Source organism: Mesoplodon densirostris, chromosome X, assembly GCF_025265405.1.
Source record: "Mesoplodon densirostris isolate mMesDen1 chromosome X, mMesDen1 primary haplotype, whole genome shotgun sequence".
In the NCBI taxonomy this organism is placed as follows: domain Eukaryota; kingdom Metazoa; phylum Chordata; class Mammalia; order Artiodactyla; family Ziphiidae; genus Mesoplodon; species Mesoplodon densirostris.
In genome coordinates this window covers 95,522,967-95,641,258 of record NC_082681.1, presented here as the reverse complement: position 1 = coordinate 95,641,258, position 118,292 = coordinate 95,522,967, and the positions used below count along the sequence as shown (strand labels likewise).

Sequence of the window (118,292 nt, the reverse complement as noted above, 5' to 3'; positions counted from 1 at the left end):
AGATCTGCCCTGCCCTCATCTCCCACCATCCAGAGTTTTGTTTAAAAACTTTAGAACAAGGGGCTTCCTTGCTGGTGCAGTGGTTGAGAATCTGCCTGCTAATGCAGGGGACACGGGTTCGAGCCCTGGTCGGGGAAGATCCTACATGCCACGTTGCATGGCCAAAAAAAAAAAAAAAAGAATCACAGAGTGACTGAGTATGGGCACTTTGGAGTCAGCTGAACTTGGCTTAAGTATTTCCTGGCCCTTCTACTTGCTAGCAGTGTGACCTTGGGACAACCAACTTAGCCTCACTCTGCTTCAGCTGCTTCTATTGTCAAATGGTCCTAAGAATAATCATTGTCAGGTAGCTGGCAAGGTTACAGTGAAAATTAAATGAGGTACCTGACATTGATCATCAGGGCCTCAGGACAGGGGCAGGTGTGTCACAGGAGGAGCAAATTCCATATTTGGTGTCCCTGAGACAGGTCACCATCCACCTGCTGTGTGAGCACCATGGGGCTGGTGTCCCACATCCAGAGCCCTTCCTGTTTCAGTGGAAAATGTGATGCAGCCGATGGAGGAAAGGTGGGATGGGAGGGTCAGCCCCACAGCCTAGAGGAGGGGGAGGCAGCTCCCTGCAGGGTGTCTGCGAGCGAAGTCTGGGTGGGGGTGACCACCGGTCCCAGCCAGGTAGACGCTACCCCCTGACGCCCAGCACAGGCCCTTGAGTCCTCACTGGCTCTGCACACACTCAGCTGATCCCTACCAGAGCCTGCTTTCCCCTGATCCTTGGGGATTTGCTGACTTCTCCTCTATCCTGATCTAGGGCAGAAAAATCCCCTTTCTTTGGAACTTAGAGAATGGCAGCGTAGTAGGGTGACCACAGTCTCTAGGGCCCTTCTGCTTCTTCCTCCTCCTCTCAAAGATGAGTAAAGTGGCCTGCGAAGGTACATGACTTGCCCAGGCCTCTGGGATTGTGAGTGACAGCAGTGGACTGGAACCTTGTCTCCTGACCATGTCTTCCGCCCTCACCACACAATAGCCAAGACCAAGTTTCCCACTAAAAGTTCCCCTCAAGGGATTTCCCTGGCGGTCCAGTGCTTAACACTCTGAGCTTCCATTGCTGGGGGCACAGTTTCAATCCCTTGTCGGGAAACTAAGATCCTGCATGCTGAGTGGTAAGACTAAAAAAAAAAAAAGTTCCCCTTGAGAGTCTGTGAACAGAGGCAGACGATGAGGGAGCCAGACCTTGCCCCACAGCTCCCTCCTTCCTGTGGAAGCTGTCACCTCTGGGGACAGGTTCATTTTCACAGGGGCTCAGGGTCATGTGGTCAGTAAGACAGTATATATGACAAAACTTTATTATTTTAATTTTGTTTATTATACAGTTATTTGTAATTATTACAAATATAATTATTTGTATAATAAAGGAAACTAAATATAAAGGAAGTTATACACTACAAATAAGTAGAAAGAATAAAATGTAAGTGACCTCTGTTATCTCCTAACTAAATTCTATTAACATTTTGATTTTTTTGCTTTCAGATATTTTTTCTGGCTCTGAGCTTTGGTGTTTATGTTCATGAGTGTTTAGTATATTCATACATGCACATTTAGTTTAAATGAAAACTAGAATTGTTTGGTTACCTTCTCTCTTTGCTCTGTATTCTAACTTAAGTATTTTTCCACGTCAGCAAATATTTTTGTATACACTTTTAACAGCTGCATAATACTGAGTCTTTGAATATATCATAATTTTTATAACCAATGTACTGTTAGTTAACATTTATGAAGGATAGTTTTGGTTTTGACTATTAACCTCACAGTAGTGAAATTCCTGCATTTAAATCTTCATGCACATACATGATTGTTTTCTAGAAATTGAAATCTTGGATCAGGGTGCAAGGACAGATATTAAACGACTTAGGAGGGGATAGTTGTACACTTGGTCCCAATGAGAAACCTGCCTTTTCCAAGTGTCACACAATCATATCAGTCACAGATACACAGCTTGTGGCCACAGAAATGTGGTGCCCCCTGGGTCTCCCACAGGGTGCGGCCCCCAGCTGAAGTGTGGGTGTTTCCAGGCTGGTGAATCTGATCTCTGCAATGTACCTGCACATCATCCCCTCTGCAACTTTGACTTCACAGACCCAAGCCCCTTCCCAAGAAAAGCAGGAAATAACCACGTTTTTAATAACCAAGTTTTTAATTTAATAGATTAATTCATGTATTTGTTTGTTGCACCCACTGCTTTTCCAGTGTTTTTAGGGGGCATTAAAGAATCTCTGTAGTAAAATGTCCAGGTATGACTCTATAAATTTAGGTCAGAGAAAATATAGACAGAATGAGCAAAGTCAGCACCAGAATCTATTTGGACTATAGACATTTGGGCCTGATGGTCCTGCAGAGTAATGAAATTTGAGCTAGAAGTTTGTTTCTTATCTTTCTATCAGATATAGCTGGAAAGGAAATGAAGTCGTTTGTAAGATTTACATTGGCCACAGGGAGAAAATAGGACAATTCTTCCAGGGTAAAGGTTTCCTGATAATTGAATTTCAAAAACAAATTTGATCTCATTATGGAGTATGGGTGAGGTAACCTTATACTTTATCATCCAAATCAGGACACTTTAGAATGGGAAGGGGCATCATTAATAATTATGCCGGAACAACAGGTGTAAACTGAACAGAGGGTCAGCCTAATGAAAAAGACAAGTGTCGTCAATAGTAATCTTTGTCATAAGTGTATGATGATAGGGTTTGCCACAGCCATCTTCTAGAACAATGGTTCTCACAGTATGTTTCTTGGACCACCACCAGCAGCATCATTTGAGAGACTGGTAGAAATGCAAATTCTCGGGTCCTACACCAGACTTTTGGTTATCAGGTTTAGCAGTCTGTGTGTTGACAAGCCCTCTAGGTGATTCTGATGCATGCTCAAGTTTGAGAACTGCTGGTTTAGAACCATCTAAAAGAAGCCAAGGGCGTAGGGCCAAAGCAGAACACAGTGGATAGGGTTCTTCATGTGCACACCTCACTGATTTCATTTCATACAGGTGCAAACCATCCTACATTTTAACTTTCCTCTGGGGCTTTTGACGCTACTTGGGCCTTAGGTAGGTCAAAGTTAAAAGAATATATTTAGGGCTTCCCTGGTGGTGCAGTGGTTGAGAGTCCGCCTGCCGATGCAGGGGACACCGGTTCGTGCCCCAGTCCGGGAAGATCCCACATGCCGCGGAGCGGCTGGGCCCGTGAGCCATGGCCGCTGAGCCTGCGCGTCCGGAGCCTGTGCTCTGCAACGGGAGAGGCCACAACAGTGAGAGGCCCGCATATCGCAAAAAAAAAAAAAAAAAAAAAAAAAACATTTATAACAAAACACCATATTGGGAACATATGTATATGTATAACTGATTAAATTTGTAAAATAAAACCCCCCCCCCAAAAAAAAAACAAAAAAACAAAAAAAACCCCACCATATTGGGGGTTTCCCTGGTGGCGCAGTGGTTGAGAGTCTGCCTGCTGATGCAGGGGGCACGGGTTCGTGCCCTGGTCCAGGAAGATCCCACATGCCGCGGAGCGGCTGGGCCCGTGAGCCATGGCCGCTGAGCCTGCGCGTCCGGAGCCTGTGCTCCACAACGGGAGAGGCCACAACAGTGAGAGGCCCGCATAACGCAAAAAAAAAAAAAAAAAAAAAACCATTTATAACAAAACACCATATTGGGAACATATGTATATGTATAACTGATTAAATTTGTAAAATAAAACCCCCCCCCCAAAAAAAAAAACAAAAAAACAAAAAAAACCCCACCATATTGGGGGTTTCCCTGGTGGCGCAGTGGTTGAGAGTCTGCCTGCTGATGCAGGGGGCACGGGTTCGTGCCCTGGTCCAGGAAGATCCCACATGCCGCGGAGCGGCTGGGCCCGTGAGCCATGGCCGCTGAGCCTGCGCGTCCGGAGCCTGTGCTCCACAACGGGAGAGGCCACAACAGTGAGAGGCCCGCATAACGCAAAAAAAAAAAAAAAAGAATATATTTATATCAAAACATCATATTGGGGGCTTCCCTGGTGGCGCAGTGGTTGAGAGTCCGCCTGCTGATGCAGGGGGCACGGGTTCGTGCCCCAGTCCGGGAAGATCCCACGTGCTGCGGAGCGGCTGGGCCCATAAGCCATGGCTGCTGGGCCTGCGCATCCAGAGCCTGTGCTCTGCAGTGGGAGAGGCCACAGCAGTGAGAGGCCCGCGTACCACAAAAAACAAAACAAAACATAAAAACCCAGAAAACCCCCCACCATATTGTATACCTTAAGTATATATAATTTTTAATTTGTCAACCATTCCTCAATGAAGCTGGAAGATTTTTTAATATTTTAAAAAATTGGTAATAGAATATGCCATTTTCAGTCTGGGCTTAAAATTCTGTGCAAAGACTCTATGGTCAGTTCCTCTTTTAATGTTGTTTTTAAAAATCTCTACTTAAAATATGTTATCCTGAAATATAAAATACAATTGCAGTAGGGACTATAATTCTTTCAAGATACAAAAGTTAGTTAATATATCTTCCCTGCATATATAATCCCTCCATGGCTATCCATTAGATCAAGGAAAAAATTCTTACTTTTTCTATGATGGAGTCCAGCATTTGTCCTCAGATTTTAAATTCATTTTGCTTCCCTGAATGTCACATAGACCCTTCTTCTTCTACATAGAGCTATTTGACATCAAATAGTTTTTCTTTTTCACTTCCATACCTTTGCACTTTGTATCACATGCCTTATCATCCAATTTAAGCTTCTCCAACACTGGCGGGTAAACTTACTCCCTCATGGAGAACTTACCTTTCCTACCTACCTGTATTTGTTTTTCACATTTCAGGGTTGCTGCAGGACAAGGGGTGTGTATAATATATATGCCAGTTCCTGGCATAACATCTGCTACTCGGTACTCAACTGCCCAGGAAAGGTGTTTCTGGCAGTTCTCAAAATAGCTGGAGGACTTAAGAGGGTTGTTTAGTCCTCATTTTTATCAATATTTTTAAAATTGAAGTATAGTTGATTTACAATGTTGTGTTACTTTCTGCTGTACAGCAAACTGATTCAGTTATACATATATATACATTCTTTTTAAAAAATATTCTTTTCCATTATGGTTTATCATAGGATATTGAATATAGGTCTCTGTGCTATACAGTAGGACCTTGTTCTTTATCCATTCTATACATAAAAGCTTACATCTGCTAACCCCAACCTCCCACTCCATCCCTCCCCAGCCCCCTCCCCCTTGGCAACTACCAGTCTGTTCTCTATGTCCATGATTCTGTTTCTGTTTCACAGATAGGTTCATTTGTGTCATATTTTAGATTCCACATATAAGTGACACCATATGGTATGTCTTTTTCTTTCAGACTTACTTCACTTAGTATGATAATCTCTAGTTGCATCCATGTTGCTGCAAATGACTATTTCATTCTTTTTCATGGCTGAGTAGTGTTCCATTGTATATTTGTACCACATCTTCTTTATCCATTCATCTGTCAATGTAGTTCTCATTTTTAGTAAAGAATAACTTTTACTGCATGAACACAGTGAATTGCAGAAATTTCAATTATATTTCTTTCTCCTATAAAATATTATATAATATTAGGTATTTAGTAGTAGGCATACTATGTTATATACCAGGATTAAAACTCATTAAAAAATTATTAACTAGGAGACGTGGGTTATTCTGAGCTGGGGTGGGAAAAGTACAGGATGAACCTAAACATTTTGTTGTGCCAGAAGGTCAGGATGTGCTCAAGGAATCATGGGACATGTCAAAAGGACATAACATTCCAGCTGCAAGTGACTCCCACTGGCCAAATCTGAGAATATTTTAAAATTCAAAATAAATAAAGTAATAAATTATTAGAGAAATGCAAATTAAAACTACAGTGAGGTACCATCTCACACTGGTCAGAATGGCCATCATTAAAAAGTCTACAAATAACAAATGCTGAAGAGGGTGTGGAGAAAAGGGAACCCTCCTACCCTGTTGGTGGGAATGTAAATTGGTACAGCCACTATGGAGAACAATATGGAGGTTGTTCAAAAAACTAAAAATAGAGTTGCCATATGATCCAGCAATCCCACTCGTGGGCATATACCCAGACAAAACTATAATTCAAAAAGATATATGCACCCCTATGTTCATAGCAGCAGTATTCACAGTAGTAGCCAAGACATGGAAACAACCTAAATGTCCATTGACAGATGAATGGATAAAGAAGATGTGGTATGTATACATACAATGGAATACTACTCAGCCATAAAAAAGAATGAAATAATACAATTTGCAGCAACATGGATGCAACTAGAGGTTATCATACTAAGTGAAGTAAGTCAGAAAGAGAAAGACAAAAACCATACGATATCACTTATATCTGGAATCTAAAATATGACACAAACGAACTTACCTACAAAATAGAAACAGACTCACGGACATAGAGAACAGACTTCTTGTTGCCAAGGGAGAGCGGGGGTGGGGGAGGGATGGACTGGTAGTTTGGAATGAGCAGATGCAAACTATTATATATAGAATGGATAAACAACAAGGTCCTACTGTATAGCACAGGGAACTATATTCAGTATCCTGTGGTAAACCATAGTGGAAAAACCCAAAAGTCCTACAGTTAACAAAAATTTAATGGGGAAGTATTTAATAAATTACCTTTGGATTTCAGCACAGTAAATAAATAGATAGATTATAAATTGATTGAATGATATAAGAATATGTCTGTGGGCTTCCCTGGTGGTGCAGTGGTTGAGAGTCCGCCTGCCGATGCAGGGGACGCGGGTTCGTGCCCCGGTCCGGGAAGATCCCACATGCCGCGGAGCGGCTGGGCCCGTGAGCCATGGCCGCTGAGCCTGCGCGTCCGGAGCCTGTGCTCCGCAACGGGAGAGGCCACAACAGTGAGAGGCCCGGGTACCGCAAAAAACAAACAAACAAACAAACAAACAAAAAAGAATATGTCTGTTCATGTATAAATAAATGAAAAATAAACTGGGGAGAAGGGAAACTTTTTTTTCAACATCTTTATTGGAGTATAATTGCTTTACAATGGTATGTTAGTTTCTGCTTCATAACAAAGTGAATCAGCTACATATATACATATATCCCCATATCTCTTCCCTCTTGCGTCTCCCTCCCTCCAACCCTCCCTATCCCACCCCTCTAGGTGGTCACAAAGCACCGAGCTGATCTCCCTGCATACAGGTCTTTTGTCTCCTTAGGTAGGTTTATTCCTAGATATTTTATTCTTTTTGTTGCAATGGCAAATGGGAGTGTTTTCTTCGTTTCACTTTCAGAGTTTTCATCATTAGTGTATAGGAATGCAAGAGATTTCTGTGCATTAATTTTGTATCCTGCTCCTTTACCAAATTCATTGATTAGCTCTAGTAGTTTTCTGGTAGCATCTTTAGGATTCTCTATGTATAGTATCATGTCACCTGCAAACAGTGACATCTTTACTTCTTCTTTTCCGATTTGGATTCCTTTTATTTCTTTTTCTTCTCTGATTGCTGTGGCTAAAACTTCCAACACTATATTGAATAATAGTGGTGAGAGTGGGCAACCTTGTCTTGTTCCTGCTCTTAGTGGAAATGGTTTCAGTTTTTCTCCATTGAGAACGATGTTGGCTGTGGGTTTGTCATATATGACCTTTATTATGTTGAGGAAAGTTCCCTCTATGCCTACTTTCTGGAGGGTTTTTATCATAAATGGGTGTTGAATTTTGTCTCACACCGGTCAGAATGGCCATCATCAAAAAATCTACAAACAATAAGTGCTGGAGAGGGTGTGGAGAAAAGGGAACCCTCTTGCACTGTTGGTGGGAATGTAAATTGATACAGCCCCTATGGAGAACAGTATGGAGGGTCCTTACAAAACTACAAATAGAACTACCATATGACCCAGCAATCCCACTACTGGGCATATACCGTGAGAAAACCATAATTCAAACAGAGTCATGTACCACAATGTTCATTGCAGCACTATTTACAATAGCCAGGACATGGAAGCAACCTAAGTGTCCATTGACAGATGAATGGATAAAGAAGATGTGGCACATATATACAATGGAATATTACTCAGCCATAAAAAGAAATGGAATTGAGTTATTTGTAGTGAGGTGGGTGGACCTAGAGTCTGTCATACAGAGTGAAGTAAGTCAGAAAGAGAAAAACAAATACCACATGCTAACACATATATATGGAATCTAAAAAACAAACAAAAAAAGGTCATGAAGAACCTCGGTGTAAGACAGGAATAAAGACACAGACCTACTAGAGAATGGACTTGAGGATATGGGGGGGGAAGCATAAGCTGGGACAAAGTGAGAGAGTGGCATGGACATATATACACTACCAAATGTAAAACAGATAGCTAGTGGGAAGCAGCCACATCATACTTGGATTGGAAGAATCAACATTGTGTGGTGATATGTCTGGATAGAATTTTGAAAGCAGAATGCTGTTCTCCAGCCAGCACCATGGTAAAAATTCTTTTAGGATTTTCCCTGATTTTCCCAGTTCACAGGTGAGTTTCCTGGAGGAAAAGCCTATAAAAGCTTGGAACACCCCATGCCTGTAGGCATCAGGGACTTCACACTAGAAGAGTGACCCACACATAACCTTTAAAAATTTGTTAAGTATTTCTAGCTGAATCTTCTTACTAGCTTAAATGGCATATGGTAGTATCTGTACCAGGTAAGCAAATGATGGCCTTTTTTCTCCCTGTAGGCACCTATTTTTCTCCAGATTTTGGGTTACAGGCATACTTCATTTTATTGCACTTTACTATACTTTGGAGATATTGCGTTTTTTTGTTTGTTTGTTTTTAACAAATTGAAGATTTCTGGCAAACCTGCACTGTCAAATTTTGGTTAGCATATTTTAGTAATAAAGTATTTTTAAATTAAAAAAAAAGAATCAACATTGTGAAAATGACTATACTACCCAGAGCAATCAACAGATTCAATGCAATCCCTATCAAACTACCACTGGCAATTTCCACCGAACTAGGACAAAAAATTTCACAATTTGTATGGAAACACAAAAGACCCCGAATAGCCAAAGTAATCTTGATAAAGAAAAACGGAGCTGGAGGAATCAGGCTCCCTGACTTCAGATTATACTACAAAGCTACAGTAATCAAGAGAGTATGGTACTGGCACAAAAACAGAAATATAGATCAATGGAACAGGATAGAAAGCCCAGAGATAAACCCACGCACATATAGGGTCACCTTATCTTTGATAAAGGAGGCAAGAATATACAGTGGAGAAAAGACAGCTTCTTCAATAAGTGGTGCGGGGAAAACTAGACAGCTACATGTAAAAGAATGAAATTAGAACACTCCCATACACAAAAATAAACTCAAAATGGATTAAAGACCTAAATGTAAGGCCAGACACTATAAATTTCTTAGAGGAAAACATAGGCAGAAGCCTCTATGACATAAATCACAGCAAGATCCTTTTTGAGCCACCTCCTAGAGAAATGGAAATAAAAATAAACAAATGGGACCTAATGAAACTGAAAAGCTTTTGCACAGCAAAGGAAACCATAAACAAGATGAAAATACAACCCTCAGAATGGGAAAAATATTTGCAAATGAAGCAACTGACAAAGGATTCATCTCCAAAATTTACAAGCAGTTCATGCAGCTCAATATCAAAAAAACAAACAACCCAGTCCAAAAATGGGCAGAAGACCTAAATAGGCATTTCTCCAAAGAAGATATACAGACTGCCAACAAACACATGAAAGAATGCTCAACATCATTAATCATTAGAGAAATGCAAATCAAAACTACAATGAGATATCATTTCACACTGGTCAGAATGGCCATCATCAAAAAATCTACAAACAGGGCTTCCCTGGTGGCGCAGTGGTTGAGAGTCCACCTGCCAATGCAAGGGACATGGGTTCGTGTCCCGGTCTGGGAAGATCCCACATGCTGTGGAACAGCTGGGCCTGTGAGCCATGGCCACTGAGCCTGCGCATCCGGAGCCTGTGCTCCGCAACGGGAGAGGCCACAACAGTAAGAGGCCCGCATACCGCAAAAAAAAAAAAAAAAATCTACAAGCAATAAATGCTGGAGAGGGTGTGGAGAAAAGGGAACCCTCTTGCACTGTTGGTGGGAATGTAAGTTGATACCGCCACTATGGAGAACAGTATGGAGTTCCTTAAAAAACTAAAAATAGAACTACCATACGACCCAGCAATCCCACTACTGGGCATATACCCTGATAAAACCATAATTCAAAAAGAGTCATGTACCACAATGTTCATTGCAGCACTATTTACAATAGCCAGGACATGGAAGCAACCTAAGTGTCCATCAACAGATGAATGGATAAAGATGTGGCACATATATACAGTGGAATATTACTCAGCCATAAAAAGGAATGAAACTGAGTTATTTGTAGTGAGGTGGATGGACCTAGAGACTGTCATTCACAGTGAAGTAAGTCAGAAAGAGAAAAACAAATGCCGTATGCTCACACATATATATGGAATCTAAAGAAAAAAAATGGTCATGAAGAACCTAGGGGCAAGATGGGAATAAAGATGGAGACCTACTAGAGAATGGACTTGAGGATACAGGGAGGGGGAAGGGTAAGCTGGGACAAAGTGAGAGAGTGGCATGGACATATATACACTACCAAACGTAAAATAGATAGCTAGTGGGAAGCAGCCGTATAGCTCAGGGAGATCAGCTTGGTGCTTTGTGACCACCTAGAGGGGTAGGATAGCGAGGGTGGGAGGGAGGGAGACTCAAGAGGGAAGAGATATGGGGACATATGTATATGTATAACTGATTCACTTTGTTATAAAGCAACAACTAACACACCATTGTAAAGCAATTATACTCCAATAAAGATGTTAAAAAAATTTTTTTATTGGAGTATAGTTGATTTACAATGCTCTGTTAGTTTCAGGTGTACAGCAAAGTGAATCGGTTATACATATACATATACCCACTCTTTTTTTAGATTGTTTTCCCATATAGGTCATTACAGAGTATTGAGTAGAGTTCCCTGTGCAGAGGGCTCTTATTAGTTATCTATTTTATATACAGTAGCGTGTATATGTCAATCCCAATCTCCCAATTTTCCCTCTCCCCTGCCCCCCTGGTAACCATAAGTTTGTTTTCTACATGTATGACTCTATTTCTGTTTTGTAAATAAGTTCATTTGTACCATTTTTTTAGATTCCACATATAAGTGATATCATATGGTTTTTGTCTTTCTCTGTCTGACTTACTTCACTCATTATGATAATCTCTGGGTTCATCCATGTTTCTGCAAATGGCATTATTTTGTTCTTTTTTATGGCTGAGTAATATTCCATTGTATATATGTTCCACATCTTTATTCATTCCTCTGTCGATGGACATTAAGGTTGCTTCCATGTCCTGGCTATTGTAAATAGTGCTGCAATGAACATTGGGGTGCATGTATGAATTCTTTGGATTAGTGTTAGCATGGTACATGTTTTGCCATCCTTTTACTTTTAACCTATTTTTGTCTTTATATTTAAAGTGGATTTCTTGGACAGAACATATAGTTGCATCTTGCTTTTTTATCCAATTGAAAAATCTCTACTTGCCATTTACATATAATATGATTATAGATGTGGTTGTGTTTAAATCTACCATATGGCTATTTGTTTTCTATTTGTTCTATCTGTTCTCCTTTCCCTTTTTCCTTTATTTCTGTCTTATTTTGAATTAAGTATTTTTTATGATTCCATTTTATATTCTTCGTTGGGTTTAAGAGCTTTAATACTTTCTCGTTTTATTTTAGTTGTTGCTTTAGAGTTTATAGTATTAATATCATCAACTTATTACAGTCTACCTTCAAGTGATATTATAGCACTTTATGTATAATTCAAGAACCTTACAACATACTTCAATGTACCCTCCTAAGTTTTATGCTATTGTTGTTATATATTTCAATCTGCATATATTATAAATGGCATGATTCATTGTTATTTTAATTTTAAACAGTTGATTATCTTTTAAAGAGATCCAAATAATAAAAGTATTTATATTTACCCATGTAGTTACCATTTCTGGTGCTCTTCATTCCTTTGTGTAGATGTAGATTTCCATCTGGTATCATTTGCCTTCTGCTTGAAGGACCTCCTTTAACATTTTTTGTAGTGCAGGTCAGCTGATGATGAATTATTTAAACTTTTGTATGTCTGAAAATGTCTTTATTTTGTCTTCATTAAAAAAAATAATTTTGCAGATAGAGAATTCTAGGTTGCTGGTTTGTTGTTGTTAATTTCAGTAAAGTTCTTGCTCTACCGTTTCCTTGCTCCACTGTTTCCTGGCTTGTTACTGACAAGAAAACTGCTTTCATCCTTATCTTTGTTCCTGTGCATTTTCTTTTTTTCTCTAGGATTTTCTCTTCACCAGTGGTTTTGAGCAACTTGATTATGATGTGCCTTAAGTAGTTTTCTCATGTTGTTGTGCTTAGGATTTGTTGATTGCTGTATCTTTGGATATATATTTTTTTATCTTATGTGGAAATATTTCAGCCAATATTTTTTCCAGACACCCACCTCTCTCCTCTCTTCAGGAAGCCCCACCTCCTAATACATTTATGAAATGACAAAATTTTGGAAATGGAGACCAGGTTAGTAGTTGCCAGGGGTTAGGGAAAGGTATAGGAGGGGGAGGTAGGTGTGGTTGTAAACTGAAACACCAAGGATTCCTGTGATAGAAGTGTTCTCTATCTTCATTCAAACCTCTAACTGTGATAAAATTGTATGAAACTAAACACACACACACAAATGAATACATGTAAAACTGGGAAAATCAGAATAAGATCAGTGTACTGTATCAATGTCAATATCCTGATTGTGACCATAGTTTTGCAAGATCTTACCACTGGGGGAAACTGGGTGCTATGAACTAAATGTCTGTGTCCCCCACAGATTTCATAGGTTGAAATCCTTACCCCCAAGGTGACAGTAGTAGGGTGTGGGGCCTTTGGGAGGTAATTAAGTCATGAGAGTGGAGCCCTCATGAATGGGTTTAGTGCCCTTATAAGAAGAGACATGAGAACTAGCTCTCACTCTCTGATCTTCACCATGTGAGGATACAGTGAAAGGACGGCCACCTGCAAACCAAGAAGTGGGTTCTCACCAGACATCAGATCTGCTGGCACTTTGATCTTGGACTTCCCAGCCTCCAGAACTGTGAGAAGTAAATTTCTGTTGTTTAAGCCACCCAGTCTAGCAGCCTGAATAGACTAAGATACTTGGTAAATGATACACAGGACCTGTCAGTATTATTTGTCATAATTGCATGTGAGTTCACAATTATTTTAATTAAAATTCCAATTTAAAAAGGCATGTATGGGACAATTAAGGACATTTGTTTAATAAGTAGGTAACAAATGATATTAAGAAAATATTGTTAATGTTTTAAGTGTGTTAATGGTATTGCAGTTAAACAGAGATACATACTAAAGGAAGTAAGGACAAAATATTTCATTTCAGTGATTTGCTTTAAAATAATCCAGCAGTAGTAGGTAAAACAAGATTAGTCATATGTTCATAACTGTTGATAGTTGTTGTACATGGGCAATGGGTACAACGGGTTTGTTATACTATTTTTTGCATTTCTGAATAGCTTGAATATTATACAGTACACGTGGATGAGTTCTGTAATGCCAAAAAGTAAAATATAATTTTTAAGCAAAAGGGAGGAAATGACCACAGGAAAAAACTGGACTGAAAATGTTACATATGACTAATGCCACTTACAATTTTGACCTGTTGCTCAAGCAGTGTCAAAAGGTTGACCAAGAAAAATTATTACAGAGTATTACTGAAGTGCATTTAGCCCACACATTGATACATATAGTTTAGTCTTTTCTGTTTGTATGACATCAGACCATCAGAAAGGTGTGCCCTCAGACAGTTTTGGTTTCTTGTTATAATACATTTGCTGAGATCTGCTTTGACTGTAGGGCTTTGGCTTCCTCTGGAAAAAATGCTCTAGAATAGGGGTAGGCAGCTACACTCATTTGTTTACATAAGGACTATGGCTGTTTTCATGCTACAAGAGCCAAGCTGAGTAGTTGTAACAGAGACTATGAGCCACAAAGCCTAAAATATTTACTACTGGGCCCTACAGAAAATATTTGCCAAGGGCTGCTTTAGAAGACAGCCAAAGAAAACACACAGTACTACATGCAAGATGGGGTTGCTATAACAGGGAACTATATTCAATATCCTGTGATAAACCATAATGGAAAATAATGTTTAAAAAAGAATATATATACATATATATATATATATATATATATATATATATATATATGTATAACTGAATCACTTTTCTGTACAGCAGAAATTAACACAACATTGTAAATCAACTATACTTCAATATAAAAAAGTAAAGGACTTCCCTGGTGGTGCAGTGGTTAAGAATCTGCCTGCCAATGCAGGAGACATGGGTTTGAGTCCTGGTCCAGGAAGATCCCACATGCCGTGAAGCAACTAAGCCTGTGCGTGACAACTACTGAGCCTGTGCTCTAGAGCCCATGAGCCACAGCTACTGAGCCCGTGCACTGCAACTACTGAGCCCACGTGCTGCAACTACTGAAGCCCGCGTGCCTAGAGCCCATGCTCCGCAGCAAGAGGAGCCACCGCAATGAGAAGCCAGTGCACCACAACAAAGAGTAGCCCCTGCTCGCCACAACTAGAGAAAGCCTGCGCACAGCAACGAAGACCAAATGCAGCCAAAAATAAACTTTAAATTTTTTTAAAAAAGTAAAAAAAAGATGGGGTTGCTATAAGTGACATTGTTTCTCTATTATTAGGCTGACTATATGTCCAAATTGCCACAGCATAATTATGAACAGAGTCCCCTCTATCAATTTATATGAATATCTATCAAAAACCTTTTGAAAACCCCATACCAGGAAGTTTCTACCACAGAGGAACTGTCATGCTGTCCTTGTGGACAATTTAATCACCTAACTGCTTGTGTTTCTTTTATTCTGTATCTGACACAAAGAACACAAATTTGCAGTTTGATTTTAATAGCCATGTTACTAAAATTCATTCAGCATTGTGTGAATAGCTACAGTCTAATTGTGCTCTGTTGTTGACTTTGTCCACTCTGTCTATATTTTCCCTGATCCTAACTTTATAGATTCTTATGTGTTCATTTTACTATACTGATTACAAACCTCATAAATCCAATGGTAAATGGAAGCAGCGACTAAACAAATAAAGGAACAAATGACAATGCACCAGAGACTGAGTATCTTCTAGTTCTTTTTTGGGAAAGAGAAGAGATCTATGGTCAGAGCTGGGGAAATGAGGGGTTACAGGTGAGAGGGTACCTTCCAGAGTCTGGAATCAGCAGGGAGCTGCCTCCCCCTCCCCTAGGCTGTAGGGGTGACCCTCCCATCCCACCCTTCCTCCATCAGCTGCATCATTTTCCACTGAAACACGCAGGGCTTTGAATGTGGGACACCAGTGACTTGGTGCTCATGCAGCAGAAGGATGGTGATCTGTCTCGGGGCAGCGAGTCCAGAATCTGCTGCTTCTGTGAACCACCTGCCCCTGCCCTGAGGCCCTGGTGACAGGTTAGGGCCAATTCCTCACTGAATTCCTGCCCCTGGAGACCTCTCCCTCCTCACCTCACACATGCTGCCATGTCCCTCTGCAGCCAGGGCTGGGGACCACTGGGGAGAGCTCCAGTTGGCTGGCATCTTCCTGCTGGGCCTCAGCCACCAGGCTCTCTTGCTGACAACTCTGCTCTTCCCGGGAGCCCGAGGCCAGGTGGGCACCCATGGACTCAACCAGAGCTGCTGAGGCCGGAAGGTTCTTCAGCCTTCACTATGGGGTCTTACCCAGGGGCTCCACAGAGACTTCAAGAAAACTGGAAAGACAGTGTCCACATGGTCAGTTACTCAACATTCATCCCACGAACACTTCCTGCAGGCACCAAGGAGTGGCTAGCTGTGTTGAATACTGCAGAAGAGAAAAATTCAGAAAAAACTAGCTCTAGTTTATAGTCATGGTGGAATATAGGAAAGATGATAAAATTTGGATTAAAATTACTGAAGGTTTGAATCCCAGATCTCTCACATGTTAGCTGGGAGAATATGAAGAAGTTACTTTCAGATACAGGTTCCAAAACAAGGCAGATATACCTATCTTAAGAGATAATAAAAACTACATGAGATGATACTTGTAATGGTAAGCATTGAATAAATATTAGCAATTACTGTTATTAAAAGGCACACATCAGGCACCTCATTTAATTTTCACAACTCTGACAATCAGTTCTGATTATTATTATTCTACCCATTTTACAGATAAGAAAATAGAGGTGTAGAGATTTTTAAGTCATGTGTACTAAGATCACAAAACTAAGTGGAAAGACAGGATTCAACCCAGATCTGTTAGTTCCAAAATTCACACTCTCAGCCACTCAGTAATATTGCATCAAATGCCCAATCCCTGACCTGCTCTAACCTGTTGATAATTAGTCACTACAGGTCCCAAATCCTTGAGACCACATCACTGTCATCTCTGGCTGGTAGCAGAAGCCATCAATGATTCATTGAACCACATCAAATGCAGGGTGCTACTGAAAAACTAACCAAACATTGACATGGCACAGACTTAACATTAATTCAAATAGATTGCAAATTTCTTTTCCAAGAGGGTAATTAGCCTGGCTTTCAAAGGTCCCTCAAATAATCCCCAGCAGAGGATCCCAATAACATACCCCCACCAGGAATCCAATCATTGATCTGTCTAGACAGCTAATAACTGATCCTTACAGTACCTGAAATGGACTAAAGGAGAGGCCAGATGCTGACCTTCCAGGCCCCAATTAACTGACTTCACATGGCCACAATTCCTGATACCCATAGGACACCAAATCACTGATCCCAAGTATTTTCAAAATAAGACTGCCCCAAAGTCTCCAGTTGCCAAAGCTCCAAGGCTCTCAGTCAACTCACTGAGTACGTCAGCCTTTCAATCATTATCTTGCAGAGATCTTAATCACTGACTTCTACAATCAATGATTCCTACAGAGATGTAATCACTTTCCCCCAAAATGCCCGAGTATTATTTGCTAAGGGCTCCTTCAAATGCACATCCACTGCTGACAAATTAGTAACTCCAGCAGGACTTCCCATCACTGATACCATTAGGCCTGAAATCAGTGGTTCCTAACTCTGCCTGCACATCAGAATCAAACTAGGATATTCTAAAATCTTCTAAAAATGCTTATGCAAAGTTCCACTCCTGAATGAGTGTAACTTAATATCTGTGGGCCCAGGCATCTGAATTTATAAAAACTGCATAAGCTATTCTGATGCACTGTGAGGAGTGGGAACCACTGTCTTCTGATCCTCCCCCACATGCATCCTCCTAGCATCAGACTTCTCACTTACAACAATGGAAGCCAGAGTCATTTAACATCTACAGACCATGGAGAGAAGAGGACTTCAGTGTAAGGAGACTATATCCCTCCTAAAGATCCTATTTCTCAGCCAGAACCAAAGAAGGACAGTTTTAGACATGAAATAATTTGAAGAGTGTTCCATCAATTTACCATAGTGAAGGAAAACATTCAAGGAAGTATTCTAAATAAAAGAAAATTGAATCAGAAGTGAGATCTCAAAAGAACAAAACAATGCATATGCAAACACACAAGTTCACCTGGTCATCGTGAGATCTTTGAAAACAACAGGACACGTATGTATGTAAGTGTGTGTACAATCATAACAGAGGGAGAAAATGTGACTGGGAATTTGAAATTTAAAATGCTAAGTACCTTTTAAAGCAGAAACCTAAAGAAAATATAAATGACCTGTAATAAAAAATTTTAATTATCTTTGAAAGGTCCAGAAGTATAACTGTCTTGCTGAAGAAAACTGAAAGGAGAGGGCATGTCTCTATAGGTATAAATAAGGAAAATATAAATTTAATTATGTTTGATAGAAATGGGAAGATATACTTTTAAAGATTTTATAAAAGTTAAAATTCCCTGACTTAAAAGGTGAGTGGGCTGGGGAGAGAGGGGGTGAATGGTCATACCTGCATTAAGTCATCAAAAGTAAGAACAGGAAAAAGAAAGCAGAAAATAATATAAATAGTAAACATAAAATAAGAAACAAGGCATAGAATTAGGTATACTATGGTTCTGTGAAATTGAATCGGTTGGTTCATTCTGTAGAGAGAGAGATAAGATTGGAATAAAAAAGCAAGCACAATGAGACATAGTTATAAGAAGCATAACTAAAACACAGCAGCAATTTGCAAAATAAAGGGTTGGGCAAAGATATGCCAAGCAAAGTCCAGAAAAAGGAAAGCCAGTTTGGTGATATAATTATCAAAGGGAATTTCAAGGTCAGAAGCATCCAATTGGTATAAACAGGTTATATATAAAGGCAGAGCTAGTGGACTAAGGAACTTAGGAAGAGTGAACTTAGGAACTCTAATTCAAAAAATTAAACCCAACCCCGAATAGCCCAAAACAATCTTGAAAAAGAAGAACAAAGTTGGAGTTCTTACACTTACTGATTTCAAAACTTATTACAAAGCTACAGTAATCAAAACAGTGTGGTACTGGCATAAAGACAGATATATAGACCAATGGAATAGGGAGCCCAGAAATAAATGGGTCATATATGGTCAAATGATTTTTGACAAAGGTGCCAAAAGCATTCAATGCGGGAAAGGTTAGTCTCCTCAATAGATGGTGCTGGGAAAAAAACTGGATATCCATGTGCAAAAGTATTACCTTACACCATATACAAAAATTAATTCAAAATATATCAAAGACCTAAATATAAGACCCAAAACTATTAGAAGAAAACACAGGGGAAAAGCTTCATGACATTTGTATTTGGCAAAGATTTCCTGGATATGACACCAAAACACAGGAAACAAAAGCAAAAATAGACAAATTGGACTACATCAAAATTAAAAACTTCAGTGCATTGAAGGACACAATCAATAGAGTGAAAAGGCAACCTAGGGAATGGAAGAAAATATGTGCAAATCATATATCTGATAAGGGGCTAATATCCAGAATGTATAAAGAACTCCTATAACTCAACAACAACAATAAACCCAGATAACCCGATTAAAAAATTGGCAAAGGATTTGAACAGACATTTCTCCAAAGATGATATATGAATGGTCAACAAGCATATGAAAAGATGGTCAACATCAATCATTAGGAAGATACAAGTCAAAAAAAGTGAGATAACACCTCATACCCACTAGGATGTCTACTATTAAAAAAAAAGAAAATAACAAGTGTTGGCGAGGATGTGGAGAAATTGGAACTCTTGTGCACTGCTGATGGGAATATAAAATGGTGCAGCCACTATGGAAAATAGTATGGCTTTCCTCAAAAAATGAAAAATAGCAATCTCACTTCTGGGTATATATCCAAAAGAATTGAAAGTAGGATCTCAAAGACAAATTTGCACACTCCTGTTCATAGCAGCACTATTCACAATAGTCAAGAGGTGAAAGCAACCCAAGTGTCCATCAGGAGATGAATGTGGTATATTCATGCAATAGTATATTATTCAGCATTAAAGAGGAAATTCTGACACATGCTACAACATGGATGAAACTTGAAGACATTATGCTAAATGAGATAAGCCAGTCACAAAAAGATAAGTCCTGGATGATACCACTTACATAAGGTATCTAGAATAGTCAAATTCATAGAAACAGAAAGTAGAATGGTGGTTGCCAGGGGCTGAAGGAGGGGGAAATGGGGAGATGTCGTTTAATGGGTATACAGTTTCCATTTTGTAAGGTGAAAAAGTTCTAGAGATTGTTTGCAGAACAATGTGAATATACTTAACACTATTGAACCGTACACTTAGAAATGGTTGAGATGGTAAATTTTATAGTATGTGTTTATATTTGCCACTCAAAGGTAATTAAAAATAGATAAAGAAATAAAAATCAAACTCAAAATGCACCAACAACACTGAAGTTATACACTTTGTACCGGATGTTATTTCACACAGCAAAAGCTATATTTATAAGAAAATGTACAGTCCTACATGATTCGTTATTAAAATGAGAGTAAACCTCAAAAAAGCTAAGTACTCAATCTGAGTAATTAGAAAAAGAAATTAGAAAAAACTCACAATATGCTAATAAATCCCCTAATAAAACCTAAATGCGATATATGTGTGTATATTATATGTACATTGAGAGTATAAAGTGAAGAGCTCATCCTTTGAAATGACCAGTTACATGAATAAACTTCCAGCAAATCTGCTAAATGAAATAGAAAAAAAATACAATATTAGGAAGGAGGAGATATTACTACTAGAGGAGATATTCCACTAAACATTATTTCTAGAAGAATATTATGTGCAAATCCATAGCAACATTTAAATATCGAGGTGAAACAGGTGCTTCTCCAGCAAAATAAAAATTAATGCAAAAAAAGAAAGAGCAAAAGAATCCCTAAGTGACCAGTGTATAGAAGTCAGAAAGTTTGTAATGTGTATCATTTTTAAAAAAAACACCAACTTTGGGACTTCCCTGGTGGTACAGTGGTTAAGAACCCACTGTCAATGCAGGGGACACGGGTTCGAGCCCTGGTCTGGGAAGATCCCACATGCCGTGGAGCAACTAAGCCTGTGGGCCACAACTACTGAGCCTGTGCTCTAGAGCTCGCGAGCCACAACTACTGAGTCTGCATGCCACAACTACTGAAGCCTGTGAGCTTAGAGCCCATGCTCCACAACAAGAGAAGCCACCACAATGAGAAGCCCGCACACCACAATGAAGAGTAGCCCCTGCTCGCTGCAGCTAGAGAAGGCCTGCACACAGCAACGAAGACCCAGTGCAGCCAAAACAAAAACAAAAACAAAAAAACCCAAATCCCAGCTTTCTGTACTATTTTTTGCAATGTCCTGTGAATCTATAATTATCTCAAAATAAAAAGTTAAATACAGTATGGTGACAGATGGTTACTAGACGTATCATGGTGATAAATTTGTAAGAAATATAAATGTTGAACCACTATGCTGTGTACCTGAAACTATTATAATATAGTATGTCAGCTATACTTCAATTAAAAAAAGAAAGTTAAGTACAAAAAAAAGGTACCAGGATGAAATTGACTTAATATGGAGTGCAATCTAACTTTTAAAAAACAGTATTTCTACAGTTTTTAAACAGTTCTAGACCAGGGGATGGCAAACTACAGGCTGCGGGTCAAATCTAGTCCTTGGCCGGTTTTTGTAAATAAAATTTTATTGGAAAACAACCATGTCCGTTCGTTTACATATTGTCTGTGGTTGCATTTGCTATAGCAGCAGAGTTGAGTAGTTGCAAGAGAGACTGCAGGACTGGCAAAGCCTCAAATATTTACTATTTGGCTCTTTACAGAAAAAGTTTGCTAATCCCTGTTCCAAATAATAATAGAAAGTTGGAAATCTTCCAAATTTATTTTATGAAGCACTTTTACCTTACCTAAAAAATATAGTCCTAATACAAACAGTTATCTGGAGATTATTTCATCTTATAGATGCAAACATCTTTAATAGAATATTAGCAATTTGAGTCCAGCAAGGATCAAAAGAAAAATTTACCCCATGACCAAATTGGGTTTTCCGATAAGACAAAGATGGTTAATGCTATTCCATTTATCAATTTACTTATTACATCAACAAATTAAGAAGAAAAACTATACAACTGTATCAATGGATATAAAAAGGGCATTTGACACAATTCAGCAGTAATTCTTAAAATTTTGTAGGAAACTACAAAAATTCGGCAAAGATCATAGTCTCAAAACCACCAGGAAGTATAAAACTAAAAGGTAAAATGCTGAAGACAATTTCCATTAAAACCAGTAACAACATGGGGTTGTTCCTATCCCAACAGTGTTTGAAAGCTCTAGCTAATGCAATTAAATATGAAGATGAAATAAACTTCTTCAATATCAAGAAGGGAGAGAAAATCATTTTTATTTGCAGGTTATATCATTGTATACTCAGAAAACTAGCACAGGGAATTTTGACAAGGTGATGGGGTACAAGATTGAAACAGATGGAGAGGAAAAAAATATCCTATTTCCAATAATGACAACACAAAATACCTAAAAGTGAATGTAACAAGAACGGTGCTGGACTCAAAATAGAAAAACTAATAGTTATTATTCTAGAATATAATATAAAACTTAAGCACATGGAGAGGCAGACCATATTCCTGGGCAGGAATATAATAAAATAAAAATATCACTGGTTCAATATTAACCGTATTGACATAACCAAGAGCCAAGCAGAATTCCAATTCTTTTCCAGCTTGGTAAAACAATTTCAAACTCTGTATGCACGTATAAATAGCCAAGAAAATTATGTAAAGGAATACTGAAGGGATGCTTGGACTAGCAGATATTAACATTTACAATAAAACGTATGCAATCAAAACAGGGATAAATAGGCCAGTAAAATAAAAGAACATGTCCATACTTTGATCTTAATATGTACAGGAATAGATATGACACCAGCGATGGTCAATTGAGGGAGTACAGAAAAGTTCACTATGTAAAAGCCAGGGGAAAGAGGAGGAATGAACAGAGGCTATGGAAATGCACAGAAGGAATCAAAGTGCCCAAATAACCAGAAAAGATCTCAACCACTAATAGGTGGAAAAGGTAAAACAGAACTAGATATAATTATTAAGCCCTCAGAACAATAAAAAATGAAAAAGAACATCATCCAGTGCTGGAGAGGATTTGGGGAAATGGGGGTATTTATATATTGCTGATGGGAATATTTCATACACACTTCCGTATACATAGATATATGTATTATACATTGTATATATCGATATAATATATACACAATGTATTATAATATATATATATATAACACTTTTGAGAGGCATTTGGCAATGTCTATTTAAAAAATACACACACTTGTACCTAATAATAAGGTTCAAATACAGCAAAAGCCGACACAAGCAAAGAGAAACGCACAAATCACCATTACACTGCCCTCTACAGAGCAGGTAGGTGAAAAAAAAATCAGAGACGGTATACCAGTTTTGAACAACACATTAACAATCGGAGAACACATATCCTTTGAAAGCAATAGATGGCACAATTACGGGACTTGGCATAAGGCAAGTCTCCACAGGTTTCTAGGAACGTTCATGACACAAATCACATTATCTAACCTCTGAGAAATTAGGTTAGAAATCAATAACAAAAGGATTAACTGTTTATTGCAAAACAGAAACGCGCTTCAAAGTGACACGTGTGAAATGAAAAAAATCATAACTGAATTTTAAAATACTTGGAAGTGAACAATAATGATAATACGATACAACAAATCTTGTGGGTCTTAGATGGAAATGTATAGCCTTAAGGCTTAAATTAGAAAAAGAAATGCTGACTAACAATTAGCTGGGCATCCGATGTAAAAGATCCCATCACTGAATCCACAGTAGCCCCATCACCCACCCAGATTCCGCCCCCCACCATCACTCAGCTCAGAGTAGCCAACCCCCTTCAAAATCACCTCTGCGCGACGCTAACTCGTAAACAGCTGAGAACCGCTTCCCTTCCAAGTGCCGACCTCTAACACCCGGGTGTTTAGTGGAGGGGCGGGGGGTGTCTCATGCGCATGCTCAAAAGCACTTGCGAAGCTCCGTTCCCCAATCAACAGGGCACTTTCACGCAGAGTCCGTGAGAGTTCCCTTACCCTCTGCGGCTTTGCTGGGCTCGGAATATGGCCGTATCCAAGTGTAGCTGCTTCAGGGGGCCGCCATCATGTGTGTCCGTGCCGTACAGTGGAAGAAGCTGTTGCCTCCTGCCTCACGCAGCAGAACAGTGGGGCTGCCTTGGGAGGAGGTGAACTACCCTTCTTTGGGTAGACTTCCTGGTGCATGGGGGTCTTTGCATTTAGCCTCTGAGGGGCTCCTAGGGACATGGCACGGGTGAGAGGGGAGCCATTACTAATGAAAAGAGTAAGAATAAGAACCCAGAGTGAGTCTGGGAGATACCACTGGAGTTGAGGGGAGAAATATCAGGATGGTACCCTCCCCTGGCCGATACTATGGAGTGTTGTAGAAGGGAGAGTAGGAGCGATACTGTACCCCTCCCCCCCAAATACCACGAGGGGAGATAAGTCGGGGTGGGAGCGTCGGGGTAATCTCAATCAACCCTCACACTAGTCACTCCAACTGAAATAATTGGTATGAACAAAAATTAGTTTATTTTTTGGCCACACCTCCTGGCTGGTAGGATCTCAGTTCCCCAACCAGGGATTGAACCCGGGTCACCGCAGTGAAAGCCCAGAATCTTAACCAGCAGGCCACCAGGGACACCCCCTCCCAATGAGTTTTAAATTGATATGGCTAATGGTTGTTTTCCCTGTCTAATGTAATGTGTCAATAAAAACATCTAGGATTATTCATACTGCCTTGTAAAATAACATCTAAGTAATAATTATGCAAGTGCAGCCTTACAACAAATTTCCAATCCTGTCCCATAAGGAGTTTGCTGCCCCTTAGGGCCTCAAATATGGAAATTATGGAGAAGCCATTGCCCCTATGGGAGATGTCGTGGGGGCAGAGGTGAGAAGAATCCACGATATCCCTTCAATGGATGAACTGCTACACATTCTTCAAAACCCATCTCACATGTCTCCTGTGGGAAGCCCTCTCTGACGGTGGTAGAGGCTCCATGCCAGCTGAAGGTCCTTCTGACGCGCAGGTCCTATCTGAAAGGACCTGGCCCTGAGCTCTGGTGTTCTCTCTGTCTTTGTGCCCTCAGACCGGTCACGTCCTTTTTGGGCCCCAATTCAACATTCTGGACAGTAGAGGGCTGGACTCTGTGATTACCCAATAATAGTGTGAAATTTTTCCATTAAAAAGCTGGGTGTAAAATAAATAAGCTATCATTGCCTTCTATCTACTGACACATGTAAATGGTTGTGGCTGTTTGTCCAGAGGTCCCTGCTCAGTAAATACTGTAAACTATTTTTTACCTACTAAAGGAAGGCATGCAAGACAAGACTGATCAGAAGACTGTGGATATTAGTCCTTGCATCTACCGTAGGGCAAAGAGGTGCTCATCATTACATCCTTAGCTGCAGATATGAAAATATTCTGACCTTGCGTTCTTCCTCGTTTTCAACTACATGCCCATATAAATGTGAGGATTCGAGACTGGCCTGCTCCAGGATGCAGGGCAGTCAGTGGTAGAGTTTAAAAGGAGACTCTGATCTTCCTACTTAAAGTGCAGTCCTCCAGCATTTCCAATTCACATCACTGTGCCCTATCCACCCCTCTTTAGCAGTTATCACCTTTCAACAATGTTTACTGCCTCTCTTCCCCACTAGGATGTCAGGTCCAGGAAGCTAGGGACTTGGGGGCTGTTTTGTTTTACCAAACAACAAGTACCAAGAGCAGTGGCTGGTGATCAATAAATATTTGGTGAATGAACAAATAGGGTCTTACATACTTAGAAGTTCTCCATCTCTAGTATTTTCTGCATTACTCTAGAAATCAATTTTATAATTAGTCATGTTATCCAGAGATGCCTGCAGAGTCTTTAGGAGGGAATAATTAATCTTTTAAGAAAATGAACCCAGTGCATGTGTTTTGCTGCTCTCTACATGTATGGTAAGATACTAAAAATAAGGCAGTGGATTACTCCACATATGTGAGAAGCAGAAATCACTGCAGTATCAGCACGAACAAAGAAATGAGCAAACAGTAAATGAATAAGATAATATTTCTGATAAAAAGGAAAGCTATGAAGAAAACAAAAGCATGGCGAGGAGCGAGAGAGTTGTGGGGTAGATCGGGGAAGAAAAACATCTGAAGAAAGGACATTTGAGCAGGTGCACGAGTGGTGTGATGGAGTGAGCCCCGGGGCCAGAGCACTTTTGGCAGGGGCCACAGAAAGTATCAATGCCATGGAGCTTCTGCCTCCCTGCTCATCCCACAACTGGGTGGCATCTCTGGGCTGGGGCCAAAGATTTTCTTACCCCATTCAAGAAAGGGACATCACTTTTCTCCACGCAGACTTTCTCTCTTTACATTTAAATGTTTATCTAACAGTTTAATTTTCCCAGTTAACTTAAATATTAAGTTAGTCTCAATAATATAATTAGCACTTATGCACCTACCACCCAAAAGAAAAGGTATGGCCTTAATAACCTCCATCTATCCATGTGTTCCCCCAATTGATGGCCCTGCCTGCCCTCAGCTGAGGTAAACATCACCCTAAATCCCAAGTTCATCAATTTTTGATTTCCTTTTTATATAATTTTATCACAGCTATACAAAATCCTAAATATAAAGTTCATGTTCTTTATATTAGTAGCTTTTAATTTGAGAAACATGTGTTATGTTTTATATACTATCTTGGGAATCACAGGGTTTGTTTTTTCCCTTAAATTCATCCTTATTGTTGGGTACTGTTCTAGTTCATTCATTTTGACTCCATCCATTTTTGTTTCCAGGTCTTGCTATTGTGAACAGGATGCCGTGCATATCCTAGGTTTCATGTGCAAGTGTTTCTCGTGGATATATTCCTAAGAGTGGACTGGATAGATTGTGAGGTATGTACATATTCGTTGTAGGAGGAAATGCTAACTATTTTCTAAAGTAGTTACACTGATCTATATTCCTTCAACAGGGCAAAAAGATCCTGTAGCTGTACATCCCCTGCAACATTGTACTGTCAGACTTAAATTTTGCAAATTGAATGGGTGTAAAACGTCATCTCATCATGTCATTTGTATTTCCCTGATCGCTGATGACTTTGAACATCTCTTCATATGTTTTTTTTGAGCCAGCAATAAAATGAAGACTATATTATTAACCTTACATAACAAAAGTTCCAGTCCCCAACTCTAACTACTTGAATATTTTGGCTCCTTTTGGTCATTTTTTTATTCTTCAAAGGATAACAGCCATGAAGTTGGTACAATGCAGAAAAGAAAACTTTACATGTTGAAAGGAAAGTATAGCACTCTTATTTGCACTGCCTCAATCAATTATGCAACCTCAGGAACACAATAAATGCACACTGACTATTTATACATCATTAATATTCCAAAATCAACTACATTATCATAAATTTTCTTTACTTATCTCAGAATATAATCTCCAAAGACTGTAGTCTCCATGAAACAATTGTCCATCTGGAATTACTTTGTCCCCCTAAATGAGGCTAGTTACTTTTTTCCTATTAGGAAGCCATCCAAAGTTTGATTCCTTTCACAGTCATATCTCAAATGTCTATTTCTGAATTTCTTTTGTTGCAAGCTTACAGTTAGCATTTGACAAAACTTTTACCTTTTTTATACCCACAATAATTTGACAAGACATTTTTTACCTTTTTTATACCCACAATAATTTGACAAAACATTTTTTACGTTTCATATGTTTATTGGCTCTTTTTTTCCTTCTCTGAAATAGTCTAATAGACTTAGCTTTTTAAAAACGTAACCATAGTGCTATTATGACATTCACGTGCACAGTGATTCCTGGAGCTCTATTAGACATGTATGCATGCCAAACATGCTTCCACTTATTCCATTTCTTCTTTCACTTATTCATTCAACAAACACTCAGACCAGGGCTATAGGGGCAGAAAGAGAATCTAGGATAATCAGAGAGTCCAACCCCCTAAGAAAGTAAAAATTAGCTCAGGGTATAAAAGTCTGCTCTGCCACTCATAAGGCTGGGAGAACAGACACAGATAAAGTCAGATGCAAAATTAACAGAAAATATTATTTCTCCCAAGGATGTCCTGCAGCTGTAATGCCATAAATAACTCCTACTTTGAGTGACTACTGCTTTTTTACTCACTGAGAAACTGTTCTCTACAATCATAGGCTATCAGAAACTGCTGTTTGAAGTGGTATCAGTACAGATAAAACATCCCACTCTTGCTGAAGATTATAAGTCACTTAGACACCGCAGTTAAGATTTCCAACCCCAGTGCAGAGAGAAGGGGTATCTAGATACAAAATTCTGTATCTATCTTAACTTTATGGTTTCCAAGGAAACAGGATTCTGGGTTCGCTTCATAGTCCACATACAGCCCTGCTTTGCTTTGAGTTTACCAAAACACTGCTTCATTCACATTTCACCTGAACTTCACCATTCCTCAGAATTCCATAATAACTCTATTTTTTCCTTTGTTTAGTGAGCCACCCCATGGTTCCTCTGGCTTGTGGCCTCCCTCACTGACTGATAGATTTGTCTGACTACAGATTAATCCCAGATGGTTTTAGGCTAATTGGGATAGGACACTCTTACATTCCAGATTGCTAAACTGAGGCCCAGAGGGGATGTGACTGGACAGAGAGCATCCAGCAAGTTCACACCTGAGGCTCTCAAAACACCTTCCTCACTTGAGGATTCAGAAAGGCCTTCAGAGGGTTACAGAGCCTTCTACCTCTTTCCCTGGAGGAGATATCTGAACTTGGTTTTGAAAGATAAGTAGGCATTCCCAGGTGAAGGGTAGCATGACTTCTGCCCCAGTAACATCTCCCAGAGGGCACAGGCGTCTCCAGAATTTCCATATTGGGGGTGATAAGGGGCAACAAACTGGTTGAAGGGCAGAATCAATCTTGCCTTAAAGCTACATTTGCAAAGTAAGGGCACTATTACTATATGGATTTTATTTTATGAGAAAATAAAAATAAATTTTCCTAAAGATACTTTTATTGACATATTGCATTAGATTAGGGGAAAAATCAAAAACCATTATTGGTAAGAACTTTTACTTTAGCTCGGGTAGCTGGCGTGGGAGAGAACGTAGATTATGGGAGCATCCAAACCCCACAGCCAACCCCCACAAGCCCAGCAGAGGGTAATCTAACACTGACTCCTCCCCCTTTTCCCCAGGGCTATATCCTAGGAGGGCTTGCAGGTCCCTGATTTCTTCCCTTTCTCCCCTCGTGGTATGTTCCAGAAGAGGCCCACAAGCAGTCCTACTTCTCCTTCTCATCCTGTGGTATCTGCCAGGAGATAACAGCCACTGGCACCTCTGCGTCTTTCCAGAGGCCTCTCAGCTTCTCTGAACATTATTACACAGATCCCAGGATGCCCGCCCAGAGAAACGTCCCCACCCTCTCTCCCCACCACCTGTGAGACAGCACTAGTGCTCAGCAATGTGAGTTTAGAGGCTTCCTCATCCTCTGTACGGAATGGACACTCCTCCAACATGGCGTACCCAATGAGGAAGCGCAACCTGGGCGCGGCCATGTTCCCCGCCTGACAACGCTGCCTAGGGGCACTGAAGGCAACCAAAACACCGACCCCGTACATCTCCATGTTGGCTCTGGCTGACTGCGGCTTCGAATGTGATTTTGCGCATGTGCAGAACCACGCCTCTTCGTGTGAAGCCCCAAACCCCGAGAAGGGGCGGTGCTAGGGGTGGTGACCGGAAGCTGCTGCGGTTTTCAGCCGCGGTTTAATAGTTGTTGTCAAGAGGATCCCAGTGCTCTTTGCCGGAGGGATGTGGAGGTGATGGGGACCCGGGGAGGGTGAGTGTTGGGGAATTCTGTGTGGTCAGTGATGGAATCGGTTGTCTGAATGTAGTTGGATGATTCGCTTGTTATTTTTCAGGCTTTCCTCTTTTCTCATATCAACGTTAAGGTCTTAAAGTTCACTGTGAGACCCACAAGGTTTGGTGCATTATGTTATAAGTGTTTTAGAAGAGTTGATTATTATTTTTTTTGCCCAAGAATTATTTAGAAGTGCGCTTTCATTTTACAAAAGTTCATCTTTTTACTAGACTTCTAACCTTAGTTTTCTGTGGTTAGAAAAATGTCTACATGAAGCTCATTCCTTGAAATGTGAGGGGAGTCATGGCCTAGTCCTTGGTGAATTGTTTTATAAATATTCCATGTATAATTCGAAAATAATATTTAATTTTTTAGTCGTCAATTGTGTTGTACAAAATTTGTACTTTTTTTGTCTGCTAGTTCTATTACAGAGAAAGGAGAGATTAAGTCTTCACTGTGATGATGATTTGTTCATTTCTCCTTCCTGCTGTCCATGATCCATTTTGAGTTAAGTTTTGTATAAAGTGTGAGACTTAGATCAAGGTGCATTTATTTGGATGTCCAATTACTCAAGCACCATTTGTTAAAAAGACGGTAGTTCCTCCACGGACTCGTTCTGTACCTGTGTCAAAAATAAATTTGCCATACTTTTGTGTGGCTATTTCTAGGTTCTCTATTATGTTCCATTTATTTATGTGTCTATCTGTGTGTCTTTTATGATGAATGTGTGTTGAATTTTGTCAATACTGTATGAATTTATATGGTTTTTCTTCTTTGGCTTGTTAATATGGGGGAATGCCCTTATTGATTTTTGAATATTGAATTAGCCTTACATTCCTGGAATAAGCCTCACTTGGTTGTGGTGTATAGTTCTTTTTTTATATTGCAGGAATTGATTGGTTAATGCTTTTTTTTTTGAGGATTTTTGTGTCTAAGTTCGTGAGAGATGTTGGTCTGTAGTTTTCTTTTTTTGTACTTTCTTTTTCTGGTTTTAGTATTAGGGAAATACTGATCTCAATAAATGAGTTAGAAAGTGTTCTCTTCTATTTTCTGGAAGAGATTGTGTAGAATTATGTTATTTTTCTTTAAATGTTTGATAGAGGGCCTCCCTGGTGGCGCAGTGGTTGAGAGTCCGCCTGCCGATGCAGGGGATACGGGTTCGTGCCCCGGTCTGGGAGGATCCCATATGCCGCGGAGCGGCTGGGCCCGTGAAGCCATGGCCGCTGGGCCTGCACATCCGGAGCCTGTGCTCCGCAACGGGAGAGGCCACAACAGTGAGAGGCCCACATACCGCAAAAAGAAAAAAAAAAAAAAAAAAAGTTTGATAGAATTCTCCAGTGAAACCATCTGGGCCTGGAAATTTCCTTTTGGAAGCTTTTGATTATGGCTTCAATTTCTGTAGTAGTCAAATGACTATTTGGGTTATCTATTTAATACCTTTTCAGAGTATCTTCATATTTAATAGTGGGTAAGTTGTGGGAGTCTCTGTTTTGTGAGGAATTGGACTATTTCATCCAAGTTGTTGAATTTATGTGCATAAAGTGGTGTGTGGTATTCCCTTACTTTTCTTTTAACAGCTGCAGGATCTATAGTTGTATCTCCTGTTTCATTTCTGATATTGGTAATTTGTGTCTTATCTCTTTTTATCTTTGTCAGTCTTGCTAGAGGATTACCAATTTTATCGGTCTTTTCAAAGAACCAGCTTTTGTTTTCATTGATTTTTCTCTATTGTTTTTGTTTTCAATTTTATTGATTTCTGCTCTTATATCTATTACTTCTTTCTTTCTATTTGCTTTGGGTTTTCTTTGCTCTTCTTTTTCTAGTATCTTATGGTGGGAGCTTACCTTACTGATTTAATACCTTAGTTCTTTTCTAATATAAACATTTAGCATTATAAATTTCCCTCTCAACACTGCTTTATCTGCATCCCGCAAATTTTGATATGTTGTATTTTGATTTTCATTCATTACTTTTTAATTTCCCTTGAGACTTCCTCTTTGATCCGTGGATTATATAGAAGTGTGTTGTTTAATTTCCAAATGTTTGGAGACTTTCCTGTTACCTTTCTGTTACTGATTTCTAGTTTGATGCTATTATAATCAGGGAACATATGCTGTATGATTTCAATTTATTAAGGTTTGTTTTATGACCCTGGAGAATGTAGCACAGGTGCTTGAAGAGAATGTGTATTCTATTAGTGTTTGGCTGCAGTAGGATGGGTATGTTCAGTTAGGACACCCTTTTCTTGTTCCTTTGATTAAGGGGAGCAGGCTTTTCTTAGAGCTTTTTTTTGTCTGTAGCTATTGATGGTTCTGAGTTATAAGCTTTTCTAGTGCCCTGTTTGTGGTATATGGGAGGGAAAATGAAACCCAGGGAACTCACCGCTGTGTTGTTCCTTAGGCCCTGAGGTCTGTGGACTGTCTGCCTTTCCTTTTTACCTTTCAGAATCTTTCTATTTGTATTTGCTGTTATGTCATTTTTTTCCCTGGTCTCTTCTACATTCATTATTCTCTTCTACCTGTATTTTCCTGTATTAACTTTGTTAATTTACATTTTGCTAGGGAAGCATCTGTTTCACATCAATATTAAAATATGTTGCTATACAGTTATGCATAATATCCCACAATAACTACTTTGAAACACTGCCTCATCTGGGAAAGATTCTCATTCTGTCTCTCTCTCCCTCTCCCTCCCTCCCTCCCTCTCTCTTTCTCTCTCTCTCTCTCTTTCTCTTTCTGTGTGTGTGTGTGTGTGTGTGTGTGTATGTTTTTAAACTCTTCTTTATCTCATTTGCTAGGGGATTATCTGTGACATCAGTCATTTTAAAGGACCAGCTCTTTGTTTTCTTTAAACTCCCATTGTTATATTTATTTGACTTATTTAAGGTTTTTATTAATTACTATTTTCCTTTTGGGGGGTTGCTTCGTTTTGTTTTTTTCTACTTCTGATGTTTTAGATTGAATACTTAGCTCTTCTTTGTTTTATTTATTTATTTATTTATTGTATAAAACATTTACTTTGTTGGTCTTTGGGGGCAGTTTGATACATCACCAGTGTATTACAGCTGAGCCATTAATCTTGTAGCTTCCTCACCATTAACTGGTTCATTTTTATGACACTGCTGAGAAATCAGCTGTTTCTGCAGAGGTTCAAGAGAAAGGCCTTTTAAGAAATGTGCAGGTTCCTTTTGTATATCTACAGAAGCTGTTTCCACTCTATTAACTTTTTCATCATTCACAATGTTTATCTTCCTAAGATTAGTGGTAACTGGTTTTGCTGTATTTTTTAACCTTAAAGTTTTTTGGCTGGCTCTACGGAATACATTCCTGGACTTCTGCCCTCTTAGTTTGTTTTTGGCCATTGTCTTTGATATCCTCGTTCAGCTGCTCAAGCTCCAGGTGATGCCATCTGCACCTGTTGTATTTATTTTTAATTAAAAATAAAGCCATTTAAATCTATAAATTTCGCTCTGTATACAACTTTAGCGTGTTCCATGACTTCTGGTAAAAATTGTTTAGCTTCTGTATTGATTTCCGACTTTAATCCTGGGTTATTTAGCAAAGTGTTTCTTTTTTTTTTTTTTTGCGGTACACGGGCCTCTCACTGTTGTGGCCTCTCCCGTTGCGGAGCACAGGCTCCGGATGCACAGGCTCAGCGGCCATGGCTCACGGGCCCAGCCGCTCCGCGGCATGTGGGATCTTCCCGGACCAGGGCACGAACCCGTGTCCCCTGCATCGGCAGGCGGACTCTCACCCACTGCGCCACCAGGGAATCCCGTTTATTTTCTTTTAAAACAGATTTATTTATTTAGATATATAAAACAGACTTATTTATATATATTCAATACCTTAAAATTCACCCATTTAAAGTATACAATTCAGTGGGTTTTAGTACATTCACAGAGTTGTTCAGTCATCACCACAATCTAATTATAGAATATTTTCAACACCCCAGAAAGAAACCTTGCACACATTAGCAGATATTCACCATTCATGCCACCCCACACCCCCAGCCCTAGGCAACTTCTAATCAGTTTTCTGTCTCTATATATTTGCCTATTCTGGACATTTCATATAAATGGAATCATAAAATATGTGGTCTTTGTGACTGGGTTCTTTCATGTAAGATAATGATTTCAAGGTTCATTCATGTTATAGCATGTATTGGTACTTCTTTTTTATTGCCAAATAATATTCCATTGTATGGACACACCAAATTTTGTTTATCTGTTCATCAGTTGACGGACATTTAAGTGCTTTCTGCTTTTGGGCTACTATGAATAATACTGCTGTGAATATTTGTATACAAGTTTTGGAGTGGACGTGGGTTTTCATTTCTCTTGGTAGATACCTAGGAGTGGAACTGCTGGGTCATGTGACAACTCTATGGGTAGCATTTTGAGGAACTGCCAACCTGTTTTTCAGAGTGGCTGCACCATTTTACAATTCTACCAGTAATGTATGAGCTCAAATTCATTCACATCTCACAAACACTTGTTACTGTCTTTTTTTTTGCCATCTTTGTGTATATGAAGTGGTCTCCTAATGAATAGACCATTTTTGTTTTTGAAAAATATTTATTTATTTTTTGGCTGCATTGGGTCTTAGTTGCGGCATGCAGGACCTTTTGTTGTGGCGTGTGGTCTCTTTGTTGCGGTGCGCGGGCTCTAGAGTGCGTGGGCTCTGTAGTTGCAGCAGTCGGGCTCTATAGTTGTGTCACACGGGCTTAGTTGCCCAGCGGCATGTGGGATCTTAGTTCCCCGACCAGGGATCAAACTGGCGTCCCCTGCATAGCAAGACAAATTCTTAACCACTGGACCACCAGGGAAGTCCCAGAACATTTTTGGTTTTGATTACATTTCCCTAAGGATTAATGACATTGAACATCTTATACTATAATCAGAGAATGTAGTCTGTCAATTCCCAACATTCAGACATCTACCAGATTTTTTGTGTGGCCAAGTTATTTGATATAATTTTGTAAAAGTTCCATGGGCTTAAGAAAAGAAAGCATATTCTCTTTCTTTGGCACAACATCATCTTTATGTGTTAAAATTTAATTTGTTCATACCTTTAATTTTACTCTACTCCTTATTTCTTTTACTCTGTTGTTTCCTCTTCATCTCATTTCTTACTTTTGTTGTCCTAATTAAGTTCCTCTTCATTTTATGTGATATTTACCCTTTCCCAACAAGAATGACTAAATCTGCAGTGCCTGTATTAGTTGATCATAATGAAATTGTACCTCAATTTAGGCACAGAGACACCCTCCCCTCCCTAGTTCCCTCGACAGGAGAAACAGTTTTCACCTCTGGATGTTTTTGAGGTAATTAAAAATTTTAGTCCCAGGCTACTAGTATTTTCCTTATGGCATATCTCTTCTGATTTAAGAAACTTTACTTAACATTTTTATTCCAAATTATGGTCATGTTTTCAACATCTGTTAAATAGAACCATGTTTATTTTGAGCCTCCCACATAAAAGGTACCATGTGGTGTACCATTGAGAATGTGAACTTGGAAGCCAGGTAGACTGAGTTCGATTTAACATCACTAAACCTCTGTTTCTGTATGCATAAAATGAGATAATAACTACAGCAACACATAGATGATGTGATTGTTGTGCAAATTAAATGAGGTACCTCCTTCTGTATAGTACATGATTCCTTGTAATAACAGTACTTGCTAATATGAATTAAATGTTTACCTGGGCCAGTCTGGTGCTGAGTGCCTTAAAAACATCATCTCATTTAATTTTCACAACCCCTTGAAATAAATAGTTTTGATTTGTTTGGGGAAAAAAATCTGAAGAAACATTTTCATATTCATATAGCTAAAGGTTGGCAGAGCTAGAAATGAATCTTTTATTAATTTTAGTCTAAATCTCATGGTCTTGCTCATATTCCATGTGATGAATAACTTGAATAGGTGTTGATGTGGCTTTGTCTACTCCACAGTATCCAGTGTCGTGAACTATACTTCGGTGCCCTCAGGAAGCGCTTGTGGGGTGAATGTTGAATGCCTGACCAAGTGGACACTGTCTTTCCAGGTTTCTTGGAGTCTCTGTGGAGCCCCTGGGCCAGACCCCATAGTGAAGGCTGCAGGATCTTCCTTCGGGCCCCAGCAGCTCTGGTTGAGTCCACAGGTGCCCACCTGACCTCGGGTTCCTGGGAAGAGTGGAGTTGTCAGCAAGAGAGCCCGGGTGCTTAGGCCCAGGGGGGAAGATGCCAGCCAACCGGTGCGCTCCTGGGCCATCCCTGGCCCTGACTACAGGGGGATGTGACAACTCCTGTGAGGTAAGGAAGAAGAAGAGGTGCCCAGGGACTGGAATTCATCCAGAATGAAAGATAATATCTCATTATTTTAATTTCTATGACTATTTTTTTAACCATGCAACATAATCAGGGGATTTTTATTGGATTTATTTCCCTTATGTGAATTTCCTTTTCCTGTCCATTGCTGATTTATTTATTTTAGCTTATGGATGTTTACAGTTTTTTTGAATATTAAGGTTAATAACCCTTTATCATTCTTATATATTTTTGTGAATATTTTTTGCCACTTTGTAATTTGAAATTAGTTTCTAGTTTTATTTATAAGTGGCAAAAGGTGCCAAGTAGTTTTCGAAGTCTTCTTAAAACAGTGGCTCTTCCCTGCTTTGTTTCTCCCAGATTCCAACTCCCTAGAAGCAAGCACTCTTAATCTTTTTAATGGATTTTTTTTTTCATTTTGGGCATTATCTATTGACTTTCCACTATGGAAGGTAGAGATTCAGGTTTTCCATGCACCTCCACTCATATATACATTTGCCTCTAGCTGTCACTGTTTTTATTAGATCTACTGTCAGGGTTTATTATTGTGACTGTTTATAGTTAAGTCATGTAGTATCCATGCTGTGATTACTATTTCTGCACAACTTTTTCTTTTGCCTGGAATTAACTATTTTTTTCTGGTTTAGTCATTTCTTTGCTTTACTATATACATATCAATAATTCAACTCCAAATTCTTTCCAGTTGTTTAAATCTCCACTCTGTATATTCAAACATATTAGGTAATAATCATAGTGACAATAATTATAAACACTCATATAATGTTTACTATATGCCCAGCACTGTTACACACACACTACATATACTAACTCATCTTCCTAACAACCTGGAGAAGTAGGTACCATTGTTATTCCCATTTTATAGAAGGGGAAACTGGGGCATAAAGAAAAACTATCTGGCCCAAGTTAACACAGCTAGTAATGGAGGGGGGGCTATCTCAGCTCTGGGTATCAATGTCTTCTCTTTGAAGAAATCTCTCCTGGATCTTACTGCTTCACTGAAGGCTGGTTTGGTTGCTCTCTCAGCTTCACACACAGCTATGACCTTGGTGTGTTCTGTTCGCCATCCCTCAGAAAATCCTTTTTACCTCTGTCTTGTGTCAGATTCCCTTTCCTGGGAATTCTGTATCTTCCTTCCTGTTTCCTGGATCCTGTGTCTTCCTCTTTCTTGGTTTACCCCCTAATTTTTTGGGAGCACATCCTCCAGTATATCCTTGAGAATGGATGCATGACAGGTGAACTTTATGAAGCTTTGCATGTCTGAAAATGTCATGCAAAAATGTATTTATATAATATATATAATTGTATAAATAAACTTATAGAAGTAAAAAAAGTAATAAATACCATGGAAATATATTTATTTGACCCTGACACTAAATTTATCTTTTTGGCTGGGTATAGAATTCTAGGTTGGAAATCATTTTTGTGTAGAATTTTACAAGTCTGTTTCCAGTCTAGTCATTTTCTACCCATACACACGTTTTCTCTGCTTTTCAAAAAACTATTCTTGCTCAGTTGTTGATCCTCCATATTTTAAATTCTTTGTCCTACTGATTTCCATTTCTTTTTCTTTTGCTCACCTTTCTAGAAGTATTTTTTTAAACTTCACCTCCCAGATTTTCTTCTGTGTCTCTCATTAATGCTGTTCTATATTGTTGGAGGATGGAGGCAATGAAAAGTGCCCACCAAACTTGGAAGGTATCTTGAAACTGAAAAATGAGGCAGGCAGCTCCATATAATCAATGGATCAGTTTATTGTTACAGGGTAACTTACTCACAGGGTGGGATCAGGGGGGCGATGATCCAGAAGTATTTGCAGCTGCATTCCACACAGCTGAGGGACGATTGGGACAATTTCATAGTTAACCTAGGGTATGGGGGTATGTGCTTGGAAACAGGAAGTGCATTCCTAAGTCAAGATTTATGAATGGGTAACTGGTCTTATGAGCACTGGGAATATGTCAGTGAAGGTCTTCATTATTGTTTATAAATTTATTTTATTTTTATTTATTTTTGGCTGTGTTGGGTCTTTGTTGCTGCAAGTGGGTTTTCTCTAGTTGCGGCGAGCGGGGCTACTCTTCGTTGTAGTGCATGGGCTTCTCTTGTTGTGGAGAACGGGCTCTAGGCATGCAGGCTTCAGTAGTTGTGGCACGTGGGCTCCATAGTTGTGGCTCATGGGCTCTAGAGCACAGGCTCAATAGTTGTGGCACATGGGCTTAGTTGCTCTGTGGCATGTGGGATCTTCCTGGACCAGGACTTGAACCCCTGTCCCCTGCATTAGCAGGCGGATTCCCAACCACTGTGCCACCAGGGAAGCCCTTCATTATTGTTTAAAGACTACCAGAGCATAGAGGCCACCAGACCTAACGATCGTGAAACAATATCTATTAACTACAAAGCCCTTGATGACAGAGAAGAGGCTTACTGCACAGTACAGCTCTAGGCAGGGTCACTGGAAGGACAGGAGGAACTGCAGAGGCCCAAGATGGCATCTGTTAAGATGACAACCATACATAAGTTTTTATTTTAAATAGCTCTGTTTCTTTTCAGGATATTCCCTTATAATAGCATACTATTTTTGTTTTATGGATGTAGCATCTTATCACTCTAAGGATATTAGTAATAGTTTTTTAATCTAATTTTTTAAAGATAATAGACACATGGCTCAAAAATTAAAAATATATAAAAATTTTAAATACACAAAGCTATATAGTCTAAATTCTCTTACCCATCTTTCTCCTATCTGTTCATCTCTCTTTAATACATATAACCAAGTTAGTTAGTTTTCTTGGCATGAGTTTCTTTATGCAGATAAAAGCAGCTGAGAACATATTATTTTCTCCTTTTAAGTTCACAAAAGGTGTCCCACAAAACAAATTTTTATCAATTTTTAGTAACTTTAAGTCTTTTAGTGAGATAGAATATGAATTGTAAACAATGCTGCCATGAACATTTTTGTTCATGTCTTGTGATGTACATGTGTCCATCCCTCTCTTGACTATATGCATAGGGGTGGAGTTAGTGGGTCGTAGATTCAGCCTATCTTTTAAAAATGTTTTTATTGTGAAGTATAACATATATCCAGAAAAGTGTGCAAAACAGATGTGTACAGCTCAGTGATTTTTCACTATGTAGGTCTAGAAAATGCCCATAGTCAGCATTCCAGAATCCCCCTACTCCCAAAGATAACTACTCTCCTGACTTTTATGATAATTACTTCCATTGAGAAGAAAATCACAAGATACAGAGTGGAAGAAGAAACAGACAACATAGGACTTATATCCAGGATGTATAAAGAACAACAAAACAATAAGAAAAAGCAGACTACCCGGTAGTCAGAGGCCTTATTTGAATAGGTGTATAACAAAGGAAGAAATCCAAATGGCTAATAACACCTGAGATGGTACTCAATCTCTTTAGTCATCAGGGAAATGCAAAAGTTAAACCACAATGTAATACCACTACACTCCCACTAGAATGGCTAAAATGAAGAAGCCTAACAATGACAAGTGTTAGCAAGAATAGGGGGTCATATCAGTAGTTCATATACTCATTTCAGCACATATAGCTGCTGCTATGTTAGCTCATATCAACAATTCATATGCTGCTGGTGGGAGTGTAAATTGGCACAATCTCTTTGGAAAACATTTTAGCCTTCTTTATCAAAGCATACATAGACCATATGAGGAAACACTTCTCCTAGGAAAATACTCAAGAGAAATCCTTGGCTAATGTGCCGGGACACACATTTAAATGCTCCCTGTAGCATTACTTGTAACAGCAAGAAACTGGAAATAACTTAAATGTTCATCAATAGTAGAATGGATACAGAAATTGAGCATAATATTGAGTGAAAGAAGCCAGACACAAAATAATTTGTATTGTTTTAATTTATGTAAATTAAAGCAGAACAAAACCATATTGTACAGGGATGTATGGTTAGGTGGTGAAACTCAAAAGCAAGTGCTTACTATCAGAGGCAGGATAGTGGTTTCCACGATTGATGGGGAGGCTGGGTGGAAGGAGGGAAAGAGGCATGAGGAAGGCTTCTGGGCAAAGAGGTGGCAATGTTCTGTTTCCAGACCAGAGTGGGAATTACGTAGGTATTTGCCTTGAATAATTAGTTAAGCCAAATATTTATGTTTCATGTATTTTTTGAATGAGTATTATATTTTGTAAAAATCTTTTGAAAAGGAAAAGAATATCTACCCTCCGATTTTGACCGCAGTCTCCCATAAACCCTTTCCAAAGACAGCTACAAAAACATACATACATACACACACAAACACACATACACACTCTGCTATAGCCATTTTTAAACTTCCAACACTTTTCTCATTTAACAATAACTCTTGGTGATCATTAAATGTCAGTAGATGTAATGAGTTGCCTCTTTCTTTTTAAAGGCTGAATCTTATTCAATTATATGGATATATCACAATATAACCAGCCCTCTGTTAATAGACATTTAAGATGCTTCCAGTCTTTTGCTATTACAGATAATGCTGCAATGAAAATCCTTATTTCATCCTTATACATATTTCAGTTAACACAAGAGGGAATATGTTTAAAGAGAAATTTCTGCAAATGGAATTCTCAGGACAAACGATATATATGCATTTTTATTTTTGATTGATATAGCAAAATGACCTTCTTTGTGGGTTGTATCAGTTGTATAAGAATGCCTGTTTTCACCATACCCAAGACAGAAGAGTGTCTTGTCATATTTTTCTTTTTGGCCCATATAATAAGTTAAAACATGGTATCTTAGTACAGATCTAATTTGCATTTCTCATGTTATGACTAAGGTCGAATATATGTAATTGTGTTTAAAGATCCATTTATATTATTTTTCATGAGCTGATTTTAAATTTCCTTTGCCCATTTTTCTATTAGGTTTTTGCTATTTACGTATTAATGACAGTAGCTCTTTGTCTTTTATATGGGTCCCAAATATTTTCCCTCAACTTCTCAGTTGTCTTTTAAAGGAAAATATTGACTTTTTCTCCATGCATTTCACATAATTGTGCTTATCAATCTTTTATGTCCTCCAAGCTTTGTGTCATAAGTAGAAGGCCTTCCCCATTGCTCAGCTATATTTAAAAAAAAATTCCTGCCTTTTCTTTTTAGTATTGGTACTTCCATGTTTTTAGTTTTGCTTTTACTTCTGTGACTATCTGTATTTTTGGTTGTTGTTGTAAAGCCTTAGCTAGGGATCAATCTTCATTTTCTTCAAGATGCCTACACATTTGTCCCAATACCAGTTATTGAATAACCTATATTTTCCCCACTAATATGCAGCACTACATTAGGATATATATATAAATATTTATATTCTAATACATAACTCTGGGTATATTTATGCACCTTATTCTCTTCTGTTGATCTAATAGTTGTAGTCTTTATGATTCTAATTCCTCTGTATTTATAGTTTATTCTAATACATAGGAGGACTAAGTCTCTGATTACTCTTCTTTTTCAGAAATTTACTGTTTTCTTGACTGTTTTATTTTCCGTACACAACTTATAATCAGCTTACCAAATTTAAAAATAATCCTCTTGTTGTTGTCAGTGAGTTTGCATTAAACTTGTATTTTAAGATACGACCATTCGTCTCTTTATGATAATTCAGATTTACTACTAAAGTACAGAGTATGTCTGTATTTTTTTCAAGTAATCTTTGCATTTTCCATTAGTGTGATAAAGTTTTCTTCAAATGTATTTTTGACATTAGTGCTTGTTTCTGTTATCTAAATGAAAAAATACAATGCAAATGTATATGAATGTATATCATTACAAAATGGAACTAAAATGACAGTTATACACACAGATAGTTGGAAAGTGAGTGAAAGGAAAAACAAAGAATCCTATGGTTCTCTTATTCTTGTTCAGGAGAACGATATAGATATTGATGGACCTTGTTAGAGAAACAAGCGTATACTTATGGTTCCCTTTTCTCCACATCCTCTCCAGTATTTATTGTTTGTGATCTTTTTAATGATGGCCATTCTGACTGGTGTGAGGTGATACCTCATTGTAGTTTTTATTTGCATTCCTCTAATAATTAGCGATGTTGAGCATCTTTTCATGTGCCTGTTGGCCATCTGTATGTCTTCTTTGGAGAAGTGTCTGTTTAGGTCTTCTGCCCATTTTTTTGATTGGGTTTTTTTGTTGTTGTTATTGAGTCGTATGAGCTGTTTGTATATTTTAGAAATTAAGCCCTTGTCGGTCACATCATTTGTAAATATTTAAGGGAGACAGATTTCTAATCTCAATCATTCATGAGACAGAATGGGGAGTTGGAGGGTCTGTGTCTGGCCTTGTCTGCAGATACAGGCAAAAGGAGAAAGGTCTGCATTTGTTCTTGTCACAGGCAAACAAGGGAGTCGTTTGCAAGTCGTATGGGCGTCATGGGAAAGAGTGGATAGCCAGACTTATCTAAGTCATGTGGGAAGAATGGTTGTTTGTGGTAGGTCATTTCTCAAAAAGGAATACAAATAGGTAGGAGGGATTTCTTAACTGTCACTGTTTTCAGGGCTCAGGTGAAGTTTGACATTGTCAGGGGTTCTCAGTTCTGTTTGAAAACTTGCATCTAGTCCTAGATGTCCATGACCCCGGCCACATGGCATTCTTCTGCCCCACAGAATGGCTGAGTGATGACCAAGGGAAGTGGTTCAGGGAGACACTTGGAGGTGTTGGCAGGTGTTTTGCGTGTGAGAAGCTGGGACCCTACCTGCTGTTTCTGACAGACTTCTTAGCAAGATTAAGGGGAATGGTGATAGCATCCTGGTTGCAGGTATTGGAAGATCTGACAGTTAAATTTAAGGCTCTTGCAACAGCTTGGGAGAGATGTGCCAGGGCATTTTCCTTTGTGAGGAAGGCTCCAGGGGGTGGTTCTGAAAGGCAAAGATCACTAATGCCTGTCCCTTTCCTGTACCTCCTGAGGTCTGAGGTGTTTCCTCTTCAGGTTCTGTGTTGTTCCTCATCCTCTACTGACACAAAATCATTATGGCCCATTCTAGTACCTATAAATTCACCTCCTCCTGCCCAATTATCTTCTACTAGTTCCCAGACCTTTCATCTGAATGAGTCAGGTACAAGAAAGACAAGGGCATTTTTATAAACTCACAGAGATCTGTTATGTTGTGCACTTTGGCCCATATGGGTCACTGTAGGGAGACATAGTAAGCAATGTACTGAACCAAGTAGTATTAGCCTTGTGATCTAGGACAGTGTCCATCCAACCAGAGAATCCAGATAGCTGAACCAGAATTAAATTTCAGTCTCTCAGGCTCCCTCCCTGCTGGCTGGGCTGCCACGGAGAGGGTTACCAGCCAGGCTGGTCTGGGGTCGCTAGGTGAAAGAAAGATTATACCCAGAAATGTTCAACGGAGGATCCCAGATTGTCAAAATATGTCCATATAACCCCTGATCACTAATTACCCAGGGAGCAGCTGAAAGGAACTGCTTAGTTTCTGGGGAGAGCCATATTCATTGACCCAACTGCTTTACTAGGGCGTATGGACCAGAAGGAGGCAAGGGTGATAGAGTCTGAAATCCTTTTGAGTCCATTTCTGAGGAGGCCATTCCAACACTCGACAATACCAGATGCTGGTGGATGGTGGGGAGTGTGGAAGTCCATCAGATACCTTGACTATCAGCCTATCATTACATGGCTTTTGCAGTAAAAGGTGTACCATTTTCAGGCTGCAGATAAATAGTCCAGGATGCCAAAAACCTGACACAGATTAATTCTAAGGGCCACAGCGGTGTGGCTGGAGTCAGCTGAGCAGACTGAAACAGCAACACTTCAACTTGAAAAAATGTCAACAATGGTGCAACAGTGGTGACATCCCTGAGAGCAGGCTCTTGAGGTGTGATGCAGTATGCCAGGAGCAGGCGGGCCCACAATTCACGCAGTGTGTCCTTCCTCATCCCAATGGGTCATCTTTTAGAAGGAGTCACGTTTTGGCAGGCAATGGTAGCTTCTGCAGCAGAAAGATATAGTCTTGCAATTTGCGCCCAGTCTGTGATGATGGTTGTGTTGCCACGTCCGTGTGATGATGGATGCAGAAAAGCAACAGCAGTAATAAAGGCCCTGAAGGCTCCATCAGCAGTGTGATTCCAGTCAGTGTCATCAGAGACTCTACCCTTACCATGGGCACCTACGTGGGTGACCCAGACCGTTCAATTAGTAGCCTTGTTTTGTTTCCATGGCCCATGATACCAAAGAAGGCTGCCCAGTCTCCCAGCCTGTAGTCTTCCAAGTGGGAGACTGAACAGCTGGACATTGGCAATAGCTTAAGAGTCAATAGATATCAAAGGGAATATTGGCCAGAGTTACAAGCATAGGCTTGAGTTCTGCCTGCTGAGGGGAGTGCTCACATCCATTCTCAGTTCTACTAAGGTTGAACAGCCACAGAGCCCGGTAGAAACCATTAGATTCCAGCTTAGACCAGTCATTAGTGGATCAGGTCTAGGCATTTGAGGGATCTTCTATGACTCGAGTGCCCCATGAAACCCAGCAGCCTTGCTCCACGGTTGGCAGAGTGGGAAACAGATTTTCCCCCAAAGGGAAAATCTGTCCCATTTTCATGTGAAGCCAGGCCAGCTGTGCTCTTGAATATACTCTTTCCTTTTGACAAATGAGGCTCTTTTGGGGCCTTCCCACCTTGTTAGTCATCGAGTCTGAATTGACCTACCCCCAAAGGGGAGTATCAAGCTGGAGGGTTTGCAAGGCCTCCATGAGTTAGGTGTTCAGTTTCGACAAGGGCCCAGTAGTAAGCTAATAGCTGCTTTTCATAAGGGGTATAGCTGGTAGCTGTGTAAGGAAGACAACAAAGCCTGTACCCTAGGGGTCTTTTCCAAACGGAGGCTGCCCCCCATTGCTAGCGGCCCCAGTAAGCAACATCATCAGTTACACAGACTGGTAGTTCAACAGGGTCATTTAGGCTTTGGGGACCCTGAAGGCAGAGAGCAGAGAATGTGCCACAGCGTGCCAGACAGCATCCTACACTGACCGTTGGTTTGGGCCCCACTCAAAAGATATTGTTTGTGGTTTAGCCAATATAAAGGATCAAATAGAATGTCCAGGAGAGGCACATATTGTCTCCCATTCCCAAAGAGCCCGATGTGATGTTGGGCTTCCTTTTTGGCATAGGGTTCAAAGAGGTAGAAGTTTTTCTTTGATTGCAAGAGGGATAGAGCATCGTCCATCCACCCAGAGGTCCCAGACACTTTAGTCGAATTTTGTCAGGGTTTATCAGCGACCTCTGATGGCAAAGGCGTAATAATACTATGGGCGAAGCCATTGAAATTAAGGCTTCCGACTGGCTAACCAAGAAGACTTCATCTATATAGTGAAAAGTTTGGACAGCAGAGGGTAGAGGCAGTCTCGCCAAAGCCTGACCCACTCACTGGTGCAAAACGCCAAGGTACTCTCATTACTTCTGGGAGAGCACTGCCAACGTATAAGGAAGGCCTTGCCATGTGAATGCAGATTGGTCATGGTCCTTGGTGTCAAGAACTGTGTAGGGGCTGAGATTTTACCCTACTTGTAAGCTAAGAAGTTGGCTTGCCACCGTTTCAAGTATGTTGACAGAGGCCATGAGACTCCTGAGTCAGTGATGGGAGACTTTACTTGTCACAGAAAAATCAGTAGCCAGAGTCAGCGTGGTTGCATGTTAGAGGAAAAAAAATTAAATCTCTTAGCAACCCAGGAAATCTCTACAAATATAAAATAGAAAGAAAATTGTTTTGTTATTGAATAAGCATCAAAGCAGACCACAGTGCTCATCACAAGCAATTAGCTAAAGAGATTGCAAAGACAGAAAGAAATCTCACCCTTTTCTGGGACAGAGCAGATAGAATCCATTACCTGCTTGTTTTCAAGATAAATGATAACTTATCAAGTCCTCATGCAAGAGGACTTGACAGGACAATTCGGTCTACATTCTTTCATAGTTCATCCTAAGTTCACCTGGTAATGGGAGTGGCCATCTGTGCTAGTTAATTGCCTTTATCTAAAGGCAAAATCAAACTTCTCCTGTCTCTATGACAAGCGGATAGTTCCAGCTTAGAGCCAGGTGCCTAGGCTAAGCTCCCAGGGTGACAGGGAGATAGGGTACTATCTTCCTTGTTGTCTACATGTCAATGAGGTGTCTCCCAGACCCTTAAGAAAAACATTCCTTGGGCTTCCCTGGTGGCACAGTGGTTGAGAGTCTGCCGATGCAGGGGACACGGGATTGTGCCCTGGTCTGGGAAGATCCCACATGCCGCAGAGCGGCTAGGCCCGTGAGCGATGGCCGCCGAGCCTGCGCGTCTGGAGCCTGTGCTCCGCAACGGGAGAGGCCACAGCAGTGAGAGGCCCGCATACCGCAAAAGAAAGAAAGAAAGAAAGAAATACAGAGCCTCTCTGTTGGAATGATATATTGCTTTATCGTGGAAGCCACCACCTACAAAGAAATATAATTGTTCAGGATGGGGCTGGGGGAACAGTGCCAAGGACATAGTAGCCACTCAATAGTATTTGTTGGGTCATATGGCATATACCCTGAGAAAACCGTAATTCAAAAAGAGTCATTTACCACAATGTTCACTGCAGCTCTATTTACAATCGCCAGGACATGGAAGCAACCTAAGTGTCCATCAACAGATGAATGGATAAAGAAGATGTGGCACATATATACAATGGAATATTACTCAGCCATAAAAAGAAACGAAATTGAGTTATTTGTAGTGAGGTGGATGGACCTAGAGTCTGTCCTACAGAGTGAAGTAAGTCAGAAAGAGAAAAACAAATACTGTATGCTAACACATATATATGGAATCTAAGAAAGAAAAAAAAAGTCATGAAGAACCTAGGGGTAAAACAGGAATAAAGACACAGACCTACTTGAGAATGGACTTGAGGATATGGGGAGGGGGAGGGGGAGGCTGTGACGAGGTGAGAGAGTGGCATGGACATATATACACTACCAAGCGTGAAGTGGATAGCTGGTGGGAAACAGCCACGTAGCACAGGGAGATCAGCTAGGTGGTTTGTGATCGCCTGGAGGGGTGGGATGGGGAGTGTGGGAAGGAGGGAGACGCAAGAGGGGAGGGAGATGCAAGAGGGAAGGGATATGGGAACAGATGTATATGTATAACTGATTCACTTTGTTATAAAGCAGAAACTAACACACCATTGTAAAGCAATTATACTCCAATAAAGACTTTAAAAAAAAACAAAGAAATAAAATATTTTTTTTCTTATAAGCCCAATGAATTTCTCCCGAGTTCCTGTTGTTCAGTAATTAACATCACACGTACATAATGTAGCCCTGCAGTAATGGTTCCATCTCCCCAAATAATATTTCCCAGATGCAAAACACAGAGACAGCCATGGTCATTTCTAGGGTACAGATTGAACTTTTGCTTTATTTCTTTATTTATTTTATTCTTTATTTCTAGATCATATTTTCCTGATAGTGTTTCAGAGCTATTTCTTAACTTTAGAATCTTGTGCTATCTGCAGAGGCTTAATGTAGTTGGTTTTAATTATTTTAAGCCTTGAGGAACAACCCAGCCTATGGGCCGTTGCTTGCATTGGTCCAAATCAATAACAGGCATGCAAATCTCCCTGAATAATAGGCATCTACTTTTGTTTATCTATACTGGGATGACTGGAGAGAACTTGCATCCTAAAATTAATACAGTGACATAAGACCTATCTTCTGCAGTCGCTATCTATAAATGCCAGGTTTCTGTTTGTCTGTTAATTAGATGCTGTTTTAAACCATTCTTCTATCCCTTCTGGTGTAGTCATAGTGCAATACCTGTTTGTTCCCTTGAATATGCTGTAATTCTGAACTAGTGATGCTATCCTAGAGTTATTTGATAACTAACTGCTCCTGGACTGTACAGATGAGTGACTCGGAGACCTATGTGGTGATTTTTTTGCCCCATCATTAAATTATTCCTAACAGTCCAATTCCAGAATTTTCTGTTTCCATTTGACTTGAGTTTCCATGGCTTTTAAACATCTTGCATGATGTGACTCCATGCAGTTTGCCATTGTATTATGTGTTTTTGTAGTTATCCCAAAGCACCAAGTTTATTATTCAAAGTCTCATTACCAAAAGAGTTAGCTATACCTGTGCCTGTTCCTGTTTCTTCCAGGATTGTATTCCTATAAGCCTTGTTTTGCCCTTGTGTGGTCCCAAACAGGCCCCTTAAACAGATTCCATAGTGGGAGGGCTCAGGGATACAAGTCTAGTTGTGAAGACTGATTTTTTTTTATTATTAGTTTCTGCTTTATAACAAAGTGAATCAGTCATACATATACATCTGTTCCCACATCCCTTCCCTCATGCATCTCCCTCCCTCCCACCCTCCCCATCCCACCCCTCCAGGCGATCACAAAGCACCGAGCTGATCTCCCTGCGCTCTGTGGCTGCTTCCCACTATCTATCTACCTTACGTTTGGTAGTGTATATATGTCCATGCCTCTCTTTCGCTTTGTCACAGCTTACCCTTCCCCCTCCCCATATCCTCAAGTCCATTCTCAAGTAGGTCTGTGTCTTTATTCCCGTTTTACCCCTAGGTTCTTCATGACATTTTTTAAAAATTCCATATATATGTGTTAGCATACAGTATTTGTCTTTCTCTTTCTGACTTACTTTTAGCCTCAGATATATTAAGAGAAACTATCCACCTATAATCCTAGGGGCTATATTAAAATAGACTCAGGGCATTGCCATGTTCCAAACGTAGTAGGGAGATCTCGTTTATATATATCTTACGGGGTCTGTTGATAGGATTTTTACCAGTTTGTATGATGTAATTTACCATCACTATCTTTACAGCTATCAGTAGTCTTATTGAACCAAACCCTTACCATAGTAAAGGCGAGAGAATAGTTCTCTAGTAGGATTACTCCTACAGTTCTCTTGATTGTAGTATAGTTAAGAGAGTTCTTTCTTCTATAAGGATCCTTCCAGTCAAACTAATTAAAACATTTTTGTGTCAAATGTAGGGCTGGAGTATCTTGATGCATATTAGTTACTTTACTTTGGTATTATAAAAAATTACTAATGAAGATGGTTCCACCTTTACTCTGCCAATAATTGACTTGTTTGATTTAAAAGTCCAGATCATGTCTATTCTGGGAATACAATATGGAGTTGATTAGAAATATGTAATTGTGGAGACCATTACTTGGAGTATAGAAAAAAAAGCAGTGTAATATGTGTTTTCTAGTAAAATCTGATTCTTAGGTAATTGAAATAACTGCTGTGACTAGGACAGCAAGGCAGTCTATGAGAATGGTAATGTTTGCTTGTAAGGGAGGAAAAAATAATTTTCTTTCTACCCTTCTAAGTTCTTGGCTGAGACCCCTTTAATAAAAGATAAATTAATAAGAGAAAACAAGTTTATTAACTTATATACCTCATGTATATATGGGAGATACCCAGGGAACAATGAGTCACTCAAAATGGTGGCTTAGAATTCTGGCTTATATAGCATCTACAATAAAGAACAATAAATTTATGGGGAAACGACAGGACAAAGGAAAGCAGTTTTAGGTTTCCAAGGGCAGCATACTGTGGGAACGTAAATATATGGGAGAAGGCTAATGGTAGATAAAGGCTAGTTAATAAAGTTTGTTATGTAGGTGCCGTCTCCAGGCTGATAGGGTCTAAAGTTGCCTCCCGTGATTAACTTTTGTCCTTCCTGGGAGAGAGGAGAGGAGAGACACTTTGAAAATTTATATCTTTTAAAAAAAATTTTTATTGGAGTATAGTTGGTTTACAATGTTGTGTTAGTTTCTGCTGTACAGCAAAGTGAATGAGTTATACATATACATATATCCACTCTTTTTTAGATACTTTTCTCATATATGTCATTACAGAATATTGAGTAGAGTTCCCTGTGCTATACAGTAGGTCCTTATTAGTTATCTATTTTATATATAGTAGTGTGTATATGTCAATCCCAATCTCCCATGAAAATTTATATCTTACTTTTAGGCAAATGGGAGGGCAGGGAGCTTTTCATGTACCTGCTTCTTCTCAACTGCATTCAGCTCAAATAATCCTTATGCCAAAGTGACATATTCTGCTACCCTTCAACCTCATTTCAGTTGAGCTCAATACCAGTATCACTCACTCTAGAAAACTTAAGTTTCAAGTCCTTTGTGGGAGCGACAGTCCTGTCCTCCTGAGGTACTGGCTTCATAGGGGAAGCATGAATCCAACTGTATTTTTTTTTTTACTTGGAAAGGTCCCTCCCAGTGTGGTGACAGCCTGTCTTTTCCTGGGGCTCTTTTATGTAGATGAAATCTCCCTTTTGATAGAGGTGGGAGACTTTTTCCAGGGGGTCTTTCTAGGTTCTTATGACTTTATGTCTCAGGGTTTCTGGGGAAGAGAGAAACCCTTTTAAGAATTGAATATGATTATGGGAAGATTCAGTTAAATTAGGCACAGGACATTGTCTCAGACCAAAATTTATAGGCCTGCTAAACATAAGTTCAAAGAGAGTGATTTCATGCTTGCTGGCAAGGGTTGCTCTAATTTTTAACAAGCTAGTGGTAAAGCTGTAGGCCTTTTTAACCCTAATTGGTTGCTGAATCTTGGCCAATGAGTTTCTTTAGAGTTTGATTCATTTGCTGTATATGTCCACAGGAATAAGAATGATAGGCTATATGATAGCTTGTAGAAATCTGTAAACATTTTTGTAATTCCTGAACAACAGTGGAAATAAATTGACTTTTTTCTGTCTGATTCAACGTGCTCTGGTATCCCCAAAATGGAAATTACGTTTATTAAGAGAACCTATACCATTGCCTGAGCGCTGGCTTTTTGAAGAGAGGAAAACTTCAGGCCATTCTGACATCATACACACCATAAGTAGACAAAACCTCCTACGTTCTGCAAGCATTGCTTCTATGAAATCCAACTGCCAGCAGTTCCTGTTGGATGGGAAGTTGGTTGGGGAAAACTTCTGGTGCTTACCTTGGGAGTGGCCTGTAAAGAATTCTGCTGACAGATAGCACATCTCTTTAATATGTTTTGAATAAGTTCATCTCTTTGGTAGGTGTAGTGAGAGTCTTTAAAATGCCTTTATCAATGGTGAAAAACTGAAACCATTTCCACTAAGATCAGGAACAAGACAAGGTTGCCCACTCTCACCACTGTTACTCAACATAGTTTTGGACGTTTTAGCCACAGCAGTCAGAGAAGAAAAGGAAATAAAAGGAATCTAAATCGGAAAAGAAGAAGTAAAGCTGTCACTGTTTGCAGATGACATGATACTGTACATAGAGAATCCTAAAGATGCTACCAGAAAACTACTAGAGCCAATCAGTGAATTTCGTAAAGTAGCACTTACGGGGGCTGGAATGGGGGAAGGGCTCTCCCGCCTCCATGGCCTCCTTGCCTCCCCACGGAGAGGGGAAAGGAGTCAGCCAGCTGTCGGTGCTAGAAGCTTCAGGATCACGCGCTCGGACAACGGACTTTCTCTAGGAGCCCGTGCGCCCATCCTCAACCAGGAGAAGACGCTCAACCTCCCACATGTCCCGTCCACCTGGGTTTCAGAGGATCTTGCCTTCTGACCCGGAGGCAGAGGGATTGAAGCCATCGCCTTCCTCCCCTACTAGAAACACAAGAAGAAGCTGAGAGTTACGTGGCCGGATCAACCCAGGCTCCTAGTGCAGTGTTAGGACTGAGGGCCCCAAGGCGGGAAAGTGGGAGACTCGCCCCTTCCAGCTCATTCACACCTGCTGCCTCCGCCCTGCTGTGGGTCGGGTTCTCTGCCAGAGTGGCCTACCCCTTGCGTAGCTTTTGTGATTTGATGTTCTGTTTATTTACTAAGTGGGCAGGTTGCAGGTGTGGTGCAGGAGTCCTGAGGTTTTGCTGCTGTATACCTTTTTGTTTTAAGATTTTGGTTTGTCAGGCTCGCTATGTTCATTTCACGCATCGAGGGTTTTCTCGTGCCCGAGACGGCCACGACCAGCAGGAGTGAGCTTTATTGTGTGAAGAGTTCAGGGAGGTCTGTGTCTTTATTCCCGTCTTACCCCTAGGTACTTCATGACCTTTTTTTTTCTTAGATTCCATATATATGTGTTAGCATACAGTATTTGTTTTTCTCTTTCTGACTTACTTCACTCTGCATGAAAGACCCTGTGTCCATCCACCTCACATAAAATGACTTAATTTCGTTTCTTTTTATGGCTGAGTAATATTCCATTGTATATATGTGCCACATCTTCTTTATCCATTCATCTGTTGATGGACACTTAGGTTACCTCCATGTCCTGGCTATTGTAAATAGAGCTGCAATGAATATTTTGGTACATGACTCTTTTGAATTATGGTTTTCTCACGGTATATGCCCAGTAGTGGGATTGCTGGGTCGTGTGGTAGTTCTATTTGTAGTTTTTTAAGGAACCTCCATACTGTTCTCCATAGTGGCTGTATCAATTTACATTCCCACCAACAGTGCAAGAGTGGGGGAAGGGTAAGCTGTGACAAAGTGAGAGAGTGGCATGGACATATATACACTACCAAACGTAAAATAGATAGCTAGTGGAAAGCAGCTGCATAGCACAGGGAGATCAGCTTGGTGGTTTGTGACCACCTAGAGGGGTGGGATAGGGAAGGTGGGAAGGAGGGAGATGCAAGAGGGAAGAGATATGGGGATATATGTATATGTATAACTGATTCCCTTAGTTATAAAGCAGAAACTAACACACCACTGTAAAGTAATTATACTCCAATAAAGATGTTTAAAAAAAAAGTTCAGGGAGGGAGGTGCCAGCCCGGGGTATCGATCCCCAAAACGAGGGAGACGGTACCTTTCTGAACACTTCACTCACTCGCATTTTACTTGGGCCGCCCGACTTCCCATTCTCACTAGAAAGAGAAGTAATTTTCCAAACGAGGAGCAGGCCAAACACCGAAGGAGCTGGGCTTGCCGGCCACTTCCCTCCCAACAAGAGCTAGCGTGGTTGGTTTGGGGTTTGGTTTTCACAATTTCTGAGTTAAAACTGCAGGCCGCTTCTGCCTCCCAAATCCCGCACGAGGGCACAGGTGCGTGGCGAGCATCCCGAGTGGCTGTAGCCATGTTTTAGCTGCTTGGAGACCTGGATCCAGGTGACCCTGAGACAATTCCAAGTACACTTTAACCCACTAAGTCAGCTACGTAAGACGGTGGATGTCCGGAACAAGTTGCCAATTAAGGTGGTACAAAATCTTGGTCTCCCATCACTGGGGGAGGTGGGGTGTCAAACGCTCCTGCCAGAGAACCTTCCCCTACGAGGTTCTCTCAGGGGCCATCCTCCATCAGCCCTGGCCACCAGTGGGAGAGTGACGAGCAGGGCAGAAGGGGATGGGAGTCACTGCCCCCACAGCTCAGGAAAGAGGCGATTCCCACCCTGCGCCCCTCCCGCAGCCTTGTTGCAGAGCAGCTACACGGAAGCCTCCAGAAGCCACAGCAGCGCCCTGGATGTCACACCCCTCTGAGGGAACTAGGTCTCGTTTGGATTTGCAGTGTTCGGATGTTCTTTATTTACAAGACCAGGTTTTGCCTTCTGTCAAGGCAGGAAACACTGTCATTGTCCCTCCCAAAGCCTGGAATAAAGAAAAGAGGCAGTGTCAAAAAAAGAAAAATCCATAGGAAGAGAAAATACATTCACAGTACTGTACTGTATTTAGTGATACTGTAAGTTTATGTCATCTGTTTACAAGAGGAATCATCCGTCAGTACCTACATCAATATTGTCTTATATGATACAAAACACTGTAGATGTTTTACATATTAACACTAGATATCAAAAATGAAAAGGTAATGTGAAAAAGAAATTCATATTTATTTACAGTTATATTGATTCATGCATTGATAATGCATGCATTGATTGCAATCAATATATATTGATTCATGCATTGATAATGAAGCAGCTATATGATTGCTTTATGGTAGACTAGTGTAATCGATACAATTGCTTCACAGTAGCTTACACTCGTATTACACTAGCTTACACAGTAGCTTACAGTAGTATACACTAACGAATGACTCGTTATAAAATTTTTGTGGCATACAATATTACAGTCATATTCATAATACAGTATTGGAAACATTGTTACTTAAAAAAACCCTTACTTCTGATGTTAGGCTGTTAAGCAGTTTCTCCATTTAGGAGAGAGGCATACTGTACAATAACGTAATTCTTTGAGAGCAAAGTCGTAAAACAGTAAAAAAAACTAACACACTATTAATTTTATATTAAATATCACTCACCTTATGCCTATGTAAGGATAGGCTGTCCACTGGAACACAAGTCTTGCACACAGTGTTCTATATGAAGCATACTTAGGCAATGATAATGGCACAGAAACATCTCATAGAGTTCTTGCCATACAGTTATTAGAGTTTCAAATGAAGACAAGCACATACACATCGGATACATTTGGTAACTGTACGGCACGATGATTATTTGCTATTCATTAAGTGCATGTGGGTCATCATAAAGGTTTTCATCCTGGTCTTCACGTTGAGTAGGCTGGGGAGGAGGAGGAAAAGGAGGAGTTGGTCTTGTTGTCTCAGGGGCAGCAGAGGTGGAGGAGGTGGAAGCGGGGGCAGGAGAGGCAGGCACACTCGGTGTAACTTTATGGAAACACATCATGATTTCTGTCTGACTTTTGTGCTTATTCATGTCTCTGAAAATGTTTCTACACAGTACCAATCCTTCCTCCACCATTTGCATTAGTTTCAGTGCCCCTATCATCGAAGGATCCATGTTGTTAAAGAAGTCAAAAGCAGTCTTTTTTTTTCACATTCTTTTTTCCCCTCTAATTTCTATTTATTTTGATTTTTATTTTCTATTGGAGCATAGTTGATTTACAATGCTCTGTTAGTTTCAGGTGTACAGCAAAGTGATTCAGTTATACATATACATAATACTTTTCCCATTTCGGTTATTACAGAATATTGAGTCAAGTTCCCTGTGCTGTACTTCAGAGCCTACATTTTTTTAAACATCTTTATTGGAGTATAATTGCTTTACAATGGTGTGTTAGTTTCTGCTTTATAACAAAGTGAATCAGTTATACATATACATATGTTCCCATATCTCTTCCCTCTTGCATCTCCCTCCCTCCCACCCTCCCTATCCCACCCCTCTAGGTGGTCACAAAGCACTGAACTGATCTCCCTGTGCCATGCAGCTGCTTCTCACTAGCTATTATAAATAGAGTTGCAATTTTGGTACATGACTCTTTTTGAATTATGGTTTTCTCAGGGTATATGCCCAGTAGTGGGATTGCTGGGTCGTATGGTAGTTCTATTTGTAGTTTATAAGGAACCTCCATACTGTTTTCCATAGTGGCTGTATCAATTTACATTCCCACCAGCAGTGCAAGAGTGTTCCCTTTTCTCCACACCCTCTCCAGCATTTATTGTTTCTAGAATTTTTGATGATCAGAAGCAGTCTTGAAGAGTCAGAACCCTTCTGCCAGATTGCCTAATGTCAGTTTGTTTTCTGGCCCTGCTTTTTCTACATCTTCTTCCTCCTCATTGTCTGGCACTGGTTGGGAAGCATTCACCTCCATCAAGTCGCCTTCTGTGAATTCTCTGGGAATCTCCTATTTTAAAAATCTCTGCTGCTTCCACAACCTGAAGACACAGTGAGTAGGAATCAGACCTTCACCAGAACCTTCATGCTGGCCCTTTGTTCTTGGACTGCTCAGTCTCTATAACTAGAAATGGAATGAAACATGTGCCAAATCCACTGGGTGTCAATTTATTAAGAAGTTAGTTTAGAATCGAGGCACCAGTCCCTCCCACCAGGAAGCTTACACAAGCCTCTTAGACCAGCCTCACCTACCAGCGGGCAGACACCAGAAGGAAGAGGAACTACAGTTGTGCAGCCTGCAGAACGGAGACCACAAACACAGAAAGTTAGACAAAATGAGACAGCAGAGGAATATATGCCAGTCGAAGGAACAAGATAAAACCCCAGAAAAACAACTAAGTGAAGTGGAGACATCAATCTACCTGAAAAATTATTCAGAGTAATGATAGTAAAGATGATCCAAGATCTCGGATAAAGAATGGAGGCACAGACCAAGAAGATACAAGAAATGTTTAACAAAGAGCTAGAAGAATTAAAGAACAAAGAAATAGAGTTGAACAACACAATAAGTGAAATTAAAAATTCTCTAGAAGGAATCAATAGCAGAATAAATGAGGCAGAAGAACGGATAAGTGACCTGGAAGACAGAATGGTGGAATTCACTGCCTCAGAACAGAATAAAGAAAAAAGAATGAAAAGAAATGAGGATGGTTTAAGAGCCCTCTGGGACAACATTAAACACACCAACATTTGCATTATAGGGGGCCCAGAAGGAGAAGAAAGAAAGGGCCTGAGAAAATATTTGAAGAGATAATAGCTGAAAACTTCCCTAGCATTTTCTTAGGAACAGTCACCCAAGACTAGGAAGTGCAGAGAGTCCCATACAGGATAAACCCAACATGCCAAGACACATATTAATCAAATTGACAAAAATTTAAGACAAAGAGAAAATATTAAAAACAACAAGGGAAAAGCAACAAATAACATACAAGGGAATCCCCGTAATGTTATCAGCTGATTTTTTCAGCAGAAACTCTGCAGGCCAGAAGGGAGTGGCACGATATATTTAAAGTGATGGAAGGGGAAACCTACAACCAAGAATACTCTACCCAGCAAGGCTCTCATTCAGATTTGATGGAGAAATCAAAAGCTTTACAGACAAGCAAAAGCTAAGAGAATTCAGCACCACCAAACCAGCTTTACAACAAATGCTAAAGGAACTTCTCTAGGGAAAAGAAAAGGCCACAAATAGGAACAAGAAAATTATGAATGGGAAAGCTCACCAGTAAAGAAATGACAACAAAGGATTTAGAATATGACATAAACTTAGTTGATAAAGCAGTGGCAGGGTTTGAGAAGATTGACTTGCATTTTGAAGGAAGTTCTACTGTGGTTAAAATGCTATCAAACAGCATTGCATGCTACAGAGAAATCATTCATGAAAGGAAGAGTCAGTCAATGAGGCAAACTTCACTGTTATGTTCTACTAGGAAATTGCCACAGCCAGCCCAGCCTTCAGCAACCACCACACTGATCAGTCAGCAGCCACCAACATCGAGGCAAGACCCTCCACCAGCAAAAAGATTATGACTTGTGGAAGGCTCAGATGATGGTTAGTGTTTTTTTTAGCAATAAAGTATTTTTAAATTAAGATATGTACATTTCTTTTTTAGATATAATGCTGTTGCACACTTAATAGACTACAATATAGTATAAACATAACTTTTATATGCACTAGGAAACCAAAAAATTTGTGTGTCTCACTTTATTTCAATATTTGCTTTATTGTGGTGGTCTGGAATACCCACAATATCTCTGAGGTATGCCTATCCTAGCTGTTACAATGGGGTGGACTTGAGATTGGCCACAAGATTGGTGAGGAAGCCCCCAGACTGGATGAGAGTTAGGACCAACCAGAACACTGTTCAGACAGCTGTCTTTAAACCTACTTTGTGGTACTTGGTGTGCAATATCTTGTCCAGTTCCTCCTCATTGACTGCCAGTAAAGTGGAAGACCGTATATTGAACAGTTGACCATACAATTTGGTTGAACATTTTCACTACTGATTCCATAGACTTCCCTCAGATCTCCTTAATTTGCCTGTCTTAGTTTTCTATCATTGCTCTAACAAATTGCCACAAACTCAGTGGCTTAAAACAACAGAAATTTATTATCTTATAGTTCTGTAGTTCAGAAGTCCAAAATGGCTCTCACTGGGCTAAAGTTAAGATGTTGGCAGGGGTGGGTTCCTTTTTGAAGGCTCAATTATCTATTTCTTTGCTCTTTCCAGCTTCTAGAGGCCACACATATTCCTTGATATGGTCCCCTTCATCTTTAAAGCCAGCATTAGTGGGTCAGTTCTTCTCACACTATATCATTCTAACCTTCACTTCTACCTCACTCCTACACTTTTAAGGACTCTTTACATTGGCCCTAACTGGATAGTCCAAGATAATTTCCTTGTCTCAGGGTCAGTTGATTAGCAACCTTAATTCCATTTGCAACCTTAATTCCCCATTGCCATGTAGTATAACATATCCACAGGTTCCAGGGATTAGGATGTGGACATCTTCAGGGCAGGAAGGTCTGTGAGTCCCTTATATTTCCTTTTCCAGAAAGCCATATCTCTGTGCACAGCCTATCCTTTGTCTTTAATTTTTGTCAGTTTGATTACTATGTGTCTTGGCATGTTCCTCCTTGGGTTTATCCTGCTGGGACTCTCCTTACTTCCTGGACTTGGGTGACTGTTTGCCAAAAACTTGGGGAAGTTTTCAGCAATTATCTCTTCAACTATTTTCTCAGGTCCTTTCTCTCTCTCTTCTCCTTCTGGGATCCCTATAATATGAATGTTAGTGCATTTAACGTTGTCCCAGAGGTCTCTTAGACTGTCTTCATTTTCATTCTTTTTTCTTTATTCTGTTCTGAGGCAGTGATTTCCACCATTCTGTCTTCCAGGTCACTTATCCGTTCTTCTGCCTCATTTACTCTGCTATTGATTCCTTCTAATGTATTTTTCATTTCATTTACTGTATTGTTCATCTCTGTTTGTTCTTTAGTTCTTCTAGGTCTTTGTTAAACATTTCTTGCATCTTCTTGATCCTCACCTCCATTGTTTTCCCGAGATATTGGATCATATTCACTGTCATTATTCTGAATTCTTTTTCCGGAAGGTTGCCTATCTCCACTTCCTTTGCCGTTTCATTTTGCCTAATTTTCTGTGATTGTGGATTCCGTTCCACAGGCTGCAGGATTGTAATTCTTCTTGCTTCTGCTGTCTGCCCTCTGGTGGATGAGGCTAACTAAGAGACTTGTGCAAGCTTCCTGCTAAGAGGGACTGGTGGTGGGTGGAAGTGGGTCTTGTCCCTCTGGTGAGCAGGGCTGTGCTCAGTAAAACTTTAATCTGCTTGTCTGCTGATGGATGGGGCTGTGTTCCCAACCTGTTTGTTGTTTGGCCTGAGGCGATCCAGCACTGGAGCCTACAGGCTGTTTGGTGGGGCTAATGGCCTCCGGGAGGGCTCACACCAATGGGTACTTCCCAGAACTGCTGCTGCCAGTGTCCTTGTCCACGCAGTGAGCCCCAGCCACCCCTCACCTCCACAGAATACCCTTCAATACTAACAGGTAGGTCTTGCCCAGTCTCTTATGGGGTCACTGCCTTTTTCCCCTGAGTCCTGGTGCGCACAAGACTTTGTGTGTGCCGTCCAAGAGTGGAGTCTCTGTTTCCCCCAGCCCTGTGGAAGTCCTATGATCAAACTGCACTAGACTTCAAATCTAGATTCTCTGGCTCCTCCTCCTGTTGCCAGACCCCCAGGCTGGGGAGCCTGACGTGGGGCTTAGAACTTTCACTCCTGGGGGATAATTTCTGTGGTATAATTGTTTTCCAGTTTGTGGGTCACCCACCTGGCAGGTATGAGTTTTGTGTTTATCACAGTTGCGCCCCTCCTACCGTCTTGCTGTGGCCTCCTCTTTGTCTTTGGGAGTAGGGTATCCTTTTTTGGTAGGTTTCAGCATTTTTTTGTCAGTGGTTGTTCAGCAATTAGTTGTGATTTTGGTGTTTTCATAAGAAGGGGGTGAGCTCATGTCCTTCTACTCCACCATCATTTTGAAGTGACCTGCTGGCTCAGCAGGGTGGTGTGGGACACCAGTCAGCCTACAGCTCCTACAGTTCCTGTGGCTCCTACAGGATCCTTGTTGGGCCAAGTGCTTGGTTAGCCCTTGCACTGCCCATCCTAATCATCAAAACTTCCAAGAACTGTGAAAGGTCTGAGATTTTATCCTACTTGCAAGCTAACAAGTTAGCTGGGCACAGTTTCATGGATGCTGGTAGAAGACATGAACTCCTGAGTCAGAGACAAAGGACTTGAATACTCACAGCATTAGTGGTAGCCAGAGTGTGAACATTTGCACCAGTTCTCTAAGCCTCAGTTCCCACAGGGTGATGCAGAGGGCCAGGTGATACCTGCACATTCAGTGGATTCCATTATAGGAGAGGAACCCCAAGTTTGTGGATCTCGAACCTTTCATGAAGGGCAGTAAGCCTGCCTGATCCTTGCCTTGAGGAAGAAATATCTTGAGTACAATTTCTAGTATAACCTGCCCTTTGCTCTGGAGAGGGGCACTCTGTCTTCTAAGCCTGTTCACTATATAAATATCTTTGAAAAGATAATTTGGAAAAAAGGCAGTTAAGAGTCTGCTTGACAGATACACAGAAATGTGAGATTTGTGGAGAATTTTCTCCCAGTAGTCTCTCAAGTCCCTTTTAATCTGGAACAGATCTAACCAGTTCTCCTCCCTCTTGTTTTTCCCCTTACTATTTATTTATTGAAGAAATTGGACCATTTGCCCTGAGCTGTGTTCCACATTTTAGAATTTGATAATTGTATTCTTGTGGAGTATTTAATAGTTCCCATATCCCCATTTTAATGTGAACAGATAAATCTAGAGGCTTGATCAATGCAGATTCAATTTTTAGGCAAACATACTTCATAGGTGGTATTGAGTGCTTGCTAGTTCATCCCCCCAGAAAGCACATAATGCCTGGTTGTCTCTCTCGGTATGTTCAGGTGTTGTCAACCCAATCCATAGGTTTTAAAGTCCCTTTATTCTTTCACCCAATGGTTTTGGCAGCCGTTGGTGATTCTTGCTTTTATTAGCATTTATTAGCTGGAATACTTCTGAAAGAATAAATTTCTGTAATCAGCTATTGGTGTGTCCTGAAATGCAGTACTTAGAGGAAGGATAATCATTTTAGTGTAAAACTCAAGTAATATCTCTTTCCTGGCATATAAAACACTTCAGAGAGCAGGAACTGAGCCGAGCCCAGCCAGCCAGTGGCTGCGGCATGGGGGCTGAACATTAATAAAAGTATCCATGGAGAACACTGAAAATTCAGTGGATTCAAAATCTATTAAAACTTCAGAGACAAAGATCTTACATGGAAGCAAATCAATGAATTCTGGAATATCCTTGGATGATAGTTACAAAATGGATTATCCTGAAATGGGTTTATGTATGATAATTAATAACAAGAACTTTCATGAAAGTACTGGGATGTCGTGTCGATCTGGTACAGATGTAGATTCAGCAAACCTCTGGGAAAACTTCACGAACTTGAATACGAAATCAGGAATAAAAATGATCTTACATGTGAAGAAATTTGGAATTAATGTACAGTGTTTCTAAAGAAGATCATAGCAAAAGGAGCAGTTATATTTGCGTGCTTCTAAGCCATGGCGAGGAAGGAAAAATTTTTGGAACAAATGGACCTGTTGATCTGAAAACATTAACAGGTTTCTTCAGAGGGGACTGTTGTAGAAGTCTAACTGGAAAACCCAAACTTTTCATTATTCAGGCCTGCTGAGGCACAGAACTGGACTGTGATATTGAGACAGAAAGTGGTGTTGAGGATGACACGGCCTGTCAGAAAATACCAGTTGAGGCAGACTTCTTGTATGCATATTCTACAGCACCTGGTTACTATTCCTGGCGAAATTCAAAGGACAGATCCTGGTTCATCCAGTCACTCTGTGCAATGCTGAAACAGTACGCTCACAAGCTTGAGCTTATGCATACTCTCATTTGGGTTAACCGAAAGCTAGCGATAGAATTCGAGTCCTTTTCCACTGATTCTGCTTTTCACGCAAAGAAACAGATTCCTTGTATTGTGTCTATGCTCACAAAAGAACTGTATTTTTAATCACTAAAGAAATGGATGATTTTTTAAAAATTTGTATGCCAAGTGAGGAAACGGTGTAACTGATACTATATTTTCCTCTGTCATTTAAATCTAATCTAATCCCCCAGGTGATACTTGGAAACATGTCACTTTCATAGCAATAAAACTACTATGAAGCTACCTCAGACACAATCAGGTAGTTGAAATTGAATTTAAGAATAAATAAAAATGGATAGTGGTACAGTCATTATGAGAGGATTGTAAATTAACAGCTCTCATAATTAGCAAGTTTTAGTGCTTTTGCTATGCTACAGATTTTCAAGGAATTATGGAAAAAGTTAAACATTGCAGTAATGTATTTCATTGATATGGATATGTTGTTGTATCAGAGAATGTGTTATGTTTTTTGTCAAACTATAGAAATAATGATGTGGAATAACGTATCCTAGAAATTGGTGGTCCCTGTGCGTGGTCAAAGGCTCGAAGACTTTGATCTTAGAATTACTATTTGGAGATAAGACAATGGTATTTTTACATCACTTCTCTGAGCACATGGTTTTGTGATGCATGTCTTTGTTGTTAAAAGAAAAAATCATGTTTAGTACTGAAAAAGGAACTAAATGTTTTAATTGAAAATGTGTGAGAAAACTTAAGTTGACGCTCTCAAGGTTAAATGCAACATTAATAGAGGGAGACAGAGTTAGGACTATAAGTTCTGAAATGCAACTCTTCCCACTAGCTGCTGGGCCTCGCATTCCCACAGAACATCTGAAGGGCTCTTACGTCAAAACCTCAAACTTGGATCACACTGATAGCAGCGTGAATTGAAGAAACTCTGTAAGAACATAGTAAAATACAACTTGCAGAATACACAGTGAGGTGTAAGGAAGAAACAGTAAATCAAGCATCTGGGCACTCAGTAATTAGAAGATAGTTTGAGCTTGAACAGGGACACGGCACAGCCTATGTGATGAAGGCAGAGGCATAGACTGTGGCTTCAGGAAAAGGAATGCTGGCTAATTATCTTCATAGGTACTGGTGTGCGTGGAGGATGCTCCCGAGGCAAGAAGCTCCAAGAAAGTGAACCAAATCAAACTTCTGAAATGGAAATTTTCCAAAGATGGTGAGAGTCATAATAAAAATCATAGCACTCTTTCTTTTAATTTTTCAAAGATGGCTTTTAACTGGATGTTAAATGAAATTCTTATCTGCCTTTTTGTAGATAGCACATCATATAAAATACACTTAGCACCACTACCAATGTAACGGATACACTGAATAACAGTTCACTTCTCACTTTACACTGACGGGGGAGAAGGGCTGCGGTTGTCAGCCTGTCAGAAATTAATGCTTAAGTGTATGAATTGGAATACGATTTACAAGAGGCTTGGAGTGTTGTTGGGGGAAAATACTGAGGTTTCTCTTTCCCCTTCAAGGTTAACAAGTGCTCAGTGACCTTTACAGACTGCACGCAGGCATGGGTGTGCCCATGTGTGCACTTGGCCACCAAGCTTTGGCCGGGAACTGAAATACTCCTGAAGAGCAAATCCTGGACTCCTTCTAGAACGCCCCTTTCTGCCATCCATGAATGTCAGCCCATAAAAGCAATTTCATTAGCATTTCCTCATTTTCCAATATAAGCCAGTGAGTGTGGCCTGATAATATGGGCCCTCATCCATCCTTTGCAGAGTATGGGAAAAATCATAGCACTCTTTGTAGTAAAATTTTTCAGCATGTTAAGTTGTATTCTGTTGACATTTACAATCAAAGGAGAATGATACTGTTATGATCATATACTGTTCTCTGAAATGAAAGGACCATGGCACCCAGGACTTCATCAGTCATCCAGTCTTCCCTCCTTTGGTGCCAGGGAAACTGAAGGCCAGAGAGGAGAAGCAGCACAGCCCCCAGCCAGGGAGGCCTGGCTCCGAGCCTTCTAGCTCAGGAGGTGTTGAGCTGTCCCTGCATCGCTGTATCCTGCTGATTTTCAGTCTGACATTTCCTGTGAGCTTTCTTTTTCTTTTTTTTCTTTAAAGCAATATTTATTACTAGAGTTATTTCATAATATTAGAGAGCCAATTTAAACAAAACAATATAAAAATTTTATATCTGTACACAGCTAATAACATAGCCTCAAGATAATAAAACATAAACTGAGAAAAAAAAGAGAAATAATCAAATACATACTCATAGTGGAAAATTTAACATACCTCTTTCAATTACTGAAAGAAAAAACAGGCAAAAATTCAGTAGATATAAAAGACCTGAACAACATAATTAATGAACTTGAGCCAACAAAAATATATAGAGCACTGTAACCAACAACTTCTGGGTACATATTCTTTTCAAGAGCACAAGGAATGATTACAGAAATAAACCACATGCTGTGCAATAAAGTTTTTAATATGTCATTTTTAATTATCATTCAGCTAAAAATATTTTTAAATTTCCTTTTTTTCGTCCCATGAATTATTTAGAATCCTGTGAGCTTTCTTTTGCTAAAAGAAAGGAACTCACATTTATAAATGAGAGCTATTTGTTTTGACTATGTCTGTAACTTTTTCTAAGTAAATGAAGCATGTAGTAGTATCTTAAGGTGTGTTCCTGTGTGGCAGTTTTATAAAAAATTTGTTATTATGAATTTTTATTCCCAAATATAAATTTTAACTTAAAAAAAACCACTTCAGTGGTGATCTATTACTAAAAGAATTCATACTATTTCATGATCAGACTCCAGCTTACTTCCTTGGATTTTTTTTTCTCATAATTGCCTCCTTGACATATAATCTCTCCTTTTCACAAAGCTGTTTGCTCTTTCCTTAATTACTGTGTATTTTCCTGTCTCCACACCAATCTCTTTGTCTTTTCTGGAAAACATTTTCCCCCACTTATCTCTATCACACTTATTTTTTCCAGGATTCAGTTTAAACTGTACCAGCTCTATGGAACCTAAACCCACATCCCCAGTAGAATCGACTGTTTTCTCTTTGGGGCCCACATTGTACCCTGAATATATTTATAATATGCACTTTTTTGTGTGTTTTTTGAAATGAGTTATATTTGAACTACATTGAATTGCCCAGATCTTAAATGGTATAGTTTAATGAATTTTGACAAATATGTATACCCATCACTCAAATTAAAATATAGACCATGTCCATCTCCCTTGAAGGTTCCCGCTTAATCAGTCAATATCCTCCCCCTGAGGCAACCATTGTTAATATTTTTAATCCCTATAGATTAGCTCTGCTGGTCCTTTTTTTTTTTTTTTTGCGGTACGCGGGCCTCTCACTGTCGTGGCCTCTCCCGTTGCGGGGCACAGGCTCCGGACGTGCAGGCTCAGTGGCCATGGCTCACGGGCCCAGCCGCTCCACAGCATGTGGGATCTTCCCGGACCTGGTCACGAACCCGTGTCCCCTGCATCGGCAAGCGGACTCTCAACCACTGTGCCACCAGGGAAGCCCTCTGCTGGTCCTTGATTGTCATATAAATAGAATCATATGGTTTGTGTTTGGCTCTGTGTTTGGCTTCTATTTGTAAATTTTTGAGAGTCATCCAGGTTGTTGGTTCTACCAGTAGCTCTTTCTTTTTCATTGCTGAATATTCAATTATATGAATATACTATAATTTGTTTATGCATTTACCTGCTGATGAACATTTGGAATGTTTCTAGTTTTTTTATCATGATAAATCCTGCTATAAATATTCTTGTGGAATTTTTCTGAGGATATATTGTTGTCATTTCTTTTTAGTATCTACCAAGGAATGGAATTGCCAGATTACAGGCTGGTGTATATTTAACTTTATTAGAAACTGCCAAACCAGGGACTTCCCTGGTGGGGCAGTGGTTAAGAATCCGCCTGCCAATGCAGGGGACACAGGTTCGATCTCTGGTCCGGGAAGATCCCACATGCCGTGGAGCAACTAAGCTTGCGTGCTACAACTAATGAGCCTGCGTGCCCTAGGGCCCACGTGCTGCAACTACTGAGCCCGCATGCTTTAGAGCCCACGTGCCACAACCACTGAGCCCGCACGCCTAGAGCCCATGCTCCACAACAAGAGAAGCCACCACAATGAGAAGCCCGCGCACCACAACGAAGAGTAGCCCCTGCTCACCACAACTAGAGAAAGCCCGCGCACAGCAGCGAAGACCCAACACAGCCAAAAAAAAAAAAAGAAACTGCCAAACAAGTTTCCAGAGTGATAGTTCAGTTTTACATTTCTACCAGCAATTTTTCAGTTTCTTTTTAATTTTAGCTTTGAAAGTGAGTGTATAGTGCTATCTCAGTGTAGTTTAAATTGCATTTCCCTTATAACTAATGATGTTGAACATCTTTTAATATTCTTTACTGGTATGTCTTTTTCATGTGTGTCTGTTCAAATATTTTGCCCATTTAAAAAAATTGGGTTACATGTCTTCTTTTTGCTTTGTAGGAGTTCTTTATACATTCTTAATATGGGTGTTTTGTATGCATATTGCAAATATTTTCTCCCAGTCTGTGTCTTGGCTTTTTGTTTTCTTAATGACATCTTTTTAAATTTTTTATTTTATTGAAGTATAGTTTATTTACAATGTTGTGTTCAACATTTCTGCTGTACAGCAAAGTGATTCAGTTATACATATATATTCTTTTTCACATTCTTTTCCATTATGACTTATCACAGGTTATTGAATATAATTCCCTGTGCTCTACAGTAGGACCTTGTTGTGTATCCATTCTGTATGTAATAGTTTGCATCTGCTAACCCCAAACTCCCAATCCATCCCTCCCCCACTGCCCCTCCCCCTTGGCAACCACAAGTCCATTCTCTATGTCTATGAGTTAATTACATCTTTTGATGAGCAGAAGTTTTAATTTTGATAAGGTCCCATTTATCAAAATTTTCTTTTGTGGTTGTTGCTTTTTGTACTATGTCAAGAAATCCTTCCTTGTCCCAGCATTGCCAAGATGTTCTCTTATGTTTTCTTCTGGGGCATTTTTAGTTTTAGTTTTTATGTTTAGGTCTATAATACAGCTTGAATTAATTTTTTGTTGACTTTTTCTGTCATTTGTTTTCTATTTCATTAATTTTTTTGATCTTTGCTAGTTCTTTTCTTTTACCTTCTTTGGGTTTATTTGGTCTTTTACTTTCTAGCTCCTTGAGGTTAGATTTTAGGTCATTGATTTTAGACTCTTTTCTAATATAAGCATTTAAAGCTATAAATTTCCTTTGAAATTTATCTGCTTCATGCAAATTTTGATTTTTTTTTAGTAAGCAGCCTTCTAAGTTGGCTGTCAGTGATCCCCACTTCTCGGTATTCATACCCTTGTGTAATCCACTCCCCTTTGTATGTGGGCTGGACCTAGTGACTTGCTTCTAAGAAACAGAATAAGGTAAAAGTGTTGGGATGTCACTTATGTGATTAGGTTATAAAAGACTGTAACTTCCATCTTGCTGGCACTCTCTCTCTCCGGCTCTTCTCGCTTGCTGGCTTTGATGAAACAAGCTGCCATGTTGTGAACTTCCCTATGGAGAGATCCACGTGGCAAAGGACTGAGGGCAGCCACTGGCCAACAGTCAATGAGGAACTGAGTCACTCAGTACAACAGACCTCGAGAAACTGAATGTTATCAACAACCACTTGCCTGAGCTTGGAAGTGGGTCATTCCAAGTCAGTGTTCAAGATGAACGTAGCCCTGGCCAACATCTTGATTGCAGCCTTGTGAGAGACCCCGAGTGAGAGGACCTAGCTAAGCCACACCTGGACCCCTGACCCACTGTGAGATAATGGATATTGTTGTAACTCACTAAGTTTTAGGGTAATTTGTTGTGCATCAAATAGAAAGCTAACACAGATTTTGGTACTGGGAGTAGGGTGTTGTCATAACATACCTAAAAATGTGGGAATATCTTTCAAACTTGGATGTGAGTGGAGGCTGGAAGGATTTTAAAGAGCATATTAGAGAAATCCTAAATTGCCTGAATAGACTATTAGTTGAAATTTGGACCATAGGATGCTGATGAAGGCTCAAAAGGAAGTGAAGAACATGTTTTGGAAACTGGAGGAGCTTATGTGATAGAAACTTAGCAACACTGTCATCTACAGTTATATGGAAAGTAGAGATTTGTGCCTCATGAACTTGGTGATCTATCTAATATTTCCAAGAAAAGTGTTGAAGGCATCTAGTTTCTTCTTGCGGCTTTTAGTGAAATGTGAAAGGAGATAAATTGAGAGAAAGACTGTCAAACACAAAGGATCCAGGACTTGATGGTTTTGAAAATTATTAGCCTCTGCAGATAGCACAAGATTCTAAAGTTAAGAAATAGCTCTGAAACACTATCAGGAAAATATGATCTAGAAATAAAGCAAAAGGTGTGACTATACAACCTTTTTTTAAGACCTCAGATCAGAGGACCAGAGCATTCAGCCACACAAAACTCCCCTTGAAGAGATTAAGAGTGCCTCATAGATCTCAATCAAACAAGAGGGCCTCTAGGAAGCTTAAGAGTGTTTCCCTCAGCCCTTTCAGCAGGAGTCCAAGAAAAGAATGGCTTATCTCAAAGAGATCTGTAGGTGCACTTTTCGTCTAAGGGAGTGAACCCAGTGAGATTAACAGACAACTCATAAAATTTTAGAGCAAATTATATGAACAGAAACACTACCACCTTAGACTTAAAGGGATAGAGACAATACAAAAATGGAAACAAGATGTCAGACCTTCAAAATTCTACCGGTAGGAAGCAGACTGAGAAAACTCTTCTGCTACCTTTCCTGAAATGCTACCTTTTAACCTTTCATGAAATAGGAAAGATGGCTCAGAGGGTGGGACCAAAAACACAGAGGGTAGAACCAAAAGCCATGAAGAACTTATCAAGGAATTCCTAAATTTGCCCAGCCAGATAAAACTTATTTTCTTCAGCATGTAAAAATTTTGTAGTTTGTATTCTGTATTTTGACCTCTATTTCTTCTGTTGAGCACTGAGTGGTCATTTTAATCACTATTTCCCTGTATGTAATATGTCTTTTTTTTGTTTGTGTGTTTGTTTTCTGGCTGCTTTCTTTTCTTCTTTGGTTTTCATTAGTTTGACTACAGTGTGCATAGGTGTGGTTTTCTGTGGATTTATCCTGCTTGAATCTGTAAATTTATGTCTTTTACCATATTTGGGAAGTTTCTGCGTCTTATTTTTTATATAAATTTATTTATTTACTTATTTATTTTTGTCTGCATTGGGTCTTCGTTGCTGTGTGCGGGCTTTCTCTAGTTGCGGCGAGCGGGGGCTACTCTTCTTTGTGGTGCACGGGCTTCTCATTGCAGTGGATTCTCTTGTTGCAGAGCACCACGGGCTCTAGGCCCATGGGCTTCAGTAGTTGTGGCATGCCGGCTCAATAGTTGTGGCACATGGGCTTAGTTGTTCCACAGCATGTGGGATCTTCCTGGACCAGGGCTCGAACCCGTGTCCCCTTCATTGGCAGGCGGATTCTTAACCATTGTGCCACCAGGGAAGTCCATGCCTATTATTTTTTAAAATATATTTTTCTGTCCCTTTCCCCTCTCCTGTCTCCTTCTGGTTCTCCAGTTACATGTATGTTAGATCTTTTGATATTGTCTTATCCATTCCTGGGACTGTATTATTTTCAAATTTTTTCTCTCTGCTTTTCAGACTGGGCAATTTCTGTTTGTCTGTCTTTACATTCATTAAGTCTTTCTGCTGTTAAGCCCACCTAGTGAATTTTTTAGTTCCAGATTATATTTTTCAGCTCTAGACTTTTCACTTGGTTATTTTTTTAAATTGAGGTATAATTGACATATAACATTATATTAGTTTCAGGTGTATAACATGATGATTCAATATTGTATATATTGTGAAATGATCACCACAATAAGTCTAGCTAACATCCATTACCATACATAATTACAATTTTTTTTCTTGTGATGAGAACTTTTAAGATTTACTTTCTTAGCAACTTTCAAATATGCAATACAGTATTATTAACTATAGTTACCATGCTGTATATTACATCCCCATGACTTATGTATTTTATAACTGGAAGTTTGTACCTTTTGACCCCTTCATGCATTTCACCCACCACCCACTCCTGGCTCTGGCAACCACCAACTGTTCTCTGTATCTGTGAGCTCTGTTTTTTTTTTTCTTTTTCTTAGACTCCACATATAAGTGAGATCATATGGAATTTTCGTTCTCTGATTTATTTCACTTAGCATAATGCCCTCAAGGTCCATCCATGTTGTTGCAAATGGCAATATTTCCTTCTTTTTTATAGCTGAATAATATTCCATTGTGTGTGTATATGTGTGTGTGTGTGTGTGTATACACACACACCATGTTTTCTTTATCCATTTTTCCACTTATGGGTGCTTAGGTTGATTCTATATCTTGGCTATTGTAAATAATGCTGCAGTGAACGTGGGAGTGCAGATATCTTTTTGAGTTAATGTATTCATTTTCTTTAGATAGATACCCAGAAGTGGAAGTGCTGGGTCATACCTAGTTCTGTTTTTAATTTTTTGAGGAACCTCTATCTTGTTTTCCATAGTGGCTGCACCAATTTACATTTCCACCAACAGTGCACAAGGGTTCCCTTTTTCCTGTGTTCTCACTAACACTTGTTATTTCTTGTCTTTTTGATGTTAGCCACTCTAACAGGTATGAGGTGATATCACATTGTGGTTTTGATTTGCATTTCCCTGATGATTAGTGATATTGAGCACCTTTTCATGTACATGTTGGCCATCTGTATATCTCTTTGGAGAAATGTCTGTTCAGATCCTCTGCCCATTTTTTAATCAGATTTTTTTGGGTTTTTTGCTGTTGAGTTGTATGCGTTTTTTATATATTTTGGATATTAACCCCTTATCAGATATATGATTTGAAAATATTTTTTTCCCATTCAGTAGGCTGCTGTGTCATTTTGTTGAAGGTTTCATTTGCTGTGCATAAGATTTTTACTTTGGTATATTCCCACTTGTTTATTTTTGTTTTTTGTTGCCTTTGCTTTTGGCGTCAAATCCAAAAATTCATCTCCAAGACTTATGTCAAGGAGGTTACCACCTATGTTTTCATCTAGGAGTTGTATGATTTCTGATCTTATGTTCTAGTCTTTAATCCATTTTGAGTTAATTTTTGCATGTAGTATAAGATAGTGCTCCAGTTTCATTCCTTTGCATGTGGCAGTCCAGTTTTCCCAACACCATATATTGAAGAGACTGTCCTTTCCCCATTTTATATTCTTGGCTCCTTTGTCATAAGTTAATTGACCGTATATGTGTGGGTTGATTTCTGGGCTTTCTGTTCTGTTGATCTATATATTTATTTTTATACCACAATCGAGTTACTTAATACATTCATCACCTCACAGAGTTGCTTCGTTTGTGTGTGTGTGTGTGTGTGTGTGTGTGTGTGGTGAGAACACTAAAGTTAATTTTTGTATATGGTGTGAGATGTGGGTCAGGGTTTGTTTTTTTCCTCCAAAACTCATATCCATTTGTTCCAGCACAGTTTTTTAAAAAGACTTTTCCTTTCACCCATTGAATCACTTTGGCACCTTTGTCAAAAACCAGTTGTCCATATGTGTGCAGATCTGTGTCTGGATTCTCTATTCTGTTCCATTGATATATGTGTCTGTACTTAGATCAATAGCACACTGTCTGATTATTGTAGCTTTAAAGTAAGTCTTAACATTACATAGTATAAATCCTCCATGCTAATCCTTGCTTTGTGTATTCTAGTTCCTTTGCATAGCCATATAAACTTAACATCTCCCTGTCAATTTTTACCAAAAAGTTGACAAATAATTGGCTGAACAAGTAGAAGACAAATGAGTAAAGTGATATAAAATTTCAACAGCACTCAATCAAGTTGATTTATATATTATAACTGCACCCACCAATAGCTGAATATGCATTCCTTTCCAGGGACACATGAAACGTTCTTCTGGATAGAACATATGTTGAAATCATACAGAGTATGTTTCGGACCACTATGGAATTAAATTAAAATTGGCCAAAAAAAAAGGCATCAAGAGAAAATGGCTACATTTTTGAAGACTAAATGAAAACAGCAGTAGAGGGAGCTATGTAAAGTGGAAAAAAAATGTACATGCTTCCTTCTAAAAGTTATAAAACACAAATTCCCATTAAAATGAGCAACAAAATAGGATCAAGTTCAAATCCTGTACAGAAATATTTTTACATCTTTATTGGAGTATAATTGCTTTACAATGGTGTGCTAGTTTCTGCTTTATAACAAAGTGAATCAGTTATACATATACATATGTTCCCATATCTCTTCCCTCTTGCGTCTCCCTCCCTCCCACCCTCCCTATCCCACGCCTCTAGGTGGTCACAAAGCACCGAGCTGATCTCCCTACGCTAACACATATATATGGAATTTAAGAAAAAAATGTCATGAAGAACCTAGGGGTAAGACAGGAATAAAGACACAGACCTACTAGAGAATGGACTTGAGGATATGGGGAGGGGGAAGGGTAAACTGTGACAAAGAAATATTATTTAAAAAAATGAAAGACTAAGTGTTGTACACAATGAATAGCAGAAATTTCCAATTAGATATTTGTATTCTGTACATTATGTATAAGTAGGTATTTAATAGGCATACCCTATGGGATATTATGGTAAAAATTACTAAAAACAATTTTCTATCTATCTCTTCCCTATCCCCCCATGCTGACCATGTCACCCTGAATGGGATTGTGTTGTTACAGGTGTCAGTGTCCTTTGAGGACGTGACTGTGGACTTCAGCAGGGAGGAGTGGCAGCAGCTGGATTCTACTCAAAGGTGCCTGTACCAGGACGTGATGCTGGAGAACTATAGCCACCTCCTCTCACTGGGTAAGCAGAGCCACTCTGTGAACCTACAAGGACCTTTTTATGGGTAAAATTGTGCCCCCCCCAAAGAAAATATGTTGAAGTCCTAACCCCCACTACTTCTGAATGTGACCTTATTTAGAAATAGGGTCTTTCCAGAAGTAATCAAGCAAAAACAGGGTCATTAGATGGGCCCTAATCCAATATGACTGGCATCCTTATAAAAAAGGGACATCTAGACACAGAGACACAGAAACACAGAGGGAAGGCAATGTGAAGACATACAAGGAAAAGATGACCATGTGACTGGAGTGATGCATCTATAGGACAAGAAATGCCTGAGGCCACGAGAAGCCAGGAGTGAGGCATGGAACAGTTCCCTCCCTAGCACCTTCAAAAAGAGCATGGCCCTGCTTACACCTTGATTTCAGACTTCTGGCCTTCAGAACTTCAAGACAATAAATTTCTGTTGTTCTGAGCCACCCAGTTCGTGGTACTTTGTTACAACAGCCCTAGGAAACTAGCACAGCTTTCTGTACTGGGAAGCGGGGTGCTGCCATAACAAATACCTACAAAAACCATGGAGGTGGCTTTGGAATTGGGCAATGGGTAGAGGCTGGAAAGATTTTCAGGTGCTTGATAGAAAATGTCTAGATTGCCTCAGAGAAACTGTTGGTAGAAATAGGGGTGTTAAAGGTGTTTTTGGTGAGGTCTCAGATGGAAGTGAGGAACATATAATTGGAAACTGGTGGAAAGGTGATTCTTATTATAAAGTGGCAGAGAATTTGGCTGAATTGTGTTCTCTTGGGTAGAAAACAGAAGTCGTGAGTGAAGAATTTGGATATTTAGCTGAGGAGATTTCTAAGCAAAGTGTTAAAGGCAGGGCTTGGTTTCTGCTTCATACTTACAGTAAAATGCTAGAAGAAAGAGAGAAATTGAAGAAGAAATTGTTAGTAAAAAGGAACTAGAATATGAAGATTTGAAAAATTCTCAGCCTATCCATACTGCAAAATATAAGAAGGTGTACTCTGGAAAGAGCACCAAGGGTGTGGCTGGACAACCAGTTGCTAAAAAGATTAGGTATATGATTTGTGGATCCAGTTAACTATCTCAGGAGAAACGCTGCCAGCTTGGGCTGAAGAGGACCGAGGCAGGGAAAAAGGAAGGAAGGCTGGGGTTCTGGGATTCTACAGACAGGAAACAGTCCACTAAAGCTATTTGGCTGTGAACACCCTTCAAAAAAAGGGATGAATGACCCCCAGATGGTTCAGAAGCCAGCAGGGCTGTCACTGCCATCACACACCCAGAGGGCACAGACTGGGAAGATGCAGGGTGACTGACTGTCATCTCTTTGTTTCCAGAAGGTAAGCCACCTAATTGGTTCCAGAGCTAAGAGGGCAGGGCCACCACCCAGGTGTGAGGTCGCCACATCTGATCTGAGGTCACACCTCTTAACATGCTCTCTTGAACTCTCTTCAACTGTCCCTTATGGTACTTGTTGACTATCAATTTTGAGCCAGTATTTAGCCTTAGACGGAGCTTACTGCCCACTCTGGGCACATTCTCAAGCAACATGACTCTGGGAGGACCCAGTCTCAGTGCTCCAAGGGCAGCTCCTGGCCTCACACCATCCACAGGCTGGGCCTCCATCATAAGGACTTGGGCCGCTGACAAGCAGCACTGAGAGGCAGGTGTTGCCCCTCCTTTTGTTTATGGAGGAGCCAGACACAAAAACTTACTCTTCAAGACCTTAGAAGGGATATCTCAACATATCCCACACCACTGGACCCCTAGAAATTTCACTGCGATAGAAGGCCCTTAAATTTTTGTCAAATTTATTTCCCACCTTCTGCCACACAAATGTCTTATCCATAAGTCTAGAGTAGTTGCTCCTCCTTGCTCACTAGGTCTAATGAGCATAGTATCATCCATATAATGGACTGATGTGATGTCCTGGGGAAGGGAAAGTTGATCAAGATCCCTGCAGACTAAATTATGACATAGGACTGGAGAGCTGATCTGCCTCTGAGGTAGGACAGTGAAGGTGTATAGCTGGCCTTGCTAATGGAGAGAAAACTGTTTCTGCTGGTCTTGACTAACAGGTATTGTTTTTTTAAAAAAGCATTTGCCAGATAAATAGCTACATACCCGGTATCAAGGAGTGCGTTCATTTGCTCAAGCAACAAAACCATATCTGGTGCAGCAGCTTCTGTTGGAGTCACTACCAGGTTGAGTTTGTGATAATCTACTGTCTTCTGCACAGGCCAAATAGGCACGGTGAATAGGGATGTAGTGCAACCATTACCCTGCATCCTCCAGGTCCTTGATGGGGGCAGTAATCTCTGCAGTCCTTCAGGAATGTGGTACTGCTTTTGGTTTACCATTTTCCAAGGTAGAGGCAGTTCTAGTGGCTTCCACTTGGCATTTCACACCATAAAACACCTCACTCCATAGGTCAGGAAACCAATATGGGGATACTGCCTGTTGCTGAGTATGTGTATTCCAATTATGCATTCCTGGACCAGAGAAATAACCGCAAGATGGGTTTGGGGATCCACTGAGCCCACTGTGTGTGATGGACCTGAGCGAAAACTCCATTGATCACTTCACTTTTATAAGCCCCTACGCTGTCTGCTGGGCCACAGTGATGTTTTGGGTCTTTTGGAATTAGTGTCAGTTCAGTGCCAGGGTCCAGTGATATCTGGTAAGCCTCATTGTTTTTTTCCCCAACGCACAGGTACCCTGTAAAGGGCTATAGGTCCCTTTAGGGGAGATTGGGAGAAAGGTTAGTAGTATAAATTTTTGGCAGCGTCATGGGTTCCTTCCTTCAGGGACCCAGCCTCTCCTTCATTCAAAAGTGTTCATTCCGGGTATATAAACTGGCTCAAGTCTGAGAATTGATTGAGGAGCCAGGACTCTGTGTTTTGATGTTTCAAGTTAGACTTCTGTTCACTTGACCCAGGACTCTTCTCCTCATACAGATCAAGTAAGAATTTAGTAGATTGCCCACCTATTTCTTTTCTAGGGATGTCAGGATCAACTAGCCAACCCCATAGATCTCTGTGAATTGGACTGGGTATTTTTGTTTGTTTGTTTGTTTTGGCAGCGCAGAAAGTTTGGTTTATTTCTAATGTGTATTAAAGACATGTATGCATTTTTTCTTATTTGACAGTAGTATGGTATATGAGAAAGAAGTCTAAATCTTCACCCAGCCACTTATTGAGTGAATAACTAAGCCTCTTACTGGCTATGTGATTTTGGAATTTTACCTCTCTGAGCCTCAGTTTCCTTATCTAAAGGGACTAAGAGGAGAGTTATTTTGAAGATGAAATGAATGAATTTATCTAAAGTGCCTAGGGCAGTGTCTGATACATAATGAATACTCAGTATTCTTTTATTTCCCCTTTCCTTGCTCTTAATTTGTTGATATGTCTGTCTGTGAGCAGATGAACCACTCTGTAACAGGTGTTATATTTAATGCTATTCCCCCTATTCTCATATAGTGTTAGAGAGAAGGATAGAGAGGTATAGACATATAACACATAAATATATGAGTATGTAGCATAGTTTCATAAATATCTGAAAACTGTTCTTTGCTAAATGTTCATATACTGGTTTTGTCCTGCTTTTCTTAGACTGTCCTAACTCTGCTGCCTTGAAAGAAGGTTATCTCTTAAATAATGGAACACTAAGATAAAGGTTTGTTTTGAAAGATGTCTGAAGTCTAATGAGTAGGAGGATGAATTAAAACAGTATTATAAAAACTTCTACTCTTATGTGTGAATCGGACTTTTCTGATTACTGCTTTGACCCTGTGGTAACCGCATCCACCTTGCCTTTGACAACTCAATGCCTCCGTTTGGCCCCTGCCACCCCAGGATCCAATTACTCCCATTGCATTTAGGTTTCCCAGTTCACTGGCAGAAGTTCCCACTGAAATTTCTGACCTACAGCAAAGAGCAATCACAGGTTACCTGGGGCCCCTTCACAAATTTATTAGTCACAGTCATCCTGACAGGTGTGTCTCTGGACCCTCCCAGTGTGAGTGAGCAGACCTTCCACGATAAATCCACTCTAACATTCCAATCTCCCTAAGCCTTTGGATGCCTTCCTCTGTAGTACACCAAAGTAGTCCTGGCAATTCAGCTGCATTTAGTGTGGGCCATGTTTTGGTCCATGTTTCAACCAACCAGCCAAACACACTGTTTCAGCCCTTCCTAACCCCTCAAGTGGCAACATTACATTCAGAATCTGCTTAGTGTACACATATCAATAATTTTGGCCTGATCCAACTTTATGTTCTTTCCGTTATCCCACACTCTTAATATCCATTTCCACACATATTCCCCCAATTTCTGCCGTATAGATTGGACAAATCATGCAGTTCTTTTGGAGTATCTCACACCTCCTCATGGGTCACACTCTGTACCTCACCCTTGGGCCTTGATGAGACTTAAGTCTAGTTATAGGTCTGGAAGCAAAGAAGGGTGGTAGGCATAGGTCCTGAGGGGAACCAGCAGTACCTTACAAGGCAAGTCCCTCAGGGGAGCTCACTGCAGGCTCCTCTGGCAGAGGAGGGTTAAACTTCTCAGTTGAGGGTAAAAGGGCTGCTTCTACTGGCAAAGACTCATCTGAATTTAGAAGTTCAGTGTCCTCATATGTCTCCATTCCAGTTTTCAGGATCCTGTTCCTTCCTCATCAATGCTCTCCTTTAACAGCAGACACTCTGTGAGGTTGGGAATTCAATTTGTGTTGTAATTTAGCCACTCACAGGATGAGACTCTGGGTTTGGTTTTCAGCCATCTCAGCTCTGCAGCTACAGGAGCTAAGGGTTACTTTCAGGACAGACAGAGAAATTTTCAGGTCACTTATGCGATGCATGATCTGGAAAATCAAATCCCTGAGCTCATCCTTTTCTTTCCCCACTTCATCCAGCACAATTAGGAGCAACCAGGCAATCTTATTATACTTGGAAGTTTGACAAAAAATTCCAAGGTATCAAATACAAGGTTATCCAGAACCTCACTTCTTATAAGCATTTGATTAGGAGTATCCAGTGTTGATATTTTGGATATCTCTATTGCCATGTCACACCAGGGACTATTAGTGCCCTCCTTACTACTGAAATAGAGTCATTAGTGCTTTTGAATCTAATCAGAATAAGGAACCAATTCCAGAAATCCCATAACTAATTCAGAAAACCCATCCTTGAGATTCTGTTCCTCTAGAGCCACTCTCAGTACCAAACTCTGTATTATGGTTCTGCAGAGAAATAGAACCAATAGGATACGGGTATATACATATAGAGAGTATACACATACATGCATGCGCACGTGTGTACATAAATACAGAGTAGGGGGAGAGATTTATTTTAAGGAACCAGCTCACCCAGTTGTGGGGACTGGCAAGCCTGAAGGGCAGGCCAGCAGGCTGGAAATTCAGGTGAGTTGATGTCGAACTTTTGAATCTGAAATCCACAGGGCAGGCCACGGACTGCAATCTAGGCAGATTTCTTATGTCGCAGTCCTGAAGCAGAATTCCTTTTTCCACTACCCCGTTCTTTGCTCCCTTTGCTCTCAGCAAGCACCTCAGCTGGTTGTGGTTTTTTACCAAGTGGGATGACCCAAAACTTTATTCCTGAAGGGTCTGGCCTATTAGTAGTGCTGCCTGAGTTGAATTGTTGTAGTTTTCCATTGACTTTAATCACAGGGCTTGATAGTATGCCTTATGGGGTCTCCTGTATTCTAGACATACTCTTCTTTACCTCCATCATGATACAGCAGTCCAATTTCCCCTTGGTAGTCAAGATCAACCACCGCAGCCAGCACAGTAACTCCCTTCTTTGCCTGTTGATTCAGAGGCATGAAAAGACCAAGATGTCCAGGTGGCAGACTTAATTTCCAGTTCAATGGAATCATTGTTGTGTCTCTCGGTGGAAGTGTTCCTCCCTTTGGAACTGAAACGTATAGAACAGCAGAGCATAAGCTTGCCGGTACAGGAAGCAAAATTTTTGCTAATGGGTCACTAGTGGTAATAGTAAGTGGTGCCGCTCCTGGCCCGGGGCCGAGTGGGTGGGGCTACCACCCTGGTGGGCTTGGAGGACAGAGTGTTGTACCAATGAGAATTATTGTGAAGCCTTAAAATCTAATGGAATTTGCCCTGCTAAGTTTCAGACTTGCTTGAGACCTCCCATCCCTTTTTTTTTTTTTTTTTTTTTTTTTTGCCGTACGCTGGCCCCTCACTGTTGTGGCCTCTCCTGTTGTGGAGCACAGGCCCCGGACGCGCAGGCTCAGCGGCCATGGCTCACGGGCCTAGCCGCTCCGCAGCATGTGGGATCTTCCCGGACCGGGGCATGAACCCATGTCCCCTGCGTCGGCAGGCGGACTCTCAACCACTGCGCCAGCAGGGAAGCCCTCCCATCCCTTTTTAAATTCTAATTTCTCCCTTTTGGAATGGGAGTATCTATCCTCTGCCTGTTCTACCACTGTATTTTGGAAGCAGATAACTCATGTGTTTCCACAGGTTTGCATGGAGAGGAATGTTGTCCCAGAATGACTCATACTCAAGTCTCACCTGTAAGATTTGGATGATTTAGATGATGTGATTTGAGACTTTGAGTTGACGTTTAGATGAGATTTTAGACATAAGAGTTGATGCTGGGATGATTAAGACTTTGGGGGATACTGGGATGGGGTTAGTGTATTTTGCACATGGGAAGGACATGAATTTTGGGGCATCAGAGGGCCGGCCCTTATGGGTTGAATTGTGTCCCCTCAAAAAAAGATATGTTGAAATCTTAACCCCCAGTACCTCAGAATGTGCCCTTATTTGCAAGTAGTAATCTTTACAGAGGGGATCAAGTTAATACAAGGTCATTGGTGTGGGCCCTAATTGAGTGGTATCCTTACAAAAAAGGGAAATTTGGGCACTGAAATAGGCACACACAGAGGGAAGACAATGAGAAGAGATGCACAGGGAGAAGACAGCCATGGGACTGGAGTAAAATGCGTTTACAAGCCAAGGAGTGCTAAAGATTCTTGGCAAGCACAAGTGCTAGAAGATGCAAGGAAGGATTCTCCCCTATATCTGCCAGAGAGAACATGACCCTGCTAACACCTTGATTTGAGATTTCTAGCCTCCAGAAATATGAGACAATACCTTCCTATTGTTTTAAGCCACCCAGTTTTCAGTACTTTGTTAGAGCAGCCCTAGGGAACTAACACAGAACCTCAGAGAGGCTGCTTCCATCCTTGGCTGCTGAGTGCTCTGGGGCATCTGAAGTGTGTGATGGTGTCATCCTTGATTGGTCTGAGATTCTTCAGTCCCTTTGCACCTTTGCGCTTATTACCCTTTTCCCAATGAAACGTGGTCACTTTTCCAAAGAACAAATGGAAAGCAATTAGCTGGACCCCATTTTCTATCATTTCCTGTTAACAGGGTGTGAAATTCCCAAGCCAGAGGTCATCTTCAAGTTGGAGCAAGGAGAGGAGCCTTGGACGTTGGAGGAGGAAACCCCACATCAGAGCTGCTCAGGTGAGCGAGTGTGATCCGAGCAGAAGGGAGACATGGAAATACTTGAGGCTGATACTTTTAAAAGGCTATGATTGCTACCCTTCTTTTTTTTAAACATCTTTATTGGAGTATACTCCAATTGCTTTGCAATGGTGTGTTAGTTTCTGCTTTATAACAAAGTGAATCAGCTATACATATACATATGTTCCCATATCTCTTCCCTCCCTCCCACCCTCCCTATCCCACCCCTCTAGGTGGTCACAAAGCACCGAGCTGATCTCCCTGTGCTATGTGGCTGCTTCCCACTGAAGGTTCAAAACTTTAGAAACTTCTTGAAAATAGATAACATTGGCCTCTCTGGTACCAAATTGCTCTCTCCCTTTATTTCCCTTACTGTTATCAACTGTCTTCTTGGCTTGGCTTTCCTCCAGGAGAATTGCTGCAATATGTATAGTCTCGATCATATGACAGGCTTCCTCAGTATGGATCTGGTTTTCTTGGATATTCTCTCCTTCCATCACATTTTTATGCTTTAGTACCGAAACCCCACTCCCAGGGTCTTAGATCCTTATCATATACATTCAGGTTTTAATGGATTTTCCATCTTTGAAGATCAGTTGGTTGCCTCACTCCTGTTCTCCCTGGTGCCCTTTCACCTTCTTCTCCATCTCATTTTCATCTTCTCACTCTAAGATACCAATAAACTGTCATCACCTCAACCAGCCTCACCTTCTTTTCTCTTTGTAGGTATTGCCTTTAGATTCCTCACGTCTCTCCACCTTCCCTATCTCACGCCTCTCTCCCATCTTCTGACTTTATGATCACTGTCACCTAGCATTTTTTTCTTTTAAAATCAGCTTTATTAAGGTATAATTTACATACCATAAAATGTATCCATTTTAGGAGTACGGTTTGCTGAGTTTTGACAAAGGTACACACTGATATAAGCACCACCCCAATTATGACATATTACATTCTATCACAGAGAATGCACCTTCATGCCCCTTGAAGTTAATACTCAACACCACTTCGGCCCCAGGCAATCATTGGCATGCTTTTTGTTATTATAGATTAGATTTGTCTTTATTAGGGTTTCATATAAATGGAATCATACTGTATATACCCTTTGGGGTCTGACTTTATTTGTTCAGCATAATGATTTTGCAATTCATTCATGTTATTGAGTGTATCACTAGTTTGGAATACTATTGCGTGGTATGACTATACTGTAATTTGTTTTATCTCTATACCTGTTGATGACAGGTGGTCATTGTTTGGTTATTATGAATAAAGCTGCAGTGAACATTCTGATATGTCTTTGTGTGAACATATGTTTACATTTCTCTTGGGTAAATACCTAGGAGTGGAGTTGCTGGTATAATATAATCAGTGTTTGCTTACCTTTCTTATAATTTCTTATAATTACCAAACTGTCTTCCAAAGTGGCTGTATTATTTTACATTCCTAACAGCAATACATGAGAATTTCTGTTGCTCCAAATCCTCACCAACACTTGCTATCGTCAGTGTCTTTAATCTTTGCTATTATAGTGGATGTGTAATGGTACATCATTATGAGTTTAAGTTGCATTCCTCTGATGAGTAGTGATGTTAAGTATCTTTTCATATGCTTATTGACCATTTGTACATTTTTTGTGAGTTGTCTATTCAAATATCTTTTCCAGTTTTTATTGGGTTGTTTGTCTTCTTTTTATTGAGTTTTAAGAGTTGTTTATATTTGCTCGATACAACTCCTAAACCAGATATATGTATCACTGATACTTTGATCCAATCTGTGCCTTGCAATTTTTTTAAATATTTTTTTAAACTTTTATTTTATATTGGAGTATAGCCGATTAACAATGCTGTGATAGTTTCAGGTGCACAGCAAAGTGACTCAGCCATACATATACATGTATCCATTCTCCCCCAGCCTCCCCTCCCATCTAGGCTGCCACATAACATTGAGCAGAGTTCCCTGTGCTATACAGTAGGTCCCTGTTGGTTATCCTTTTTAAATATAGCAGCGTATACATGTCAATCCCAAACTCCCTAACTATCCCTTCCCTCCACCCTTCCCCCCACTGGTAACCATAAGTTCATTCTCTAAGTCTGTGAGTCCGTTTGTGCCTTGCAGTTTTATTTTCTTACTTGTGCCTATCAAAAGGCAAATGTTTTCATTTTGATGGAGTCTAATTTATCATCTTTTTCAAACTTTTAGTATTTTTTGTGATCTGTTTAAGAAATCTTTGCCTACTACAAGGTCACAAAGATTTTCTCATATTTTCTTCTATAAGTTTTATTATTTTAGCTTTTTCAGTTTAGGTCTATGATCCATTTTGTGTGTTTAATGTAAGGATTGATGTTCATTTTTTTCAATACGATATTCAGTTGTTCTAGAACCATTTGTTGAAGAGACTTTTTTCCCACTGAATTTCCTAGGCACATTTATTAAGATCAATTGATTTCATATATGTGAACCTATTTCTGGATTCTCTATTCTGTTCAATTGATCTATATGTCTTTCTGTTTTAAAATGAAGGTTTTATTATTATTTAGGTATGGTGAGGTCAACAGATCCAGAGACAACTGCCATTGAAAATAGTTTGTAACTCGCAGTTCTCAAGAGGAGGAGGCATGCCACACCACGTAGGGTCACACCAGGGAGCACCAGGGTCCATCAGGAGGTAGAAGCTGTGAGGAGGAAGCATGGGCAAGAGACTTTATTGTGATTTTCATGGAAATAATGGGTGAGCCAGAGTAATCAGGCTGGGGAGGTTTAGAATTAGCTAGTTTGAGTAATTTCAGCGGGCTCTGGGGTGTAGGGACTGTCCTTAGTTGCCTGGTACCCAGCCCTGAGGTGATTTGGGCATGGGGCTAGTGGCTCAACCTGTGAGATCGTGATGAAGGAGATAATTGGTGGATATGGGCTCTGGATTGGTTGTTTTGCATATGAAAGGTATCGTTACAGGGAAGTCATTTACTGCCTCTAGGAAATAACTAGCCCTGGGAGGGGCAGTCTCTCCAGGATCAGCAAGGCATCAGATGCCAGAGCATCAAGAACACAGAAAATAAGAAAATATAGTTAATACACTGTCCTTTTGCCAGACCCATACTTAATTACTGTAGCTTTTATAATGAGTCTTGAAGTCAGGTAGGGTAAGTTCTCCAGCTTGGCTTTTAAAAAAAATTACTTTGGCTCTTCTAGGTCACTTGCATTGCCATATAAATTTTATAATCAGTTTGTAATTTTTTTGAAAAAGCTTGCTGGGATTTTGGTATTAATTCTGTAGATCAATTTTAGGAGAACTGACATCTTAATAATATTGAGCCTTCTAATCCATGAATATGGCAACTTTCTACATCTATTTAGATCTTTGATTTCTTTCAGCAATGTTTTATAGCTTTCTGTTTAGACATTTTATGTATCCTCCATTAAATTTATCCCTAAGTATTTAATGTTTTTTGATACTATTATAAATGACATTGTTTTTTTTTTATTTTCAGGTTGTTCATTGCTAGTATAAATTGCTAGTGATTTATTTTTGTACGTTGACTTTGTATCCTGAGGCATTTCTAAATCCACCTATTAGTTTTCTTGTAGGTTCCTTGGGGTTTTTCATGTAAGTAATCATCATCACTTTAAGGGCACTTTTACTTCTTCGTTTCCAATCTCATGATTTTTATTTCTTTTCCTTTCTTTATTTCACAGTCTAAGACCTTTAGTTCGATGTTGAATAGAAGTGTTGAGCATGGGCATGCTTGCCTTGTTCTGACATTTGGGGCAGAAAGTTCGTACCATGAAGTATGATGTTAGCTGTAGGTGTTTTGAAGCTGCCCTTTATCAGGTTATGTAAGTTCTTTCTAATCCTAGCTTATTGAAGAGGTTTTCTCTTATCATGGTTACATGTAGTATTTTGTCAAGTCCTTTTCTTCATCTTATTAGAGTGATCATATGATCACTTTTATTTTGTTAATATGTGAATTTATTTATTGATTTTCAAATGTTGCATTTTTGAGATAAATACTAGTTGATTTTGATTTATTACCCTTATTATATCAATGCATTGTTGGATTCTATTTACTGATTTAAAAAAAAATATTGGCATTTTTCATGAGTGAAATTGGTTTCTAGTTTTCTCTTTTTTTGCAATATCTTTGTCAGGTTTCAGTATTCCGGTTACGCTGGCCACAAAAAAAATGAGTTGTGAGGTTTTCCCTTCTCTGTTTTCTGAAATAGTTTGTGTAAGATTGTTACTTCTTTTTTTACTGTTTCATGGAATTCACCAGTGAAACCATCGGGCTTGGAATTCTCTTGATGAGAAAGTTTTAATAACAAATTCAATTTCTTTAATAGACATAGGGCTATTCAGATTTTCTGTTTCATCTTTTGTCATACATAGTAAGTTGTATTTTTTAAGGAATTTGTCTATTTCCTTTATGTTGTCTAATTTAATTCTGTCGTGGTCTGAGAAAAGAATATATTTAGCTGTTGATGGGTGTTGTGTACTAATATTATATGTATATGATATATATATATATAATCTATATATATAGATTTAAAGGTTGTGTGTGTTGTTGAGATCTGTTGCTTTATGGAATTATATTCTACTTGTTCAATCAATTATTTGTAATTTTAGGGGATAAAAACTGACAAGGAGATTTTAAAGTTTATATGGATATACAAAGGACCTAGAATAGCCAACACAGTCTTGAGAAAGAAGAAAAAGTATGAAAGATTTACACTACCTAATGTTCAGATTTACTATAAAGCTACAGTAATTCAGACAATGTAGTATTGATGTCAGGACAAATAGATATATAAATGGAACAAAAGAGAGTCCAAAAATAGACCCACACGTATGTGGACAACTGAGTTTTGAGAAAGGTGCAAATACAATTCAGTGGGAGAAAGGAACATCTTTTGAACAAATTGCACTTGAACAAATGGATATTAGTATCAAATGGAAGGAAAAAACCTTGACCCAAACCTCACACCATATACAAAAATTAACACGAGCCATAGTAGGACTGAATTGTTTCTATTGGACCAACCCATCTAACAGATCAAAACTGTTAATTCTGGCAAATATATTTTAAAAACTACTGAAGACACTGGAGAGTGACCAAAAGAACATTTTTCTAGGTCATCATATATTGAGTAATTTTGGATTGTATCTTGAACATTATCAGTGTTATGTTATACTAACACTATATTCTGTTACACTGTTCTGTGTTTTTTCATAGTAGGCAATTAACCAGGTTATACTCAAATCAGAGTTGCTGTCTCACCTAAGGTGGATAGCAACTCAGATCTCTGTTCAGACTTCCTCTAACTTCTGACTTCTCTCCAAAATCTGCTTGCTTTTATTCACTCTACCAATACATGTTTTGTTTTGTTTTTCTAGAGCTTACAGTTACTGTCTGTAGAAGAATTTTTGTTTAGGAGGTTACTTCTCCATACTAGAAGTGGAACTCTTACAATTGATCCTTGTACATTTACCCTGTATTCTGAGACCTTGCTAATAAATTCACTCATTAATTCTAGTGAATCTTTTTGTAAGTTCCTTAAAATTTTCTGTATCCATTATTATGTCTTTTTATCATTTCCTTTTTAGTCTGCATGCCCTTTATTTTTATTTTATCTTGTTCCCAATCTGAAGGCAAAGGCTTTCAGTCTTTCAGCATTAAGTGTATTAGCTGTGGTTTTCCTTAATTAATTTGTGGTAATTTATTTTTATTCCCAGTTTGAAGAGTTTTTAACATGAATGGATATGAGATTTTCCAAATGCTTTTTCTGCATTTATTGAGATGAACTTTTTATTCTGGTAATGTGATGAATTTCACTGATTTTCAGATGTTAAACTGACCTTGCATTCCCAGGATAAAACTTACTTGATCATGATGTATTATCTTCTTTCATGTATTTCTTGATTCAATTTGCTAGTATTTGGTAAGGATTTTTATCTCTATGTTTCTGAGAGATATTAATCTTTAGTTTGGGGGGAATTTTTTCACTTATAGCATCTTTGATTTCAATATCATGTTAATGCTAACCTCATAAAATGAGTTGAAATTCCATGCCTGCTCTGTCTTCTGGAAGAGTTTGTGTAAAATTGCTGTATTTGCTAGGATTTTTCAATGTTCACTCCTCTGTTTGGTGATTTTGTATAAGATTGCTTTAAATTTTATAATTTTTCCTTAAATATATGATAAAATTTACCAGTGAACTCATCTGGGTCTGAAGTTTTCTTTGTGGGATTATCTTTAATTTCAAATTCAGTTTCTTTAATAGATATAGGGATGTTCACATTTTCTATTTCTTCTTATTTTGATAATTTTTCTTTCAAGGAGTTTGTGCATTTTATCTAAGTTGTCAATATTTGACATTCAGTTGTTTCATAATATTCCTGTATTACCATTTTAATGTCTGTTGTATCTTCAGTAATGTGCCCTCTTTCTCTGAAATTGATAAAATTTCAATTCAACAGGATTACAAAAATATAAATTTGTATGCACTTAATAACATAGCCTCAAAATATATAAAGAAAATATGGATTATACTAAAAGGAAAGATAAAATACACAATCATAGTTGGAGATTTTGACATACCTATCTCAGTAATTGATTTTTGTCTGTTTACAGACAAAAGAATCTGTAAAGATGTAGAGGATTTGAACATGATAAACCAGTATGACCTAACTGACATACATAGGTCACTCCATCCCACAACTGTAGATTACACATTCTTTTCAAGTGCATGTGGCACACTGACCAAAATAGACCCTATTTTGGGACATAAAGCTAATTGCAACAAATTTCAAAGGATTGAAATCATACATTATATGTTCTCTAGTTACCGTTGAAATAAATCAAAACTCTGAACAGAGAGACAATTAGAACATATCCAAGTGTTTAGAAAGTAAGCAGCATATATACACATAGCTCATAAAGTCAAAGAAAAAACCACAGTGGAATTAGAAAATATTTTGAGCAGAATGATAATGAAGATATGACACATCAGGGCTTCCCTGGTGGCGCAGTGGTTGAGAGTCCGCCTGCCGATGCAGGGGACACGGGTTCGTGCCCCGGTCCAGGAAGATCCCACATGCCACGGAACAGCTGGGCCCGTGAGCCATGGCCGCTGAGCCTGCGCATCCGGAGCCTGTGCTCCGCAACGGGAGAGGCCACAACAGTGAGAGGCCCACGTACCACAAAAAAAAAAAAAGATATGACACATCAGAACTTGTGGGATGAAGCTGAAGTACCACCCACATAGAAATTTATTGCTTTATATCAAGATGGCAGAGTAGGAAAATCCTGAGCTCATCTCCTCCCACAAACACACTTAAATTACAGCTACACAGAGAACAACTAACTATCTCTGAGAATGACATGAAGACTAGCAGAACAGATTTTCCACAACTAAGGATATAAAGAAAAGGCCACATTGAGATATGTAGGAGGGGCAGAGACACATTCTATTCAGAACCCACACACCCAGTGTGATGACCCACAAGCAAGAAAGTATCATAACTGCAGAGGTCCCCCTTGAAAAGTGAGGGGTCCAAGCCCCACGTTGCACTCCCCAGCCCAGGATACCTGCACTAGGAAGACAAGTCCCCCAACATCTGGTTTTGAAAACCAGTGGGGCTTACATCTGGGAAAGCTGGAGGGCTGTCAGAAACTAAGACTCCACTCCTGAAGGGGTCACATACAGACTTACTCTCTCTGAGTCCCATTGCAGAGGCAGCAGCTTGAAAGTACCTGGGTTATACAAGAATGAGATTCACTGACTAATTTTAGAGCATGTGCCAGAGGGGCAGGGATCTAGTGGAACTTCCTCTAGGGACAGAAGTGCTAGTGCGTTTTTTTTACTCTCCTTCCACCTAGCTGGCCTGGTGCTGGCAGGTACCATTTCTGTCACTCTCCCACTCTCCATTAGCCTCACTAACACCATGCAACAGTGTTCCTCTAAGGACCCACCCCACTCCACCCAGTGGGGAGCCTCAGCTGGCCCCAGTGCCCCCCAAAGTGGCTCCTGCTCCAGGGGGCCATTCCACCCTCCAGCATGCTCACAGCAATCATGGCCCAACCACAACAGGTGAGTACATGCAGCCCACACAGAGGATGCCCCTGGAGCACCTGGTTCTGGTGACCAGGGGGGATTGTATCACTGGATATTAAGAAGATATTATGATGAACTTTATGCTAACAAATTTGATAACTGAGATGAAGTGGACACAGTCCTAGAAAAACACAAGTTATAAGAAATGTCACAAACAGAAAGAGAAAAATTTTAGTAGTCTTTTTATCTATTAAAGAAGTTTAACCTAGAATTTAAAACCTCTCTCCATTGGTGAGTTCTTCCTGTCGTTTAAAGAAATAATACCAGTATCGTACAAGTTCCTTTGGAGAACAACAAAAACAAAAAATAACATTTTCCACCTCATTTGATAGTAAATTGAACTATATTAGAATAAAAAATTACTCTTCTTCCAAAGGTATCATCATGGTCAGAATGGTGGTCACCTCTGGAGGTCAGTAATTGACTGGGAAGGACCACAAGGAAACTTCCTGGGATAATTAAAATATATTTTCATCTAGGTGGTGGTTACATGGGGTATAATATGAAAAAACTCATATGAGTTCTACATTTAACATCTGCACTTTACTGTATAGAAATTATACCTCAATAAATGAAGAATTTCTTATGCAGATCATCTTATGAGCCTGTGAGATTATTCCTTGGGGATATTTATATAGGAATGGTATTGCTTGATCATTGGAGTATACATGCTGTACACAAGTGTGCCCATTTCACCACATCTATGCCAGTACTTGGCATTATCCAGATTTCTTATTTTGTGGCCAATCTAATGGATGTAAAGTGGTATTGTGGGGTTTTTTCCCCTTTTTAATATCTGTTATCCATTTGGGTTTCCTCTCCTGTGAATTTCTTGTTCCTATTATTTTATCTTGTCTAACCATATAGTTTTTTCTATTTTTGACTTGTACCTAATTTGCTCACTTCCTTTTCCATCGAGCCTTTTCCCCCCACTGAGATGCCACTGGCTATGGATGTTGTTTACTGTCTTCTGGATATTTGTTCCCGTAGTAATTAATTCAAAAGATCCTTCCATTCTGAACACTTAAGCTTTTTATTTGTATTCTTATGACTTCCATATTGGCACCACTAGTTGCTATATTATAACTGGGCTTTAGTACCACACTTACCTACATATTAGACAATTCCCACAAAATATTCTACTTTATTCATCCTTACTTAGTATGTGAGGAATTGGCATTATCATTGCCCAAATCAGGAATCTTCAACATTCCAAACTTTGTCAGATTCTGCTGTTTCTTGTTTCTTCCCTCTTAGCTATCTTCTCCTACTCATTACTCTGCAATTCCTTTTTTTTCTCTTTAAAAGAATACTATTTAGATATCCTCTCATCTTAACTCCTAGTATCATCACCTAGAGCAAGTCTGTATCTTCTTATGCTTGGATTACTCTGTTCCTAATGGGATTTGCAGCTTCCATTCTTGTTTCTAGTTCATCTTAAATGCCACTGATAGATTTCATTACCTGAGACACTGCATTTCTCTTTGCCATTAGCTTTATGAAGTAAAGCTATTAATATTAAATATTAATTTTTTGCAGTCCAAGTGATTTTATTTTTAAAATTTATTTTATGGAAGCATAGTTGAGTACAACATTGTGTTAATTTATGCTATACAAAACAGTGATTCAGTTATACATATATACTTTTTCATATTCTTTTCTGTTATAGTTTATCACAGGACATTGAATATAGTTCCCTGTGTCAGTTACTCCATGTTATATAATACATGACCAATAGCTCTTCTCTCAGTGCCACCTACAACATGGCCATTTATTTCCAATAAAAGTTGTATCTGTGCAGTTTCCTTAATTCATGCTTTCCTCAGATTTTCACCTTGTCTTTAATGCCTACCAAATATGAAGCTCGTCTCTGCATCTAGACTCTTTATTATTTTGTGCTTTGCCTATCTAGGCAATAGGCACTTTCGTTTTGTTTCATCTCAGGTTATCGTCTATTCCATGAAACTCCCCTTACCTACTCCAAAGTAATTGCTCTTTTCCATTCTGTTCCCCCATCACTCAGATGCTGCTGCCCCTAGTAATTTTGAAAGTCCCTGAAAATAAGAGCCTGTATCTTATTTTCATTATCCAAATGCTAAGCACAAAGAAAATACCAATATTAACTAATCAAATTTGTGGGGGACAAGAATATGAGTACTTTGCTCTATTTCAGAAGGGTTTTTAAAAGTTCTACTGAGAGGAATTCAACGGAACATAGACTGTAATTGGAAAGTAAAGATAATGGAATCAAATATTTAAAAGTTTACTGTCTATGCATTGTGTTTCTATTTTTAAAACATTTATTTATTTTGGCTGCTATTAGAAGTCTATTAAAATGATTAGCAAAATGAATAGCACATAGGGTGTCTGCTTCTGAGGTTCAGAAAAAAGTCTCACTAGCAATATGATTAGATTAATTTTCAAAATAAAAGACTCAAACTATTTGATGAAGCATACATACATTTTTAAATGGCACAAAAGAAGATGCTAAGCAGGAATGGAGGAAGAGGATATGAACATGTCCTTTTATTTGGGAATAAACTGAACTTTTGTGAGGCATCTTTTTGAGTGGCAAAGAGAATGCCAGCTTGCATGTACAGTTCTTTCTAGACTAATGACTCTCCATTTATGTACTGTTCATTGAATATGTGGGCTCAGGAAAGGTGTAGAGAAGCTTTTTATTGCAGGAGCAAATTTTTTATGATGAATATTGGTGCTGGTGATCTAAATACTGTCCAATACAGCAGGGGGTTAGAAGTTAAGTTCTATTTATGTTAGACATTATATATACATTTAAGTGTTAAGTAAAGTGAGAAGTGAAGCCACCTCTAAAACCAAGCCTAGGAATCCAGGGCTTAATAACTTCCAAATAAAGTAAAGCCAAATGTGTGAGAATAAAATGCAACTTAAGAATAAGAGGAGGGCGCTTCCGTGGTGGTGCAGTGGTTGAGAGTCTGCCTGCCAATGCAGGGGACACGGGTTCGTGCCCCAGTCCGGGAAGATCCCACATGCCACGGAGCGGCTGGGCCCGTGAGCCATGGCCGCTGAGCCTGCGCGTCCGGAGCCTGTGCTCCACAATGGGAGAGACCACAACAGTGAGAGGCCTGCATACCGCAAAAAAAAAAAAAAAAGAATAAGAGGAGGGAGAGGCCTTCAAGATGGCGAAGGAGTAAGATGTGGAGATCACCTTCCTCCCCACAAATACATCAGAAATACATCTACATGTGGAACAATGTTCTCCTACAGAACACCTACTGAATGCTGCCAGAAGACCTCAGACTTCCCAAAAGATATTTTATTTTTTCCTTTTTCCCTTGCGAAAATTCCCTTGCGAGTGTGTATGTGTATGCTTCTTTGTGTGATTTTGGCTGTATAGCTTTGCTTTTCCATTTGTCCTAGGGTTCTGTCTGGGTTTTTTTGTTTGTTTTTTCTTTAACTATAGTTTTTAGCACTTGTTATCATTGGTGGATTTGTTTTTTGGTTTGGTTGCTCTCTTCTTTCTTTTTTTATTACTTTTTAATGTTTTTAAATTTTTAATACTTTTTAAATTTTTTTATTTTAATAACTTTATTTTATTTTATTTTTTTCTTTCGTTCTTCCTTTTTTTCTCTCTTTTCTTCCGAGCCATTTGGCTGACAGGGTCTTGGTGCTCCGGCCGGGTGTCAGTCCTGTGCCGCTGTGGTGGGAGAGCCGAGTTCAGGACATTGGTCCACCAGAGACCTCCCAGCTCCATGTAATATCAAATGGCGTAAGCTCTCCCAGAGATCTCCATCTCAACGCCAAGACCCAGCTCCACTCAACGACAAGCAAGCTACACTGCTGGACACCCTATGCCAAAAACTAGCAACACAGGAACACAACAGCACCCATTAGCACAGAGGCTGCCTAAAATCATAATAAGGTCACAGACACCCCAAAACACACCACTGGACAGGGTCCTGCCCACCAGAAAGACAAGATCCAGGCTCATCCACCAGAACACAAGCACCAGTCCCCTCCACCAGGAAGCCTACACAACCCACTGAAACAACCTTAGCCACTGGGGGCACACACCAAAAACAACGGGAACTACGAACCTGCAGCCTGTGAAAAGGAGATGCCAAACACAGTAAGTTAAGCAAAATAAGAAGAGAAACACACAGCAGATGAAGGAGCAAAGTAAAAACCCACCAGACCAAACAAATGAACAGGAAATAGGCAGTCTACCTGAAAAAGAATTCAGAGTAATGATAGTCACAGTGATCCAAAATCTTGGAAATAGAATGGAGAAAATACAAGAAACGTTTAACAAGGACCTAGAAGAACTAAAGATCAAACAAACAATGATGAACAACACAATAAATGAAATTAAAATTTCTCTAGAAGGAATCAATACCAGAATAACTGAGGCAGAAGAACGGATAAGTGACTGGGAAGATAAAATAATGGAAATAACTACCACACAGCAGAATAAAGAAAAAAGAATGAAAAGAATTGAGGACAGTCTCAGAGACCTCTGGGACAACATTAAATACACCAACATTCGAAATATAGGGGTCCCAGAAGAAGAAGAGAAAAAGAAAGGGACTGAGAAAATATTTGAAGAGATTATAGTTGAAAAATTCCCTAATACAGGAAAGGAAATAGTCAATCAATTTCAGGAAGCACAGAGAGTCCCATAGAGGATAAATCCAAGGAGAAACACGCCAAGACACATATTAATCAAACTACCAAAAATTAAATACAAAGAAAAAATATTAAAAGCAGCAAGGGTAAAACAAGTAACAGACAAAGGAATCCCCATAAGGTTAACAGCTGGTCTTTCAGCAGAAACTCTGCAAGCCAGAAGGGAGTGTCAGAACATATTTAAAGTGATGAAAGGGAAAAAATTACAACCAAGATTACTCTACCGAGCAAGGATCTCATTCAGATTCGATGGAGAAATTAAAACCTTTACACACGAGCAAAAGTTAAGAGAATTCAGCACCACCAAACCAGCTTTACAACAAATGCCAAAGGAACTTCTCTAGGCAGGAAACACAAGAGAAGGAAAAGACCTACAATAACAAACCCAAAACAATTAAGAAAATGGTAATAGGAACATACATATCAATAACTACCTTAAATGTAAATGGATTAAATGCTCCAACCAAAAGACACAGATTGGCTGAATGGATACAAAAACAAGACCCATATATATGCTGTCTACAAGAGACCCACTTCAGACCTAGGGACACATACACACTGAAAGTAAGGGGATGGAAAAAGATATTCCATGCAAATGGAAATCAAAAGAAAGCTGGAGTAGCAATTCTCATATCAGACAAAATAAACTTTAAAATAAAGACTATTACAAGAGATAAAGAAGGACACTACATAATGATCAAGGGATCAAACCAAGAAGATAGAACAATCGTAAATATTTATGCACCCAACATACGAGCACCTCAGTACAGAAGGCAAATGCTAACAGCCATAAAAGGAGAAATCGACAGTAACACAATCATAGTAGGGGACTTTAACACCCCACTTTCACCAAAGGACAGATCATCCAAAATGAAAATAAATAAGGAAACACAAGCTTTAACTGATACATTAAACAAGATGGACTTAATTGATATTTATAGGACATTCCGTCCAAAAACAACAATACACTTTCTTCTCAAGTGCACATGGAACATTCTCCAGGGTATATCATGCCTTGAGTCACAAGCCAAGCCTTGGTAAATTTAAGAAAATTGATATCGTAACAAGTATCTTTTCTGACCACAACACTATGAGATTAGATATCAATTACAAGGAAAAAAAATCTGTAAGAATTACAAACACATGGAGGCTAAACAATACATTACTAAATAACCAAGAGATCACTGAAGAAATCAAAGAGGAAATCAAAAAAATACCTAGAAACAAATGACAATGAAAACATGACAACCCAAAACCTATGGAATGCAGCAAAAGCAGTTCTAAGAGGGAAATTTATAGCAATGCAATCCTAACTCAAGAAACAAAAAACATCTCAAATAAACAACCTAACCTTACACCTAAAGCAATTAGAGAAAGAAGAACAAAAAAACCCCCAAAGTTAGCAGAAAGAAAGAAATCGTAAAAATCAGATCAGAAATAAATGAAAAAGAAATGAAGGAAACAATAGCAAAGATCAATAAAACTAAAAGCTGGTTCTTTGAGAAGATAAAGAAAATTGATAAACCGTTAGCCAGACGCATCAAGAAAAAAAGGGAGAAGACTCAAATCAATAGTCTTGAAAAAGGAGAAGTAACAACTGACACTGCAGAAATACAAAGGATCATGAGAGATTACTACAAGCAACTCTATGCCAATAAAATGGACAACCTGGAAGAAATGCACAAATTCTTAGAAAAGCACAACCTTCTGAGACTGAAGCAGGAAGAAATAGAAAATGTAAACAGACCAATCACAAGCACTGAAATTGAGACTGTAATTAAAAATCTTCCAACAAACAAAAGCCCAGGACCAGTTGGCTTCACAGGCAAATTCTATCAAACATGTAGAGAAGAGCTAACACCTATCCTTCTCAAACTCTTCCAAAATATAGCAGAGGGAGGCACACTCCCAAAATCATTCTGCGAGGCCACCATCACCCTGATACCAAAACCAGACAAAGATGTCACAAAGAAAGAAAACTACAGGCCAATATCACTGATGAACATAGATGCAAAAATCCTCAACAAAATACTAGCAAACAGAATCCAACAGCACATTAAAAGAATCATACACCATGATCAAGTGGGGTTTATCCCAGGAATGCAAGGATTCTTCAGTATATGCAAATCAATCAATATGATAAAACGTGAACAAATTGAAGGAGAAAAACCATATGATCATCTCAATAGATGCAGTAAAAGCTTTTGACAAAATTCATCACCCATTTATGATAAAAACTCCCCAGAAAGTAGACACAGAGGGAACTTTCCTCAACATAATAAAGCCCATATATGACAAACCCACAGCCAACATCGTCCTCAATGGTGAAAACTGAAACCATCTCCACGAAGATCAGGAACAAGACAAGGTTGCCCACTCTCACCACTGTTATTCAACATAGTTTTGGAAATTTTAGCCACAGCAATCAGAGAAGAAATAGAAATAAAAGGAATCCAAACTGGAAAAGAAGAAGTAAAGCTCTCACTGTTTGCAGTTGACATGATACTATACATAGAGCATCCTAAGGACTCTACCAGAAAACTACTAGAGCTAATCAATGAATTTGGTAAAGTAGCAGGATGCAAAATTAATGCACAGAAATCTCTTGCATTCCTATACACTAATGATGAAAAATCTGAAAGAGAAGTTAAGGAAACACTCCCATTTACCATTGCAACAAAAAGAATAAAATACTTAGGAATAAACCTACCTAAGGAGACAAAAGACCTGCATGCAGTAAACTATAAGACACTGATGGAAGAAATTAAAGATGATACAAACAGATGGAGAGATATACCATGTTCTCAGATTGGAAGAATCAACATTGTGAAAATGACTATATAACCCAAAGCAATCAATGCAATCCCTATCAAACTACCAATGGCATTTTTCACAGAACTAGAAGAAAAAAGTTCACAATGTGTATGGAAACACAAAAGACCCCAAATAGCCAAAGCAGTCTTGAGAAAGAAAAACGGAGCTGGAGAAATCAGGCTCCCTGACTTCAGTCTATACTAAAAAGCTACAGTAATCAAGACAGTATGGTACTGGCACAAAAACAGAAATATAGATCAATGGAACAGGATAGAAAGCCCAGAGATAAACCCACGCACATATAGGGTCACCTTATCTTTGATAAAGGAGGCAAGGATATACAATGGAGAAAAGACAGCCTCTTCAATAAGTGGTGCTGGGAAAACTGGACAGCTACATGCAAAAGAATGAAATTAGAACACTCCCTAACACCATACACAAAAATAAACTCAAAATGGAATAAAGACCCAAATGTAAGGCCAGACACTCTAAAACTCTTAGAGGAAAACATAGGCAGAACACTATGACATAAATCACAGCAAGATCCTTTTTGACCCACCTCCTAGAGAAATGGAAATAAAAACAAAATAAACAAATGGGACCTAATGAAACTTAAAAGCTTTTGCATAGCAAAGGGAACCATAAACAAGACCAAAAGACAACCCTCAGAATTGGAGAAAATATTTGCAAATGAAGCCACTGACAAACAATTAATCTCCAAAATTTACAAGTAGCTCATGCAGCTCAATATCAAAAAAGCAAACAACCCAATCCAAAAATGGGCAGAAGACCTAAGTAGACCTTTCTCCAAAGAAGATATACAGATTGCCAACAAACACATGAAAGAATACTCAACATCATCAATCATTAGAGAAATGGAAATCAAAACTGCAATGAGATATCATCTCACACTGGTCAGTATGGCCATCATCAAAAAATCTAGAAACAATAAATGCTGGAGAGGGTGTGGAGAAAAGGGACCCCTCTTGCACTGTTGGTGGTAATGTAAATTGATACAGCCACTATGCAGAACAGTATGGAGGTTCCTTAAAAATCTAAAAATAGAACTACCATATGACCCAGCAATCCCACTACTGGGCATATACCCTGAGAAAACCATAATTCAAAAAGAGTCATGTACCAAAATGTTCATTGCAGCTGTATTTACAATAGCCAGGACATGGAAGCAACCTGAGTGTCCATTGACAGGTGAATGGTTAAAGAAGATGTGGCAGGTATATACAATGGAATATTACTCAGACATAAAAAGAAACAAAATTGAGTTATTTGTAGTGAGGTGGATGGACCTAGAGTGTGTCATACAGAATGAAGCGAGTCAGAAAGAGAAAAACAAATACCGTATGCTAACACATATATATGGAATAAAAAAAATGGTTCTGACGAACCTAGGGACAGGACAGGAATAAAGACGCAGACGTAGAGAATGGACTTTAGGACACGGGTAGGGGGAAGGGTAAGCTGGGATGAAGTGAGAGAGTGGCATGGACTTTTATATACTACCAAATATAAAATACATAGCTACTGGGAAGCAGCCGCATAGCACAGGGAGATCAGCTCGGTGCTTTGTGACCACATAGAGGGGTGGGATAGGGAGGGTGGGAGGGAGACGCAAGAGGGAGGAGATATGGGGATATATGTATATGTATAGCTGATTCACTTTGTTATAAAGCAGAAACAAACACACCCTTGTAAAGCAATTATACTCCAATAAAGATGTTAAAAAATAAAAAAAAAAGAATAAGAGGATGAGATTTTTTATTGGACATGTGTTCAGAGTAAAGTATCAAAATGACTAACAGGGGAAAACTGGATTTGATGATTCAGAGCATTCTCAGTACCTAAAAACTCTTGCTGGTGAGATAGTGTGTAATTCTTCCTTTTACAATTATTATTGAGATTGGCATATGTCTCATGAACTGTACTGGTAATGGAACAATCTGTGATTCCCACTCTGGGCAAGAATAGTATATTAATTTTGTTAAAGGTAATTCACAGTAGTAAAGAGAGCATTAGATACAGTGCCTTAAATACAGAATTTTATTTCTCTCTTATGTAAAGTCTCTAATATCACAGGCCATTGGAAAACCTAGTTGCTCCTGCTTATTCATGAATCCAGGTTCCTTCCTTTACTCAACTCCACTGTCTCTTGGATTCTTTGTGGCATCTGCATGTTTGAATCCATGTTGCTGTCAAGTCCAGGTTTTAGTAAGCAAGAGGGTAGAAGAAGGTATAGAGAAAACATGCCTACTGTTTCAATGCTCTGGTTTGAAGGTAGCACCCGTCATTTTCTCTCACATTCTGTTTAGAACATTGTCACATGGCCACACCAATTTTCAAAGGAGGTTGAGAAATGTTACATGACCGGGCAGCCATATGCCTGGCTACTACTCTGTTATTGCAAAAGAATGATGAAACAGATTCTAGTGGGTAGCTTTCAGTCTACCACAGTTGGTGTGTCATCTCTCTGATTTTGTACTTCTTGTTAAATATATATAATTTTTGTTCCAAGAAAACAATAACACCTGGATGGAGAGTTGGAGTATAGACATCCATTTATTGTTTGTATAGGTCAAGATGGCTGTGATCACAATATTTTTCCTATAGGCATGAATAAATTAATTTTTTCAGTTTTATTGAGATACAATTGACATACAGCATTGTATAAACTTAAAGTGTACACCAAAATGACTGGACATATATATATTGTGAAATGATTGCCAGAGTAATTTTAGTTAACGTCCATATCATATAGATACAAAAAAGAGAAAGAGGGCTTCCCTGGTGGCGCAGTGGTTGAGAGTCCGCCTGCCAATGCAGGGGACATGGGTTCTTGCCCCGGTCCGGGAGGATCCCACGTGCCACAGAGCGGCTGGGCCCGTGAGCCATGGCCGCTGAGCCTGCACGTCCAGAGCCTGTGCTCCATGGCGGGAGAAGCCACAGCAGTGAGAGGCCCGCGTACCGCAAAAAAAAAAAAGAAAAAAAATTTTTCCTCGTGATGAGAACTGTTAGGATCTACTGTCTTAGCAAATTTAACTGTTTTTTATCACCTTAATTTGATATTGTTGCTAATAAGCAAGAATCAGTGAGATAAGTGAGGATTTAGAATTGAAAGCTAATGAGGACTTAGACTCTGAGTCACCCCTTCAAGCCAAGCTAATGAGGACTTAGACTCTGAGTCACCCCTTCAAGCCTAGGCTCTCCACAGAAATTTCCCCTTAAAACCCTTGTCTGTTTAATCTTCACTTCACCCTACTTGATATCCCCTACCAAAATAGAGCTAGATTGCTTAGCTGAACTCCAGTCTCCAATACTGAATATATATATATATATATATATATATATATATATATATATATATATATATATATATATATATATAAAATCATTCTGAACTTCACTTTCCTTATCTACAATGGTGGATAATAATAGAAAATACCTCATAGGGCTTTTGAAAGGATTAAATGAGTTCATATGTATATATTTCTTAGAACAATGCCTGGAACATCGTGTCATATAAGAGCTTGGCACATAATAAGTGCTATATATGTATTTTCTCTCATTGTTGTCATCATCATCATCAAATTTACTGGTTTCCCTGTGTTCAATTTGGATTAATTTATGTGTACCTTTTAATCTTCTGCCGTCTATTCTTTGTGTCAATTTTACTTTTTCATTCTCTTTTTAGATGGAAAGTTTGGGATTAAGACCTCACAAAAAAGAATTTCTGGAAAAGTTTCATTTCATAGTGAAATGGAGGGTGAAGATACAAGAGATAATTCATTGTATTCCATTTTAGAAGAACTGTGGCATGGTGCTGAACAGATAAAAAGCTATCAGGAAAAACAGAACAAACCTCTGAGTCATGCTGCTTTCATCAATAAGAAAATATTGAATACGGAATGGGATTGTGAATATAAAGACAGTGGAAAATTTGTTCATCCAGGCCCAAATCGTATTCCTTCACAGAAAAGATCCCATAAACGTGACTCATTTGGAAAGAGTTTAAAGTATAATTTAGATGTACCTATTCATAATAAAAACAATGCAACAAAGAACTTTGATAAAATTATTGGACATGGTCAAGTTTTCACCCAGAGCTCTTCTTATACTAACCATGAAAATACACATACAGGCGTGAAATTCTGTGACAGCAATCAGTGTGGAAAAGCCTTCAGCCTCAAACAAGCACTCAGTCACAATCTGAAATTTCCTGTTGGGGAGAAAGCAAATATGTGTACTGAACTTGGGAAGATCTTCACCCAGAGGTCACACCTCTTTGCACCTCAAAGAATTCATACTATGGAAAAACCTCATGAACTTAGCAAATGTGTGAATGTTTTTACACAGAAGCCACTACTCAGTATATATTTGAGGGTTCATAGAGATGAAAAACTATATATATGTTCTGAGTGTGGGAAGGCGTTCATCCAAAATTCAGAATTAATTATGCATGAGAAAATTCATACTAGAGAAAAACCCTATAAATGTAGTGAATGTGGAAAATCATTTTTCCAAGTGTCATCCCTACTTAGGCATCAGACAACCCATACTGGAGGAAAACTTTATGAATGCAGTGAATGTGGAAAAGGCTTCTCCCTGAACTCAGCCCTCAATGTACATCAGAAAATTCATACTGGAGAGAGACACCACAAGTGCAGTGAGTGTGGGAAAGCCTTTACCCAAAAATCAACGCTCAGAATGCATCAGAGAATTCATACAGGAGAGAGATCCTACATATGTACTGAATGTGGGCAGGCCTTCATCCAAAAGGCACACTTGATTGCACATCAAAGAATTCATACTGGAGAGAAGCCTTATGAATGCAGTGACTGTGGGAAATCTTTCCCTTCTAAGTCACAACTCCAGATGCATAAGCGAATTCACACAGGAGAGAAACCCTATATATGCACTGACTGTGGGAAGGCCTTTACCAACAGGTCAAATCTCAATACTCACCAGAAATCTCATACTGGAGAGAAGTCTTATATATGTGCAGAATGTGGAAAAGCCTTCACAGACAGGTCAAATTTCAATAAACACCAGACAATTCATACTGGAGAGAAACCCTATGTCTGTGCTGATTGTGGGAGGGCCTTCATCCAGAAGTCAGAGTTAATTACACATCAGAGAATCCATACTACAGAGAAGCCTTACAAATGTTCTGACTGTGAGAAATCCTTCTCCAAGAAACCACATCTCAAAGTACATCAGCGAATTCACACAGGAGAGAAACCATATATATGTGCAGAATGTGGGAAAGCCTTCACTGACAGGTCAAATTTCAATAAACACCAGACAATTCATACTGGAGAGAAACCCTATAAATGTAGTGACTGTGGAAAGGGCTTCACTCAGAAATCAGTTCTGAGTATGCATCGCAATATTCATACATGAAAGTAACCCTGTTTCTTGAAAATGAGAAAACCTTATCACAGAAATCAGGTCTAAGTGTGTATTATAAAATTCAACCAAGACTGATCATATATGAATACATTGTATAATAAAAAGAATTCATCAGGCTCTTTCACCTGAGATGAGAAAGATTATTCGGAAGAGACCCTCTAAGAATGCACTGAATGAAGGGGAACTTCCATATTTTCACAGCCTCACAAAATATAATAGAATTCATACTGGGGAAAATGCTGTCAGTTTGAGGCATTAGGAAAAGCCTTCCTGTACAAAGTATTATATAAGGCAAGTTATTACCAAATTCTTTATAGATGGAGTACGCAAAATTATATAAATGTAATGTTTACTGTGTTATATTAAGCAATTTAAAGTGGCAACAAAACAAAAGGTAGGACAACAAAATGATATATTTAATGTGTAGACCTGCTCTCAGTTCTGTAGAGTATTTGTAGCAGAACACATTTCACAATGGGAGGAATAATTGAATTGAAATTTTTTTTGGATTTAATGTAATTGTCTATCAAATATGTTTCCTATTGAATATTTTGCTCATGTGAATCCACAGTTTTAAAGTCATTATGGTTTTATATATACACACATCTGCTGATATAATTTTACACAAACACATACATATAATCCTATCATTCATACTGGTTTCCATGACATCGTATTTTTATCTTCCTTCATTGTGGTACAATGCAAAATAGCCACAGATCTCTCCCATCCTTTTATGCACTCCCCTTTTTAATATTACTCTGTTGTTTTTCTTATTAAGAGGTAGAGCTCTCTCTCTCTACTCCTTGACTCTGAGCTTGGCCGTGTGACTTGTTTTGGCCAATGTACATTAACAAAGAGATTCAAGAAGATGCTGGGGAAGTGTGTAAAGCCTGCCTCAAGTCTTACCCTCTCTTGCTGCTCTTTGGAATTCCAAGACCTTCGTGTGAAGAAACTCAAGATTACTGAGGGATGAGAAGCCACATGGAACAGAGAAGAACCAGGCCAGCTGAAGCCCCTTAGACCAAATGCCAGACATGGGAGTGAGGCTTTCATCAACCTCCAGCCCCAGCCATGCCAGCCCACACCAGAAAAGCCACACCAGTTATCCCAGCCAACCTGGAGAATTATGAGATAAATAAAATGATTATTGTTTTAAGCTACTAAGTTTGGGGTAGTCTGTTGCACAGCAAATGCTAAGTAATACCTAAAAGTGTACGCCTACTGGGGCTATTGTATCAAAACATAAGACGTGACATTAGCTTTGGGCCTGGGCAGCAGGCAGAGACTGGAAAAACAATGAGGAAAACTGTTAAGAAAGGCTGGAAAAGATGGCAGTCTGTGTTGTTTAGTAAGGGAAAAAAATAGCAAAACAGTCACCATCCTCTGTGGAAAGATAGAGAATGTACCAAATGAACTTGTGGATCTGGCTAAAGAGATTTTCAACAGAATGTTGGAAGTATCAGTTTGCTTCTTTTAGCTGCATATGATAAGATACAGAAAGAAAAGTATGAACTAAGCAAATAACTGTTCCATTTGCGAGCAGAATTCAGAAGAAATAACAGAAAAGCCAGGACTTGGCTGGGTTGAAAATAACTGCTTCACATCTCCAGTCTCTCCAGCCACCAAAATATTCTCAAGGTGAAAAAATGGCCCAAAGGTAGAGATCAAATAGTAGATGTGGCTCTAAGACCCTTTGTTAAAATGTGTGAAATATTTAAGTTGGAGTTTGGGAGACTCTCTCAGCTAAGTCAAACAGCTTCTAAAAACTTCACAACATTTTCCTAGTAGCCTGACACTGCTCAAAGTAGGGAGGGTAAAAAGAATTGTTGATGTCGCATTTGGGTCATGGAGTAAATACAAACTAGATTCATAGAAACTTGTAACATTTTTAATAGAGTTTTACTAGCAAAACTACCTCTAGGTTGGACTTAAAGGGACTGAAACAGTCCAAAATGAAAAGTGGCCTCTGGACTCCCCTCTCTAACTTCTGTGAACAGGAAGCAAGCTGAGAAAGTTACTCAGCTGCAAACATGGGCCATTTCTTATGGGAAAAGAAGGCTGTCTCAGAGAGAAGACCCAAGAACAATGTACTAAAATGGACTGGGAAGCCATTCCCAGGTAGAACTGTGACCTAAGCAAGAAACATTATTTGCCCCTGGGGCAGGGATACCTGACAATATTTGCTCTGTGGGATTTCAGAATTATTATGGAACAGTGACATATATGCCTCTTGTTCCTCCCCTTTTTGAATGGGAGTATCTGTTGCAGTTATCCTGTCCCTATCCCACTATTGTATTTATATTTATATATGTGTGTGTGTGTGTGTGTGTTGGGTTGGGGGTGGTGGTCATATAACTTGTCATTTAACTCACAGGTCTCTGGATCAAGAAACTGAGAAACTGCACCCAAGGAGCCTCAGCCATATCTGAACCTGAAGCAGAAGACTTAAGGTCTTAGATTTGAGCCTGATGCTATAATTTGGGATAAATGTTTAGAGGTCTTGGAATGGAGGTGAACATATTTTGCATGGTATGATAATGTAAATAATTTATGACCAGAGGAGAGACTGTTAGATAGAAAATGCTACAAATTTCCATCCCTATATGTATGCCTGTTTTCAGTCATTATTTTGCTTTGTGTTTCAGTTGGGATAATTTCTATTAACCTATCTTCAAGTTCACTGATTTTTAACCCCTAACCTGGCTCTGTTAGATCCACTGTTGAACCCATTGAAGGCATTCTTCATCTCAGTTATGTTTTCTTTTTATTTCTAGTATTTCCATTCTCTCTGCTGAAATTCCCCATCTGTTCATAACCTGTTGTTTACCTTTTCCACTACCCTCTTTAACATATTAATTAATCATTGTTATTTTAAATTCCCTGTTTCACAGTTCCAACAACTGGATCAACTGATTCTGGATCTGTTGATTGCTTTGTCTCTTGACAGTGGATTGTTTTCTCTTGCTGTTTTGCATGTAATTTTTGGCTGAATGTCTGATGTTGTATGTAGGAGAGTAGAAACTGAGGTAAATATTTATTCCTGGGAGTAGATAATGGCTGCTTTCCTTATAGGTCATTAGCATAGGGGAATTGAGTCCATCTAGTCAGGATTTAGGCTGGGTTTAGGTTTTGTTGCTCTCTTTACCTGCAGTGTGTCAATGACTTCAAATTTCTCTAGTGTTACCTTGTGCTTAGAGTAGGCACTGGTTTTCCAGATAATTTTTCTCAATATTCCTGAACCACCCTTGCCTTTAGGTGTTTCCTATGTGCCTGCATCTCAGAGAGGCTCCCTTCTCTATGCTCTTGCTTCTCCCTTAGTAGTAGGCTTCTATTATTACCTGGGTCTTGGTGACCTGATGAGTGGGGGGACAGGAGTTGTCCTGGGCCAGCCTCAGTCTTAGGCAGGCCCTGTATCCCTAGGTCTTGGAGGGTGAGGCTTTTTCAGTGATCCTGCCCTCCCCATTAGTATAAAGCCTTAAATGGTCTGGGCCTAGGATGGTTTCCTGCCCTTCCCCTGTGAGTGGAAGGTTTTTTCCCTTTTCCTTTCCTCTAGCCACAGTGGATCTTCACCTATGTCCTGTGGGCAACAAGGTTTGCTGCACTTCCCCCAGTGGCTTAAGGCTTTTGTTTATAAGGGAATAGGGTCCCATTGGGGCTTTGTGCCATTTCTGTATCAGCAGTTGTCCCCTTGCAGGCCTACACCACAGATAGAGGCTTTCTCCAGTCCCACCCTATCCCCAGTGTTTCTTGTGAGCACCCAGTGGAGGTCTGTGGAGAAGAACCTGCAAATGGGGGCTAACTACCCCTAGGTCTGCAGCTCTCAGAGGTCCTATATTCTCACACTATCCCACACTCAGCCTTTAGGAGTTTATTTAAAATTCTTGCTGAATTCTTACTGCTGGTGTGGTAGACCCATCTTCCTTCCTGCTCTGCCATAGGTGACCAGTGATAACTTCCTGTCTCCTTTGAGGCATTTGTCTTATATATCAAGCTAGTTCGTCGCTCTATGATGAGTTCAAGAAAAGTTATGATTTTGTAGATTACCTGAATTTTTTCTAATCATAAGAATGGGAGCTCTTTTCAGGTGTCTACATTCTAGCCAGAATCCAGAAGTCTGGATGGTCTCCTTTAGCCACTACCATCAGAATATATGCCACCTTTCAATATGACTTTGCCACTTCACCCAAGAGGTAGAGTCTGTTTCTCCAGCCCTTGAAACTGGATTTGGCCACTTCTTTGGCCAATAGGACATTGGCAAATATGACACAAGCAGAGGCTTGAGAAGTACTTGCACACTGAGGTTTGCCCACTCTTGCTGCTCTTTGAAATCCTGAGCCCAAGTGTGAAAAAGCCTGGGTTATGCTATTAGAGGATGAGAGACCTTACAGAGCAGTGACGGAGCAGAGATGAGCCATCCCAGTTGAGGTGTCCTAGACCAACCATATTTCATCTGCCAGATGTGTGAATGAAGCCATTCTATCCATCTAGCCATGGTAAGCCCACTGTGGTTGGCAGCCTCTGAGATGACCCTGGATTATCCCCACCTCCTGGTATCTACACCCTCGTGTAATTCTGTTCCCTTGAGTTTGGGCTGGATTAGTGACTTGGTTCTGGTGAATAGAATGAGGCAGAGGCAATGGGATGTCACATCCAAGATTAGGTTACAGAAAGATGGGGGCTTCCATTTTGGATGCTGTCACTCTCAGAGGGCTTACTCTAGGGGAAGCATGAGGCAGCCCTATGGAGAGACCCACATGAATGAGTTTGGGAGCATATTTTTCCAGTCTAGCCTTCACATAAGACCATAGCCTCAGCTTACAGCTTGACTGCAACCTTATGAGAGAGCTTCAGCCAAAGGCACCCTTCTGAGCCTCACCTGAATTCCTGACCCACAGAAACCGTGAGATAATAGATGTTGTTTTAAGCTGCTAAATTTTAGGGTAATTTGTTAGATAGTAATAGATTACAATAGTAATACACTGGCCTAGACTAGAAAAGCACTGCCATCCACCCCACCCATCCCAGACAGCTCACAGAATCGTGGATTAAAATGTTGATTGTTTTAAGCCACTAAGTTTTGGGTGGCTTATTACCAAGAAAAAGCTAACTAATACATTTATTATTTACTGAATTTCCTCCTCCACTATTTATCCCCAATAGATAACCAGTACTAATTAACTACTATGAACACTTTCATGTTTTAATCTGTGCTCATAATTGTATATAGACATACATATGTTACGTGCTTATAATCAGACAGAAGCTGTATAAGGGTTGTTTTCTTCCTTGATTTTCAAATGTGGGATCATGTCACACAACTATCTCTGCTTGCTTTATTACTCAACAATAACTCTTTTGGGGCTTCACTGGTGGTGCAGTGGTTGAGAGTCCGCCTGCTGATGCAGGGGACACGGGTTCATGCCCCGGTCCAGGAAGATCCCACATGCCGCGGAGCGGCTGGGCCCGTGAGCCATGGCTGCTGAGCCTGCGCATCCGGAGCCTGTGCTCCACAACGGGAGAGGCTACAACAGTGAGAGGCCCGCGTACCACACACAAATAATAATAATAATAATAATAATAATAATAATAATAATAACTCTTTTGAATGATTGCATGATAGTTCTTGGGGTGGATATGCAATAATTTATTCAACCATTTGCATATTAAGATTTGTTTATACACCCCCTTTTCAACTTAGGAGCAATGCTGTTCAAAATATTGAGGCAATTTGCATAGTGGTTGGGTAGATAGGCTCAGGAACCAGTCATCTAGGGTTTCAATCCTTACTCTACCAGTTACTAGCTATGTGACCTTGGACAGGTTAGTTAACCTCTCTGTCCTGATTTCTTCAGCTGTAAAGGATGGATGTTCACAGTAGTACCTATCTCATAGATTTGACATGAGATGTGTATAAACTTCCTAGGGCTGCTGTAATAAAGTACCACAAACTGAGTGGCTTAAAACAACAGAAATGTATTGTGAGGGGAGAAGTCTGAAATTAAGGTGTCAGCAGGGCCACACTCCCTCTGAAGGCACTAGAGAAGGAATTGTTTTGTGCCTCTCACCTAGTTTTTGGTAGTCTCAGTCATTCCTTGGCTTGTGGATCCATCACTCCAGTCACACAGCCATTTTCTTCCTGTGCGTCTTCACGTCGTGTTCCTTCTGCTAGTCTGTCTCTGTGTCTAATTTTCCCTTTTTTTATAAGAACACCAGTCATATTGGATTAGGCCCACCCTACTGGCCTCATTTTAACTTGATTACTTCTGTAAAGACTCTATTTTCAAGTAAGGTCACATTCTGAGGTACTGGAGGTTAGGACTTCAGCATATCTTTGGGGGGTACACAATTACTTATAACAAGAAGTTGATGCACGTATCTGTGTAAAGCACTTAGAACTATGTGTGGGGAGAAGTTCTTGATGAATACTAGATACACCCCACTTCCTGAGCCTGCCAAGGCCCCCCTACCATTCTCTACGCTTGGGCAGGATTTGAGAGTTTGTGTGTGGTATCTTAGTCTCATCCAACTACCTAAAGAAAATGTTTAGAGTGACAGGGAAAGCAGGCTGAGGACCAAGGCTTGTGCTATCAGCATTTGAGAACCAGGCCAAGAAAGATTCATCTACAGAGGATAATGGGAAGGAGCAGCTGGAGAGGTGAAAACATACCAGGTGAGAGCAAGGGGTTCAGAGAGAACAGAGTGTTTCCAAGGAGTGTTTCAGTGGAGGAACTGTCCAGACTAGAGGTCAATTCACATGAGCACAGAAAACCAGTGCTTGGATTTTGTGACAAGGAGGTCATTATTAACTTTGGTGAGTGTTATTTTAGAAGTGAATTTAAGGAAAACAGTTGAGCAAATTTGAAGGAGTTTCTGAACTCAGGTGGTGTTACTTCACCACAAAACTTTTCCAGTAGAAAAAAAAAGTTTGGTTGTTGGGCTGTATTGTTCTACTGTTGTCTGGGTTATGCTGAGAAATGTGTTTTCAAGAATCCTGTGTGACTCCAGGTTAGAGTCGGCCCAAAGTAGAAACTGCATGAGATTTGGGAGGTCAAAGTGAAGGAGCAACCATTACTCCAAAAGTTTGAGATTAGATACAGGGAAGGACAGATGCAGAGATACCCGGAAGGTCTTAATTTTTCCTCACTCTCTTCCACTCTGTATTCAGCCCTTTCTATCTCCCAGCCCTGCTTACCTACAGTGGCCCCAGGCCTGCCACCAGATGCCTGGCTGCAACACACAAAGGCAACAGCTCTTCAAACATTTCTCCATCAGCTCCCCTTTCACAGTCTCACTTAAGCAGCTGGATGTGCCTGGCTTCTCAGATTTTCTTGCAAGCACTGACTTATCCACCCATGCCAGTGTTTCAAAAGGGCTGGTTTAGTGACTCCTCTAATCTTCCAGCTTCCCCTTCCATACCTTTACTTCCCCAGCTACTCCCACAATTGTGCATGATCTAATTCATATAAAAATTCCTTATTCCATAGTACTCATAATGAATCCACTTCCCTGATTGAACCCTGATTGTTAAAGTTACACTTTCTTTTCCTGAGAACTTGGTAAACGTTGCTCTTCTAAAATTGAGTGGTACCATTGAGAAGTCTTAGATTAACCTGCTCTCTATTTTTCTTGTATGTTTCTGCCACATGATTCTTTTTTTATGCTGGAAGTTAAGGATCTTTACAAACATATGCCTTAGTCTTGATTTTTGTGAGCTAATTTTAACTGGGTTATAGTGAGCTGTTCCAATCATGATTCAAGCCTTTTATTTCAGGGAAGTTTTATTCTGTTTAACTTTTTTATCTGGTCCATCTCTTCTCTTCTTCAGGGACATCAAGTATGCATATGTAATGTGTCTTTGTCATCTTCTCCGTCCATTTCTTACCACTCTACATTCGTTTCATAACATTGTTCTTTTTGGTTGTTGGTGATTGGCTCTAGCCTCCTGTTCAGAGATAATTCTCCATGAATTCTTAATGTCTAGACATTAACAGCCAGTGTGCTCAGGTTTATTTACATTCCAGAACAGTAAAGATAGAGAATGTCTCCCTCCCTGGAGACATTCCCAGAGAAGATTTACTTACATTCTAGGACAATAAAGGTAATGTCTCTCTTCCTAAGACGAGGATGGGCAATAAATCAATATAACAATATTGTGTTTTCTCCACATTTTAATTATGTCAATTTTCAATCATGTAGAATTACTGAAAGAACAGTACAATGAACACACATACAACTTTCATCTAGATTCAACAATGTATATGTAAATTTTTTCCTGAATAATTGATGGTAAGTTATAGACATTATAGCATTACACTCAAATATTTGAGCATCCATATCCTAAAAATAAGAACATTCTCCCCCATAACTAGATCATTATCAATCTAATTCTCATATGATATCTAATATGATATATCCAGTCCATTTTCAAATTTCTCTCATTGTCTCCAAAATATATTTTACAACTTTATTGAGGTATAATAACATATAGTAAATGGAACTTGTTTAAAGTGTACAATTTGATGAGTTTTGACATATGTGTGTACCTTTAAAACCATCACTACAATAAAAATAACATATCCATTACCCATAAAAGTTTCCTTATGCCCGTTTGTCATCCAACCCTCCCTCCCCACACCCTTCCCCCCATCCACAGGCAACCACTTATCTATTTTTTGTCATTATAAATTAGTTTGAATTTTCTACAATTTTATATAAATGGAATCGTACTGTAGGCATTCTTGTTTTGTTTTGCTTCTTTCATTCAGCAAAATTATTTTGTGATTCGTTTTCTTTGTTACATGTATCTATAGTAATTACTTTTTACTGCTAAATGGTATTTCATTGTATAGATGTACCAAATTTGTTTATCCATTCATGTGTTGATAGAAATCTGTGTTGTTTCTAGTTTTTGGCTATTACAAATAAAACTGATATGAACATTTGAATACAAGTCTTTGTGTGGATGTAGCTTTCATTTCTCTTGTGTGAATACCTGGGATTGAATAGTTTGGTCATATACTGAGTGTATATTTAGCTATTTAAGAAATTTGCGAACTGTGTTCCAAAGTGCTGTACTATTTTACATTTCCACCAGCAGCATATAAGTGTTCCATTTGCTTCACATCTTTGCCCTCACTAGGAATGATTATTCCTTTTAATTTTAGCCATTTTTGTGGGATGTGGTGTCTCACTGTGGTTTTAACTTATAATTTCCTAATAACTAATGCTATAGATCATCTTGTGCTTATTTACAATCTATATATCATCTTGGTTGATATATCTTTTAAAATATTTTGCCCAGTTGTAAGAGTTCTTTATATATCCTAGATATAAGTCCTTTGTTGGATATATATTTTGCAAACATTTTCTCCCAAGTTTGCCTTTTCATTTGAATAACAGAAGAGCAAAAGTTTTTAATTTTAATAAGTTCAGTTCATTTATACTTTCCTTATAGTTCATGCTCTTTGAGTCATGGTTAAGAAATTTTTGCAAAACTCAGGGTTACTAAGACTTTATCCTATGCTTTCTTCTAGACATTTTATAATATTGGTTCTTACATTTAGTCCTATCCATTTTGATTTAATTTTGTATATGGTCTTAGAAAAGGGTTTAGGTTCACTTTGTTTTGCATATGGCTGTCCAATTTTTCCAGAACCATTTGTTTAAAAAAAATTATCCTCCCTCGATTGACTTGCCTTGTCATTTCTGTAAAAATGTCCGTTGATTGGTTGTATTTCTGGAAGTACTTCAGTTCTATTTTTCCATTTGTCTATCTTACTGCCAATATCAGTATTGGCATTGTTGTAACTTCTGTATTACTCTAGCATTAGTGATTACTGTAGTTTCATAATAAGTCGAAGTCAGATAGTGTTAAGTCCTCCAACTTTACTTTTCCACAATTGTTTTGGCTATTCTAGGTCTTTTAAATTTCCATATGAATTTTAGAATCAGCTTGGTTACTATAAAAAGCCTGCTTGGGTTTTGATTGGGATTTAATTGAATGTATAGATCTATTTGGAAATAACTGACATTTTAATAATATTGAGTTTTCAGATCCATGAACAGGGTATATATTTCCATTTATTTAGGTCTTCTTTAATTTCTCTCAGAAGTGCTTTGTAGTTTTTTAGTATGCGAATTTTACACATTTTGTCAAATTTATCCCTACGTATTTCATATGTCTATATTATTTTAAATGGTATTAATTATTTTAAAATTTCCAATAGTTATTTGCTAGGATAGAGAAATACAGTTGACTTTCACATGTTTATCTTGTATCCCATAACCTTGCTAAGCTCACTTATTAGTTCTAGTAGCTATTGTTGATCCTGTTAAGCTTTTCTACATAGACAATCATGTCATCTGTGAGAAATGGTAGTTTTGCTTCTTCCTTTCCATTATAGGTGCCTTTTATTTATTTTCTTGTCTTATTGTACTGGCTACAGTACAATGTTGAATAGAAGTGATCAGAGTGGATATCTTTGCCTTTTTCTTGATCTTAGGAAGAAAACATTTAGTCTTTCACCTTTGAGTATGTTAGCCGTGGGTTTTTCATATATGCTCTTTATCAGGTTGAGGAAGTTACCTCTATTACAATTTGTTGATAGTTTTTTAATCAAGAATAGATGTTGGATTTTGTCAAACGTTTTTTCTCCAGCTATTGAGACAATCATATAGCTTTTCTTTTTTAATTTGTTAATCTGTCAAATTACATTGATTATATTGATTTTTGATAGTTAAATATATCTAGCATTTCTGGAATTAAACTCCTCTTAGTCATGATGTATTATCATTTTTATATATCACTGGACTCAATTTGCTAAAGTTTTTGTTAGGAATTTTTGCATGTATTCTTATTTAGGATGTTGGTTTTTAGTTTTCTTATATTTTCTTTGTCTGCTTTTGGTATCAGGATAATGCTGACTTCATAGAATGAGTTGGGAAGTGGTCCCTCCCCTGGAAGAGTTGGTGTAGAAATGGTGTTATGTCTTCCTTTAATGCTTGGTAGAATTTGCCAGTGAAGCCATCTGGCACTGGTATTCTTTTATAAAAGTTGTGGTGTATATTTCATGGAATATTATTCATGAAAAAGAAGAAAATCCTGCCATTTGTGACAACATGGATGGACCTCAAGAGCATTATGCTAAGTGAGGAAGTCAGACAAAGACAAGTACTGTACGATATCACTTATATGTGGAAACTTAGAAAGCCAAACTCATAGAAACAGAGAACAAAATGGTGTTTACAAGGGACTGGGAGGGGTGAGGCAATGGGGAGATGTTAAAGGGTACAAACTTGCATTTAGAAGATGAATAAGTTCTGGGGATCTAATGAATGGCATTGTGACTATAGTTAACAATACTGTATTATATACTTGAAAGTTGCTAAGAGACTGGATCTTTAATGTTCTCACCACAAAAAGAAATGATAATTATGTGACATCATAGGGGTATTAGCTAATGCTATGGTGGTAATCATGCTTCAGTATATAAGTGTATCAAATCAACAGGTTGTACACCTTAAACTTACACAACATTAAATGTCAATTATGTCTCATTTTTTAAAAAAGTTTTTAACTAAAAATTCAATTTAACGGTTATAAGGCTATTCAGGTTATCATTTTCTTCACTGAGCTTTAGTAGTTTGTATTTTTCAAAGAATTTGTCTATTTCACATAAGTTGTCTAATTTAGGAGCAAAGTGTTGTTCATCATATTCCTTTTTTATCCTTTTAATAAAATCTGGAGGATCTGATGTTCCCTTCTCCCATTCTTGATATTGGTAATTTGTGTCTCATTTTTCTTCTGGGCAGTTTGGCTAGAGATTTATCAATTTTACTGATTTTTCTCAAATATCCAGCTTTTGGTGTGATTGATTTTTCTCTATTGTTTTTCTGTTTTCAGTTTTATGTTCCCTTGTTTATTATTTCCTTTCTCTGCTTACTTTGAGTTAAATTTGCTCTTCTTTTTCTAGTTTCTTATGGTTGAAGCTGAGTCACTAATTTGAGACGTTTCTTCTTTTGTAGTATAAAGCTTTAGTGATATAAATAACCCTTTGAGCACTCATTTAGTAGCATCTAATATATACTGATATGTTGTCTTTACATATTCATTCAATTCAAAATATTTCCTAACTTACCTTGGGATGTCTTCTTTGTCCCATGTGTTATTTAGATGTGTGTTACAGTATCCAGATATTTTAGAATTTTCCACTTTCTGTTATGATTTATAATTTGATTCCATTGTGACCAGAGAATATACTTTGTATGACTTGAATACTTATAAATTAATTGAGACTTCTGTTATGGTACAGAATATGGTCTATCTTGGTAAAAGTTTCATGCACACTTGTAAAGAATGTATTTTGCTCTTGTTATGTGGCCTGATCTATAAGTATGAATTAAGATTTTTGATAGTATGATTCAAGTCTTCTGTAGCCTTACTGATTTTATGTCCATTCTATCAGTTATTGAGGGAGAGGTATTGAAATCTCCAACTAACATTGTGCTTCTTTCTATTTCTCCTTTCAGTTATACAGTTGATGCTTTATCTATTTTGAAGCTCTGTTATTAGGTATACAGCATTTAGGACTGTTATGTCCATTTGTTGAGTACGCCCGTTTTTCATTATGAAATGACTCTATCATGGTAAAATTCTTATATTAATAGCCACTTCTTTTTTTCTTTTAATCTATTTTAGCAAGTATGTATTTTCCCATCACACACACTTATATATAGTCTCCAGCCCTTCCAGAGGCTGAACTGATACCACATGGCCCAAAACCCTTACCATAAATCCCATTGTTGGCATAGACTACCCAGCATGGCTCCAGGCTCCCAGGTAACAGACACTCTTATCAGGCAGGACACTCCAAGGGCTTAGAGGTTACCTCCTAGGAGCTGGGTCAAGGGGCCAAGCCTTTCTTTGGGCAAGGTTTATCCTTTACTGAACACCGACCTTTTTTCTGTTCCAGGATCCAATGCAGTTTATCACATTGCTTTGAGTTGTCATGTTTCCTTAGTCTCCTCCAACCTGTGACAGCTTCTTTGGTCTTTATCTTTCATGATCTTGACACTTTTGAAGATTAGTCTTGTAGACATGATAAGTACTCTTGTAGAAATGTTCCTCAATTTGCATTTGTCTGTTTTATCATGAACATATTGAGGTTATGGATTGGGGGATAGATATCACAGAGATTATGTGCCCTTCTCATTGCATCATTTCAGGGGACAGATTATATGAACATGACTTATTACTAAGTGATATTACTAAGTGATATTAACCTTGGTCACTTTGTTATGGTGGTGTCTCCCAAGTTTCTCTGTTGTAAAGTTACTGTTTTTCCTCTTTCCATACTCTTCACTGACTCAAAGTCTTCATACTGAAGGAAAGGGCGATTAAGCTCTACCTTCTGGATGGAGGGGCATCAAAGAGTTTGTAGTCATCTGTTAAAACTACCACAAGGGAATTATTTTGAGGTTATGCAAATATCCTGTTTCTCCTTAAAGTTGCATCCATTAATTTTAGCGTTCATCAATGGCTCTTGTTTTGTTCTAATAGTGATTTTCTTTCCCTCATTGCTTCTACATTTATTAACTGGCATTCCTCTATAAGGAATATTTGTCTTTTCTATTCTTTGTATTATAATCCAGTACTACATTATGTATTATGTGGCACAAATTGTTACAGGTTTGGCCATTGTTAGCTCTTTCAGCTTGCCTCCTGAGTCCCTTTAACATGCCCCCATCATTTTATTGTGGAGGAGGGTACTTCCTTACTTACTGGAACTATAAGATGGTCCAGGCTCATCTTGTAATTTCCCTGATCCAGACCTAGAATCAGCTATTAATTTCTCCAAGGAGATCTGGTTTCTTTTGTTGGAAAGTGGCATTTAGAAACCAAGCTCTTGGCATTATGTATGTTTATTGCTACTAGTCTGTCACTGCTAGGAGTGTCAAAGAGCTAGGAAATACAAGTATGTATCCTACCCATGTATACACATATTTATTTTTATTTCTTTAGCTATCTATCTGTATATATTTTAAAAGAAACATGAGTTCATGCTGATATTCCTGACTTGAACCCAGTAATACAGGGTTCCTTTAGCCTTCTCCCGGCCCTTGCTTATTTGCACTTCTTTCTCTTGACAGGAAAGAAAAACAGTTAACTCCATTTCTGTGGGCCAATTTTGGGGTTCCCTATTCTCTCTTCAGTTCCACTGATCTGTGTTTCTGGATTTTTGTCATTACCACACTGTCTTGATAACTGTAGCTCTACAGTGAGTCTTGAAATTGGGTAGTGCAAATCCTCCAATTTTGTTTTTTCATAATTGTTTTGGCTATTCTTGCTCCTCTATTTTACCATAACAATTTTAGAATTAGCTTGTCAAGGGTGGTGGGGTACAGCTCAGGGGTAGAGCATTTGACTGCAGAATTAGCTAAAAAATAACTTTAAAAGGCTTTCTGGGAATTTGAGCTTTTGACAAAATTCAACACCCATTTATGATAAAAACCCTGCAGAAAGTAGGCATAGAGGGAACTTTCCTCAACATAATAAAGGCCATATATGACAAACCCACAGCCAGCATCGTCCTCAATGGTGAAAAACTGAAACCATTTCCACTAAGATCAGGAACAAGACAAGGTTGCCCACTCTCACCACTCTTATTCAACATAGTTTTGGAAGTTTTAGCCACAGCAATCAGAGAAGAAAAGGAAATAAAAGGAATCCAAATGGGAAAAGAAGAAGTAAAGCTGTCACTGTTTGCAGATGACATGATACTATACATAGAGAATCCTAAAGATGCTACCAGAAAACTACTAGAGCTAATCAATGAATTTGGTAAAGTAGCAGGATACAAAATTAATGCACAGAAATCTCTGGCATTCCTGTACACTAATGATGAAAAATCTGAAAGTGAAATCAAGGAAACACTCCCATTTACCATTGCAACAAAAAGAATAAAATATCTAGGAATAAACCTACCTAAGGAGACAAAAGACCTGTATGCAGAAAATTATAAGACACTGATGAAAGAAATTAAAGATGATACAAATAGATGGAGAGATGTACCATGTTCTTGGATTGGAAGAATCAACATTGTGAAAATGACTCTACTACCCAAAGCAATCTACAGATTCAATGCAATACCTATCAAACTACCAATGGCATTTTTCACAGAACTCGAACAAAAAATTTCACAATTTGTATGGAAACACAAAAGACCCCGAATAGCCAAAGCAATCTTGAGAACGAAAAACGGAGCTGGAGGAATCAGGCTCCCTGACTTCAGACTATACTACAAAGCTACAGTAATCAAGACAGTATGGTACTGGCACAAAAACAGAAAGATAGATCAATGGAACAGGATAGAAAGCCCAGAGATAAACCCACGGACATATGGTCACCTTATCTTTGATAAAGGAGGCAGGAATGTACAGTGGAGAAAGGACAGTCTCTTCAATAAGTGGTGCTGGGAAAACTGGACAGGGACATGTAAAAGTATGAGATTAGATCACTCCCTAACACCATACACAAAAATTAGCTCAAAATGGATTAAAGACCTAAATGTAAGGCCAGACACTATCAAACTCCTAGAGGAAAACATAGGCAGAACACTCTATGACATAAATCACAGCAAGATCCTTTTTGACCCACCTCCTAGAGAAATGGAAATAAAGACAAAAATAAACACATGGGACCTAATGAAACTTAAAAGCTTTTGCACAGCAAAGGAAACCATAAACAAGACCAAAAGACAACCCTCAGAATGGGAGAAAATATTTGCAAATGAAGCAACTGACAAAGGATTAATCTCCAAAATTTATAAGCAGCTCATGCAGCTCAATAGCAAAAAAACAAACAACCCAATCCAAAAATGGGCAGAAGACCTAAATAGACATTTCTCCACAGAAGATATACAGACAGCCAACAAACACATGAAAGGATGCTCAACATCTTTACTCATTAGAGAAATGCAAATCAAAACTACAATGAGATATCATCTCACACCAGTCAGAATGGCCATCATCAAAAAATCTAGAAACAATAAATGCTGGAGAGGGTGTGGAAAAAAGGGAACACTCTTGCACTGCTGGTGGGAATGTGAATTGGTACAGCCACTATGGAGAACGGTATGGAGGTTCCTTAAAAAACTACAAATAGAACTACCATATGACCCAGCAATCCCACTACTGGGCATATACCCTGAGAAAACCATAATTCAAAAAGAGACATGTACCAAAATGTTCATAGCAGCCCTATTTACAATAGCCCGGAGATGGAAACAACCTAAGTGTCCATCATCGGATGAATGGGTAAAGAAGATGTGGCACATATATACAATGGAATATTACTCAGCCATAAAAAGAAATGAAATTGAGCTATTTGTAATGAGGTGGATGGACCTAGAGTCTGTCATACAGAGTGAAGTAAGTCAGAAAGAGAAAGACAAATACTGTATGCTGACACATATATATGGAATTTAAGAAAAAAATGTCATCAAGAACATAGGGGTAAGACATGAATAAAGACACAGATCTACTAGAGCATGGACTTGAGGATATGGGGAGGGGGAAGGGTAAGCTGTGACAAAGTGAAAGAGCGGCATGGACATATATACACTACCAAACGTAAGGTAGATAGCTAGTGGGAAGCAGCCGCATAGCACAGGGAGATCAGCTCGGTTCTTTGTGACCGCCTGGAGGGGTGGGATAGGGAGGGTGGGAGGGAGACGCAAAAGGGAGGGGATATGGGAACATATGTATATGTATAACTGATTAAATTTGTAAAATAAAAAATAAAAAATAAATAAAATAATAAAAAAAAGGCTTTCTGGGAATTTGATTGGAATTACATTGTATCTATAGATCAAATTGGGGAAGAATTGGCATTTTAATTATATTGGGTCTTACAATCCATGAGCATGGCCTATCTTTCCATTTATTTACATGATATTTTATTTCTTTCATTGATGTTTTTAATTTTCAGTATACAGATCCTGTACATATTTTGTTAGATATATACCTAATTAGTTTGTCTTTGTGGTCATATTATGTGTGTTATATTTTTGTTTTTTGTGTTTTTTTAACATGTGTTATATTTTTAAATTTCAAATTCCAATTGTTCATAGCTGGTATGTAGGATATAATTGACTCGTGTATTTGAGTGTATCCTGAAATCTTGCTAAACTTGCTAGTTCTAGGAGCTTTTTTTCTAG

At 39.2% G+C, this 118,292-nt stretch overlaps 2 protein-coding genes and 1 pseudogene across 4 annotated transcripts; 2 read left to right on the top strand and 1 right to left on the bottom strand.

Moving 5' to 3' along the window:
* Window positions 1–29,480: 29,480 nt before the first annotated feature.
* Window positions 29,481–101,066, top strand: ZNF81 (zinc finger protein 81). 2 transcript variants are annotated; one of them, XM_060086992.1, is made up of 5 exons: window positions 29,481–29,569; window positions 35,638–35,884; window positions 72,429–72,555; window positions 79,969–80,064; window positions 99,356–101,066. In XM_060086992.1, exons 2-5 carry the CDS (start codon window positions 35,813–35,815, stop codon window positions 101,062–101,064), a joined length of 2,004 nt encoding a protein of 667 aa, XP_059942975.1. In that variant the 5' UTR covers window positions 29,481–29,569; window positions 35,638–35,812; the 3' UTR covers window positions 101,065–101,066. The 2 variants fall into 2 exon arrangements, with proteins under 2 accessions (XP_059942975.1, XP_059942974.1); XM_060086991.1 differs by lacking the exon at window positions 29,481–29,569 and adding an exon at window positions 34,870–34,915.
* On the bottom strand, window positions 32,649–32,951 carry LOC132482683 (ribosomal biogenesis factor-like). Of its 2 annotated transcripts, XM_060088002.1 has the most exons (2): window positions 32,829–32,951; window positions 32,649–32,711 (listed from the first exon to the last, which is right to left on the bottom strand). In XM_060088002.1, exons 1-2 carry the CDS (start codon window positions 32,949–32,951, stop codon window positions 32,649–32,651), a joined length of 186 nt encoding a protein of 61 aa, XP_059943985.1. The 2 variants fall into 2 exon arrangements, with proteins under 2 accessions (XP_059943985.1, XP_059943984.1); XM_060088001.1 differs by having other exon boundaries at window positions 32,649–32,951.
* On the top strand, window positions 60,889–61,723 carry LOC132482341 (caspase-3-like; annotated as a pseudogene).
* Window positions 101,067–118,292: the final 17,226 nt, after the last annotated feature.

Coding starts and splice junctions, on each gene's coding strand:
- LOC132482683 (XM_060088001.1), bottom strand. CDS start 32,951: ATGGCCAAAAACAAACTAAGAGGGCAGAAGTCCAGGAATGTATTCCGT.
- ZNF81 (XM_060086992.1), top strand. CDS start 35,813: ATGCCAGCCAACCGGTGCGCTCCTGGGCCATCCCTGGCCCTGACTACA. Junction 35,885..72,428: donor GATGTGACAACTCCTGTGAG/GTAAGGAAGAAG, acceptor GTGTTGTTACAG/GTGTCAGTGTCCTTTGAGGA. Junction 80,065..99,355: donor CCCACATCAGAGCTGCTCAG/GTGAGCGAGTGT, acceptor TTCTCTTTTTAG/ATGGAAAGTTTGGGATTAAG.